This window comes from Oryx dammah, unplaced genomic scaffold (genome assembly GCF_014754425.2).
Source record: "Oryx dammah isolate SB20612 unplaced genomic scaffold, SCBI_Odam_1.1 HiC_scaffold_19, whole genome shotgun sequence".
NCBI classification, from domain to species: Eukaryota; Metazoa; Chordata; class Mammalia; order Artiodactyla; family Bovidae; genus Oryx; species Oryx dammah.
This window is the reverse complement of record NW_024070203.1, coordinates 28801809-28945987: the sequence shown is the minus strand read 5'-3', so window position 1 is coordinate 28945987 and position 144179 is coordinate 28801809. Positions and strand designations below refer to the sequence as shown.

The 144179-nt window shown below is 42.9% G+C and overlaps 2 protein-coding genes and 1 non-coding gene across 8 annotated transcripts; 1 reads left to right on the top strand and 2 right to left on the bottom strand.

Annotated features, from left to right (window-relative positions):
• Positions 1–19243: 19243 nt before the first annotated feature.
• On the bottom strand, positions 19244–44526 carry DERL1 (derlin 1). Of its 2 annotated transcripts, none has more exons than XM_040261885.1 (8): positions 44129–44526; positions 34495–34606; positions 30151–30215; positions 29108–29134; positions 28482–28577; positions 26682–26734; positions 25137–25247; positions 19244–21107 (listed from the first exon to the last, which is right to left on the bottom strand). In XM_040261885.1, the coding sequence occupies exons 1-8, from the start codon at positions 44279–44281 to the stop codon at positions 20969–20971; spliced, it is 756 nt and encodes a 251-aa protein (XP_040117819.1). In that variant the 5' UTR covers positions 44282–44526; the 3' UTR covers positions 19244–20968. The 2 variants fall into 2 exon arrangements, with proteins under 2 accessions (XP_040117819.1, XP_040117820.1); XM_040261886.1 differs by lacking the exon at positions 44129–44526 and adding an exon at positions 43806–43989.
• Positions 44527–62124: 17598 nt separating this feature from the next.
• Positions 62125–124305, top strand: TBC1D31 (TBC1 domain family member 31). 5 transcript variants are annotated; one of them, XM_040261879.1, is made up of 22 exons: positions 62125–62346; positions 67124–67270; positions 70972–71087; positions 74486–74664; positions 82929–83080; positions 85644–85803; positions 88209–88409; positions 92290–92466; positions 97274–97353; positions 97432–97578; positions 97921–98054; positions 102166–102299; positions 102615–102794; positions 103801–104033; positions 104287–104439; positions 105645–105780; positions 109768–109860; positions 112362–112502; positions 113563–113757; positions 114713–114839; positions 122013–122105; positions 124028–124305. In XM_040261879.1, exons 1-22 carry the CDS (start codon positions 62270–62272, stop codon positions 124159–124161), a joined length of 3189 nt encoding a protein of 1062 aa, XP_040117813.1. In that variant the 5' UTR covers positions 62125–62269; the 3' UTR covers positions 124162–124305. The 5 variants fall into 5 exon arrangements, with proteins under 5 accessions (XP_040117813.1, XP_040117816.1, XP_040117814.1 ...); XM_040261882.1 differs by lacking the exon at positions 70972–71087; XM_040261880.1 differs by lacking the exon at positions 122013–122105 and having other exon boundaries at positions 62198–62346.
• Positions 124306–133089: 8784 nt separating this feature from the next.
• On the bottom strand, positions 133090–133162 carry TRNAM-CAU. The gene has a single exon. It is a non-coding gene; the product is annotated as a tRNA-Met (tRNA).
• Positions 133163–144179: the final 11017 nt, after the last annotated feature.

The following is a 144179-nucleotide window of genomic DNA, read 5'->3' as shown; positions in this document are numbered from 1 at the left end:
CAGGCAAGAGTACTGGAGTGGGTTGCCATTGCCTTCTCCAATAATGGACTACTGCTGCTGCTGCTAAGCCACTTCAGTCGTGTCTGACTCTGTGCGACCCCATAGACGGCAGCCCATCAGACTCCCCCATCCCTGGGATTCTCCAGGCAAGAATACTGGAGTGGGTTGCCATTCCCTTCTCCAATGCATGGAAGTAAAAAGTGAAAGTGAAGTCGCTCAGTCGTGTCCGACTCTTAGCGACCCCATGGACTGCAGCCTTCCAGGCTCCTCCATCCATGGGATTTCCCAGGCAAGAGTACTGCATGGGTTGCCATTGCCTTCTCTGATAATGGACTACTGCTGCTGCTGCTGCTAAGTCACTTCAGTCGTGTCCGACTCTGTGTGACCCTGTAGACGGCAGCCCACCAGGCTTCCCCGTCCCTGGGATTCTCCAGGCAAGAACACTAGAGTAGGGTGCCATTGCCTTCTCCGATAATGGACCACTACTCAACTGTAAAAAAGAATGAAATAATGCCATTTGCAGCAATGTGAATACAACTAGCCAAGTGAAGTAAGTCAGAAAGACAAATACCATATATCATCTATATGTGGAAACCCAAATATGACACAAATGAACTAACCCATGGAACTGAAACAAAATCAGGGACACCGAGAATAAATCGGTGGTTGTCAAGGGTGATGGGGGTGGGAGAGGGTAGGAGTTAGAGGTTGGGATTAGCAGATGTAAGCTTTCAGATACAGAATGAATAAACAAAAGTCCTACTGTATAGCACAAGGAACTGTATTTAATATTCTGTGATAAACCATAATGGAAAGGAATATAAAAAAGAATGTATGCATACGTATAACTGAATCACTTTGCTGTACAGCAGTAATTAACACAGGGGTTCCCAAGTGGCACTAGAGGTAAAGAACCCACGTTTCAATGCAGGAGATGCAAGTTCAATCCCTGTGTCGGAAAGATCCCCTGAAGGAGAGTATGGCAACCCACTCCAGTCTTCTTGCCTGGAGAATCCCATGGACAGAGGAGCCTGGCAGGCTGCAGTCCATGGGGTCACACAGAGTCAGACATGACTAAAGCAACTTAGCACAGCACAGTAATTAATACAACCTTGTAAATCAACTAGACTTCAATAAAAACTAAATTTTAAGAAAGAGGGGAGGCATGGTAGGCTCCTTGGAGGAGGTGCCACCCACCCTGAGTTCAGAGACAAAGAAGAATAAACCACAAGCAGCAGCAGGTGGGAGGAGGCAGGGTTTAACAGAAACACTGGTAACAGATTTCTTTCTCTCTTCTCACCTTCTCTCCTACTTAATTTCCATCTGCTTCCCCTTGCACAGCTGAAGGGGTTTTTAACTCTCTGATGGGAAAACAACCTTGGTTGTTCCATAGAAACAAAGAATCCGCCTGCCAGTAGGGTTCAGTTTCTGATCTGGGATAATCCCAGACACCCGCAGAGCAACGGAGCCCTGGAACCACAAGTACCGAAGCCCACGTTCCCTAGAGGCTGTGCTCCGCAACGAGAGAAGCCACTGCAAAGAGAAGCAGCCCACACTGCAACCAGAGAAAAGCCCTTGCAGCCAAAAATAAATAAATAAAATTATTTTTTAAAAAAGAAAAAGAAACACCAGGGTGAGCCCGTCTGGTCTCTGCATGAGAATCACCTGTCTGGAGGGCACGTGGGAACCACAGTGCTCATTCCTGCCTGACCTGACGAGTGAGAAGACAGAGAGGACCTCAGATTTGGATAAAGAGCAGGGACAAGAGGTGAAGAGAGGGTGGAGCGGGTCCTGGGAGGAGACATTTCCGTTCCTGGAACTTTTCTCCTGCCGAGAACCAAGGCCAGAGTCCACGGGGCCTGAGGCAGCTGGAGTTAACACTGGACAAGGGACAGATAGCATTCGCCCTGGCCCCTGTGTGCCTCGGATTTCAGAACAGGTGACGCACCCACTCTTGGCACTTGGAGCTGATAAATCAGCCTGGTGCTGGGCCCGGGCCAGTTGGGTCTCTCCTGGAGCAGTAAATATAGACCCCTGACTTGGCAGGATGTGACTGGCCTCCCCGCTGAGCCCGTCACCCCTCCTCCCAGGCCTCACCCTTTGCCTGCTCAGTCCTCCACGTCTCTCGTCTTCAGACCCTAGCAACACTGCCCCGTCTACCTGAGACCCGCTCCCCAGCCCTGCTTCCTTTATCTGGTTAGCCCTGCTCCTTTCTCAGGTCTCAGCTGAGCCACCCCTCCTCCTAGAAGTTTCCTGTGATTCCACCCCCAAGTCCAGGGGAGCTGCCTCTGCTTCGAGCTCCATGCGTCCTCCACTCACCGCTTCAGTGCATCTCTCACGGTGACTTGTGATCTCGCCGGGTTGCGTGCATCTCCCGTTAGGACTACTTCAGGGCAGAGACTGAGACTTTTCCACCTTGGTGTCCCCAGCACAGCACCAGGCCTACGCACGTGCCAGGCCACATGGACACGTAGAGAGAACATTCACCCTCTTGTGGGAGCCACCACCTCCCATCAGGAGGACCAGAAAATCCAGATCACTCCTCGGCTGAAGGGTCCTTCTCCAGGGCCTGAGAGTGCTCCCTCCATATGAAAAGACACTCCCTTCTTTCTGCTTGCAAAGGGCTTCACGTGCACTTTTCTACCCAGCTTCCCCACGACCCCCAGGGGCAGGTATTAGTCTATTCATTTTACCAATGGTGAGCCTGAGACTCAGCGACTATAGGAGCTGAGAGGCACATGGGAGGTGGTGATGAGAGGACCGGCCCCAGGTCTGTCTGATTCCGGCTCAGCACTGTTCCCCAGCTCCTCCGCTTTGCCATCAATGCATCCTCGGCTCTGGCATCGCTGGGTGGAGCCCACTAGCCTGAGATCCGGGTGAGCAGTCACTGCTCAGGCCCCTCCAGTGACATGGTATCCACTCCACGACTCCACAGGGGACCCCTGAGACAGTGGGAAAGCCTTGATTCTCCCCCCAAGTTTCATGGCTCTTCGAGTGCCCGTGGGTACAGGCCCATGTCCACCAGGAACGCGGGCTGGGGTGACTCCGGAGAATCCATAACCAGTGTTGGGAGGGCTGAAGACACTCCCCGAGGAGAGCTGTCTTACCTGCTGCCAGAGGATAAACAGCTTCTATGTGCTGACTTCCCACGGGTGAGTTTCACTGGCAAGGGAGTCTGAAGAACACAGTGCCGGAGCCATAGTAGCACAGGAGACAGTATCAAAGGGCACGTATCAAGCTGAACGTGCGTGCTCAGTCACTCAGTCTTGTCTGACTCTGCAACCCCGTGGACTGTAGCCCGCCAGGCTCCTCTGTCCATGGGATTCTCCAGGCAAGAATACTATAGTGGGTTGCCATTTCCTTCTCCAGAGAACCTTCCCAACCCAAGGAATGAACTCAAACCCCCTGCATCTTCTGCATTGCGAGGCGGATTCTTTACCCCTGAGCCACCTGGGAAATCCAGCAAGTTGAATGGCAGTAGACAAAACCTGTACCTTTCTAGGGTCGTTAGAGAATAAGGTGATGTCCCCAAAAGGCCTCGTTTGGGCCATGAGCACGGTGGGCGTTTACTTGCCTTGTGGCCATCCTGTGCCTGTTGGCAGTCTTCTTCCATTTGTGGAATTCCTGATTTCCACCTCAGCACAGAAGTTTCGATCGCCTTTTGCCAGTCCCTCTTGCAGCTGGAAACAAGCACCCACAAAGCAAGTATAGCAGGGGGGGAGCAGAGTGATGGGTCACCACCTTTGGACCCTCAGTTTCCTCATCCATAACGGCATCAACCTCGTTAGGCTGCTGTGAGGGTCAAACTGATGACTAATCTGAAGGCTGGGAAATGATTTCCACGGACGGTGTCTGCACCCAATGCTCCCCAAACATTCGCTCACCGAGATCTCACACCAACCTGATGAGGTGGGCCTCATAACTGGCTTGAGGTTCTAGGGCTGGAAAAGGGCAGTGTCAGCGATGCCCAGGTTGGCTGGACCCCCTCATCCATGCTGAATATACAGAAGGCAGGGGGTTGGGGTTCTGCCTCTAACCGAGAAGGCAGTTAGACCCACCGGTCTTTGGCTTCTTCTGAGCTCCAGCATCCTCATTTGCAGCATGAAGACAGTATTACCCTCAGTTCAGTTCAGTCATTCAGTTGTGTCTGACTCTGTGACCCCACGGACTACAGCATGCCAGGCCTCCCTGTCCATCACACTAGCTCCCAGAGCTTGCTCAAACTCATGTCCATCAAGTCAGTGATGCCATCCAGCCATCTCATCCTCTGTTGTCACCTTCTCCTCCTGCCTTCAATCTTTCCCAGCATCAGGATCTTTTCCAATGAGTCAGTTCTTCATATCAGGGGTGGCCAGACTATTGGAGTTTCAACTTCAGCATCAGTCCTTCCAATGAATATTCAGGACTGATTTCCTCTAGGATGGACTGGTTGGATATCCTTGCAGTCCAAGGGACTCTCAAGAGTCTTCTCCAACACCACAGTTCAAAAGCATAAATTCTTCGGCGCTCAGCTTTCTTTATAGTCCAACTCTCACATCAATACTACCCTTAGAGTGTAATGATTGTGGGGATGATGTGAGTTCATGGTTGGGAAAGAAAGAAATAACATTCCTGAGCAGAGCTAAATTATTTACATATACTACCTGACTTAACAGGGCTTCCCAGGCAGCTTACGTGTTAAAGAATCTGTTCGCTAATGCAGGAGACACAGGAGACGCAGGTTTGATCCCTGGGTCAGGAAGATCCCTTGCAGTAGGAAATGGCAAAACACTCCAGTATTCTTGCCTGGAAAATTCCAAGGACAAAGGAGCCTGGGGGTCCATAGGGTCGCAGAGAGTCAGACACAACTGAACACACACACACACACACACACCCCTGACTTAGCAGACTTCCAAGGTGGAAGCCAGATTATTTCCTTCTAGTTTGGGCTTCTGGGTGTGTCAGGACCGTGTGACTCAGAAGTCCTGAGGGAAACCAGTCCCCAGTTGCCCTCACCACCATTCCTGGAAGCTCCAGCTCCTACCCAGGGAAAGGCACCCAGTCAGAACCGAACCTGCAGGGTGGACCGTCTCATCTCCTGCTGCCAAGGCCAGGCCCACAACTCCTCTGATGGCCTTTGTTCCTCAGGACCCAAAGCCAGGCCTGCAGTCTCGATACACACACACACACACACACACATACTCAGAGCCCTGCACTTGGAACTCCCTTCCGAAACCCCACTGCTATCAAGAAAGCCATTGTCAAATGCACACACTTAAAATGCTTAAAGGCTGCGTTTTTCTTCTTCAAGGGCCCATTCCTAATCACAAGAGGCCACTTAGTCTGAGTGGGGCCTGGTGATGCTGATTAATGATTGCATGTTTCTCAAGATCAGGGGCCGTTCAGCTGCCTCCCGCCTCAGCGCCTGCCTGACACCTTTCCCAGCAAGGGTGGCTCTTAGGTTCCAGAGGCCTTTGCTCAACACCCACTTCAGCAGTCCTATGCCCCCCTGCCCCTAGCCTCACCCTGCCGCCCCCCTTCCCTAAGGGGCTGGGGTGGGGGAGGATCTGGGGAGCTCATTTCCTCACTTCAGCCCCCTCCATAGCCCTCCCCCTCACCACACCCCACGTGCATGTGAATATTCATACAACCCCACGCTCCTCAGACAGTTCATCTTAATGATTTTTAAGGGTTTTCTTTCATTCTCTTTCTCTGTGTGACAGATACAAAAATTATTAATGAGTTAGTGTTGCCAGCTCCCCACGCATACCCCCTCCATCTCTAAAGGAAATTTTATTTCTGCATATTCGCCTTCCTCCCCACCACCACACCCCATCCCTCCCACCACCTCCTCCACTTCCTTCCAGCCAGGCTTATTCCCACATTTGGAGAATAGAGAATCAGAGAATGAGCTGGGAGGCACCAAAGAGAAGCAAGAAAGTGAAAACAGGGGTGAGTGGAGAAAAGTTGAGATTCAAGGATTCTGGTTTAGGAAGCGGTTTTCTTGGAGGTGGGGAGTTAGGGGTACAGCCTCAGGTATGAGGGTCAAAATGGAACAAAATGGATGAGGATTTTAAGAAACTCTGGAGAAAGAAAGACAACCAAACGTTGGTGCCTTTATACCCCATTCCCGAGGGGGTAGGAGGTATTATCTCTTTGAGAAACTGGTCGTTTTCTTCTAGAGGGGAACTCGAACATCTCTGTGATCCGGGGATTCTCAGTTCCAGGAAGGAGGTACAGGAGTCCCTGCCCAGCAGATAACATGTCCCTATGTTCAACCAAAAGATGTGCGCTAAAATGTTCACAGCAGCACGGCTCACTTTATCCTAAAGTGACCCACACACCCATCAACAGTAGCATGGGTAAATAAATCAGGGCGTGTTTACACCGATACAGCAGCAAGAAGGAAAGCGGGACAATTAACGCACAACAATGGGGAGGACTCCCACAAGCCATTTCACGGTAAATGAAAGAGGCCAGACACAAAAGAATTCATGATTCCGTTTACAGAATGTTCAAAACCAAGCAAGCCCGAAAAGTCATCCACGTAGTTACAAGTCAGGATAGCGGCTCACTTAGGTGTCGATGACCATCAGGGAGTTCTAGAGGGCTTCTAAAGGGCTGACCTAGTGCTGGTTAGGCAGGGATGTTCAGTTTGTAGAAACTCACCAAACCTTATTCTTGAGATGTGTGAGATTTTCTAAATGGACCCAACTCAATAAAAACTTTTGGAAAAGCAGCGGCCCTGCAGTGACTCTGTTCTCTGGGCTCCTCCAAGATTGCGATCAGTGTGAAGCTGCTTTGGTGGCTGGATCGTGTTTCTGTAAATGTGATACTGTGTGGAGGCTTTGTGTTCTCTCAATTTCTTTGATGGTCCTTCTACACCACCAGGGAGACTGATCATCCTGAGTTCCCCTTGGGATTAGTTTGGATCACATGACTGAGATGGTTGGATGGCATCACCAGCTCAATGGACATGAGGTTGAGTAAAATCCAGGAGTTAGTGATGGACAGGGAGGCCTGGAGTGCTGTAGTCCATGGGGCCGCAAAGAGTCAGACACGACTGAGCGACTGAAATGAACTGAGTACTAGCCAACAGCACGTGGGCAGAAATGACGAATCCTACTTTCAGCCTGGCCCCTAAAATCTCCTGCACAACCGCCACTTGCTCTATGCCTCAATCTGCTCACCACCGGCCAAGAATTCAGCGGAGGACTCTGAGGTCCCAGGAGGTCATAGAGTTACTAATATTTCCCACCATGGCACAAGAGTAAGTTTAAAATCCTTGCCCTAGAGAGAAGGAGGCTGAGTCCCTGAATAACTGCATGGAGCCGAGCCCCTTCCTCCCTCCCGCCATCCCACCTGCCTACACACAGTGGGCTGTGATGTGAATGAGAAATATTCCTCTGTCATGATGGAGATGTGATGGAGACTTGGGGATTGCTTGCTACAGATGTTGGCCTGACCTGACTCTCTGACTAACATACATATCTTCCCAGAAAATGCCATTTGGGTTCTGGGTTTCCAAATGGAATCTTGTCAATGGAATGAAAGTGAACATTCTCAAGGAGAAATTATTCCTTCCTCTGGCATTTCCCTAGTGAAAGTCACTCAGTTGCATCCAACTCTTTGTGACCCCATGGACTGTGCAGTCCTTGGAATTCTCCAGGCAGAATACTAGAGTGGGTAGCCTTTCCCTTCTTCAGGGGATCTTCCCAACCCAGCGATCAAACCTAGGTCTCCCACACTGCAGGCGGATTCTTTACCAGCTGACCCACAGGGAAGCCCAAGAATACTGAAGTGGGTAGCCTATCCCTTCTCCATTTTCCTGGCCCAGGAATTGAACCAGCGTCTCCTGCACTGCAGGCAGATTCTTTACCAGCTGAGCTACCAGAGGAGAAGGGATCTCCCAGGAAGAAAAAGAAACTGGGACTTCCCTTGTAGTCCAATGGTTGAGACTCTGTCTTCCAATGCAGGGGACTTAGGTTCAATCCCTGGTTGTGTAACTAGGATTTCACATGCCATGGAGTAGCTAAGCGTGTGAGCCATAAACTCTGAGCCTGTGCATCACAACAAAAAGATCCTGCATAATGCAGTGAAGATCCCGTGTGCTGCAACCAAATAAATAAACTTTTTTTTTTTTAAAGTAAGCAAGAAACTAATTTTTCTCCCCACTGGAAGACCTGTGTGATTGGTGAGCTGATGAAGGAACTGACCTCAGGCCTTGTGAAGCCAGTGAAGCCTTGGAAGGCCATCCTCTCTGCTCTTCCCTGTGATCAGTGGTAGGCTGTCCTGTCCCTGTGTGGCTGTGCCAGGAACAAGAGACTCCCAAATTCTAGGGATCCGATGGACATCCACACGATGCCGCTGCCACTTCCTTATCTTCCAAGCCAGCTTTTCTCAGTAAAGAAGCTGACATTTTTACCTATGTCTGATAACTGTGCTTCTCTCTCTGCGTCATTCCATACTGAGAAGGAGATGGGGAGAGTGATTTACTGGTCCCTAAAAAACCAACAAAGACTAGGAAAGGAGCTGTTCTCTGTAGCCGTGGTCCAGAAATGAGACCAACTTAGAAAATCATTTTTAAGGACAGAAGTCAGGGAAATTTCAAGGGATTTATTCTTTTTTAAAAATAGGCAAAAGGGACTGAGACAGCAGGTGGACTTGAGCCAGCACTAGCTGTGGCCCTTCTCTTCCTCCCAATTTAGATCAGCTTTACCTTTGTCTTTTACAGATTAAGACTGGGGACTCCATTAAAGCAGAGTTCCATGTCTAAAAATCACTGGAAAAATCTCTGATTTAGATAATCTTTTCAGGACCTCCTAGCCTAAAGGGTCTTTGAGCTTATATGAAAAATCCAGGGACTTTCCAGGTAGTCCAGTGACTAAGACTCCAAGTTCCTAGGGTTCAGTTCAGTTCAGTCGCTCAGTCATGTCCGACTCTTTGCGACCCCAGGAATCGCAGCACACCAGGCCTCCCTGTCCATCACCAACTCCCAGAGTTCACTCAGACTCACGTCCATTGAGTCTGTGATGCCATCCAGCCATCTCATCCTCGGTCGTCCCCTTCTCCTCCTGCCCCCAATCCCTCCCAGCATCAGAGTCTTTTCCAATGAGTCAACTCTTCGTATGAGGTGGCCAAAGTACTGGAGTTTCAGCTTCAGCATCATTCCTTCCAAAGAAATCCCAGGGTTGATCTCCTTCAGAATGGACTGGTTGGATCTCCTTGCAGTCCAAGGGACTCTCAAGAGTCTTCTCCAACACCACAGTTCAAAAGTATCAATTCTTCGGCGCTCAGCCTTCTTCACAGTCCAACTCTCACATCCATACATGACTACTGGAAAAACCATAGCCTTGACTAGCCGGACCTTAGTCGGCAAAGTAATGTCTGCTTTTGAATATACTATATAGGTTGGTCATAACTTTTCTTCCAAGGAGTAAACGTCTTTTAATTTCATGGCTGCAACCACCATCTGCAATGATTTTGGAGCCCCAAAAAATAAAGTCTGACACTGTTTCCACTGTTTCCCCATCTATTTCCCATGAAGTGATGGGACCAGATGCCATGATCTTCATTTTCTGAATGTTGAGCTTTAAGCCAACTTTTTCACTCTCCTCCTTCACTTTCATCAAGAGGCTTTTTAGCTCCTCTTCATTTTCTGCCATAAGGGTGGTGTCATCTGCATATCTGAGGTTATTGATATTTCTCCTGGCAATCTTGATTCCAGCTTGTGTTTCTTCCAGTCCAGCGTTTCTCATGATGTACTCTGCATAGAAGTTAAGTAAGCAGGGTGACAATATACAGCCTTGATGTACTCCTTTTCCTATTTGGAACCAGTCTGTTGTTCCATGTCCACTTCTAACTGTTGCTTCCTGACCTGCATATAGATTTCTCAAGAGGCAGGTTAGGTGGTCTGGTATTCCCATCTCTTGAAGAATTTTCCACAGTTTATTGTGATCCACACAGTCAAAGGCTTTGGCATAGTCAGTAAAGCAGAAATAGATGTTTTTCTGGAACTCTCTTGCTTTTTCCATGATCCAACAGATGTTGGCAATTTGATCTCTGGTTCCTCTGCCTTTTCTAAAACCAGCTTGGACATCAGGGAGTTCACGGTTCACGTATTGCTGAAGCCTGGCTTGGAGAATTTTGAGCATTACTTTACTAGCGTGTGAGATGAGTGCAATTGTGCGGTAGTTTGAGCATTCTTTTGCATTTCCTTTCTTTGGAATTGGAATGAAAACTGACCTTTTCCAGTCCTGTGGCCACTGCTGAGTTTTCCAAATTTGCTGGCATATTGAGTGCAGCACTTTCACAGCATCATCTTTCAGGATTTGAAACAGCTCAACTGGAATTCCATCACCTCCACTAACTTTGTTCGTAGTGATGCTTTCTAAGGCCCACTTGACTTCACATTCCAAGATGTCTGGCTCTAGATTAGTGATCACATCATCATGATTATCTGGGTCGTGAAGATCTTTTTTTGTACAGTTCTTCCGTGTATTCTTGCCACCTCTTCTTAATGTCTTCTGCTTCTGTTAGGTCCAGACCATTTCTGTCCTTTATCGAGCCCATCTTTGCATGAAATGTTCCCTTGGTATCTCTAATTTTCTTGAAGAGATCTCTAGTCTTTCCCATTTTGTTGTTTTCCTCTATTTCTTTGCATTGATCATTGAAGAAGGCTTTCTTATCTCTTCTTGCTATTCTTTGGAACTCTGCATTCAGACGCTTATATCTTTCCTTTTCTCCTTTGCTTTTCGCCTCTCTTCTTTTCACAGCTATTTGTAAGGCCTCCCCAGACAGCCATTTTGCTTTTTCACATTTCTTTTCCATGGGGATAGTCTTGATCCCTGTCTCCTGTACAATGTCATGAACCTCATTCCATAGTTCATCAGGCACTCTATCTATCAGATCTAGGCCCTTAAATCTATTTCTCACTTCCACTGTATAATCATAAGGGATTTGATTTACATCAAAGACTAATAGAGTTTTGCCAAGAAAATGCACTGGTCATAGCAAACACCCTCTTCCAACAACACAAGAGAAAACTCTACACATGGACATCACCAGATGGTCAACACTGAAATCAGATTGATTATATTCTATGCAGCCAAAGATGGAGAAGTTCTATACAGTCAACAAAAACAAGACCAGGAGCTGACTGTGGCTCAGATCATGAACTCCTTATTACCAAATTCAGACTAAATTGAAGAAAGTAGGGAAAACCGCTAGACCATTCAGGTTCCTAGGGTAGCGGCCCATATTCAATCCCTGGACAGGAAACTAGATCCCACGTGCTGCAAGTAGGACCCAGCACAGCTGAATGAATAAATTTTTAAAAAGAATCCAAATTGTGGTTTTGTTTCACCAATGATTTTTGCCTGTGACAAAAGTAGACAGACTCTGGGATACAGAGAAAAACCTCATGGCCGCTTCTAAATTAGTTAAAGCTCTCTCGGGAAGCAAAGAGATGCATCCAGGTGACCTTAGCTGGTGGGACATTGGTGGTCAACCTTCTGTCTTGGACAGAGTTTGGTTGGCTCACCTGAAGGGATGAAATATGATTTCCAATACCCCTCATTAGATCAGAGATTCTGACAGTGTTCTAGGTGTGAAAGGCAGAAATAGGCACACTGCATTTAAGGAATTAAGAGAAGATAGCTGCCAGTTTGGGCTTCCCTGGTGGCTCAGAGGTAAAGAATACACCTGTCAGTGCAGGAGATGTAGGTGACTCGGGTTTGATCCCTGGGTCGGGAAGATCCCCTGGAGAAGGAAATGGCAACCCACTCCAGTATTCTTGCCTGGGAACTCTCATGGAGAGAGGAGCCTCGCGGGCTACAGTCCACGGGGTTGCCAAGAGTCAGACATGACTGAGCGACTGGGCAGCAGCAGCAGTTGACACTTTACTGCAGCACTTCATATAGGGAGGCATTCATTTCCTAGGGCTGCTGAGATAAACCTGACCACGGAAAACAATAGAAATTCATTTTCTCAGCCTTCAGGAGGCCAGAAGTCCAATATCAAGGTGTCACACTTACTCCAAAAGCTCTAAAGATTCTGTTCCTTGTCTCTTCCAGCTTCTGATGGCTGGGCATTCCTTGGTTGGTGGCCACGTTACTCCCATTTCTGCCTCTGTCTTCACATCACCTCCTCCTCTGTTTGTCTGTGTCTTTTCCCCTTGCATCTGTTAAATATCTCCTGTTTGTCTCTTATAGGACACTTGTCATGGGATTCAGGATTCATCTAGATGACCCAGGATGATCATCTCATCTCAAGATCCTTAATTACATCTGCAAACAACATTTTCCCAAACGAGGTCACATTCCTAGGGTCTGGGAATTAGTCCATGGATGTGTCTTTTCAGGGTCACCATTCTGTGCATTACCAGGGTGCATATCAGAATTTGAGGAGCTTGTACATAATGAAATGATGTAAAATTTTTAGCAGCAGAATTCCTCTGCTTCACTGACCAAGCTTTGCACTTTGTGTCTGTTGAATAACTTTGATAAATCTCTCTGAGGTGAGTAGGTCTGATTAACTGTGTGGCTTTTATTTTGCTGAGTCAAGAGTTCTGGAGCTGGGGCTAAATTGACCAGGACATTGGAGGGGACTGGAAAAGCCACATGAGAAAAGGATGAAGAGAAAGTCAGGAAGCCAGTTGATAGCTAAGAGAATCTAGGTTTTCAAGTGGATTCATTGCTTCAACAAATATTTATCTCAAGAAGTCTATGCATGCCAAGCTTTGTACTAGGTACTGGGGAAGTGGTGATGAACAGATACAGTCCCTGCTCTCCAGAATGTGGGGACTCACTGTCCTTTGATGTTCAATACCACTCTCCTCCAAGTGAAAACCTCTCAGTTGTGTCCGACTCTTTGTGACCCCATTGACTATATAGTCCATGGAATTCTCCAGGCCAGAATACCAGAGTGGGTAGCCTTTCCCTTCTCCAGCGGATCTTCCCAACCCAGGATTTGAACGGGGGTCTTCTGCATTGCAGATGGATTCTCTACCAAATGAGCTATCAGGGAAGTCCCTCTCCCCAAAAATCTTCTGCAAAATCTACACTGCTTACGATCTGTAGACGGAGGGAAGAGATGGAAGGAAGTATTGTCTTGTTCCTGGTTGGAATGAGGCAAACCCAGAGGCTCCTCCAGGAGGTCATGTGATTTACGTTCATCAGTGGGCCAGCCAGGGCTTTTCAGGCATCCATGTCCCCCTTCTCAGGAAGCAGGAGAGCTTTGCTTCGCTTTTAGAAAATTACCACTCCCCTGTTAACAGGGAATGTTTTCATTTTTGTTTTTGCCATGCCTCCAAGGCATGTGGGATCTTAGTTCCCTGACTAGGGATCGAACCCATGCCCCCTGCAGTGGAAGGGCAGAGTCTTAACCACTGGACTGCCAGGGAAGGCCCTAACAGGGAGTCTTAATTGGTTTGTCGATCAAATGTCTTTCCCTAATTTCCTAGCAACGGGAGAGGCACAAGGTCCAAGCAAGATCAATAAGACCCAGGAGTTCAATCATAAAGGGAGAGACGCATGTACAGAATAAAAGGTGGAATTGATTTTGCTCAACAGAGGTACCAAGATCTGTTCCTGTTCCTTGGAACTCTGACACCCTCTCCATATCATGTTTCTCAGTAGACCCTTAGGATCTCTGAAATAATCTATACCCTTCCAATAAATCCCCTTTGGCTTAAATTAACCAGTCCTTGGACTTCCCTGGTGATCCAGTGGTTAAGAATCTGCCTGCCAGTGCAGGGGACATGGGTTTGATCCCTAGTCCAGGAAGATTCCACATGCTGCATAGAAATGAAGCCTGTGAGCCACAACTACTGAGCCTGTGGGCCCTAGAGCCCGTGCTCCACTAAATGGGAAGTCCAAGCACTGCAAATAGAGATAGACCCTGCTCGCTGCAACTGGAGAAAGCCCTCACACAGCAATGAAGACCAAGCACAGTCAAATAATTTTTAAAATAAATAAATTAACCAATCCTTTTGGGGTACCTGAAATCAAAGGACTCTGATGAGAAGGATCATGAGAAGCCCCCATCCCTCCTCTCCAGCAAGAGGGTACCCGCAGGAAATGAGGGCCTGGCTACGGGGACAGATGCATCTTCCATCCTGAACGCCAGGTTTACAACTTCTGTTTCAGGACAGTTTCGATCAAAATCCAAAGTCTCTCTTAAGCTAACAGTGACTGCCCTTCATTAACAAGGACACTCACCATATCATTGCCAGCCGTCAGGAAGAGGCCAACACATGGACAGAGGAGAGAGAGAGAGATCAAGTTCTTCTGGGTCAGGTTGAGGCTTCAAATGACACATGGCACTGAGTAAACATTTCCTGAGTGTTCCTGAAACCTTCCACCTCAATTCAACTCTGCCCTCCTTGGGGGGGTCTCTCTGGCCCGATGCCAGAGCAGGGGTTTCTCCTTCTTGTTAAATGCACATGCACAGGCCACAGGGGAAGCCCTCACAGGAGAGAAAATGAAATTTACACCTTCCATTAATCTTCCCAAATGTTCTTGCCTGCTGTCAGTCTATACTGAGTCTCCTTTTGCTCAAGTCAGCCCAAGTATACACACTCATTAACATAACAGACAATTACATGACTGCAAGCAGAAGCTATTAGCTAGCTGCCTCTTTAAAAATGTATCTCAGTTTTGAATCCATTCTTCCCAGTATCTCCAACCTCTTCTAACATCCCCTTTGAGACAATCGCCCCTCCTTAAAAAAAAAACCATAAGGCTCTAGGAGATCAGGCCATTTGTTTTCTCACTAAGTAGGCCAAATTCCTGCCCAACCTCTTACCTGGTTCAAATTTCAGTTCCAGTGCACCAGACACAGAAGCCACTGTGCTATGGACTGGGAACCCAGCCTTGAATGCGGTGCAGTCACCATCCCCATGATGCTAAAAGACCACAGGAGCGAGACTGTAAGCAAGTGATTGTAAGATGGGTCTGATTAGCGATCAGGGTATCAGTGGCCACATGGGAAACCGTTCTACCTGACCTACAAGCCTAGACAGGCCTCTCCTTGATGAAATAATGTGGAAGCGAGGGGACCTGAGGATGGTGCTGGGGTGGGCAGCAGGAGTCAAGAGAATTCCTTCTCCTTCACTGGGACTTTCTGGAAGGCCGGCCCCTGTTCAGAAAGTGCTCTAAAGGTTTGTTTTCATGTTCATCGGTTTAGAGCTCATTTCTTTTTCTGCAGAAATACACTTTACATAGTGGCTAGGCTTCCAAGCTGGTCCACTATCACCCAATTGTCTGCAATGTGCTGCACCATATATAGCATTTTAACCAGGCAACCTGTTTCTATGGAAAACTTATGTTGAGTCCCGATGGAAACGGTGCTCACAAGGCCTCCTCTTCCTCGCTGAATCCCAGTAGTTCCCTCAGGGAAGTCTCCCCAGCCCAGCCCCTAATCCCACGGCTTTGGTTCAGGCCAACCTCATACCTACCCATGACCTTGGATCTGCACCACAGCAACCAAGTCAAAACTCAGTCATCTGACCTTCAGTTGCTCCTCTCACCAGCCCTTTCTCCCACTCCCGGTGCTTCAGACAGTTATTTTAAAGGAACAAACGTGAAAATCTTTCAGTGGTTCTCACTGCCCATTTGTTTTTCTCAGCCTGGAATTTTCCATCCATTTTTCAAGACTTAACCCCTCCATCCAATACAATTTCTTTTACTTATTTCTATTCTAGCATCTTATCAAGTTGTATTATAATTTGTGTTCACCTATTCAACAAATACATAAGTATGTACAACAGACCAGGCTGTCTGCCTCAGGGCAAACAAAATGCTGTGAAGGGAGATCAGTTCCTGTTTGCATCTGCCCAGTCACTACTCAACAGACACTATCTTTGTTATTCAGTCGCTCAGTTGTGTCCGACTCCCTGCGACCCCATGGACTGTAGCACTCCTGGCTTCCCTGTTCTTCACCATCTCCCAGAGTTTGCTCAAACTCATGTCTACTGAGTTGGTGATGCCATCCATCTCATCCTCTGTCGTCCCCTTCTCCTCTTGCCTTCAATCTTTCCCAGCATCAGGGTCTTCTCCAATGAGTCAGTTCTTCACATCAGGTAGCCAAAATATTGGAACTTCAGCTTCAGCATCAGTCCTTCCAATGAATATTCAGGGTTGATTTCCTTTAGGATTTATTGGTATATTTATTACACTATACTAATTTTTTAACATAATTTTTTCTTTCCAGGCTACAAGGAAGTTCCCCCCAAGGATGATAAGAATTTATACCTTCAATTAATATTTCCTACTGTGTTGGCCTGCCTTCCACCTGGCAAGAAAAGAATCTTTTTTGCCACTTAATACCAGATTCTAGACTTTGGCTTCCTCAACAGCAAAGCAGCCTCTGAGGTCTTAACTCGGAGTTGAGTTCATATCTAATCTTTGGTAACTTCTAGCTGCTTGCTCTTAAATGACTTAATCTCTCTCAAGTTTCCTTACTTGGGAAATGGGGATAATACTACCTACTTCACAAGTGGGTTTAAACATTGATTCCCAAACTCAGCTGCATATCAGAATCACTGGGAAATTTATATATTTATAATTTTATTTTTGGCTCTGCAGGTTCTCCATTGTGGTGTGTGGGCTTCTCATTGCAATGGCTTCTCTTGTTGCAGAGCACAGACTTCGAGGAGCAACGGGCTTCAGTAGCTGCAGCATGTGGACTCAGGAGTTGTTGCTCTTGGGCTCTGGAGCACAGGCTGAACAGCTGTGGCACACGGGCTTAGCTGCTCCATGGCATGTGGGATCTTCCCGGACCAGGGATCAAACCCACGTCTCCTGCATTAGCAGGCAATTCTTTACCACTGAGATACCAGGGAGCCCCATTAGGAAATTGAAAAAAGATGCAGAATGAGAATGAAGCAAGAAGTCTGGCTTTTTCAAAAGCCCCAAGTGATTTTCACATATAGCTGGATTGGAAAACAAAGACTGGAGGATGAAATCATTTGTGAAGTACCTGTCACATGAACAGTCAATCCCCAGGTGTGCTGCAGAAAATGGGATTCTACCCTAAGGAACTGCTGCCGCCAAGTTGCTTCAGTCGTGTCTGACTCTGTGCGACCCCATAGATGGCAGCCCACCAGGCTCCCCCATCCCTGGGATTCTCCAGGCAAGAACTCTGGAGTGGGTTGCCATTTCCTTCTCCAATGCATGAAAGTGAAAAGTGAAAGTGAAGTTGCTCAGTTGTGTCCGACTCTTTGCGACCCATGGACTGCAGCCTACCAGGCCCTCCCACCATGGGATTTTCCAGGCAAGAGTACTGGAGTGGGTTGCCATTGCCTTCTCCGACCCTAAGGAACAGAGGTGGGAAAATAAGAGGAACGTGTGAAAGTATTCTGAGTGTAAACTATACATGGAAGGAATTATATGATGTGACATTCCCTCTAGTTCCAATCAGAATCACCAGAGCCATTATGGAAAGCAGACAAACAGCCAGGAAGACCATGTTCTCAGCCCAGACTTTCAAGATACTAAAGGTACAGAGAGGAGTAAATTTTTCCAAAGTTTAGGCTTTGTTGTGAAGTTAATGTTGAAAATTTCAAAGGGGCTAGGATCTCAGAAACAGCAGACTGCAGATCCCACTGTTAGCAGCTGCAGCCTCACCTATTACATTAGTGTTACTCCAAAGGTAGCTCAGCACACCAGGCTTCCCTGGTGGCTCAGATGGTGAAGAATCTGCATGCAATGTGGGAGATCCAGGTTTGATCCCTGGGTCAGGAAGATCCCCTGAAGAAAATGGCAACCCACTCAAGCCTGGAGAATTCCAAGGACTGACTGTAGCCTGGTGGGCTACAGTCCATGGGGAAGCAGAAAGTTGGGACCTGACTGAGGGACTAACTAGCTTAGCACATGGTGATACTGGCAACGTGCTGTCCTCCAAGACAAGCAAAGCAGTTCCTATTTTTTCAGCCTTTCTCCAGTACCAGAAGATGGGGATACACAGCCCTGTTCCTTCCCATCACCCAACTTGTGATGAAGGAAGAAGGCCCGCATAAGACCTGGGCTAGACTTGGATGGTTCCAAAACAGCCCGGGGTTGTTTCACATTAAGAGAATTAAGTGAATTCTGTCTAGCTCCAAGACCCAGACACATGGGTGGAGGTGACAGAAATGCCATAAAGCATACTACAATCAGATATAAACCCTGATACGATGTTCTGAAGCATGCTGCGTTATTTTTTATGTAAAGTTTTATTTATGGCTCTGCTAGGTCTTCGTTGCTGTGCAGGCTTTTCGCTAGTTGTGGCAAGCAGGGACTACTCTGTTGCCGTACACGGCACCTCATCATGGCGGCTGCTCTTACTGTGGAGTACAGGCTCTAGAACACGCAGCTTTCAGTAGTTGCAGCATGTAGGTTCAATAGTTGTGGTTCCTGGGCTCTACACAGCACTATAGAGCACAGGCTCAGTAATTGTGGTGGATGGGTTTAGCTGCTCTGTGGCATGTGGGATCTTCCCTGATCAGGGATGGAACCCATGTCTTCTACACTGGCAGGCAGACTCTTTACCATGAGCCACCAGGGAAGCCCCGTCCTACTTCATTATAATGAAAACCTATAAACCCTGCTTCCAAGAATGAATCCTACAGGTATTTTCCAGCACGTGAACGAATGTGTCGCAATCACAGCAACACACACTGGACACCGAGAGATGACTGGCTACATAAACAACATCCCATCTAAAGAGACAGCAGAACAGCGATACGGAAACTTAAGACAGACGACCATCAAGTTGTATGTTTTAATTTATAGTTTTTACCAATAAAAAGATTAGTTACAAAAAAAGAATCTCTATACAAAATCAGGATTTCTTTTCCCTTTCACAGAGAGAATCCACTATCATGTCTTGCCTTGCCAAAGCAAATCTCAAATAGCTTGCATAGCAGAAATTATTCTGAGAGGTAATCCAGACAAAAATTCATAAGATTATCAGCTTCTTAAATTTGCTTGAAAGGAAGAACATAGTGAACACTTGGCCTTGAAGAATTCTAAACAATACTTGGAACCTTCAGAAATACTGTTGCTCTTGGGCATTTGAGCTGCTGAGAGGGTGTGCAGAAAACTAGCTCACTTACCATGAGATTCTTCTTACACACACACACACACACACACGAGTCTCCACTCTAGCTCACTTACCATGAGATTCTTCTTACACACACACACACACACACACACACACACACACACACAGAGTCTCCACTCCTGGTTGGTGGGTGCTAGGGCGACATAATAGGAAGAAGGGCTTTTAAAATTTCACAAGTAAATTTTATTGTGGCCACAGGTCAACAGCAGAACACGTGACAGCTGGGGTTCATATTCTCCCCATCTCCTGTGTTATCATATAAATTAAATATGGAGAGGTACACGCAAACAAGCCTCATGAAAACTGAGGAGCTGTTTTCAAATCACCATTTCCTAGAATAACACACATCACTGCTTCAGAGTGGGGCAAAAAGCCAGCCTACTAGTGCACAGTGCTTCCTGTACAGAACCACAGGGCCAGTGTTCAGAGCCTTTTTAGTTGGCTGGGAGTATGGCAGCCACTCAGCACTGCTCCTAGCAGTTCACTTTCAGAATAAAAATATAAAACAAGAAAACTGTGGGAAACATCATAGCCTTCAAAATAAAAACTATTTGGTGACAAGCCTAGCTCTGATGGAAAAAGCCCACCTTGGCAGGGGGGCGGGGGGTAGCAGGGAAGACTTGTGGGTGTTGAAGTTGGTCTGATGTACCTTCATGACTCGAAATAAAAAAGCCCTTCAAACACAGATGAGTCTAAAGCCATTACAACCCAGAATTATGGGATTCACTTAGATGTGCTTATAACACCTCCTGAAATAAGATCTACATACAAGGAGCTGCACCCTCCTCACAACTAACTGAAGCATATGGCCATGGGGGCGTAGATGGGGGGCTGGTTTACCCCACCCCCCAAAAAAAAAAAAATTTAAATAGGGTTTAAAGTTCTCCCCTCCACTCTACTCAATAAACGTATACCCAGAATGAGAACAAAGTAGGATCAATGACCAGGTGCCTTTCCACGAGAGCGTCTCCCTGTGGCCAATGTGAGCTAGAGCTTTCTAGCACAACGCACATCCACTACTCTGGGTGCACACAGCGCCTTACACAAGATGCCTGCCCTGGGTTAAACCCAGACCCTGTGAAAGGCTCAACTCCACTAGAGTTTTGATCACTTAACTTAGGATAAAAAAAACGCCTAGCAATGACTCTCATGCCTCATTAATAATGACCTGGAGTCCTCACTGACTCAGCGGTGCTTTTTTTTTTAATCAAAATAGCTGGTGAGGTGGCAAACGGTGACAACTGACAGCAGGTCACGGCAATTCCAAAGGCCAAGGAAGCTCTTTGTCCACTGCTCTGGCTTCTGCCCTAGGGTTACAGTTCTGCCACTGTGAAACGTTGTGAACAGGTCTCTGTGGCCAAGCCATGGCAAAGGTCAATAAATAAAGAGCTGGTCAGAGGCAGAACCATTTCCCAGGCAGACTCCTCTAGCTGGGAATGGGAGGGGTGGAGGAGGGTGGGGGGAAGGTGACGTGTGTGTGAGGAAGAGGTAAGAGCCCATGGACGGGGGTCTGGTGACCCAATGCCAGACACCCAGCTTGCTGCTGGCAGAGTCAGACCTGCCAAAACCCATCACTCAGATGGAAAAGGAAAAAAAGAAATCAAAAAATAATACTACTAATAACGGTAATACGGCCAGTTCTGAAATTTGCACAGTTGATAATTTGTTCTTCTTAGCAATAAGGACTTGAATGAGAATCATGAAACTCGAGGAACACTCTTTTTTTTTTTCCAGGATTTAAAAAACTTGTCTTGTTCTGAAAGACTACATTCAGTGTGGGTCAGATCCAACAGCATCAGCTAGAGCTCAGTGGTGAAGGTCACCCCAAGCTGGGAGGAAACATCATCTGAGTGGAGAGGCTGGTGGCAGGCCGGAGGCCGCTCCTTCACTGATCCCCGAGCCGAAAGCCCTGGCCCCAGTTGTGTCGACCGCCTCCGCCGTTCTGATCGGCCGCTCGCCTCATGCTAGCTGGGGGCACACCAAACCCCGACACCCCTCCTCTTCTGCTGGGTAGCCAACGGTACCTGGAGCAGAGTGGACGAGACACAAAATGAGAGAAAACCACAAAGTCATTTCCACGGAGTTGTCCATCCTTATCTCCCTTCCCAGGGTTTCCGTGGCATCTATTACATCAAGTTACGTTCATCTGTGGCCGCGGAGAGGCTGAGGACAATGTCTCATTTAACTTTGTCTGATGGCTCAGTGGGTAAAGAATTCACCTGCAACGCAGGAGCCACAGGTTTGATCCCTGGGGTGGGAAGATCCCCTGGAGGAGGAAATGGCAACCCCCTCCAGTATTCTTGCCTGGAAAATCCCGTGGACAGAGGAGCCTGGTGGGCTACAGTCCCAAAGTCCTGGTGGACTCCATGCCCTGACCACAGAAGGCACTCACTATTTATGATTTTTTTTTTTAACTAAGGTTTCACACTAACGTCACACTCTAAATTTTTTTTTCCTGATTACAAAAGCAATTTATGTGGAAACAGTTAAATATGGAAACAAAAACGTTAACACCCACAAGCCCAGCAACCAGAAAGAACCATCTATGTAGCATTTTGGTTTATATAAACATGTAGCTAGCTTGCTCAAAGGACCCTAAGTAAATTCAGTTCCAAGGACAAATCCGCAACCACGGCATCTCCATGATGCAACTGGGTTCTTCGCGTCCTTCGAGGGACAGTGGAGAAGGCGGCTTTCTGTCTTGGAGTTTGGGTGTGTTTTCAAGTTCATTCACTGTGTGTCCTCCAACTGCATTCTTTCCATCTCATTGATGGTGGGAAAGCTGAGGCCCAAAAAGGTTAGCTGATTTCCCAACTTACAAATTAATAAATTCAGAGTCACAGAATAGCTAAGAAAGAGTAAACCCAAGACCCTATGTTCTCAGCAGTTTCCCAGCTATTTCCCTTCCTGACTATTAGTCAACTGAGCGTCTATTTTCACCTGCTCCACTCATCAGATCCTGATGGTGTGATTTCTGGCTTGAAGCACAGAGACTGTGGTCTGATAGCCCATTTTAAACCCCTCACGGCACCAAGGGCTTCCCTCGTGGCTCAGATGGTACAGCATCTGCCTGCAATGCGGAAGACCCAGGTTTAATCCCTGGGTTGGGAAGATCCCCTGGAGAACGAAATGGCAACCCACTCCATTACTCTTGCCTGGAAAATTCCATGGATTGAGGAGACTGGTAGGCTACAGTCCATGGGGTCACAAAGAGTCAGACACGACTGAGCGACTTCACTTTCACTTGGCACCAAAAACAAACCACGAGGGGTGACTTTCCCACAGCAGGAAGCCTAAGGAGCTCAACTTTATCATAAGGCATTTCCCTCACACTGGGTACTGCTTGTTTAAAAATGCATCTCATCTTCACAACTGCCCTACAACAGGTACTATTATTACCCCATTTTATAAATGGAAAAACTGAGGCAGAATTGAGTCGCGCTCTTCTGAAGTGACAGGCAGGATTCAAACCCAGGCAGCCTGACTCTGGAGCTCACACCCCACCCCACAGCATATGTAGTGCTTGATTCAGATGACAGCAGTTAGTGGCCAAAGTCCTCATATCTTTACACATCAACCCTGTCAGCTGCACACTCCCTCTCCAGAAAGACAATTAAACCCCTTGTAAAAACAAAAATAACAGAAGAGGCTCTATCTTTTTTTTTTGGCCACACCTCTCAGCATGTGGGGTCTTAGTTACCCAACCAGGGACCGAAGCTCTGCCGCCTGCAGCGCCAGTGCGTTTCTTAACCACTGGGCTGCTAGCGAAGCCCCTGTCTACTTTTCTAAGCAGAAGGCAAAAGAGTGACACATCTTGCTGCTGCTGCTTCTGCTAAGTCGCTTCAGTCGTGTCCGACTCTGTGCGACCCCAGAGACGGCAGCCCACCAGGCTCCCCCGTCCCTGGGATTCTCCAGGCAAGAACTCTGGAGTGGGTTGCCATTTCCTTTTCCAACGCATTTAAGTGAAAAGTGAACGTGAAGTCACTGAGTCGTGTCCGACTCTCAGCGACCCCATGGACTGCCTTAGAATTCTATAATTCACATCTTCCCTTTTCAGCAAATTCAGCTTGATCATTAAATCAACATGTATTTCCAAGCACTGGTTTCCCAACATTCATAACGTTCTGGCACAAATAACATTCCTCCAAAGTATATAATAAATTGGAAGACTTAAAAAAGGCAACACCAGGGCTGTCTTGCTTTGCTTCTGACTCTGAGACAATATGGAAGCCATCGCCACTGCTTAAACAGATAGTGAAATTAAATGCAAGTAATTAGTATAAAAAGATACCCAATTATACATAATCAACAAAGATTTATGATAATTTCAAAGCAGTTACTGCTTCTGTAAGGAGCTACATTTTGTCATCTGATCTTTATGCAAAATTTCACAGAAGGGCTTCCACCAGCAGGGAAAGCTCATGAGGAAGGCAGGCGCCAGTGGGCTGCTGGTTTTGCCACTAGAATCTCATATATGTTGTTGCCCACAACTGAGAAATGTCTCCAAGCCATTAAATCAGAATATGGCCATTTAAAGTAAAATAACCCTTGGCTGCCCCCTAAAGCAACAAGTTTTGTTTTTTTTTTTTTTAAATGATGCATCTGCCATCAGACTTGATAAACCTAGATTAAAAATCCAAGCCTGCTGTTATTGTGTCCTTTGATAATTAGAAAGCAGATTGGTCATCAGGTTTTTTTTTTTTAGCCTGAAGGCAACTCAAGACTCAGACGGGAAACAAGTTTCTTTTCATGCTCTTAATGAAGGGGGGAGAAAAAAACGAAAAAAAAAAGACACACATACACAACAATAGTGTACTTCTCTGTATATTTCACAATGAAGGACTTTCAAATACCTTCCTCTATCCTATGAAAGTGAGGGCAGGGGGAGGCACTCAAGTTTTACTGGCCTCATTGGCCCCTTGGAAGAATGGCAAACTGTAGAACATTAAAATGAGCAAGATGTGAAAAGGGGTTTTATTGCCTTTTTTTTTAAGCTTCTAAGTGCAAGCTATCACCGCATATGCTCGACCAGAGATCAGGAGTGACTGTCAGGCCGGCTGCGACACCAGATGGTGATTTTACTGGTCTCTTCTCCAACAGCCATTTGCTTCCCTCACAAGACAGTCACACTGCTTACACACTGAAGGGTGTCAGCATCTCTGAGTGGGTGGGAGTGTGCATCAGAATCCGGGCACCCCCCCCGCCTCAGCTTCAGGAGTCAGGCTGAGAGAGCTTATATTTACTGAGTACCCACTACTGTGCTGGCGAGGGTGAACCCCACTTCCGGCCATCCTGTGAGACAGGGCCACCCCTCAACTCACAGACTCAAAAGAAAGCTGGGGGGAATTTACTCAGTCACTTTCCCAATATCCAAACTGGTCGATGAGGGGAATGGGACTCCAACCCAAGTCTACCTCCAAACCAAAGCTGGGCCCTCAGCCTTCTCCGTAAGTACACCCTGCAAACACAACAAGCAGCAGGACACAACCCTCCAGTCTTTCATTTTAATGCTGCAAAGTCCTTTAAACGCTCTAGTCTATGATACTAAATATGAAAATGTCTCACACTGCTAACCGATGAACCTGCTCACCCTCTAGCGCCTTCCTCAGCTGAAACCTTGGGTGAAACTGGCACCTCTGGCCCCCTGGCCGCCTGATGCTCACACTGGGGCCACACATGAGCGCCCCGCCCGCTCGACAGAGCCCACAGCTCCCTGTTCTTCTCCTGGAGCCTGGATTCAGGCTCTTGTGTCCTTGACTGTAGGATACCACAGAGGTTACTCTGGAAAGCTGACCTTCACGTTGCAATCCTAAAATAAACACCGCCCTTCTTGAGTTTTCCCATGGCTGACATACAGTCCATTTAGGGGTTTTATAGATAGAAGAAGGCTCCAGGAGAAGAGCGGACCTCAGCCTGGAGTGACCAAGGCAAGTCCCTGGCTGGCTCACCCTTTCTCCATCAGACAAAGAGGGAACTCCTACCCCTCATGGAGTCTTTATTGGGAGGCAGATGACCATAGGGACTGTCAAACGAGAAGGGATAGAAGCACTTACAAAAACTGAGGCGTGGATAGAAAATTCCTCCCCCCCAAGTCCATAGGGTATCTGAACATGAGGAAGAAATAAAGATGTCCGACAAGATTTCCAATTAGCTCGTTGATGACCCTGCAAACAGAGAGCCAAGTGAGTTTTAAGACATTCAAGCAGTAAAGTGAGCCGCAGCAAGTTTTAACTAATAGCAGAGGGAAGAGATCCCTTGAGGCAGCTCATTTCTGGTCCCTGGGAGTCTGTGACAGCTCAACAGTGAGCCCTTGTACAGTCTGAGGGGCACACACATTCTGAATGAGAAGCAAATTCAGTCCTCTTGAACCAATGGTGTCTGGGCTCTTCAAGGCCAGCTGCCTCTCTGACATCTCTTTCAAGCCCCAGCCCATTCTCAAAACATTGTTTTTGCTACTTTCCTGCATCAGGAAGGGGTGGGGGTTAGTTGTAAGCTTCTGAACGCTTTCAGTCACAAACACCATATTTGCAAAACAGGGGTATATTTGAAGGCTGGCAAGAGAGAGTCACAGGAGCAAGGAAGGATGAAAAATGTCTGCTCCTCCTGTTCCTGGAGCCACGGATCACGTCTCCCTCGCCTCTTGTGTCCTCGACTGCAGGACACCACAGAGATCACTCTGAAAAGCTGACCTTCACCTTGTAAACCTAAAATAAACATGGCCCTTCTTCAGTTTTCCCATGGCTGACATACAGGCCACTTCAAGGTTTTACAGATCCACTCCTACTGTTACATATCCTTCTCTGTCTCTGCCTGCAACATCATTCCTGTTAGGGACCGATCATGTCTACAACTGCTCCCAGACCAAAGCCCAGGACTCGCTCTGCTCTAAACAGAGTCTGTTTACCCAACTCATTCCCTTCTGCCTAGGGCTACACAGCGGAAGTCAGAACCCCACAGAGCAAAGACATCATCAGGTTAAGAACTAGTACTATCAAAATCTGTTTTAAAACATTAAAAATATTTTGAAGTATAAGAAATAGGAGTTCTTAGAAGAGCTGCATCTTGAAATCCTCCTTCTGAAATTCTGAATGGATCCTTTCAAGGTTTTCCTAAGCCTCGGGTCTAATTCCAGACTAGAAATTTGACCCCGTTTGGCCCAAACTTTCGTACTATCAAACCACTGACAAAACTTCCCATCTGAGAATCTGTGCATTCTTATGACTGGTGAACAGTTTCCAAGGCGTTTTGGAAATGCCTTAAAAATAAAAACATGAATTTTATGCACAGAGGAGACAGCTCAGATAAAATTAGGTCTATACTTGCTCAATCTGGACAGTGAATCCGGAAATAAATATTTATTCAAAAACACATATATGGAAGCTATCCTATGACAACAAACTAACAGCAACAAAAAACCATTCAGTGTTAAATGTGCTTAAAACCCTGCAATTTTAATCAATTACATCCAAATGAGATTATTTCAAAAGTGTCATCAATGCTGAGAATCTTCAAAGTGTTATAAAGATTAGGGAAGGAACATAAAGAATAATGGAAGTCTTCCAAGGGTTAATTTGAAATTAAATAAATCTATCACTTACGAGCCTCCAATGATATAGTTGAATCCAAGGATAACCCAAGGTAAATAACAAGCCTAGGAGAGAATATACAGAAACATGAATAACTACACCTGCAGAGGATACAGTTGCCAGGGGGCTGAACTGGGTAAGGTTGTCCTGACAAGGGTTTTTATACATCCTTTGGAAAGTCACTGCAAAAATTCCTTAGCTCAATCTAGCATCACTCCTAGTATACTTGAAACTTTCCATCTAAAATTATACTTATTCATATGTTAGCAACTGGAGAGACAGTACGTTGCTCATAGTTTTCAGATGTAATACAGGACCTATTGAATTATAACAAACAGCTTTAGAAAGTAGATGAATGGCCTGTGGATGCTAATAAAAAAATGGTCCATAATAAGATTCACAGGAAGGCTCCAGCCAGCAAATTGTTACCAATCAACTATAAAACAGCTCATTGTTTTGGGTTCTCCTTTTACATATTTCATGGTTACTTTGAATTCTTATCAAATTATACATCAGTATCTTGAACTAATACTCTCCCAAATAAGACAGCTCTCCAGATGCATTCAACATTTGAGCCCCTGTGAAAATTTTATAAACAGCAAACCTCAATTAAGTAGGGTTGGGAGACCAGAAGGGGGAGCTCTCACGTCCTGTTTCATCAGCTGAGCCCAACAGGAAGAAAACAGACTTCTTTCCTTATAAGGATTCAGCCAATGAAAAGCTTTGTTTATCACAGCCCTCCTGACTTCCTTTTCCTCTCTATAAAAGCACTCTCCTACTACCGGGTGCAGGGACCAGGATGTGGCTTGCCATGGCTATAGAAGCTCTCTATCGGTCCCCAGTAAACTCGTCTTGGCTGGAGATATATCTGGCGGCCTATTTACCTGAGGTTAACACCCCTTAACAGAGTCAAGACATTATGCTGCTGTTGCTGCTGCTGCTAAGTCGCTTCAGTAGTGTCGACTCTGTGCGACCCCATGGACGGCGGCCCACCAGGCTCCCCCGTCCCTGGGATTCTCCAGGCAAGAATACTGGAGTGGGTTGCCATTTCCTTCTCCAGTGCATGAAGGTGAAAAGTGAAAGTGAAGTCGCTCAGTCGTGTCCGACTCTTAGCGACCCCATGGACTGCAGCCCACCAGGCTCCTGTGTCCATGGGATTTTCCAGGCAAGAGTACTGGAGTGGGATGCCATTAAGAGCTAAAGGAGTTACAAAAATATCACAAACTGGGAAAGAAAGGGTTGCATATCAATAACTTGAAGGCAGAATGTGGTAAGGACTGTAAGAAGAATACAAAATATTTCAGAAGCCCAAAGGCAAGACCAACTCCAGGCAGGAGAGGAAGAAATATGTTCAGTCACAACTCAGATTAAGAATGGGCAGGATTTACACAAGGAAGAAAATCAAAACGACGTTACAGGTGGAAAATTGTGAGAGGAGGCACAAAGGGAAGTGTTGGGGGGTGGGGGTGGGGGGGCAAAAAACCAATCTGTTACAGCTTAAGTGTAAAATACCTAACAGGGGAATTGATGAGATTTTTAAAGGGAGGGCTCCATCTGAGTATCCTTCCTTCCCTCCCTCCACCACACTCACATCCATGAGATCACTCAGGACACACGCCTGAGGGGCCTGAGGTCCAGAGGGAGTGAGGTCAGCAAAGGAGGCGGGATTGACTCAAGAAACCCAGGGGAGCTGAGGAGGGGAGAAGGGGCCTGCCGATGGTTTACTGCTCTGCAGCGACCTCTGCCGGACATGTCAGAAAGTACATCTCTGGGCGGAAGAGCGAGATTTTTTTTCCAACTAGGTTAGAGTACCTTAAATCGTGTTCCAAACCAAAATGACACAATCATGTCTCGATTCAGCTGGGCCCAGACATAAAGCACTGACATGATCAGAGGAATCATCAGCAACTGCAACAAAAGAAGTGAACATGTAAAGATAAGGCTAAAAACAGAGGCTTAGCGTGAATCCATCTTTTTTTTGTTTTTAACCTCTCTCCTCCAAATAAATTCTCACATGGTTATTCAAAATGCAGAAAAGAAACTCAACTCACCACAATTATAAATTGGCCCTTTTACTTAAACATGCAATGCATGCTTTAAAATCCTCTAATAAAATACAATTACATTATTTGGGATAGATTCAGAAATACCAGGGTCAAGTTCTGTTACTTAAAAAAAGTATGCAAAAAGCTTTACTTTTGGTGTATTCTCAATTAAAAAAAATACACATCCATGTATATGCACATTTCTGGAAAGAAACCAGAAATAAGCAAGGAAAGTAATGATTTAAGTAACTCACGTTAGAATCTTCAAAATACCATGTAATTATTGCAATGTAATGCAACTGAAACTTCTTTTGAAGTTTAAACTTCTGTCGAAGGCCATTAACAATAAATCTGAAACATACGAAAGGGCAAATAGTTTCAAGGGACACTTACCTGCATATCCATTGCTAAGCCAGTAATCTTGGTTCATCAAGTTAAAGATCAGACACAAATACATCATTCCACACCTAATAAAAGTTCATTTCATTCCAGTTTCCAGAAGGAAAAACACTTCTCTATAGTTCAGGTTGCTTAAAACAACCCAGAACACAAAGGTATCTAATCACCGTCACTGTGAGCATGTTATTAGACTTTCCAATGATGAAGAAACTAGAAATCAATTGCTTTGGCCCATGATTCAGTTTGGTCGCTTGTGTCCTCTGTGCTTTGCCACTGCAATTAGCAGATGGAGGGGCCTGTGCCCTGTGAAATAGCTAGTGCTTCTACTCTCATTCAGCGCTCCCCAGCACAGGTGAAGTCCAAAACAAGCTTTTTCTCTTCCCTTAGAGGAAGGGAAAGGGCGTGCAAAGTGCCACACTTTTCAGGCTCTTGGTCAGGTTTCAGTGGACGCTGAGCCCCAGAGCCATTCTGACCTCACCAACTCTGCACCGGGCTGGAGCTGACAAGCCCCTTCTGCCGCACTCACCACCTGGGAAAGTCAGTTGCAAGGCTGCTGACAACCGCGGCCGACATACAGCGAGCAGAGAGGCCCGCCGGGCCCTCACAGAGGGACTGAATTACTGGACGGCACTGAAGTCAGGAAAGGATGCTGGCTATAAATTAGTTTTCTGATAAGGACCGCAGCTTTCAAAAGCTGTCTCATGGCACGGAATCTCTTTGTGCTGCAGTCAACAAGCTGGCACACCCGAGAACACAGAGAACTGGGGATGAGAAGAGGGGACGGTAATAAAACTCAACCAAATGTGGAAAAACCCTACAAAGACAACAGCAAGAGAAGGCATCACTCTGGGGCTATGTGACTTACAGCCACTACTGGAAAGAACTTTAACGATTCTTAATTATTAACTACAGTAAATACAGATGCAAATGACTACCACCGGAAACGTTCTACAGATTACTGCCTATTTCCCCAAACCTAAAAAAAAAAGAAAACAAAACTGGTTATTTCTGGCCCCAAATAACAGATGAAAGGATACCACAATGCAAATCCAGTTGAAGAGGAGCATGAATAAATAGTCTGCTGGCCTCCCATCAAAAGCTCCTGGAAACAAAAATAAGTCAAATGTCATGGTTCGGAATTTCAGAACAAAGAAACTTCAATGTTGAGAAATACTTCAAAAAACTATAGAGGAAGTAAAAACATGAGAATATTTTTAAATCACTCCTCAGAAGCAAAAGAACATTTTTTTAAAACCTAAAACCACGTCTGCAGTAAAGCCCTGAAGTAAAGTCACCCAGGTTATCATGGCTAATCTGTGCCCTCTTGACTGAATTCCAGTCCGTTACATACTCTGCTTGACTGGCAGGAGCCAGGAGAGATCCAAAGGGAGGACAGTGCAGTCACAGCTACTGCGAAGCCCCTCACAGCCTGCTTGCTGAACTTTCCTTCTCAGCTCTCATCACGAGATGGAGGTGCATTTGTGATTGCCTGGTTCATCCCTTCTTCACCCATTTGCCCGTAAGCTCTGTCAGGAGGAATCACGTCCATACTGCCTACCGTTGTGACTCCTCCCCACGAGGCTGTACTTACACACACTACCTCTCGGTCCAGCACTGGGCTTACTGAGACGATTCAGTCTCCACCTTCCAGGAGCTCACACTCTAGCAAAGGACAACGATGGTGGGGAGTGGAGAGTAGCGGAAAGTCACACCTTTCCGCAGCCTTGATTCTTCCTCCTCCTCCCCCAAGTGAGGGAGGAGGAGAAGACCTATACCCCCTTTTTACAGACAAGGAAGTACAGCTACCTGACCAAAGCCACCTGGCTTTTAGAAGCAGAGTGAAGTCTAACCATTAGTTAAGGGTTCTTTCCACTACACCACGTCCTAGGCTCTGTCTTATTACTAGGCTGAAAAATGGACATGAGCCCCGCTTTCCCTTCTGAGGATGGTCCTCACGCCTCCCGCTGGCAGACTAGGAGAGGGGCAGAGGAAAGAATCGAAAGAGGTCAAGGTCTCTCTATCTCGGCCACTTCCCCTCCCCTCCACATCCCATCATATAAAAATAACCCTAACAAGCTAAAAAAATACAAGAAACTAGTGAACATAACCGAAGAGAAGCAGACTCGCCGAGGCAGAGGACAAACTGGTGGTCACTAGTTGTGGGGGGCAACAGGGAGCTGAGGGGCAGAAGGCACATGCTACTCGGTGCAAAACAGGCTCGAGGGGACACTGTGCAACATGGGAAATGCAGCCAATACTTTCTAATAACTGTAAATGGAAACCAGCCAGTAAAACCTACCATTTTTTAAGTGAAAGTGAAGTCGCTCAGTCATGTCCGACTCTTTGCGACCCCGTGGACTGTAGCCCACCAGGCTCCTCTGTCCATGGGATTCTCCAGGCCAGAATACTGGAGTGGGTTGCCATTTCCTTCTCCAGGGGATCTTCCCAACCCAGGGATCGAACCCAGGTCTCCTCCATTGCAGGCAGACGCTTTAACCTCTCAGCTACCAGGGAAAAAATTCGGGCTTCCCTTGTGATCCAACAGTAAGGAATCTGCCTGCCACCGCAGGAGACACTGGTTAGATCCCTGGTCTGGGAAGATCCCACGTGCCGTGGAGCAACTAAGCCTGTGCCACAACCACTGAGCCCACATGCTCTAGGCCCGTGGACTGCGACAAGAGAAGCCACCGCAATGAGAAGTCCACGCACCACAACGATGTTGCCCCTGCTCACTGCAACTAGAGAAAGCCCAAGCGCAGCTATGAGTACTCACCGCAGCCAATAAACAGACAAAAATAAAGTAACAACAACAACCTAACAAGTATCAGAAAGGCAGAAAGAAACTCTACCTAAAAGAAACTAGATTTCAGGCAAAAGTCGCTTCTCTTTTCCTTATCCACCTCCCACCCCACCTCAAAGGCACACTCTAGCCACAGTTTGAAGGATGCTTAATGGGAGGGGATCAGGATGATGTATCTATCAGAGCTGAAACTCTTCACAAAATCTCTAAATTCTAGAAACAGCTGTGCTTCTTTTGCTGTGGTTTTGGCTTTGTGATTTCTAAGGATTCTTTAGATTGAATATTTAAAATACTGTAATTACATAAACTACAGTACTGTATTATTTGGCAAGCTTGCAACTGGAAATTTACAAATTAACTGGTCCTCAAATTGCAGTCTTCTAGTTTCACATCAGAATCCTTATAAACCAGCCAACACTGCTAGATACTTAAAATAGCCAAGCAGGAAAAAATGCAGGTGGCAAACATTTTGTCGCAATGTTATCTTGAAAACTGTATGGTGGAAGGCAGACGGGGGTCAGTAAACTAGGTTCCAGTCCTAGCTGTGTTTCTCAAACAGCTTTGTACCACCTCTCCAGACCATTGTTTTCTTGTCTGTGAATTGAGAGGGTTAAATCAAAAGATCTCAAAAGTTCCTCTCTACATGAATGCTTGTATAGCATTATTCATAACTGCAAAGAAGAGAAAACAACTCAAATGTCCATCAACTTATGAATGGAACAACAAAATGTGGTAAATCCATACAACAGCATCTTAACTTGGCAATAAGAAGAAATGAAGAGGGACTTCCCTCGTGGTCTAGAGAAGACTGGACTCCCAATTAAGACTCGGCACTCCCAATGCAGGGAGCTCCGGTTCCATCCCTGGTTGGAGAACCAGATCCCACATGGCACAACTAAAGATCTCGAATGCTGCAACTAACCCAGTATAGCCAGGTAAATATTTTTTTAAAATAATTTTTTAAAATAAAAAAAAAGGAATGAAGTGCTAATCATAAATACTACATGGAAGAACCTTGAAAACACCATGTTAAGTGAAAGAAGCCAGTCATACAAGAGACTGCCAATTATATGATTCCATTTATAAGAAAAGAGGCAGAACACAGGTGAGTGGTTGCCTGAGGGCTGCAGCAGGGTCGGGGAAATGAGACTGAACAGAAATGGGGAACGGCTACAGTGATGAAATGTTCTAAAATGGATTACAGCAATGCCTGCACAGCTCTGTGAGTATCCACTGAGTTATACACCTTAAATGGGTGGAACTATATGGTATATGAATTACAGACCAATAAAGTTGTTTTTAAAAATGCCTCTCAGGGGACTTCCCTGGTGGTCTAGTGGTTGAGAATTTGCCTTCCAATTTGAGGGACATGGGTTCGATTCCTGGTCAGGGAACTAAGATCTTACATGCTGTGGGGCAAATAAGTCCACGTTCCGCAGCTAAGACCCAACACAGCCAAAATAAATATATTTTTTTTAATGCCTCTAAGGACTTCCCGGGCAATCCAGTGGTTAAGACTCCACGGTTCCAATGCAGGGGACCTGGGTTCAGTCCCTGGTTGGCGGACTAAGATCCCACATGCCACGCAGTATGGCAAAAAATAAATAAATCCTAGCTGTATATTTTTTAAAAGTTGAGTGTTTCCTCATGACTGATTTATGTCTGCTGCTACTGCTAAATCGCTTCAGTCATGTCCGACTCTGTACGAACCCATAGATGGCAGCCCACCAGGCTCCCCCGTCCCTGGGATTCTCCAGACGAGAACACTGGAGTGGGTTGCCATTTCCTTCTCCAATGCATGAAAGTGAAAAGTGAAAGTGAAGTCATTCAGTCATGTCCGACTCTTAGCGACCCCATGGACTGCAGCCTACCAGGCTCCTCCGTCCATGGGATTTTCCAGGCAAGAGTACTGGAGTGGGTTTCCATTGCCTTCTCTGATTTATGTCAATGTATGGCAAAAATCACAATATTATAAAGTAATTAGCCTCCAATTAAAATAAACAAATTAATTTTTTTTTAAAGTTGAGTGTTTCACTTAAAGTAGTGTTTTTCAACACCAATTTAGGAGATGTATACACTTCAGCCCAACTGTGCCTTAAAAAACAGGGATTGCCATGTGACAGAAATGAAGGAGATGTCACAATAAGTGAGAGGTATACCACCTTGCCACACAGGATATGAACAAAATGTGGAAACTTCTGCCCTTGTATCTCTGTCACCTATAAAATGGTGACGCTGCTGCTGACACCCCACACGATGCTCCTGTGGGGATTAAAAATCAAACAATCTAAGTGCCTTGTAGAGTCCTGGCACAGTTACTACTTACTGAAAGTTTACATCATTATGCCATTTCTTTTTTTTTTTGGCCATACTGCGTGGCTTGTGGGATCTTAGTTCCCTGACCAGGGATTGAACCTGGGCCCCCAGCAATGAAAGTGCTCACTCCTAGACACTGGACCACCAGGAAGTCCTGAGTCATTTCTTTATATATGCTAACTGCCCTCAAAATTCCTCTACTACATAAATACACGGATTAGCAAAACAGACAAAAACAACACTTAAACAAACCAGGATGACATACCTGTTTCCAGTCGAGTAGAGTACTGATATAAGAAGTACAAATTGACCAAATAAAGAAATCCAGTGCCTGGGCCCACAGGGAAGTAAAAGGTAGCAGTGATTGGCCTCCAAATCTGTCCAGACCAAAACAAAACACAGCTGTTAGTTTCTCTAAGCTGAGGTTTTTTTTTCTCTTTTAACAAAATTAACCCTTGCAAAACATTCTCCTCACTGACAAGAGCTATCATCAATATAATTTAAGAAAACAACTGAAGAAAAGTTTCATCAGCTACAGTCCCATCAACCTGCAAGTCCATGGAGTTAAGATGGCATCATTTAACAAACAATAAATACTTCTAGACAAATTGAAAACAATCAATACAACAGAAGTATATGGCTAATCCTTATTAGGATCAGGCTTACAGCTATGCCTATCACAAATGAATTACAGGGCACTTCCCTGGTGGTCCAGCAGTTAAGAATCTGCGCTTCCACTGAAGGGGGCATGGATCCAATCCCTGGTTGGGGGAACTAAGATCCCAAATGTGAGCTGCATGCTAAGAGTTTCAGTCGTGTCCGACACTTGTGACCCCCTGGACTGCAGCCCGCCAGGCTCTTCTGTCCATGGGATTCTCCAAGCAAGAATACTGGAGTGGGGTGCCATGCCCTCCTCCAGGGGATCTACCCAACCCAGCGTCTCTCACATCTCCTGCATTAATTAGCAGGTGGGTTCTTTACCACTCACGCCACCGGAAGCCCAAGATTCCGAATACTGTGGCCAAAAAAAAAAAAAAAAAAAAAAATTTTAAACGGAATTACAGTGTCAGGACTTCCCTGGTGGCCCAGTGGGTAAGACCCCAAGCTCTCAATGCAGTCCAAGTACTCAACTCTGAGTGACAGTCGCTCAGTCATGTCCAGCTCTTTGCAACCCCATGGACTACACAGTCCATGGAATTCTCCAGGCCAGAATACTAGAGCAGATAGCCTTTCCTTTCTCCAGAGGATCTGCTCAACCCAGGGACTGAACCCAGCTCTCCTGCATTGCAGGCAGATTCTTTACTAGCTGAGCAAGGAAAGCCCAAGAATACTGGAGTGGGTAGCCTACCCTTTCTCTAGCAGATCTTCCAGACCCAGGAATCAAACCGGGGTCTCTTGCATTGCAGGCAGATTCGTTACCAACTGAGCTATCAGGGAAGCCTGTAAATAACATTTTGTATTTTATTCTTGTCTAATTTACTGGCTAACACCTCCAGAACATCAAATGGTAGTGGTTGAAGATGGCAGCCTTCCCAGACTTTTGGAAAAGCCATCATAACGCTGGCTTTTGGCTTGACAGCTGTGTGTCTTACTGCATGAGTATGAACGCTGGGGTCCTTACATCAAGGAGGTCTCAATAATGGGGAGCCTGTTCAAAGAAGCAAGAGTGGGCACAAGGAAGGGAACTTTGGTCTCAGAAAAATGAGTACAAACTCTCAAAGAACTGTGAGAGTACAATAAATGAATGGGTACGGCTAATAATCTGGGTGTGGCTAGAACAGAGGGCATTTGTCATGGGGCCTGGCCAGGCATGGCTGGCAGGTCACATTCTCCAAGTACAGGGCTGTAACCCTCTGAGCTTCATTCCCAGTGGGGGAAAATGCACTTTTCATACAGTGAAAAGTCACTTTCCAGCAACCCTGTGCTTAAACCAGTAAAACAACGGAGGTTAAAATTCATCTGGGTTTGTTCACAATTTTATCACAGAAACGGAACAGTTAGACGGAAAGAGCCCTGGAAATGATTTGAAAAGACAAGAGATTTCAGCCAGGGCTTACATGTTATCACTCTTCAGCCGCAGTTTCCATTGTAAAAGAGGAATGACATCCTCATTGGTTTTATCCATTTTGGTCAATGGTTTAAAAAAAATAATAATGTGCTATTGTGTTCATGTGCATTCAAGAGGTGGATTTTATAGATGAGGCAACAGGATGAAAAAAGGTTAAGCAATAGCTAATAACTGGTAGAACTAAGAAAAGTTTGTCCCAGACAGCCAGACTCTGGAGTTTATGACACTAAGCTCCTATTTTTACAACGCCTCTCACAAGTGACATCATTATTATGAGGTATAATTAAAACTGGTAAAAATTTTCAGTACTACTATACTGCTTGTAGAATCCTCAAATGAACTAAGAGCAAGCCCACAAATTCACACTCTCTGCTTCAGAAAAACACTGGGGGTAAAAGGCCAGAAGCAAGTGAGCTGTGGCCTTGGCTCTTAGGAACCTGTGGGGCCTTGGAAATGTCTCGACCTTTGAGTCTGCATCTTCATCTACTCTGTGACATTTGTCTTTGACTCTCTCCTTCCTTGACTCAGATTTTGTCAAAGCTTGCAATTAAGAAAGTAGATGAAAAAAGTGCTTTACCAAAAAAAAAAAAAAAAGTGTGGGTGTACTATCATTACAATATCTTTTAAAAGACACGTGCTGACCTGGTTTTTACAAATTCCCATTTTAATCTACCCCCACATTCTTCTACGTTACTCGAGGCCTGATTTTGGAAAAGACACCTCCAGGTTTTTCTGACTACATTTTTCATTAACACTGACGACACGACACTATTCTTAGCCACTGTGTGCACCTGTGCCTTGGAAATCAGCAACTGTCAAAATACTGTACTTTTTTTCCCAGTTCATTAAGCTTACCCTTGAGTTATACTTGCTCTCACTGACCTAAGGGACTTGGAATTATCTTTATATTACTTTAAAATTATAATATGAAAACACCAGGAGATAGTTCATCATTTCAGGACACAATGTAATATATTTTTGAAATTCCCGTTGAACAACGTAGCCAACTAAATGCTGTCCTCTCCTCTAATGGGTATGGAGACAGTTAGTATAAGGAAATGGCTTTATTTTCAGGGCTAGGAGTGGTAAAGGCACTTTTTCGACCCTAGAAAGCCTGCACTGATCCCCTGATCCCTAAGACGCAGCCAGAGGCAGTGCAAAGGGCATGGGATTTACAGGCAAGCATCTTATTTTAACTCTGTGGAAACCCCAAGGCAGGAAGCATCACCACTCACCTTTTCAAGAGGAAAGCTAGGCCCCTCATTAGAGTTGAGGTATCATGCCCAGAGTTCCTCACTTAACGAGGGCAAGAAACCCACATGCTCCCTGGCATAGAGGCCTTCAAAGAAACACCAGACACTGTTCATCAGCGTCAGCTACTGGTCCAGCAACTTCTGATGAGTGTTTAGTTCAACTATGCTCGAATGAAAATCTCCCAAACAACGTGCCAATGTGCTACTGAAAACATTACAAATGCCATCCAGAGCCTAGGGTAGTTTTTTGTTTTTGTTTTTTTAACTATCAGAAACAAAAAATTGTCTGCAACAGTAAGGACTGGTTGATTAGGAGTTAAAAAAAAAAAAATTCTACATGGGTCATCACGTAGGTAAGAAAGAAGAGCACCCATGTGCCAAATGCTGGTATTAGCAAATTCCAGCTTTTCCTTTTTTGGGGCGGGGGGAGGCGGGGGAAAGGGGATGGGGAAGGGAACACTAGACAGGCAAGAAAAACAAATGAAAGGCACTCAATTTCAATTGTGGACTTTAAACTAGCTACAGCGGTCATCAATTCTACTCCTAGGTATACATGTATACTTATGTTCACCAAGAAGTGTCCACTGTTCATCCTAGCCAAAGCCAGAACTCCCCCCAAAACCCTGTTACCAGAAGAAAGGGTAAATAAACGGTGGTGTGTTCACACAAGGGAACAATATAAGAGTGAGCAGTCTGTAAGCATGCACAACAATGTGGGTGACTCTCAAACTGCTGAAAAGAGGCTAGACACACAAAAATAAATATTTATGTAATTTCATTTATGGACAAGTTAAGAAAAAACCATCTACAGCATCAAAAGTGAAGACAGTAGTTACCCCTGGAGATGAGAGTGACCAGAAGGGAGCAGTCGGAAGGTTTTGGGGGATGCTGGCAATATTCTGTGTCTTGATCTGGTTGCTAGCTACAAGGCAATTATTTTACATATATATATGAAAGTGAAAGTCGCTCAGTTGTGTCCGACTCTTTGGGACCCCATGGACTGAGTGGGTAGCCTTTCCCTTCTCCAGGGAATCTTCCCAACCCAGGGAATGAATCCAGGTCTCCCACATAGCAGGCAGATTTTTTTTTACCAGCTGAGCCACCAGGGAAGCCCATATATACACGTATATCCTGCTTGTATACTGTAACTCAACAAAAAGTTTTAAAATGGAGCTGTGAGCTAATGGGTAACCTTAGCTACAGACCACGGCAGAACCGTGTAATGTGGAGAGCACTGCAAAGGAAAGATTTAAAAACTGTACATACCAGAACACTTGCCACTAAACTTCTAAATCCAAACCCTGAAGCTGCTTCTATGCTCAGCCCCCAGACCAAGTTTATTCCCCTTCCAGTTGTGTGTATACATAATGCTTCCCCAACAAACTCAGGTGTCAATCCGCTACGCTTGCTGTCATCAGGCTAAATGCAATATCGTGAGCAAAAGCCTGGCAAATATGCTACCAGGCCTGAACACCGACTTGGCTGGTGCCAGGTCTTATTATTCCTGGAAACAAATTAAGAAAAATTGAGAGTTCGTATCTTCTCATTTCCAGTCAGGATGCTTTTAACAGGACCAAAAGAACAGGAAAATAACTCAGCATTACACAGTTACATTTCAATTACAGATTAAAATTAGAATATTACTGCTCAAGGAGAGAAGGCAGCAAAGGGAGAAATTGGCTAATAAAAATAGGCACTATTTTTTAATCGATTATCCACCAGACTATTTACTGGGCACCTCACAAACATTTTTCCGTGTTTTTATATAAGAGAGGCATGAAGTAGATAACATTTTTCCTCGAACTGAAGATAATCATTTTTGTTTCCAAAATTAGGATGTGCCTTATAATCAATACATTCATTTAGTGTAATTTGTACTTTCCTACTCTTCCAAAAACTATTAGAGGAGCATGTCATAATCAATGGAGTGACAACAGAGTTAACTTATAAATTATCCCCACTTTCAGTGAAGAGAGGGCTTCCCCTGGTGGCTCAGACAGTAAAGAGTCTGCGTGCAATGTGGGAGACCCAGGTTCGATCCCTGGGTCGGAAGATCTCCTAGAGAAGGAAATGGCAATCTACTCCAGAATTCTTGCCTGGGGAATCCTGGCAAGGACATCCTGGCAATTCCCTTGCCACCAGGATTCCAGGATCCTGGTGGGCTATATAATCCATGGGGGGTCACAGAGTCGGACACGACTGAGAGACTAACACACTTTCAGTGAAGAAACCGATACTCAAAGAGGACAAACAGCTTTCCTGGGGGCATGCCACTAGCAAGGGGGTTGAGCCAGGCCTGGGGACCATGACTCAACTGCTTGAAATCCACAGTCTTTCTACCCTCACAGAGAAGGAACAATAACTTGCTATGCCTGGTTAGAAAGAAATCATGCTCAAAAATGTTTTGTTAAATACTTCACTCTGTATTTTGGTAGATATGCAAAGGAGTTAAGAGAACTATCTGAAACTCACCAAAATAAAAACTGAAACGGCAGCTGTCTATCAGCTGGGATAACACTGACCTCAGGATGACTGTGGGGGCTCAACGAGGTAAACTATGAAGAAGCCAACACAGATGTAAGGCGGTGATGTTATTTTGCCCAAAGAAATGAAACATCCCCGTGCAGGGAGCCCTGAAAGACACTTCAGAAACCACAAGGGCAGCAGCAAATTGCCATCTCTCTTCCAGTTAATCAGGGACCAATATGGAGCCATTTCATCCCTGTGGACTAGCTGATTGATGGGTGTGAGATGTGAAGGATGAAGAACTGTGGACAACAGTACAGTGAGTCTTAACACATACCTACCCCTTTCCATCTACCCAGACTAAGAAACCGACGTTACAAATGTCAGAGTTCCAAACCAACAAGCTTCTCACAGGAAACCCACGGATAAGGAGGAAAAGTAGCCTTTCTCACTTCCAACATGAATTCACAATTTTAAATCGACCATCCCCAAGTTGTTCAAAGATGCAGCTTTTGAAGAAAAAAATGAGCCTCTTGCAGAAAGCACATCACACACTGTTTGCCTCCATCCATCAGTCTCTCAGATGTGGTGTTTCCTTCAACTGCTTCAGCTGAAATGAGCTCCTCCAGGTGGGTCTGCAAGCTAAACTTGTTCAGAAAGAGCAGGAGTCAGAGCAGCAGAAAGAAAGGACAGATACTGGTCTCTCCACACCTGGGCAGTCAGCGTACGGTCCTGCCTCCTGCTGCCAACAGCTTCCCCCGTTTCTCAGGATAACAAGCCCACAAGAAATAACCCAAGGAAGGTGGGAAAACTATGCAAAGTGTGACATGAACGATGACCTTTCTGATCAGTTCACCGTTTTTAACATTATACACCTGGAATCTATTAGAGGGCTTCCCAGATGGCGCTAGTGGTAAAGAACCCACCTACCAACGCAGAAGAGGAGCCTGGTGGGCTACAGTCCATGCAGAGTCGGACACAACTGAAGCGACCTGGCACAGTCTATTAGAAAGACTTGCTTTTCCTAAGCTGACTACAGGAGTAACCAAGGTTTTGCAAGGAGAGCCAAAGAGCCAGTTTTGACTAGGCCCTTCTCATTTAGGCCCATTTACTATTTACGATCATTTATGACCGCTGCACATTACCTAACATGCCACTGGGCACAAAGTGCACAGCATTCACCCAGGCAACAAACATTTCACCAAAACAAATAGAAAAGAATATGCAATTCTGGCTGCACACTCAGATTATCCTCTAATACCCAACTGCCTTACTGAACTTCACCCAGATGCCTACAGGATCTTTAGACTTACTATGGCCAGAATATAACTCTTTATCATACCCTCCTCCACCCCCAAAACTCGGCCTCCCTAAACATTCCCAATCTCAGAAAAGAGCTCCACCAGCGACTCAGTTGCTCCTGTGAAAACAGTGACCTCTTCGAGACCTGCTTCTTCACCCATTCACCCTTTACATCCATGAGGCTGCAATCCTGCCCACTCCAACTCCAAACCTATCCACTTCTATCTCTGAGACACCCTGATCCAAATCACCATCTTTCTTGCATTCTAACTTATCTCTCTGGTCCTGTTACCTAGCCCTCCCTTGCCACCTTTCACAACACCAAGTCCATCCCACAGAGCTGTTTAGTCGCTAAGTTGTGTCTGACTCTCTTGTGACCCAAGGGACTGTAGCCTGCCAGGCTCCTTTGTCCATGGGATTTTCCTGGCAAGAATACTGGAGTGGGATGCCCCTTCCTTCTCCAGGCAATCTTCCTGATGAAGGGATCGAATCCTGCATTGCAGGCAGATTCTTTACTGTTGAGCCACTAGGGCCTCCCCTCACCCCCTAAAGAGTAGCCAAGAGAATATTTCAGTCCTTTACTCAAAAGGCTCTGCCTTTCTAGTGCCTTCAAATTAAAGTTCAACCACAAAGCCCCAGCCTACTTTTCCATCTTTGCTTTATTGTACTTACCCCCGGCTATCTCTCTGTCCTCCCTACTAATCCTCATCCCTCCCACTGACTCTGCACTAACCATTCAGTCTTTTTCCTGATTCTAATTCCTGCCTCTAAGCCTTTCACTTATTTTTTCTTCTTCTTGCAAAGACTGTCTCCAGAGCCACATCGTCCCAAAACTGGCTCATCTTTCAGATTTCAGTTCAAATATACTCTCTGAGGCCTTTCTAGAATACTCTATCAAAGTCACCATCGCATGCCTCTCTCTTATTTTCTTCCTGTTCACTGTTGTACCCCTAGTGCCCAGCACTGGTTCCATGCATTCAACCAATAAGTAAACACTTGCTATGTGCCAAACACGGATCCAGGTAACAGAGTGGTACATAAGACAAGTGGTGCTTGTGGAGTTTTATTCTCTGAAGGAAAGCAGGCTGACGGACATCAAGGAGTGATATGCAGCAAGAAAAATTATCGGTAAAGGAGACAGACTGAAGGAGAGACACTATTTTAGGGCAATCATAAATGCCAATAAGGTGGCATTTGGGCAGACTTGAAGGAGGTAAAGAGGTAAACTATGTTTATCGTACTCAAGCAGAGAAACATCATGTGCAAATGTCCTGAGGAGGGATGGCGTTAGGTGCTGAAGAAACAGGAAAGATCCCACTGTGGAACCTAATGTACAAGGTGAAGAGTAGGAGGAGATGAGCTCAGAGAGGCAGTAGGGGGCCTTGCAGGCCCAAGGATTGAACTTTACTCAATCAGTTCAGAAGACATTAAAAGAATCTGGGCAGAAGACTGACAGGACATGGATTTATGTTTTAAAAGGATCACTCTAACTGTCTAGAGTTAAAACTGAAAGGAACCAGGCTGGTATGATAATGGCTTGCAACAGAGAATAAAAAGGGACTGCATTCTGGATATTTGTGTAAAGTAAACAGAATTTGCTAACAGACTGTGGGATGTGAGAGAAGTCAAAGATGACTCCATGACTATTAGCTTGAGCTCCTATAAAAATGGAGTTGCTATTAACTTCTAGGGGAAAGGGTATAGTGTTGGACACATTAAGTGTGTGATGTCTGTTAGTCATCTAAGTAGTCATTTCAAGTATATGGTTGGGCGTACAAGTCTGGAAGTGAGACAGATCTGGACTGAAAGTATGTACATTTGTATTTGAGAAACTCCAGCTTTTAGAAATGATTTAAAGCCATGAACTAAACGAGATCACCTGCAGCTAGGGAGAATATAGGAAAGAGGGCCTGGGGTACACCACAGTATTTAAAGATCAGGAAGATGAGGAACCAGCAAAGAAAACTAAGAAATAGCCAGTGAAGAGAGAGAAGACTAGAGAGTTACCCACAGTCCAAACAATGTGTTGAAATTAATGTCAGATCTTAGTATCCGACCTGCACTGATTAAAGATTTAAATCACAGAATCCGGTGAATAAAGATAAACCTCCAGAAAACTAATATTCGCTTACTAGGAATATTACCCTGGACTGTTTCCTTAATGCTTTAAAAAAAAAAAAAAAAAGATTCCATTTCTGGAGCAATTTACTCTTTACTCGGTCCTTCATAAATTCAACTACGACCTGCCAGATACTAAGGACTTGGGAGACACACAAACAGACTCACTCTTTGCACCTCGGACTTTCAAATCACTCCTGCCGGGAAGAAACTTAATTAACATAAAAAGAACTCGACCGGTGGTTGAGCAAGGCGACGTCCACATGCCACCCACGTGGATGGCAGAGCGAGGTCGGAGGGCAAGTGCTCCAGGTGGCCCCAGCCTGCCACTCACTGGCGTCCCACAGATCCACAACTTAGCAGTCTTACCTTCCCAGTGGAGCCTTCTGGGAGCCCAGAGGGCGGGGAGCACAATCTTAAGAGAAGGACAAAATCAGTCCCTTCCCACCGGGCCAAACCCTGGAGCCTCCGTGTCTCCAGCAATCCAGGCCGAAGCTCGGACGCTTTGGCAAAGCAGTCCACCCGTCCGTCCACCCGACCCCCGGACCAAAGGACCCCGCCCTAAACCGCGGGAGCCTCTGCACTACAAATCCCACCAGGCACCGCGCGTCCGCAACCGGCCAGTCTACGCTCCGCCGCGGCGGGGCCACCTGGGGTCTGTAGGCGCCACTTGCCCCGTTGTCGGTCAGTACCTGAAAGCGATAGAGGAAGGCTTCGGGCCAGAGGAAGAAATAGGCCGGGCTGATGAGACCGAGTTTGCCGACTAAGGGCACCGCGACGGTGGCGGCGAACCAATAGCGCGTGATGGTCGGGATGCTCCTAAACCAGTCCCCGATGTCCGACATCTTCGTCTCTTCGGTGGCCGGGATGCGCACAGCCGCCCGACTCCCCGTCCCGGCCCCCTCACGACGCGGCCTGCTCTGCGAGTGGAAAATGTCCAGGCGGAAGCCGCCCCAGCCCCCGGTGCAGAAGGCGGGGACCGGCGGACGTGGCGCCACCGAATTCGGACCAGCAAGGGAGAGTTCGGCCGCGAAACTTCCCCTTCCGGCGGCCGCCGACGAAGTTGACCAGAAGCCCCGCCGCTTAAAGGGCAAGCATAGTTTTCCACCACTGCGTAGAAGCTTGCTGTCTCGGAGGCGGGGCGGAGAGGGGCGGGGCCGGGCCGGGCCGACAACACGACTGGTGGGGAACAGTGGTTGCCAGCAGCAACGACAAATATTCCGGCCAATGGCGAGACTGAACGCCCTCTATCTAGTCCTGCGGATTTATAATCCAGGTGGGTCTACTTGGCGAGTATTTAAAGGAGAAGGAGGAAATTAAACTACCCCGTAGCTGCTCATTTGTTCATTGTTTCGGACAAAAGTTTGTTGAGGGCTTGCTAAGTGCCAAATAGGGTTCTAAACCCTGGAGGTGATGCAATAATCAGAGCTGTTGTACCTTCTCCCCTGGAGCTTACATACTAACCAAGATAGGGAGGTAATGAGCAAATAATTGAATAAGATAATTACAAGAGAGTGATAAGAAAAATAAGGAAAATAAATTAGGATATTGGGGGGTAGAGTGGCAGGGCGGGAGTGCAGAAGTGTGGGAAGAGATGGGCACTTTTAAATATTTTTTTTTCAGATTTTATTAATTTTTGGCCACACCCTGCAGCATATACGATCTTAGTTTCCCAACCAAGGACTGAACCTGAACCCCCTGAAATGAAAGACTGAGTCTTAACCACTGGACAACTGGAGAAGTTCCTGAGAGATGGCCACTCTAGATGAAAATGGTCAAAGAGAACTTGCAGGAGGTGACCCTTGAGCTGAGCCCCCCCAAGCAAAACTCCGAGGAGTTTTCCAGGCAGAGAAAATAGCCACTTTGCACACACATAAAAATGTTCCCTGCCATGTCAGTAAACAAAGAATGTTGACTTCCATTTCAGTAAACAGTGACTATTGCCTGCCATCAAGCCATCAGCCACTGCAGCACCCAGATAGTGGGCGCCCAGGAGGAAAACAGGATACTGGCTCTAGATAGTTAAGATGCATATCTAAGGTATAATTTCAATGAGCCAGATTCTTGCATCTTCCAGTAAATCGAAAAGCACTAAACCATTAACTTGAGATGTCTGATTTTTGTGATTAGTACTAATCTTTTTATATTTGACTGTGTGCTTTGTTTCAGCAAAACCTCCTATACATCCTGACTTCTCCCTTGCCTCTTCAGAGCAGTTCTTCAGAGCTATGTTGTTGTTTCGTCACTAAGTTGTGTCCAACTCTTTTGCGACCCCCATGGACTGTAGCCCCGCCAGGCTTCTCTGTCCATGGGGTTTCCGAGGCCAGAATACTGGAGTGGGTTGCCATTTCCTTCTCCAGGAGATCATCCTGACCCAGGGATTGAACCTGTGTCTCTTGTGTCTTCTGCAGTGGCAAGCAGGTTCTTTACCACTCGCACTACCTGGGAAGTAAATTCCTCAAATAAAACCTAACTCATGACTTTTAGGTTATGCAGTTTTTCTTCAGTCAACAGCTCCAGCTGGCTCGGATTGTTGAAGGAACTGAAAGCAGAAATGATCAAGACTCAATCTAATTTGCTGGGTAGGACTTAAATTACAAGTAGATGAAAATCCATCATGCTTTTAAAGGAATATATCAAAGGATGCAGAGTAGATGTTTTCTGATTGTTTTCAGATGTAGGATTGCTGGGCTGCACCCTGCAGACCCTACAAGCCCCTTACATGCCCAGCTTCAAGACCAAAGAAATGATGATGTTTTACTTTTATCAGTTCATTTCACTTTTTCTATTTCATATTTAGTGCTCCCATTTCACTTAATGTTTCCAATTTTCCATCTCTTTTTGTTGTTGTTAATCTTTCTCAAGACTTTATCAAGCACGGTAGAAAAGCTTTTGTATACATTTATATAAATAGTATGTATAATATATCTTTTAGAAAACTTGTGAATTTTTGTCTAACTGAAAAAAAGTATGATATTTTGATTCCACTTGTTTAACTTAGTATGAATAGAATGCTAGGCTTTTAATTAAAAACAAAAAGATATGCAACAAGCAACAAAGTTTTACTGTATAGCACAGGGAACTATAGTCAATATCTTATAGTCACCATTATAATGGAAAATAATCTGAAAAATAACATATGTCTATACATATAACTGAATCACCTTGCTGTGCACCTGAAACATTGTAACTCAACTATTCTTCAATTATATGTGTGTGTGTGTGTATATATATATATATAAAGAAAAAAAATTTTTTTTTAAAGGCCAAAGGAAGAGCCCAGACTCAACCATGGAGACATCAATGGTTTAATGGATAAAGGTAGTTTACACTTCTGAAGCAAGATCCTGGAGCAACACCTCACTATATGTGGCAGACAGTGGTCAAGACATGGTAGCAATTTTTGCTACTTGGGAAAAGGGGAAGTTACCAGTTATGGGGAAATTGGCATCAGGTTGGGTCATTGGTTACCAGGGAAACTAGTGGAGGAGTGTGCCCTTCGCTGCCCCTTTGATAAGCTATCCTGGGGAAGATGTTCGGATCTAAAGATTAGAGCAATCACTAGCTGGGTCAGGGGTAGGACGCCAGCCATGTGAGTCAGGTATAGGTGAAGCAGGCACTGTCCAGCAGGGGATGTACAGTGAGCAAGAGAATAGCCGTGTTGGTTGGCCAGATCATATCAGGACCTGCAGTTTAAGACTGATGCAGCCAGCCAATAGAAAAACCACTAGGAACACACTTGTAGTCCAGAGGGTTAGATTTCTTAATTTGCTGGTGGGGGAGAATGCACTCCAGAGGAAGCTGGACATCTTGCTAAACAAAAGAGACTAGGGTCTTTATTGGATTCTAAAGAAGGGCAGAGTTCTGGCATAATTTCAATGAAGCAGCATTTTGATAGGCTCAGAACAGAGAGGAGCTGTGTATAAAAGTGTTAACATCAGACCTAAGCCTAAGCTGAGAAGCTGATCCCGGGTCCTCTCCTTGGAAATCTCAAAATTAAGATAAACGTAGGATGTTTGGCCTGAAAACTCCTTATCTAAAGCTTTGAGCTTGGACTTAACAGCCTGTGTCACAGTGACCCATATTCTTCAGGTCCTTCAGCAGGAATGGGGTGTTCCATCCACCAGGATATAACTTCAGACTGCAAAGTTTCAATCAGTCTATTATTTTTTGAAAACATTCCTCAGCACTACGTCCTTGATGTTAATTAACAAAAGCATTTTTTATATAACAAAAAGGCATAAAATATTCCATAGTCTAAGAAGCATATACAATATTTGGGGGCCTAATGGATATCAAACAGTAAATATTGGGTTGGCCAAAAAGTTGTTTGGGTCTGTCTAGAACATCTTACAGAAAAACCTGAATGAACTTTTTGGCCAACCCAATATGTGAAGCAACTGCTTACCTGTACAAAGCTGTTGGGAATGTACATTGGTACAAACTTTATGAGAAGATACTTTTGATATAAAAGTAAGAATGCTGTATAAATAACAACATTTGGAAAATTTGCCTGTGGCTCCTTCCCAAATCTCTCCTCATTTTCTTTTAGCCACTACCCATCATAACCCAGGTGGCGCTAGTAGTAAAGAACCTGCCTGCCTAAAGTTCAATCCCTGGGTCTGCAAGATCCCTGGAGAAGGGCATGACAGTCCACTCCAGTATTCCTGCCCGGAGAATCCCATGGACAAAGGAGCCTGGTGGGCTACAGTCCATGGGGTCTCCAAAGAGCTGGACATGGCTGGAGCGATTTAGCACGCATGCACACATCATATCCAAGGTACAGTGAGAGAAAGTGGGTTATCTAGCTTAAGTGCAGGGCTAAATAAGGTTTCTCTGATTAAATCGTAAGTAAGGTGCATGAGAGGAGAAAAAAAGAACAAAACAACATTCACCCAGTGTTTGTCAGGATTCATTTCTGGGCCATGTTCTAGAATTGAGAGTGTTCACTCTGAAATTCAACTTCAGACTTTAGAAACACAAATTTATGAAGTTCCCTGGTGGCCTAGTGGTTAGGATAACCTGAACTATGTCTCTCCTGCTAGATCCAAAATATATTTTCTATTTTTTTTCTCTTTAAACAAAGAAAAAAGAACTTTAAAAATTGGAGGGAGAGACTTCCCTGGTGGTTCAGTGGCTGAGGCTCTTCACTCCCAATGCAGGGGGCCTGGGTTCAGTCCCTGATCAGGAAACTAGATCCCACGTGCCACCACTATGAGTTCTCATGCCGCAGCTGAAAGGTCTCATGTGCCTCAACTACGACCCAGCACAGCCAAATAAATAAATACTTTTCTTTAATTGGAGGGAGACCAACAATGGAGAACACAACACTGCCTAGTGCTGAAACTCAGCAATGTGCTGTTGAGTGGCGCTGACAGGGAACTGATGACTTAAATACCTTTCTGTCACAACAGTTATATAGGAACACCATGCCAGTGGAATGACTGCCATCTGAGTGCCTTCTAGATTCAAGATATCCAAAGCACACTGCAAAGATGTAATTAATCTTTATGTTAACTAGTAGGAGGGGAGTTTTGTTAGCCCCGTCTTGTAGATGAAGAAGCTATGGCAAGAATAATAATTCATCTCTGATATACCTGGCAGAACCAGTCCTGTATTTGTAGTTATGTGCCAGGGATTTTTTAAAATTTGGCACACTGGACTGGGAGACAAGGGGATTACTAAATAGCATATAAAGCATTTCCTATTTGTTATTCTGATTGTGTGTGTGTGTGTGTGTGTGTGTGTGTGTACTAAATAAGCAGCCTTCTACACAGTGTAGAAGAATCAACCTGGATTCCAGTCCTGTCTCTGTCCTCTGCTGATTGTGTGACCACAGGCAAGTCACTAACCTCTTAGTTGACTCTTTCAAATGGGGAAACAGTATTACCTGCCACCTACATCGAGGTGGTTGTTTGTTTGTTGAGAGCCTGCTGTTTACCAAGCTCCGTAGTTGTGTTTTCTGGGCATCAGCTCCATTACTGTTCACAGTGTTGGTGCCAAAATTCAGGCTCTGTTCACTGGTGCTGGGTAGAAGCTCAGAGACAGAGTTTGGGGTGAAATAAAGAAGGGTAGCTTTATTGCTTTGCCAGGCAAAGGGGGCCACAGTGGGCAATTGCCCTCAGAACTGTGTGGGAGTTTTATAGTGTTCAAGGAGCAGGGCATAGTCAGCTCATAGACATTTTTTTGACTGATTTGTGGTAAGGTAACCATCCTCAGGCTTTTGGTTCCAACAGGTCTGGGGTCTATGTGCTTGCGGGCACCATACACTTAACTTCTTCCATCTGGTGGGGGTTTCAGTGTCTGCAAAACAACTCAAAAGACGTGGCTCCAAATATTATAGCACTTCTCTGGTGATACAGTAGTTAAGAATCCACCTGCTAATGCAGAGCACATGGGTTTGATCCTGGTCCAGGAAGATTCCACATACCTCAGGGCAACTAAGCCCATGCGCCACAACTACTGAGCCGGGGTGCCCTAGAGCCAGTGTTCCACAACTAAAGAGTAGCCCCTCCTTGCCACAGCTAGGGAAAGCCCACGCACAGCAGTGAAACCAAAACCCAGCGCAGCCAAAAATAAAGATAAAGTTGAAAGAAAATAGTTTCAAGGTATACCCACAGATAAAAGACTAATATCCCCAAGGAAATAAAGAAGTTATAAAAACTGAGGGAAAAAAAGACCAAAAACTCAACAGAAACGTGGACAAAATACACAGATACTTCACCAAGAATTATATTACCCTGAAATAGATGGGGAAACAGTGGAAACAGTGTCAAACTTTATTTTTGGGGGCTCCCAAATCACTGCAGATGGTGACTGCAGCCATGAAATTAAAAGACACTTACTCCTTGGAAGAAAAGTTATGACCAACCCAGATAGCATATTTAAAAGCAGAGACATTACTTTGCCAACAAAGGTCCATCTAGTCAAGGCTAGTTTTTCCAGTATCCATGTATGGATGTGAGAGTTGGACTGTGAAGAAAGCTGAGCGCCGAAGAATTGATGCTTTTGAACTGTGATGTTGGAGAAGACTCTTGAGAGTCCCTTGGACTGCAAGGAGATCAGCCCTGGGTTTTCATTGGAAGGAATGATGCTAACGCTGAAACTCCAGTACTTTGGCCACCTCATGTGAAGAGTTGACTCATTGGAAAAGACTCTGATGCTGAGAGGGATTGGGGGCAGGAGGAGAAGGGGACGACAGAGAATGAGATGGCCGGATGGCATCACCAACTCAATGGACATAAGTTTGGGTAAACTCTGGGAGTTGGTAATGAACAGGGAGGCCTTGCGTGATGCGACTCATGGGATTGCAAAGAGTCGGACACAACTGGGCGACTGAACTGAACTGAACTGAAAACATTTTGAAAGATATTCAACTTTTCTCATAATAAGAGAAATGCAACTTAAAACCATACTCGGATACTATTTCTCACCTATTAGATTGGCAAGAGAAGGCAATGGCACCCCACTCCAGTACTCTTGCCTGGAAAATCCCATGGAAGGAAGAGCCTGGTAGGCTGCAGTCCATGGAGTCGCTAAGAGTGGACAGGACTGAGCGACTTCACTTTCACTTTTCACTTTCATGCATTGGAGAAGGAAATGGCACCCCACTCCAGTGTTCTTGCCTGGAGAATCCCAGGGACGGGGGAGCCTGGTGGGCTGCCGTCTCTGGGGTCGCACAGAGTCGGACACGACTGAAGCGACTTAACAGCAGCAGCAGCAGCAGATTGGCAAAAATCAGTACCCCTAGGGAGGGAATTTACCACAATAGAAACAGTTCAGTTCAATCGCTCAGTCGTGTCCAGCTCTTTGCAACCCCATGAATTGCAGCACGCCAGGCCTCCCTGTCCATCAACAACTCCCGGAGTTCACTCAAACTCGTACATTTACCCTTTAATCTAACAATGTCAATTTTGGTAATTCAACCTGAAGATAAACCTATAACAGTACAAAATATATATATATATATATTTAAAGTTACATGCAAGGTTATTTATTGTGTTACTTGTAACTGCAACATACTGGAAAGAACTTAAATTTCTATACATAGAAAATAGTTTGAGTAAACTATAGTACATTCACACATTAGAATAACATGCAGCTATAAACAAAGAATAAGGAAGATCTCTACAAATACACATGGAGTGACATCGAGGATACTTTTGATGAGAGAAAAAGAGAAAGTGCAGAATAGTGTGTGTATGTATACACATATATTGGAGAAGGGGATGGCAACCCACTCCAGTATTCTTACCTGGAGAATTCCGTGGACAGAGGAACCTGGCCGGCTACAGTCCATGGGGTAGCAAAGAGTCGGACACGACTGAGCAACTAACACACACACATACATATATACATATATATATATATATATAATGCAATTTTTCATGTAATATAGGAGCGAAAATAAGAATACACCCACACATACATTAGAAAGAACAAGTATGTACACCTTAAACTTATACAGTTTTATATGTGAAATATATTTCAATTTTTAAAAAAGGAGAAAGAAAATAAGTACAATCTTGCCTCAATGCATATGGTAGTTGCACTCTAGGAAAATTTAGTGTATGTAAAATCCCTGTAAATATCCTTTATGTTTATATGTAAAACAGAATTTGGTTCTAGTTTAACTATCCCAAATACAGTTTTCATTTACAGGAATAGCTTGGTAACGTTCCAAAGGGTGTGGGACCAGTTTATACACTGCAGGATGTCAGCCAAGCATCCTTGCCCCTGACCTAAATGCCATGGTGCCCCCAGTCATTGTGATAATCCCAAAACAATCATGATATGGGTTGAATTATATTCCCCCAAAAGATATAGTAATGCCCTAACCCCCAGTACCCTGTGAATGTGACCTTATTTGAAAATAGAGTCTTTGCAGATGTAATCAAGTTAAAATGAAACTAGGCTGGATTAGGGTGAGCTAAACCACTGGATTAGCAATGACTTGGTGTCCTTATAAAAAGAGAAAACAGACACAGACACACAGAGGGGAGAAGGTCATGTGACGACAAGGGCAGAGATTCGAGTGATGCCTCTGCAAGACGAGGGACATCAGGGCTTGCTGGCCGCCACCTGGAGCTATAAGAGGGGCAGGGAACAGACTCTCCTTAGAGCCTCCGGAAGACCCAACCCTGCCAGTACCTCAGTTTCAGATCTCTGGCTCCTGGAGATTTGAGAAGATACATTTGGGTTTTTTTAAGATGGCTCAGCGGATAAAGAATCAGGAGACACAGGAGATGCAGTTTCAATCCCTGGGTCAGGAAGATTCCCCTGGAGGAGGAAATGGCAACCCACTCCAGTATTCTTGCCTGGAAAATTCCATGGACAGAGAAGCCTCAGGGGCTACAGTCCGTGGGGTCACAAAGAGTCAGACACCATTGAGCAACTAAGTACGCAAGCACCCAAAGTCACCAACTTTGTGATAGTTGGTGACAGCCCTGGAAACCAAATACAAAGCTCCCACATGGGACTTCCCTGGAGGCACAGTGGATAAGAATCCGCCTTCCAATGCAGGGGACATAGGTTCGATCCCTGGTCCAGGATGATTCCACAAACCGCGGAGCAACAATGCCAAAGCCTGTGCACCTAGAAGCCTGTGCTCTGCAACAATGAAGCCGCCACAATGAGAACCCCTTGCACCACAACTAGAGAGAGTCCTCGCGCAACAATGAAGGCCCAGCACAGCCATAAATAAATAAGTAAAAGCTCTCACACAGGGTGCTGAACACACTACAGGAAACCTGTCTTTGTGTCTCCCTCCTGCTTAGTGTCCAGTCCCCTGCTCAGACATCACCCCTCAGGCGGTGTCTTCCCTAAACCCCTTAATCAAAGTATCACCCTACCCCATTGCTCTCGTCCCTTTACCCTACTTAAAATTTTCTTTACTTTTCATTACCTAACATGATATCATTTCTTTCTTTAGTTGTTGTCTGTCTTCCCAGCTAGCATGCCAGCTCCATGCAAAGGCGACTGACTTTCTCTTCTTTCCTGTTACACACCAGCACCCAGGACAGCCCTGGCCAGAAGTAAGCGCTTCATTGACATTTACGGAACAAATGAGTGAGTACGCCTTTGCAAAGAGAGGGCAAATGTAACTCTAACATAGTGAGGGAAAGAACAGACTAGCTTTCCTGGAGAAGAGACTAAAGAGAAATATCAAGAGGTTCTGAGAGCTGGAAAACCTGGAGGAAAAGTCATGTGAGATATTTTATTGGGAGTTGGAGGTGTGTCCTCATTTAGTCATGGAATTTTAGTTGCAGATGTGATGTACAAAACATGCATATGCTTGCCTGGCAAGGCACTGGAGCCAGAAAGGCTACATCTGTCACATTCGTTTGAAGCCAATCCAAGTAGGCTAATGTGCATTTGGAGAGCTCTGAGAGAATGTTATATCTTGTACATGCTGTCAGCAGCAGGAGGGGAAAACGTGTTGGGAAGAGAAAACAGATACTGAACAAGCCACATTCATGCTGTGAGATCACACACAGGGATTCTCAGCTGCGGTGCTATTGACACTTTGGTGCTGTTTACAGTTGTTGGTTGGTGAGAGCCTTCCCTGTGCAAAGGATGACTGGCAGCAAATGACAATCTCACCAGTTATGATAACCAAGAATGTCTGTAGACATGGCCAAACATCCTCTGGGGTTCAGGGAGCAAACTCACCCCGGTTGAGAACCATTGAGTTACATGTGGTGCTGGTCCACTCTCCCTCCTTCATTTGTAACTCCACACACACACATAGTAGGACAACCCTTCAATGCCCCTCAAAGACGATTTGTTCCTGTGTGGACTCCCTCCGAATGTGCCCTGATATTTTCTGAGGTCATCTGTGGTCAGCCATTTTAGTAGTAGCCTCCAACAAAACACATCTCTCTGAATTCCTGCCCAAGCGTAGTTCCCATCTACACTGAGTCTAGACCTGATCACGTGGCCTACTTCAGCCAATGGGACATTGGCAGGCATGGTGATAGAAACAGAAGCTTGTTAAACACTGACACCTTCGAGCTTGTCCTATTGGAACATTCCTTTGTTGGGAGCCAGAACAAAGTTCAGGCTAGATTCCTGAAGGACCAGAGGCCACATGGAGAGAAGCACTGATAGATGAGAAGTCATCCTGGATGTTCCAGGATTCAACTTCAACTGAATGCAAACATGAGTGACCTTGGCTACATCACATGAAGCAGAAGAACTGTTTAGCTGAGCCCAGTCAACTCACAGGATTGTGAAAAACAGGAAATCAGTTTTGTTTTAAGCCAATAAGTTTTGAGGTAGGGTATTACACAGCAATAGTCAACTGAAAATGATGCTGGGGAAGATTGAGGGCAACAGGAAAAGGGGTCAACAGAGGATGAGATGGTTGGATGGTATCACAGACTCAATGGACATGAGTTTGAGCAAACTCAGAGATAGTGAAGGACAGGGAAGCCTGGCTGTAGTTCATGGGGTTGCAGACTTGGACATGACTTAGTGACTAAACAACAACAATAACAAGTTGATGAAAGTAAGAAACACTGAAGTGTTGGAGCAGACTCATGTTAGCTTACAAGAGTGAACTGTGGAATTTTTGGAATCAATTATTAAATGTTAAATTATATTAACTGAGGTTGAAATAAATTACATTTTTAAAAAGATAATACATAATCAAAACATATCATTTCTTTTTTTAATTAATTATTATTGGAATATAGTTGATTTACACTGTTGTGTTAGTTTCTGTTATACAGCAATGTGAATCAGTTATACACACACATATATATATATATATGTACACACATATCCACTCTTTTACATTCTTTACCCATATAGGTCATTACAGAGTATTGATTAAGGTTCCCTGTGCTATACAGTAGGTCCTTATTAGTTACTTATTTTATCACTTCTTAATTATTATACTTCTTTTTAGTATTATATTTGGTCTTAAAAAATTTTTTTTAATGTATGGTCTTGAGGTTATTTTTTTATGATTTTTTTTGATGTGGACCATTTTTAAAGTCTTTATTGAATTTGTTACAATATTGCTTCTGCTTTTTATGTTTTGGTTTTTTGGCCAAGAGGCATATGGGATATTAGCTCCCTGACCAGGGATCAAGTCCATACCCTCTGTATTGGAAGGCAAAGACTGAACCACTAGACTGCCAGGGAAGTCCCCCTCTTGAGATTATTTGTATCTAAGCCCATGCACCACAGCTACTAAAGCCTGGGGGGCTAGAGCTTCTCTTCTGCAACAAGAGAAGCCACCGCAATGAGAAACCACAGACAGCAATTAGAGAGTATCCCCTGCTTGCCGCAACTAGAGAAAGCCCGAGTACATCAACAAAGACCAACCACAACCAAACCATTAAATAAATAAATCTTTAAAAAAAAAAAAAAAGGTGGGAAATTTGCAACCACTGCCATTCTGCCATGGAAATGGGAGCTTCACCCTCTGGTCCCCTCCTGCCTTTAGTCAAGAGAAGGCCTTTTAGAAACCCTAGTCTATGTGAGTAGTTTCTCATAGTATGTGAGAATGATCTTGCTGCCTGTCAAGATCAACATCACACTTTCCCCTCTGCTTTGATACTGTACCATTTCAGCTGTAGGTGCCAAATCCTTTTGATTCCACATGAAATACTACCCTGGATTGCTTTCATGTATGTTTTATGAGTACCCCTAGGCATGAATATTTATTTAAGCAACTCAGAGCATATCCCTTTGATTTTCTTTCTCTGTCCTCACTCATGTTTAAAGGGTAGGGGAGGTGCACAATGTCATAGTTCACCTGTAATGGCTTTGGCCTCCTAACCCCTTTGCTTACAGGGCCAAATAGTCATCTAGGAAATGGAAAACATTGCCTGGCTTTGTGTCAGTTAGCAGCATGACACACATCTCTGTTTTACTAATGAAACAGCTCTTTCCTGTGCAATGTCAGCTTTCCTACACAATGTGTCAACGTACCCTTGTCATCCAACTGTTGCCTGTTTGGATCTCTTCCACAGTGACTGACCTGGTCAACCCTTCATCCACATGAATATTTTCTATTCCTTCAGAGACACTGTCAAGAGAATGAAAAAACAAGACACAGGAACAAATATTTGTGAAACTTAAATATGATGAAAGACCTATACCCAGAACATATACAGAATCCTCAAAACTCAATAATAAGAAAATAAACAGCCCAATTATAAATCAGGCAAAAGATCTGAGCAGATATATGCAGAAGCAAATAATCACGAGAAGATACTGAACGTCGTTTTGTCATTCTAGAAATGGAAATTAAAATCACCACGAGGTACCATAATACCCTAGAATGGCTATAATTACACAGACTTCTCATAGATGCAGAGTACCTGAAAATATCTTACACTACTCAGTATCGGTGGGGACGTAAAATGACAGCTACTTTGAAAATGCTTGATGCTTTCTTAAAAAGTTAAACCTACACTTACTATATGGTCCAGCCATTCCACATCTAGGAGTTTACTCGCCAGAGATGGAAACATATATTTATACAGAGACTTGCACAGAAATGTTCATAACAGCTTTCTTGGTAATGTTCCTCAATAGGTGAATATACCCACTAATTGTGGTATATAAATACCATAGAATACTACTCAGTGATAACAAAATATGAACCACTGATATACCCAACCACATAGTTGACTCTCAAAATAATTCTGCTGAATGAAAGAAGCCAGACCACCCCCCTCAAAAAAAAAACAGTACCTAGTTAACACTCCTTTGTATAAATTTCTAGATTAACTAATCTAAGAAACAGAAAGCAGATCAGTGGTTGTCTGTGGATAGGGTGGGGTAGGAATAAAAAGAGATTGCAAAGAGTCAGGAAGAATATTTTGGAGGTGATGGATGTATTCATTATCTTTATTATGGTGATGGTTTCACAGGAATATATTTATGTCAAAATTTATAAAATTACACACTTTAAATATGTGCAGTTTATTCAATGTCAATTACACATCAGTAAAGCTGAAAAAATATATATGTAATATGTATAGGATGCATCAGTTATTGACTAAGTAATGATTCAAGATGGAACTAGAAGGACTTCCCTGGTGCTTCAGTGGCTTAGACTGGGGGCTCAGGTCAGGGAACTAGATCCCACATGCCGCAGTGAAGAACCCCTGTGCTGCAAGTAAGACCCAGTGTAGCCAAATAAATAAATATTTTTTAAATAAACATTTTAAAAATATTTATTTTAAAATAATATTAAAATTTTAATAAAATTTTAAACATATTTGTTACTAAATATTTTATTATTTATTTTAATAACCCAAGGGACAGGCTAGCCACTCCAGTATTCTTGGGCTTTCCTTGTGGCTCAGCTGTTAAAGAATTGGCCTGCAATGTGGGAGACCTGGGTTTGAACCCTGGGTTGGGAAGGTCCCCTGGAAAAGTGAATGGCTACCCACTCCAGTACTCTGGCCTGCAGCATGCCATGCACCATATAGTCCATGGAGTCGCAAAGAGTCAGACACGCCTGAGCGTCTTTCAACTTTCAAGTTGGTCTACCAACTTGGGTTATTAAAATTGGGAGACTATAATGACTGGAAGCACGCACATCTCTTCAATTATCAGCCTGACCTTCAGACCAGGTCCAATTAAATCCAAAGGTAAGTGCAAAGTGGGTGTCCAGAACATCTGTAATATAGAAACCTCTTTATTCGTATCTGAAATTGACTTGAATGGTCACATAGGCTGTGACAACCCATACAAGCTGAGCTGCAGCAGGTTAAAGCAGAGTCATTCCCTAACGGGAAATCATTCAGCAGATTTGTCTCTGATACTGATGAAATGTTGTATGGTTTGCTGTGTGAGATACAAATGCGGGAATAACCTGTGTTTTGACTTATGCACCAACAGGGACTTCCCTGGAAATCCAGTGGTTTGATCTGGGAACTAAGATCCCAACTGCCCCACTCATGGTTCAGCCTATAAATAAATAAATAAATAAAAGAAATCAAGTTAAATGATCATAAGCTTAACATCCTAAATTTCATGAATAATAATCCAAACATTCATACACAGTTTATTACCATCTCAAAGCTAATAAAATAAGGAATGCAGTCATCTTCTCTGTGATGGGTTGTTAAGAGTTGTCTGGTCTCTCAGGGCCACCCCTTGATAACAATACAAAAAGTTTCTAAATCTGCATTGCTAAATTTTTGTGAAAGTTTTTTCTGATAGAGTTTGAGCTTTTAAAATACCATGGCCATGTAATTTTGAAAAAGTGATTTTTCTCCCTGTAGTGGGTTGAATAGTGGGCTCCCAAAATACAAACCCACGGTCTAATCCCCAGAATGTATGGATGATACCTGATTTGGAAATAAGGTCTTTGCAGGTGTAAGTAAATTAAGGGTCTTGAGATTATCCTGTATTATCCAGGTGGGCCCTAAATCCAACGACAGGTGTTCTTATAAGAGAAAAGTAAAGGGAGATTTGAGATAGAGATTAGAGGAAAAGAGAAGGTGTGGTGAAAATGAAGGCAGAGAATTAGGTGATGTCTCAAACCAAGGAAGCCAGCGGCCACCAGAAGCTGGAAGAGAAAAAAGGCCGGTGGGGGGGGGGTCTTCCCTAGAACCTCTGGAGGGAGCAGCCAGCCAACACTTGATTCAGACTCTGGCTTACAGAACGGTGGGAGAATAAATTTCTATTGTCTTAGCCGCAGCCTCAGGAAACCAACACTACCTCACAGAGCACTAAGGATGGGGACAATGGTACTATCAATATTGTAGGTTCACTAAGAGGATTAGATGAATTAAATGAATTGATACTCCTCAAGCACTATAGAAGAGTGACGCCTGCTGTGCTTAGTTGCTCAGTCAGGTCCGACTCTTTGTGACTCCGTGGACTGTAACCCGCCAGGCTCCTCTGTCCATGGGGATTTTCCAGGCAAGAATACTGGAGTGGGTTGCCATGCCCTCCTCCAGGGGATCTTCCTAAGCCAGAGGCTGAACCCAGGGCTCCCGCATTGCAGGCCAATTCTTTACCGTCTGAGTCACCAGGGAAGCATGTTTGATACCTAGTTCCCAGGTGGCGCTAGTGGTAAATAACTCCCCTGCCAATGCAGGAGACAAAAAAAAACTCTGGTTCAATCCCTGGGTTGGGAAGATCCCCTGGAGAAGGGAATGGCAACCCACTCCAGTATTCTTGCCTGCAGAATTACAGGGACAGAGAAGCCTGCTGGGCTACCAGCCTATAGGGTCACAAAGAGCCCGACACAACTTAGCTACAAAACACCAACAACAAAGCACTATGAAAGTTCTAAGCAAATAGTCTTCAGAAAGAATTTCTCTGGTGTCAACACAACCTACTGTTGATCACACTGCTTTATTGATGCATGTCTGGTGAATTGGACACTATAATAGTGAGCCTCTTTCTGGTCAAGGCTATGGTTTTTCCAGTAGTCGTGTATGGATGTGAGAGTTGGACTATAAAGAAATCTGAGCACCAAAGAATTGATGCTTTTGAATGGTGGTATTGGAGAAGACTTGACAGTCCCTTGGACTGCAAGGAGATCCAACCAGTCCATCCTAAAGGAGATCAGTCCTGAGTGTTCATTGGAAGGACTGATGTTGAAGCTGAAACTCCAATACTTTGGCCACCTGATACGAAAAGCTGACTCATTTGAAAAGACCCTGACGCTGGGAAAGAGTGAAGGCAGGAGGAGAAGTGGACGACAGAGGATGAGATGGTTGAATGGCATCACCGACTCAATGGAGATGAATTTGAGTAGACTCCAGGAGTTGGTGACGGACAGGGAGGCCTGGCATGCTGTGGTCCATGGGGTCACAAAGAGTCGGACACGACTGAGCGACTGAACTGAACTAGACTTGAACTGAAACAACACTCATGATGATGGTGAAAAGGTCAACAAGAGCAGACTATCAAGATTCTTTTTGAACCGGAATACTCTATAAAAGGAACCCTTTAACTTTCCATGCCTTTGGGTCCTTTCTTCTCTATTAGTTGTCTGTACAACTTCTTAATCCCTAAACGCAATGTGAAACACAATCTGGGGCCACTGGGTAAAATTATTTTCTTTCCTTCCCTTGGGAGTCTAAAACCCACCGAGGCGCCCAGAGATCAGAATTCCCAAGGCTATACCAAGCGCCCACGTTCAGTTCAGTTCAGTCGCTCAGTCGTGTCCGACTCTTTACAACCCCATGAATCGCAGCACACCAGGCCTCCTTGTCTATCACCAACTCCCGGAGTTCACTCAGACTCAAGTCCATCGAGTCGGTGATGCCATCCAGCCATCTCATCCTCTGTCGTCCCCTTCTCCTCCTGCCCCCAATCCCTCCCAGCATCAGAGTCTTTTCCAATGAGACAACTCTTCGTATGAGGTGGTCAAAGTACTGGAGTTTCAGCGTTAGCATCATTCCTTCCAAAGAAATCCCAGGGTTGGTCTCCTTCAGAATGGACTGGTTGGATCTCCTTGCAGTCCAAGGGACTCTTAAGAGTCTTCTCCAACACCACAGTTCAAAAGCATCAGTTATTCGGTGCTCAGCCTTCTTCACAATCCAACTCTCACATCCATACATGACTACTGGAAAAACCATAGCCTTGACTAGATGGACCTTAGTCGGCAAAGTAATGTCTCTGCTTTTGAATATGCTATCTAGGTTGGTCATAACTTTTCTTCCAAGGAGTAAGCGTCTTTTAATTTCATGGCTGCAGTCACCATCTGCAGTGATTTTAGAGCCCCAAAAGATAAAGTCTGACACTGTTTCCACTGTTTCCCCATCTATTTCCCATGAAGTGATCGGACTGGATGTCATGATCTTCGTTTTCTGAATGTTGAGCTTTAAGCCAACTTTTTCACTCTCCTCTTTCACTTTCATCAAGAGGCTTTTTAGTTCCTCTTCACTTTCTGCCATAAGGGTGGTGTCATCTGCATATTTGAGGTTACTGATATTTCTCCCGGCAATCTTGATTCCAGCTTGTGTTTCTTCCAGCCCGTGCTTCTTCCAGCCCAGCATTTCTCATGATGTACTCTGCATATAAGTTAAATAAGCAGGGTGACAATATACAGCCTTGACGTACTCCTTTTCCTGTTTGGAACCAGTCTGTTGTTCCATGTCCAGTTCTAACTGCTGCTTCCTGGCCTGCATACAGATTTCTCAAGAGGCAGGTCAGGTGATCTGGTATTCCCATCTCTCTCAGAATTTTCCACAGTTTATTGTGATCCACACAGTCAAAGGCTTTGGCATAGTCAATAAAGCAGAAATAGATGTTTTTATGGAATTCTCTTGCTTTTTCCATGACCCAGCGGATGTTGGCAATTTGATCTCTGGTTCCTCTGCTTTTTCTAAAACCAGCTTGAACATCTGGAAGTTCACAGTTCACGTATTGCTGAAGCCTGGCTTGGAGAATTTTGAGCATTAATTTATTAGCATGTGAGATGAGTGCAATTGTGCGATAATTTGAGCATTCTTTGGCATTGCCTTTCTTTGGGATTGGAATGAAAACTGACCTTTTCCAGTCCTGCGGCCACTGCTGAGTTTTCCAAATTTACACCTGCAGAAAACTACGACTCCCAGAAGGCTTTGGGAGGCGGACCGCAAAAGGGGCGGAGCCTAAGGGAGACGGTCGTTGGCCGATTCCATCGTCCAGAGCGGGAAGGGTCGGCTGGGCGGAGTTTGGGAGGGAAGGCCCGACTAGTTGTAAATACAAATATCGGCGTCCTGCGCGCGTTTGGTACGATCCACGCGGGGGATTCTTGCTTCCTCGGCCTGAGCTTGAAGTTTCCCGGGCCGGGAGCGCGGCGCTTGCTGGGAAAGCGCCGGGACTGTTGTCCGGGCCAGCGGCGGCCGCGCGGGAGCCGCGACATGCAGAGCACAGACCTGGGCAGCAAGGAGAGCGGCAAGATATGGCACCGCAAGCCATCCCCGGCCACTCGGGACGGGTACAGGCCGCGGCGGGAGGAGGCGCGCGCTGGAGGGGGATGGAGGCTGGCGAGGGGCGGGTCTGCGGCTTCGGGGAGGTGTTTGCGGGTCTGTTTGGGGAAGGTCTCGGGAGGGGGTGCGGGGAACCGGAAGGAGGTTCCGGTTTTTACCCTGCTCGTGATCCCCGGGTTGGGTGACCTCTGATAAACGTAGGTAGCTTGAGTTTGATGATCCTTCAGTTCAGTCGCTCAGTCGTGTCCGACTCCTTGCGGCCCCATGAATCGCAGCACGCCAGGCCTCCCTGTCCATCACCAACTCCCGGAGTTCACTCAGACTCACGTCCATCGAGTCAGTAATGCCATCCAGCCATCTCATCCTCTGTCGTCCCCTTCTCCTCCTGCCCCCAATCCCTCCCAGCATTAGAGACCCGCTTTCCCTGTCTTGGGGACAGGAGTCTCAATTAGGATCAGCGTGGAGGGCCTGATTTATGCTGGGGAATTTGCGCTTCTGATGGGAGCCAGGACTACCTGCTTTAATTAGCCCGGAATCCCTGTGGTATTCCTGGCACGTGGTAGATGCTAAGTAACTTATTTGTTAATTATAACATCTGGGAAAGAACCCAGGAGGAGGAACGGATGCCAGAGAAGAATGCACTTCTCCCTTTTCCAAATGCCATCCTTGAATCTTTTATCCATTCTTGAATCATTGTTAGCAGTCAGGCATGCAAGCATTCTCGTCATCAATTATTGATGAGCACCTACTTCCTTGCCAAGCTTCTAAACGCTGGGGGACAGTTGTGGAACCGAACAAACTTCTGGTTCTCTCGGAGTTTATGCATTAATGTTTATCCAGCGTAGGTCAGCCTTCTAGGAAGGTCAGTGTTGCTGCTGCTTTTTAAAAATAGACTTTGTTTCTTTAGGACAGGTTTAGGTTCGCAGCAAAATTGAGAAGGTACAGAGATTTCCCATGCATCTCCTGCCTCCACACACGCCTAGCTACACCTTTATTAATGTCCCCCACCAGAGCAGTACACTTGTTGCAGTTGCTCAGCCTGTGTTGACTCATGGTTACCAACCGAATTCCACTGTTTACATTAAGATTCAGTCTTCATGTTCTGCATTCTGTAGGTTTGGACACCATTATGGTCTCATACAAAATATTTTCACTGCTCTAAGAATCCTCTTGCTCTGCCCATTCATCCCTTCCTCCCCAGCTCTTCCTTTCATTCTTTGCCGTCGTCTCTGTCCTGTTTGATGCTCTTGTGTGACTTTAATGAGAGCCTTTGTCCCAAAGCGGTGCCATATTGGTGCCATGTTAATCTTACTGCTTTTAATCCCTTAGGATTCCATTGACTTTACTGCCTCACTTGTGTTCATATTTCATGTGTTTCTCGTTCTAGTAATTTTTCTGTTGATTCTTTGGTTGCTTCTCAAAAAATCAGTAGACTTTGAGTGCCAACTGCAAAAGCACAGTGCTGCACATGATACCATCAGCTTATTTGGTTTCTGGTTGTTCTCAGTCCTCCAGGAATGTTGCCGTCCCATCATCGCCGTTGAATTAATATTTTATCTGGAACAGGAATTCTTCCATATAGATTTTTCACTCCCAAATTTGGAGTTTATGTAAATATCACCTCTACTTCTTTAAAAAAAATTTGTTTGTTTGTTTTGGCTGTGCTGGGTGCTAGTTGTGGTGCGTGGAATCATAGTTCACCCGCCAGGGTTTGAACCCACATCGCCTGCCTTAGAAGGTGGATTGTCAGCCACTGGACCACCAGGGAAGTCCCAACACCGCCTCTACTTCTGAGATTCTCTAAATGTTCTAAAAATTATGCCTACCCACAATAATTTTTTTTCTTACTGCTAATATCTAGATCCACAAACAAGATTCAGAAAATGACTCTCATTTGTGTGAAAATGTCCTTATCTGTTTCTTCCACTAAAACATAGTTTCTTTTTGTTCATTAACACCCATTGTTATGATGTTGAGAAGGGCAGGGGCGTGGGGAGCGCTGACTGTGGAGTCAGAGGGACTGCAGTTGAAGTAAATGTCCGCCTACCAGCTCTGTGACCTTGGGCAAGTTAATCTTAGGCAGTAAGTGAAGAGAATCGTACTTAACAGCAAGATTGTCTTAGGGAATTAGTGTCTCATGTTTCTGGGTATTCAGTAAATATTTGATGTTTTTATTATGTTTAAGGATTGAGGAACACCATCAGGCAAATTATGAGCTGTTGAAAAACAGTTCTAAAATAAATACTTGTATGTGTGATTTATACGAAAAGTCAGAAGGACAGAATTTTGCTATTTAATGTGACTATGTCATGATGGTACAGTTATAATAAAATTATTAATGTCTTTCTGTATTTTCCATATTTTGAACAATGATCGTGTAATTTTGTAATACACACACACATAGTAAACATCATAGAAAAAAGACTGGAGGGGAAAGTCCTTTGCTTGGTCGAAGTTTAATTGCCAGGGAACATCTTGACGTTACTTATTGTCTCAATACATTCTCCCCACTCCCCTTCGGGAATGTCAGAGAAAAATCAGAGCTGTACAGAAGTTAAAGTGGTGAAAAGAGACATTATTCAGGACTGTTATTGCAAAAAAGGAAGCAAGACCTCTGTAGAACTGGAGTTGATGGTTCTGGGCTCCGTTCGGAATACAGCCTGAGCAAGAAGGAAGTTATAGACAGAGAGCGAGGTAGGGGTCAGAGGATAGAAAATTACCAAGAGAAAACATCTGGGGTAAATCTACCTCACAGGATTCTTGCTGAAGATCAGACAGCAGTTGGGAGATGATGGAGAATGAGGAACCCCATCAGGTGTCAAGGATGACAGTATTAAAGGTAGGGGGTTCTGATTAAACTGACTGAGCATGCTTGCTAAAGTTAGATTTTTCAAGGGAATGTACAGATGAGCCTAGGAGAAGGTTCTGAAGCCTGACTAGAGTTTGGTCAAGCCAAGAATCTGTCAGGAACTAGATAGAAGTAATTTTACTGTTTCATCCAATGAGTCTCAAAAGCCTTATTTTTAAATAAAGAAAATGTTTGATATACTTAATTTGGTGGTTTTTAAATGAAGTAATAATGAGGCAATTGTTTCTAATATTAAAATTCATATTCATTAAAAGTCAATTAAGAAATTTCATGATTTGAAAACTTGTTGCAGGAGAGAGTGGGCTTCCCAGGTGGCACTACTGGTAAAGAACCCACCTGCCAGTGCAGGAGACATAGAGACGCGTGTTCAATCCCTGGGTGGGGAAGATCCCCTGGCGGAGGGCATAGCAACACACTTGTGTTCTTGCCCGGAGAACCCCATGGACAGAGGAGCCTGGCAGGCTACAGTCCATGGGATCTTGAAAAGTCAGACATGACTGAAGCACCTTAACATGCATGCAGGCAGGAGAGAGTGGGGTTACTCTGGTCTTCATGACCCAGATATACACACGTGTTATTTTAAGGAGTTAATTGGTTCTGCAAATTTATAAGTTTTCTTTTCAGCAGATATATGGTACTTGATCTTCCTCTAAAAAAATAATACCTTTAGACAGATATAATCATATTTTTAGACTGAAGCTAAAGCTCCAATACTTTGGCCACCTGATGCGAAGAGCCAACTCGTTGGAAAAGACCCTGATGCTGGGAAAGATTGAGGGCAGGAGGAGAAGGGGCCGACAGAGGATGAGATGGTTGGATGACATCACTGACTCAATGGACACGAGTTTGAGCAAATTCCTGGAGGTAGTGAAGGACAGGGAAGCCTGGAGTGCTACAGTTCTTAGGGTCGCAAAAAGTCGGACATGACTGAGCGAGTGAACAACAACAGATACACTTGAAAATAAAATTCACGTACACTTGGAACACCCTGAGTGACAAAAACAAAATCTCATCGGGGTATCTTAAAATTAGGATATTGAATTGAAATTTTTCTTACATATGGTAGTTTCTGATTTATATAAAACTACTTTTCGTTAATTACTTCATTATTTATGTCCGTTGCTTGGGTAACAATCCAACTACTCGGTCAAAAATACATTTTCTTATCATATCCTGTTGTCACAGCTTACAAATCTGCTCATGTGTGTGTTTATCTTTTTAAATAATTTTTTAAAGTAATTTATTTATTGACTGTGCTAGGTCTTCGTTGCCACACGGGCTCTCCTCTAGTTGTGGCGAGCAGGGGCTGCTCTCCAGATGTGGTGTGCAGGTTTCTGTTGTTGCGGAGCACGGGCTCTAGGGTGCACAGCCTTTGGTAGTTGCAGCAAAAGGGCTCAGTAGTTGCAGTTCCTGGGCTCTAGAGCACAGGCTCAATAGCTCTGGTGCACAAGCTTAGTTGTTCTCCAGCGTGTTGTTCTGTGGACTCGTTTGGGACCAGGGATGGAACCAGTGTTCCCTGCATTGGCAGATGGAATCTTTATCACTGAACCACCAGGGAAACTATTTTTTTAGTGTCTGTTTCTACTACTGTGCTGAAAGCTTCATAAGGGCAGGGCCTCTGTCTATCAACTACCCTTATCTCCTGGCTTATGCAGTGTCTGATGCTTTGTGAGTTTTTAGGTGTTTGATGAATAAACGAACAGTAGCAACTCTGATAACATCCTATACAGTTTTCAGAAGTCACTGTATGGTTGCTTCTAGGAAAGGAGGAGGAACAGTAGAAGAGGGAAGAAGGGGCAGGCAAAAAACTTCAAAATTAGTGAGGTGTACTTCCTGCACAATGCATGGGCTTCATAATAACAAGTAATGCTTGATATAGCGTTTAATGGGTTTTTGTTTTGTTTGTTTTTTGGCAGAATTATAGTGAACATCATTCACAACACTTCAGATTACCTTCCCAAAGTTTTAAGATTCTTGAACGCGGCTTTTGATAGCTCAGGTGATTGTTTAATTGCTGGGGACCATCACGGAAACATCTATGTTTTTGACTTGTGTGGAAACAGGTGAGCAAATACTTTGGATATTTACCAAGTGATTACTTTCTTGACTATTTTAGTACCTACTCTTGATTATTCATTTAGAAAGATTTATCAAGTACTTACTATATTTCAGATACTTTGTAAAATTCTGCCTTTAGTGCTGGTAGAATAAAGTGAGAAAGAATAGACAAAATGGTTGGTGTTTTTTTTTTTTTAAGAGAATTAAAGTTCTCGTTTTAACAGCATCTCTAGTAGCTTGTTTTTTCTTAAATTTCAACGTTCATTATTTCTAGTTTATCAGCTAATATCTGGAACCTATTTAGAAAAAGCACAGGGCCTTTATATAATGCATCACTGTCAGAGTGAACTAGATCTAGGAATCTTTACAGATTGGGTCATCACTCTTCCTCCTCCTCTTTTCCTTTACCAGACAGTTTAGTGAGAACGCATTAGGTGGGAATTGATCGAGGTAGTCATCACTGCAGTGGGGGTAGGTGGAAAGGGAGAGTCAGAAAGTGTCTGTGTGGGGATGGGGGCAGTCATGGGAAAGACGGGGGCTTTGGTCGAATGAGTGTATTGAGGCTAATGGGGGCCAGGTTCCTGACTACTGGAAAGTGGAGTTGCAAATATGGAAAAGGAGAAAACTACACTAAACCCTCTGGACCTGGATTGGATTTGGTTCTGTTTGTATGAATCCTTGGTTTTGAATATATAGAGACAGACAGAGAAATAAATAGAGGTGTGTGTATGAGAAAGTGAATGAATTATATGGACAGAAATTTCCTAGCTTTGCTTCACTCATAGGGCCTGGAAGCAATAGCACCCCAGTAGTAATGAATATACCCAGTGCCCAGTTCTTTTCTAAATATCAGTCTGCTTCAAGGAATTGGGGATCCTTGGAGAAACAGCCAGTTTTCGGATGGAGGCAGGGAAGATACAAGATAAGCCTGCAGTGCTTTGTAGCCAGAAAGAAGGACTCGGTCAAAGAAGGATGGGGATGTGTCCAAAGGACAGAAATGTCACCTTGAAGGTGCTCTCTCTGGGCAGATTAGAGACAGTGAGTTTCAAAATAAATGATAGTGGTGGCTCGTAACCCACTGAATAAAATGGAAATCTATGAATTCATGCTGTAGTCAACAGTTTAATGAGAATAGATGCTTGCAGTCATAGAGTACCTCCCCGCAAAATACTTACTAAAGAGGAAAAGCAGTAATTTTACAGTGAAGAAGCCTGGCAAACACCACCTTGTCAAAGGATTAAAGTTGAAATAACCAGTAGTGGGGCAAATCAAAGTTGGTGTGCCACCTGATAGGGTGCAGTGGTAAGAACATAGTGTCACTTCTGTCATATTCCTGCCAAAGACAGGTGACCCGAGGCTAATCAGTAGAACCAGTGGCAAAGCTAAATTAAGGGCATTGGATAGCAAGACTGGCTTGTGACCTTCACAAGGGTCAGGGACATGAAAGATGCGGAAAGCCTGAAGACTCTTGCAGACGGAGGGAGCCTAGACACATGACAAGTCAAGGCTTGGATCTGGACTGATCCAAAGGACTAATCGTAAAGGACGTTTTTAGGACAGTGGACAAAACTGAGGTCTGGGGATTAGACAGCAGTAATATACAATGTAGTTTTCGGATTTTGATGATTTTATTGTGATTATATAGGAAAATTTCCTTGTTCATAGGAAACGTGATTTCAGTAACCTATTCTCAATAGTTCAGGGAAAGAAGAGCTCATAAATGATTTATCTGTCTGTAATTTACTGGGTAGAAATGTGTTAATCATTGTTTCCACTCCTTACCTAATGGTCATAATTCTCCCACCCATTACTCTTGCATAACCTATGCAGCCAGTTCCCAATCTTAAATCAATATACCTGTCTCTCTGCTCCCACTAAACAAAATAAAAATCCCAAACTAAACAAAATAAAAATAATTGTTGATTGACTCCATTATAGAGCAGTGAACTTCAACATCAGTGATGCTAGTACTTCATTTGCTTATATCTGTTGTCATTTATTCTTTCAGTCTTCTCTGAGTTTTCCAAATCTTAACCAATTTCTGTGGTTCCTTGTGTTCAGACTCTACTCTTATTCTGACTGCCTAGCCTCCTAATTCATGGAAAAATAGATACCCTCAAGCTTCCTTTCCTTCTTCCCACCACAACCTCAAATATATCTGTAAGTCCAACCGTTTGTATAACTGGATGATCCTCATTTGTAACACTGCTAATCTCTGTCTTCTGTGGCTGCCCATGGGACGTTGCACCCTGAATCTTCCTCTCTTTTATTCTGTCCACTGTTCCTTTCTCTCCGTAAATATTCACATCCGAGTAGAGGTACGTGTGGCATAGCTGTGACGTGAGATCAGGCCTGTCTAATACTAAAGGCCACTACGGTGGGCTCACTCAGAATCTTCCTAATCGCTTAATCCAATGGTCTCGTTTCAGTTCTCATCTTACTAAATACTCTTGTCTTCCATCCTTTATGAAATTTTTCTTTTGCTTCAAGGTACAACTCTTTCCTGCCTTTTCCACCTCTGAGGTCGGTTTTCCCCTTGCTTTGCTGACTTTTTCCACTGTCTTTGCCCTTACTGTCCTGCTACTGGGGCATTTGTCCCCAGCAGGCTTCTTTCCGTATTCTCAGTATTCTTTTTTAATCGGCTCATTACCACCAAGCCTCAGGCTTCAGCTGCCATGGAACATTGTTAACTCAGACCTGCTTCTCCCGCCCACTGGGGAGCTTCTGGATAGCACTGTCTAATGCGGCAGCCACTAACTGCCCTCAGCCCTTGAGAGGTGGCTTGGCCAAGTTGAGATACATTGATGGTATAAAATACACTGGGTTTTGAGGACTCACTGTGAGAAAAAAGAATGTACAATATCTCTGATAATTTTTTATTAAATGTTGAAATGATAGTATTTTAGATACACAATGAATTAAGTTTAATATGTTAAGATTAATTATATATGTTTTTAACTTTTAATGTGGCTTCTAGAAAATTTTTAGTAACACACATGGCCTGTATTCCATTTCTTTGGGACAGCACAGCTCTAAATGCTTTTCAAAGGCCTTACGGTTGTGCTGACTCTCTGTGACCCGGTGGACTGCAGCACGCCAGGCCTCCCTGTGCTTAATGCTACATGTTTAAAACCAGAATTACTATTTCCTACCGCCACACTTGTTCCTCTTTTGCCTAAGTTTGAAAACTTCATTTTTTTGGTTAATGAAACTCTAGCTAGGTGCCAAGTACTCTGCTAAGCACTTAAACACACATTATTTCACTTAATCATCGTGTAGTCATTTAACCATCACAACATCATCGACAACCTTATGAGACGTCTTTTATCTCCACTTCACATGTGAGGGATTCCTGATTCTTCCCTCTTCACCCCCTGTTTGATGCATCACCAGACCTTTCTCCCCTTGACTTCTGACATCTCTTCTATTCTTCCTTTCCATTTTACACCCAGAATCCTCTTCCTAAAAGACATGCCTGGCTGTGATTCTGGTCTGCTCAAAAGTTCTCAATGGCTTCCCATCCCACGTAAGTAAGATCCAAACTCCTTTCCATGGCAGGTAGCACTCTTCGTCATCTGCTTTTGTTCTGCCAAAATGGGAGTTCATTTTCCTGGGTTTCATTTTCTTCTTCTCTAAGGAATCCGCTGATGTGAAGTTTTACGATATTGGAAGAAATTCTGATACTAACACAGTAATCTCTTACTAGGTTTAATCTTGTTCAGCGAACAGCGCAAGCTTGCACAGCTCTCGCCTTTAATCTTCATAGGAAGTCTGAATTCCTTGTGGCATTAGCTGATTATTCTATTAAATGTTTCGATACAGGTAAGAAGTCCTATGTATTTTTTGAAGCAGAGTGACATGTGGTGGAAATACTGCAGGGAGTTAGCCAGCCTGTCCAGTCTGAGGGGAGGGAGCAGACCCCACAAGACAGCTCTCACTTCAGACACTGGCCACAAGTTTGAGGGTCCCAAGGCCATCCTCACCTCAGATCAACAGGCTGCAAATTCAGGGTTCCCCACAGCTACCCCCAGATTTGAGAATTCAGTAGAATGACGCACAGATTTCACTATGCTTATGATTATAGTTTTTAAAAAATGACTTATAGCAAAAGGATACAAATTAAAACCAGCCAAAGGAAGAGACGCATAGGGTGGATTCTGGGAGGCTCCCAAAAGAGATGCTTCCATCATCCCCAAGGACACATTACCCTCCCAGCATCCACACGTGGCCATCTGCACCAAGTCCTGCCACACCAGGAAATTGACCCAAGCTCTTGAGTTTTTATTGGGATTCATCAGCGTTTGGTTGCCAACTTGGTTGAACTCCATTTCCAGCCTCCTTCTCTCTGGAGGTTGGGCTAATAGTGTGAGACCCAAAGCCTCAGCCTTCTAATCACTCACATGGTTAGTCATTATGGTGTGGCCATTCCCCACTCTGAGGTTCTCTCCATAGCACAAACCATCTGTTTTGTCCAGGGACCTACCACAGATAACAGAGACACTCCCACCACTGGGGAAATTCCAAGGGTGTAGAGGTTGCTGGACAAAGGCCATGCATACCTCTCTTTGAAGGCCAAATTCCTTACTGCACATGTACAAGAATAAATACTTTTTAAATTTTACATGTGTATTGATATTTTTTGCCACATTACGTTTTTTAATAGAGAACTAAAGAGTTCTATAAACTGAACTTATTATTAAAAAAAACTGTGTTGTTTTTTCTTGTTATTAATGTATCAGATACAACATTTAAAAAGATTGTAAACAATAAGAATAGTAATAATAGTGTTGGCTAACACTAATATAGTGTTTACTCCTTGCCAGGTACTATTCTATGATTTTATACATATTATTAATTGTAATCATCATAGTAACCCACGGAGATGGTTACTGTTGTTATGCCCAGTTTTCAGATGAGGAAACTGAGGCACAGAAATAGATTGACCAGGTTTCCACAGCTTGGTAAGCAGCGGAGCCAGGATTTCTAATCTGGGAGTCTTGCTGCAGGCCCCTGCCCCCAGGCACTGCCACCCTCTCACAGCACCTGCAGGAAGAAAGGCAGTCGTGCCCAGAGACAGTCAGTGCTTTTATATTGGGGGCCCACCTGCCTAATCTGTTTTCTTTGCATATACCTTTTTTATATTTTAACAAATATATGATCATCCTATCTATATCATTTGGTAGAATCCCTTCCCTTGTGAAAAATTTATGTGTTTAAGATCAATACTTAATAATTCTATTCTAGAAATGTTTACAATACCACAATTACTACTATTGTTTGGCCTCACCCTGCAGGCTTGTGGGCTCTTAGTTCCCCAGCCAAAAAATTGAACCGGTGCCCCCTGAAGTGGAAGCACGGAGTCCTAACTGCTGGGCCACCAGGGAATTCCTAATACCATGACTGTTAATGTTTAACCTGTTACCTTTTGGTGGATTTGAAACTGTTTTCAGTTTTTGGTATTACAAACACTGCTGATACAGAAGTTCTGATACACCAAGTCTTTAAACTCATCTGTGACTGCTTTCCTTGGATTCCATTAGTCTCTTCTCTCATCTTAGTTGTATCTTTTATACTTTCTCCTGTCTTATCGAAACCCCTTGTAACGAAGCCCTTTCCTTAGGTGTTGTCTCCACCTCCCCAGCCACCTCCCTTTCTTCACTGCCAAATCCTGCTTCTTCACCGCGTCCATGCATGGATTCTGACTCTTGCCTCTTCCCCTGCAACCCCTGCTCCAGGCTTCTGAGACTTCTGTCTCCAAGGTCTTTAGTGACCTCTGATCATATAAATCCTCTTTATACTTTTCGTTTTGTTTCTCCATAGCTTTTAACACTTTAGCTCACTTCAGGAGTCTTGGTTTTCTACTGTTAACCTCTCTTGAGTCTATTTTTCTGACTTCTTTCCTGGGTTCTTTTGTGATTCCTAGACTTTTGGCTCAGACGGTAAGGAATCTGCCTGGAAGGCAGAAGACCCACGTTCAATCCCTGGGTCGAGAAGGAAATGGCAACCCACTCCAGCTGGGTATTTGACCCAATTAAAAAGAAAAAGTAGAGGAACCCACATAGGTTGTCAACTTTTAATTTTGTTAATTGACATTGGAAAAAACAATATAACTTCATGAAATGGAGTTTTTTTTTTAACAAACTTAGAAGTATATAATAGATTTGAAGGTAGTGTTTTAAATTTAGTTTTGTGGAAAACTCATCGTGTTATGCTTATTTTTCTCTTCTCACTGAAGGCCAATGAAAAATTGCCCATTAAGTGACGCCAGACTTCAGACTGGTGTTTGGAAGCCAGTCCTCCCTTCCCAAGGGTTTATCTGTTCCTCTGTCTTCAGTTTGACCTACTTTGTATCTTAATGTTTCCCAGATTTACATCTGGCTTTCTGGCTCTTCTCCCCTGGTGCATCTTTCTGGAGGAACAAACCAAATCTGATCATAAAACTGTAACATGCCTGTCATAGGAAACTTGGAAACACAGAAAAATGTAAAGAGAAAATAAAAATCACTGCAATTTTACTACCCATTGATAATTGTCATGGAGAGTTTTTGATGTTTTCAGACTTTTCTCTCTGCCTGTGTGTCACACATGCAGACACACACACACCGAGTCAGGTTTTAGAAATCCAGTCTGTCATCTCTTCTGACGCTGCGAAGTCTGGTCCCCCTCGTGTGTTTATGTCACATGGTAGAGTCGCCTCCTGCTTACGTAACTCAGCCGGGGCGCCCGGGGCCACTGAATCACTGAGTCCTTTGATTTTTTTCCTTTGTAGCTCTTGAGTTTGTTCCTTTCCCTACTGCCACATGCTTAGTAGAGACCCTTCTCATCTCCTGCCTGGATTATTACAGCAACAGACTAACTAGTCATTTTGTAACCTCTTCCTCCTCTCCAGTATATTCACCATGTCTTCGAAGTACTCTTTCTGAAACAGCCCAGATACGATATTCTAACATATAAAACTATCTCAAGAGAAAGCCCAGGCTTCTGTCATGTCACGTTCAAGACTGTCCTTAAACCCCCTTTCAGCCTCACCTCCTGCCCCCCGATAATCCACGTGACTACCATGTCCCCTGGCGCACTCCATCAGCCAGTCAGAGGCTTCCCTTCTTTTCAGAGGTTAATGGAGCTGAAGGGACCTCATGTGATCCCTGGCCATCCATTGAATCTGTTCTTGGATGAAATACCAGCTTTGACCTGTATGACTGTTTGCCTTTTTCCCTCAGTCACCAAGGAGCTGGTTAGCTGGATGAGAGGGCATGAATCATCGGTGTTTTCGATCTCTGTGCACGGATCGGGGAGATATGCCATCACCACCTCCTCTGATACAGCACAGCTCTGGGACTTGGATACCTTCCAGAGAAAAAGAAAGCTGAATATTCTCCAGTCTGTGGGAATACAGAAGGTCAGTGGACGGAGCGCGTCTTGGTCTATGGTGCTTCTCAGGCTAGTTTCTGGATCAGCTGGATACGGATATTATAAGTAATGTTTCACTTTGTCTCAGTTATGTCAGCAAAAGCAAAACTTTTATTATTTATAGTGTGTAACTTCAACTTTAGTTAAGTGATAGTTTTTACTTAGCTGATTGATTTTGTTTTATTTCTTAACCCAGTTATGAAAAAGTCTAAATGTATAGAAGATTTGTAAGAATTTCACAAGGAATACCTGTACATCCACTGCCTAGATCCTACTCTACCATACCATACATTGTTGCTGTTTAGTTGCTAAGTTGTGTCCAACTCTTTGTGACCATATGGACTGTAGCCTGCCAGGCTCCTCTGTCCATGGGATTCTCCAGGCAGGAATACTGCAGTGGGTTGCCATTTCCTCCTCCAAGGGATCTTCCTGTGTCTCCTGCATTGGAAGGTGAATTCTTTACTGGTAAGCCACCTGGGAAGCCCATACCATACTTACTATATTATGGATCTATGCATCTGTCTGTCCCTTCGTTTATTAACTCACTTTTTTTTTTAAAGTAAATTGCAGACATCAGTATACTTGCTCATCAGTGCTTCAGCCTGCATTTAAATTGGGTTTAGTATTTGTTGATATAAACTTTTGTTTTTAATGCATGTCTTGGGCATTCATTTGTTAAATTTGATAAATGCATATATGTTTGTAATGTGCAAACCTATTGTTACCACCGGAGAAGGCAGTGGCACCCCACTCCAGTACTCTTGCTTAAAAAATCCCGTGGATGGAGGAGCCTGATAGGCTGCAGTCCATGGGGTTGCTAAGAGTCGGACATAACTGAGCGACTTCACTTTCACTTTTCACTTTCATGCATTAGAGAAGGAAATGGCAAGCCACTCCAATGTTCTTGCCTGGAGAATCCCAGGGATAGGGGAGCCTGGTGGGCTGCCATCTCTGCGGTCGCACAGAGTCGGACACAACTGAAGTGACTTAGCATAGCATTGTTACTATCATCCCAGAAAGTCCCATCATATCCCTTCCCAGATAAGCATTCCTCTGATGTTTTCCTACTGTAGGTTAGTTTTATCTGTTCTAAAATTTCACAGAAGTAGAGCTTTTCAGTAATAGTGTGTGTAAAGCCTTCTTTCATTCAGCATCATGTTTTTGAGATTCATCCTTGCTGTTTTATGTATCAGTAGTTTGTACCTTTCTATTGCTCATCAGTATTCCATTGTACACATGTATTACTTTTTAAAAATCCATTTCTTTTGTTTTTAAGGTTTGTTTTTGTTTACTATTTGATTAGCTAAATGCTGTTTTCAGGATTGCATCTCCCATTTAATTATTTTGCTTCAGGTTATGTTATACATGCAGTATTGCTTTTAATTTCTTGGTTATTAGCATGAACAACTAGCAGTTCATGTCAACCAAAATCTTATTTTGTAGTCTCCCCAAAATCCCAGGGTTCTTACTCATTTAAAAAAGATATAAGTTATAGCCAGCTTACTCATCAGGAATTTAGGTCAAATGCCTTAGTAGGTTTTTTCTTTAATTGCTTTAATACTTAAATTATTTTAAAGTCTAAGAAAGAGAACACTGAGAGTTGAAGCCACAATGAAAACAGTCATGAAACAATGACACAAAAACCATCGGTTATTTTTACCATGAAACTAGAATAGTGTACACTGAATAGCTGCCAATATTAACCTTGGCTTGGTCGTTCAGACATTTTAGTTTAAAAAAATAGGATTCCAAATCTTAGTGATAAAATAAAATTAAATGTAGTAAATGTAAATACAGTATGCAATATACATGTAAGTATATTGTTCTAAAATAATAGAATATCATAGTCTATCCTTTAAGTTGCCAGCAAGCTCTTCCTCAAAAGACTAGATAGTAAACATCTTTGGCTTTGCTGGCAAAGAGCAAAATTGAGGATACGTGTGTACTTCTATAACCAGCTGAAATGACATAATTTTAAAACATAAAACTCATTCTCCTGGGCCGTACAAGAACTGGAGATGAGTCAGATGGTTGTCACTCCTGGCTTATTCTGTTGAAAACAGGAAGTAATTGTAAACTAAACTTAAAGCAAAACTTTAGTTCTTATCAAGTTTTTATTAAACTTATATTTTTACCGTGGTTTTTTACTTTTAAACTTTTATTGGGATATATTTGATTTACAGTGTTGTGTCACTTTCAGATGTATAGTGAAGTCAATTAGTTATACATACATCCACTCTTTAGATTCTTTTTTTTTTTTTAAGTTTATTTATTTATGTATTTGTCTGCCTCAGGTCTTAGTTGAGGTACACAGAATCTTCGTTGTGGCACACAGACTCTAGCTTGTAGCACGTGGGCTCAGAGGTTGTGCGTGGGCTTAGTTTCCCCGAGGCAGGTGGGGTTTTAGTTCCTTGACTAGGGATTGAACCTTTGTTCCCTGTGTTGCAAGGCAGATTCTTAACCACTGGAACACCACAGAAATCCCTTTTTAGATCTTTTCCCATATAGGCCATTACAGAGTATTGAGTAGAATTTCCTGTGCTATGCAGTAGATTCTTTTTAGATCTGTTTCACCTACAGTAGTGTATAGATGCCAGTCTCAATCTCTTGTTTATCCTTCCCCCTTTTATCCCCTGGTAACCGTAACTATAAAGAAACCTGAGCGCCGAAGAATTGACGCTTTTGAACTGTGGTGTTGGAGAAGACTCTTGAGAGTCCCTCGGACTGCGAGGAGATCCAACCAGAAAGGAGATCAGTCCTTAGTGTTCATTGGAAGGACTGATGCTGAAGCTGAAACTCCAATACTTTGGCCACCTGATGTGAAGAACTGACTCACTGGAAAAGACCCTGATGCTGAGAAAGACTGAAGGTGGGAGAAGAAGGGGACAACAGAGGATGAGATGGTTGGATGGCATCACCGACTCAATGGACATGAGTTCGAGTAAACTCTGGGAGTTGGTGATGGGCAGGGAAGCCTGGTGTTCTGCAGTCCATGGGGTCGCAAAGAGTCAGACACAACTGAGCGACTGAACCAAACTGAACTGAACCATAAGTTTGTTTTCTACATCTGTGACTCTACTTCTGTTTTATAACTAAGTTCATTTGTACCATTTTTTTTAGATTCCACATTTAAGTGATGATTTTTGTCTTTCTGTGTCTGACTTCACTCAGTATGACAATCTTTAGGTCCATCCACTTGCTGTGGATGGCATTGTTTTTTTCTTTTTTATGGCTGAGTCTGCTTTTATATTTTAAATACAAATTTTGTGATTTTTTTTTCCCATTGATGACACATGGTAACACATGATGATATGGGTTTCATTTATGATGGCTCTTTTAATCTAAAATGGTCTCCCACCTTTTCTCTTTTATTCCTATAACATTAATTTTTTTTTTTTTAAGAAACCAGGCCAGTTAGTTGTGTTGGAAAATGCCACACATTCTGGATTTGTGTTACTATCTCCTCATTGCATCATTTAACTTGTTTTCTCACCTGATATCTTGTACGTTCAGTTCAGTCACTCAGTTGTGTTTGACCCTTTGCGGCCCCGTGGACTGCAGGACACCAGGCTTCACTGTCCATCACCAACTCCTCCTGGAGCTTGCTCAGGCTTATGTCCATCAAGTTGGTGATGCCATCCAACCATCTCATCCTGTCGTCCCCTTCTTCTCCCACCTTCAATCTTTCTCAGCATCAGGATCTTTTCCAATGAGTCAGTTCTTCGCATCAGTGGCCAAAGTATTGGAGTTTCAGCTTCAGCATCAGTCCTTCCAATGAATATTCAGGACTGATTTCCTATAGGATTGACTGGTTTGATCTCCTTGCAGTCTGAGGGACTCTCGAGAGTCTTCAACACCACAATTGAAAAGCATCAGTTCTTTGGTGCTTAGATTTCTTTATGGTCCAACTCTCACATCCATAGATGACTACTGGAAAAACCATAGCTTTGACTAACGAACCTTTGTTGCAAAGTAACAGCTGATGCTACTGATTTCTTGTAAACTTGAATTTAAGTCTAAAGTTCTGAGTAGATTCACATGAGTCATTTTTGACAAGCTATTCACCTTGTGTATAAGATGGAAATAATAATAGTGCTTACCTCAGGGTTGGTTTCAAGATTGAGTATGATAATCTGTGCAAAGCGCTTAGCATGAAGCTTGTGCATAGTAAGTGCTTAGTACAAGTTAGCTGCAGCTGCCGCTCTTCCTATATTGCTGTTATTTTTGTTATCTATTATCCAGCTTTATAGGATTATTTCAGTGCAATTAGGTATCTTGCAAAAAGCTATAAGGAAACTGTATTCTTGTGAACTATATTAAACAGATGCATAATCCCTTATTAGCAACTCAAAAACTCAGATAACTCATTTGGTGGCAGAATCTGATTGGAATTCATCTGGCAGCAAAATCTGAACTAAGTTGACATGAGGCTGAAATATTAATATATTTGAGTATGGGGTGCTGCTCCAAGTCACTGAGAGTTCTACATAATATTACAGATTATGCATTGTATTGGGCTTCCCTGGTGGCTCAGATGGTAAAGAATCTGCTTGCAATGCGGGAGACCCAGGTTTGATCCCTTTCTCAGATCATAAGTAGTTCTGAATTCTAGAACACATCTTCCCTAGAGGTTTTGGATTAGAAACTATCAGTCAATAGTTTGACTTTGACTTCAAAATGTTTTTAAAGAATTTACTGCTCCATCTGCTTTCCACTGAATTTTGTACCTAGCAGTAGTGGTAATTGATAGTAATAGATAGCAATACCATGGGTGGCTCAGTGGTAAAGAATCCACCTGCAGTGCAGGAGACTCAAGGAGACTTGGGTTCAATCCCTGGGTCAGGAAGATCCCCTGGAGGAGGAAATGGCAATCCACTCCAGTATTCTTGCCTGGAAAATCCCTTGGACAGAGGAGCCTGGCAGGCTACAGTCCATAGCATCACAAAGAGTCCAACACAACTAAACAGCAGCAGTAATAGATACCAATTGTTGAGTCCTATTATGTACTTAACACTTTGGTTTGTTATTTTTAAGCTTAAATAATCCTGAAAGGTAGATACAATTATCCACATTTTATAGTTGGGGAAACTGTACTTCAGAAATATTAAGTAACCTGCCCAGTGTCACGTAGCTTATGAAAGAGGTGCAGTTCTGAGTTGAAGCTTGGTTTACTCTGAAGTGGCTCCATTATGCTATCAGGTAAACCAGTTACATTTCTTTGAGTTAGAAAATTTAGATTCTTTTGTTGATAACTAGGAGGTAGGACATTTAGCTCTGTTAGCTGGAGATTTTGGAATAAATCCTGAGATTTCTGATTACTGTGGTTCAGTATGAATCAGACAAGGTTTTGTGATGATGGCATCAGAGAACACTTAATAAGTGTCATAAGCTTAGTCTGTATAAGAATGGGCACTCGCTAAATTTTTGCCAAATTGTACATTTCACTGTTAACTTTCTCTACTATCCTGAACTCTTTCAACTTTGAAAAGAATTCACGTACCTCTCAAAAGTGAATTGGGAAGCCTAGGATTTTCATATTTTGTAAGGAAAAGGTGCACCCAGCCATCAAAAAGTATATTTTGTTAGTACTCTTGAAGTTTTTTCTAAGCATTTTGTGTTTGTCAGGAGATGACACTATCTAAATAATGACATGATTCGTTAGGAACAATTTTATAATCATTAAAATCTGGCAATTAAAATTACAAATCTAGTAATGAATAATCATGTAGGCAATAATCTATCACAGCTATTCCTTAAAATAGCATCTGATGCTCATTAACTTTTAAGCTTTTGCTTCTCTCAGTAGGAATAAATTTATTACTTTTCTAGAAAAATACTGCTAATTATAATAAAAATTTCAAGACAATTTTTTTGACATCAGATTGGAAACCGTTTTCATGCATCCATTATAGATTGTAATGTATTCACTGACAGTTCTTTCTGTACAACCTTCATATTACAGATCTTCTTAATATAATGGAACTGTTGGCAAAAGACCTACCAGATTGTCTTTGATAAAGTGAGCCTAGGACAAAAGTGAGGAGGAGCTGGATCGGGCAAGGGGCTCGGCATCTGATGTAGTTGAGCTAGCATCTTTTATTAGAGTCTTATAGCTGTAGTCCTTAGTAGATTGTTCTAATTAACCGGTATGTTCCATAGTACATTTTGTATGCACATATGTATGTTTTTTTAGCATTATTATCAAAAAGAGATAATGTATTATATATAATATATATGTAAATATATGTTTACAATGCTCTAAAATTTTTATAGTAATGTTTTTAACTATTAGAATCACTGCTTAACTATATGTATACAATAGCTGGATGACAATAATACAGATTAGTTGCAAGGCTGCCATGCTTCATGTGGATGCTTTATTGACCCATTGTTTTTGTAACACTGGGGAAAGCCATGGTAGGTGCAGTGTTGACCCTGCTTTTTCTCTGGACATCTCTTTTACTACTGTGATGATGGTTACATCCAGATTCTGAATACTCAGAGACACTCCAGTCCAGTGTTAGAGATGCTGAACACTTCATCCCCAAAGAATGTATTGATAGCATTCCCTCTGACACCAGTAAAATTGTGAAGATGTCAGAATAAAAGGTAACAAATCCTTAAAGGTGCTCTGCCTCCTCTATGAGTCCCTGCCCCTCTCTTGCCAACACAAAAACAGTCATATGTTTTAAAAATAATAAAGCTTGTAAAGACACAGTAGTAGACACAAGATGTGTTCAAATATAAAGTGTTATAGTCAGTTCTAATGTGGTTAAGAAGGCCGATCTGGATGGAACCAAAGAACAAATACCTAGAACTCGACATAAACTGTTAAAGGTGAAGATGCATATACTATACAACTTAGTAAGAAAAAGGTTTATTCATTCATTTATTCAACAAAAAACTGTTGCACACCTTTACTAAGTTCTAGTCATTGCGCTTGCCACTGACCACACAAGAATAAGCAAGATAGACAAGACTCGGTTCTGCCCGCTCAGAACCAACCAAGTATCTTCAGCTGTCTCGCTTCGCTTGCGTCTCTTGCTCGGTTTTGTCCACAGTGTTTGGGGTTCCACGCATAGGGCATCAGGGTAGATTTCCTGTGGGCAGACGAGTGTATAAAGAAATTATAATTCTTCTGTGGTTTAGAGGAATAAAATAGAAGATAAAAGCTGTATTGAGGGGAAAATAAAGGGAAAAAAAGAATAAATAGCTGGAGCTGTAACTATTAGCTGTTTGCAGGAATTTATTTTGAGGAGATAGCTGGGAATGCTTGTTCTTAGGGTACTGAATTTTTTTCATGTTCTTTGCTTCCTTTCCTACCTCCCTCTGCATGTTTTATGCAGATGGCACACAAAGTTCTATTTGAGGCCACTAAAACTTATGAGAAAATACTGGTCAATTTTAATAAAAATGTTATATTATTGAAGTAAGCATTGCTTACTGCTTATGTAATAGAGAAATAGAAATTACGAGAATAAAATATTTTCAGCTTTTCCACCAATTTCAGTCTCAATTGTGCATTAAATAAATTGAATCTCTAATAAAATATGAGAATCCCTAATAAAATATAAAATCTCTAACATCATGTATTTATTTTCAAGTTTTTATTTTGCAAATAATGCTTAGCAAACATTTATCTTAAAGCATTTTGCTGGTTTTTTTCTCAAAGAATTAACCCTTAGAAGCAGATTGATTATTCAGAAGAATTATAAGACTGTTGAGATATATACAGTATCTTTAGTCAGTTTTTACTACCAGCAGGAGTATATCACAGTTCCTTTTCTGTAGTTTTACCAACATTTAATATTTGTAACACTTGGTTGTTAGTATTTAATACTGTATATTAGTATATAACTTATAAATAAATATCCTATGTATATTTTGTGTATATGTATGGTTTGTGTTTTGTATAGTTTGTGCATTATTTTAAAGTAAATTTGATACACATAAAATGGTATCTTATTTTCATTTGAATCTTTTATAAGGTTAAATATTTAAGAATTGTTATTATTTTATGAATAAACTTGTCATTATAGTCACCTATTTTTTGTTTAAAGGAGTTTACCTTTTCTTTTGGTTTCTAATAGTATATAAAATATCAGTTTTATCCCCTGACATGTATTATAAATGTATTTTCTCCAGTTTAAGAAAAAATAATTTTAAGAAAGAATTAACTACTTGTAAATTTTAAACTTAAAGAGGGCTAAATGATCCTTACATAAACAATAACTTTTTTTCCTCCCTTTTTAGGTTTTCTTTCTACCATTAAGTAATACCATCCTCAGCTGTTTTAAAGATAATTCCATCTTTGCCTGGGAATGTGATACTCTTGTTTGCAAATATCAATTGCCAGCTCCACCTGAAAGCTCTAATATATTATACAAAGTGTTTGCTGTGACCAGGTAATGTTCACTTTGAGACACTGAGGATTTTTATGAAATTTAATTTCCAGTGAAATTTTATAAATTTTCATTCAGTATTTTATTGTCATACGAGCAAAAGTTTCCTTTAAACTGAGATATGATCTGAGATATGGTATTAACTTTTTTACTTATTGCACACAAAAATATAAAAAGTATATGAAATCCTAAGGCTGATATTCTCATTAGCTATAAAAAGCATCAACTAATAGCCACTCCTGTCTTGTCTATAATTCTGCCTGTATTTAGTCACATACAACTCCTTGAGATCCCATAAACTGCCAGCCAGTCTCCTCTGTCTGTGGGGTTTTCCTAGCAGGAACACTGGTGTAGATTGCCATTTCCCCCTTCAAGGGATCTTCCCAACCCAGGGATCAAACCTGTGTCTCCTGCACTGGCAGGCAGATTCTTTACCACTGGTAACTGTCTACTACTTCTGTACTGTGTCATTGTAAAGCAAAGCCCAAGTGTATCATTTCATGCATAAATATTTCAGCATGTATCCCTAAAGGATAGGACCCTTTTTGAAACACAACTGTGGTACTATCATTACACCTTTACAGATTCATAATGCTATATCTAATTATTATTCATAGTTCACAATTGGTCTAATAATCATTTTTGTGGTTGGTTCAAGTTAGGAGCAAAATACGGTTCACACATGGCCTCGGTTGATACATCTCTCTTTATATTTTCTTGCAGTTAATTTGTTAAAGAACTGGTCATTTGTCCTGAAGTTTTCCTATATTCTAGATTCTGCTTTTTGCATCCCTGTGATGCTATTTAATGTGATCTTCTCTCATCTATGTTTACTATAAACTGGTTATGTCATATTTCCTATAAGTTGGAGGCTTGATCTGATCTGGTTTGATCTGGGAGCAAGAAGACATTGTAGGTGGTTGATGTACTTTAATCTGCAAGAACACAGAACTCTTTCTTATGATGTTAATGGTCATTGGTGGTCATCACCTAGATATCCTGTGTTGCGTTGGAGGTTAGCAAAATGGAACTAACTATTCTGTCTTTCCTTCTCCTTTATTAACCAGAACCTTCTCGAGAAAGAAACTTCCTCTCATCAACTCTTTGGTTACTTTGCTGTACAGTTAGTAAAGGAAAAGCAGGATAAAGTGCTTGATTTCTTCATCTTAAAAACAGAAAACCTTTTTCCCCCCAAATAATGGATTGTTTATTGGCATATTCAGAGGTGGCCATTGAAGGTCTTTTGTCTTTAATCTTTGTAAACTCACGGATTTAAGCATAGTTGACATAGTTTGACTTATTAAAATTATTACTCTTAGTGATGCTCTGGTTCTCTCATCTTTGACCAGTGAGATTATCTGGTTGACTCTGAACCCTCCTGATACAACCCCTTGTCTATGATGTGTGTGTATTGTTGCTCAGTCATGTCTGACTCCCGCCAGGCTCCTCTACCCATGGAATTCTCCAGGCAAGAATATTGTAGTGGGTTGCCATTCCCTTCTCCAGGGGATCTTCCTGACCCAGGGATTGAACTCATGTCTCCTGTGTCTTTGCAGGCAGATTCTTGATCACTGAGCTACCAGGGAAGCCCTTTTTCAGGCTACTGCAATATAATTTGCTTACTTTGTGTATTTTTAATCTCATTTCCTAAAGTCAGTCTCTGCAAAGCAGCTAAAGTGGTCTTCTTAAATCATTAAATCATTTCCCTATCCAACTCCCTTGAAAGGCTTTACATTGCTCTTAGGAAAATCCAACTCCCCACCATATCCCCTGAGGTCTTTTGTCCTCTGGTCCTGACTTCCCTCCCTTTTGTCATCTTATTTCCTTCCCCATCTAATTTAAGTGTTCAGCCACACTTGAATACTGCTTCTCATTCTTCCTTATATACTAACCTTATTCCTGTCTCAACATTTTTGTATTGGCCAGTCCACAGTACTGACAAGCATGGAATTCTCCCTCCAGGTCACCCTGTGACCAGCCCATTCACATCATTCTTGCAGTAGATCTCCGTCTTTTCCCAGCTCTGTAACATCACCTGTTTAAATTAATAAACTTTAAGAATTAATTTCCAAAAAAAAAAAAAAAAGAATTAATTTCCTCAGAGTTGCCAGCCACATTTTAGTTCTCAGTAATCACACGTGGCTAATAATGACTCTCTTGGTTCTTGCTGTTGGGGTTTTTGTTTATTTATTTTTGGCTGCATTTGGTCTTTTCTCTAGTTGTGGCGAGTGGGGGCTACTCTTCTTGCAGTGTGCAAGCTTCTCATTGTGGTGGGTTCTCTTGTGGCATGTGGGCCAGCAGTTGTGGCTCTCAGGCTCTACAGCGAGGGCTCAGTAGTTGTGGTGCTGGGCTTAGTGGCCCACAGCATGTGGGATCTTCCCCAGTCAGGGATGGAACCCGTGGCCTCTGCATCAGATTCTTATCCACTGTACCACCAGGGAAGTCCAGTAGTGACTTTTTTGGACAGCGAAGGTGAGAACTTTTCCATCATGATACTGGATCACGTTGGACACTGCTGCTATAAATAATTAATCCAGTCTTACTTTTTTACCTGTCTGTTCTGTAGGGATGGCCGAATCCTGGCTGCCGGGGGCAAATCAAACCACATTCATTTGTGGTGCTTGGAAGCTAAACAGCTGTTTAGAATTATCCAGATGCCTACCAAAGTTCGTGCCATTCGCCATCTGGAATTTCTTCCTGATAGTTTTGATGCTGGTTCTAATCAGGTTAGTAACATAAAGGTTAGTAATGTGGTACTTTTTTGGAAAAATCATATCAATTTCTGCGCTATATTCTCTCATTTAACTTATGGCAGCCTGATTGTTTCAAGGATTTGAAATTGCCAAAAACTTGTTAAGAGTCTAAAACTGAAAAAATGGAAACATCTTAGGTTCTATATATTAATGATAATTTACCCTTTTCCCTAAAATCGGTATACTTTATGTCATACTCTGGTTTACAGGGTGATGAAGTGTGCTGTTTTTTTACTTGATCCTTAAAGAATTCCTTGAGCATAGGCAGGGAATGTTTCGCACACTGTGACATGAAACTAGCTAACTTGTCAGTACTGCTGTTGTAAGGATTGAAAGTAAGACTGGATGGAAATTTTCTTGCTTTTTTGTTGTGCTGCGTTTTATCTACCATTAGCAGGTTGCCTCGAGCCTATGAAACGTGTTTTCTTTCTATTTAGCCTTAGTTTACAAAGTGCTTCCCTTCCACACACCCTTTTTCTTTTTAATAGTTGGGCAACTGAACCTTAACTTCTTTATTTTAAATTATCTTGGGTCTTGCCATTAACAAATTTTTTATGTGTGTGTGTTTTATGTATATATGTATGATGTGTGTGTGTGTGTGTGTATTTATCATATCTATTTTAAGTTTTCTGAGTAGATAATGCTTTCACATGGTTGAAAACATTAAAGAAAAAATAGGCATAAAGTGAACTCTTACTTTCTCTCTCATTTGCCCAGTTACTCACTCTCCAAAACCACTGCTGTTATATAATCTTACGTTTTTCCCATTTTGCATTTTTTTTCTTTACTTAGTTTACCTTGAAGATTATCCTCTATCAGTACAAAACTTCATTCTTTTTTACAGCTGTATAAATTTTTTAACCAGTCCTTTATTATTGGGCACTCAACCTGTTTTTAGTTCTCTTCTAGCACAGATAATACTGCACTGCATCACTTTTGCACATGTCACTTCACACATCCTGTCTGCAGGGAAAAATAAAATCCCAGAGTTAAATAGTGGTACCGGCATTATGTGCATCTATAGTTTTGATAGATCTTGCCTTCCAGAGAAGTTGCGTCAACTGAATGAGGGGATTCCTACCATCTGACCAACAGAAAAGCATGCTTTTTAGATTGTCACCTTCAAATTGCCTCCAGCTACCTCCAAACTGTAGGCTTTCACATAACAAGGGATGTCAGGGTTTCGCAGAATCGCCTGGTGACACTGCCTGCCAGCCCCTGGCCCAGGAAAGAGCCTGTAGACGAAGCAGCAGAGGGCTTTATTGTTTTATGCATTTAAACTTTTTTAGTATGTGTTTTTAATTTTTCAAGTTGTATGAGTTACAGCTGTTTTTTTCCCCCTTAAAAGACTAGCTTCCTCTGGACTTCCCCCCACCCCAGCACTGTCTTTTTTGCAGCTTACAGATTTTCTCCCTCCACAACCTAAATGCTGGTTACAACAGCGAGGTCACAGGTTTGTGTGGGGCAGCAGGACAGCTGTCAGCTCTGCTCAAGCTGAGGATGGAGAAGGGAAACAAGCCCTCCAGCCTCCCTGCTTCTGCCAGCCAGTGTGGAGTCAAAGTGGAGAACTGTACTCCTCTCTCCTTCCCCTGGAGGGGTTGGTGGAGATAGGCCTGCCTGTGGGAAGGGAAGAGGCTCAGGTGACCTTTCTATAGTCTCCCAGGATAGGCTCCTTACTGGTTCTGGTTAGGGCCAGGCTTATCTGGACCTGAACTGGGCAAGTCTGCATGAGCTGTGATTAGGGATTTTAAATAAACATCGTGGCTCTCTGCGAATATGGTCTCCTCCAATTGTCCTCCACCCCACCACTGCACGCCCCCCAAGAGAGAACATATGTAAATACAAACGTGTGTACGTGTGTAGTTTAACTTTTTAAAATTGAGGTGTAATTGACAGAGAACATGTTAGTTTCAGGGCTTCCTTCATAGTTCAGTTGATAAAGAATCTGCCTGCAATGCAGGAAGACCCTGGTTCAATTCCTGGGTTGGGAAGATCCACTGGAGAAGGGATAGGCTACCCACTCCAATATTCGTGGGCTTCCCTTGTGGCTTAGCTGGTGAAGAATCCGCCTGCAATGCAGGAGACCTGGGTTTGATCCCTGGGTCGGGAAGATTCCCCTGGAGAAGGGAAAGGCTACCCACTCCAGTATTCTGGCCTAGAGAATTCCATGGGCTGTATAGTCCATGGGATCACAGAGAGTCAGACAGAACCGAGCGACCTTCACTTTCACTTTCATGTTAGTTTCAGGTGTATAACAGGATGACTTAGTATTTGTTTGTATATATTGTAAAATGGTCACCATAATAGGTCAAGTTAACATCTGAGACTTGAATTTTAAATGTTTTAGGAACTCACATGTTGTTTCTCTCTACTCTTAGGTTCTTGGAGTGCTAAGTCAGGATGGTATTATGAGATTTATTAATATACAGACTTGTAAACTTCTCTTTGAAATTGGGAGCCTTGATGATGGAATTAGCTCATCAGTAATTAGCCCACATGGACGGTACATTGCATCTATTATGGAAAATGGCAGTCTGAACATATACTCAGTTCAGACTTTAACGAAAGAAATAAATAAGGTATGTTATCAAGTAAATGTCCCTTTTTTCTTTTAAGATTTAAATGTTGTATCATCAAAAATAAACGCTCTGTTATAATTTTTTAACTTCCTTGCACCATTATCCCTGTTTCTGGATGTTTTTTCGCTCTTACTCCCAAAGCCACATCTCCAGACTTTGCTCACCTGTGCTCCATTCTTAAACTGCTGCCTTTGTCAAAGGCCTCTGTTTGTTGTCCCTGTCCCATTCGAGGTACCCCCCTGATCTGCTTCCTGAAAACGGTCCGCAGTCCCAGTCTGTTCATTTTTTTCTCTTTCTTCCCCTCTTGCAGGCTAGACACCTTGGAGCACCTATGACTGTATCTATTCCTCTCTTTCCCGAATTGAGTCAATACTAAGTTATGTACTCCTTGAATCTGAAATGTCTGTATGTGGGCCACCTGTTCGCCATCTCGGCCATCCTTGTATTGGTGCTCACTGACTGCTCTTAAATAATAGTAATCTCAATAAATACACCTAAACTCAGAGCCCTCGGTGCCTGCTCCTCCTCATCAATCATCTTCCACATACCATTTTTCTAAAATAAGACTTTCATCATCTAAAATAACGCTGTTCTTGTGGCCTCCTTTCCTTTGCCTCTTGCATTAAGTCCAGACTTTCCTCCTGCCTCTCAAAGTCTTCTCTGTTCTTGTCTTCTCTACCTAGCGTGTTTCCCTGCGCTTTCTACTTCCTTACTATCCCTTGTAGACACTGCGTGTTTCTACATCTGTTGTTCCCCTACACATTTCATCTGAAATATACTTCCCCCTTCTCTTATGGTAATCTAGAATTTCTCCGGCTTGTTGCATCAAATAACAAAGCAAGTTTTACTTTAGATTGTTGCTTTCTCTTTTCTGGGGTGGGGAGGGGAATATTTTTAAGAAAGAAATTATTTATTTTTATTTGGAGGATAATTCCTCTGCAATGTTGTGCTGGTTTCTGCCAGACATCAACATGAAATCAGCTGTAGATACGCCTGTGTCCCCTCCCTCTTGACCGTCCCTCCCACCTCCCACCCCGCCCCACCCCTCTAGGACGCCACAGAGCTGTGTCCTATAGTAAATTCCAACTGGCTGTTTTACATATGGTAATACACAGGCTTCAGTCTGTTCTCTCAGTTTGTCCCACCCTCTCCTTTCTCCATTGTGTCCGCAAGCCTGTTCTCTATGTCTGTGTCTCTGTTGCCCTACAAATGCGTGCATCAGTAAGAAGAAGTTCTTATTACAGAGAAAAAGCAAAAGATACAGATAAGTAAATAATTCAGTAAGTCTAACAATTCTCAGATGATTTTGAAACATATGCCTACCGAGTATTTTTTTCTGTGTGTATAAATGTATACAGTCAACCTGCATATTCACAGATTCTATTTGTGAATCTGTCTGCTGGTGAAATTCAGTTTTCAGTAACTCAGCGTTGTGGCAACTCTGTAAAACATAACTACTGCGAATAATGAGAATTGTGTGTATGTGGCGGTGTACATGCAAATACATTTTCTTTAAACATGTAATTATACTCTACTATTCTTGGAGACTTAAAAAATTTTAGTAACATTATTTGCACTTAATGAGAGTTGTTAGCCTAGCTGGATATATAAGAGCTAGATAAATGTTATTAACAGAACGAGAGATCTGAGAAAAACCAAGATAAGCATGTCATTGGCTTCCTCTCTGTTATTTGTTAAGCAAATTGAGATCAGATTGATGAAAAGCTAGCTTATAACAGAAGGATTCCAGTGTCTCTATGGCTATTCCAGGCTTACAAAATGGCCAGGTTTATACAAAACTTATTAACCATGTCCCACTCCTTCAAGTCCTATTTTCTTGCTGTTGAAGAATTTCTGGTATTCTGCTGATAATAAGTAAGCTAATTCCTATTTATGTGCTGAAGTTTCAACACTTCTGAGGTGTGGCAATTCAGGTCATATCTCAGGCTCCAACTTTTGGGAGATTCTTTTATGCAAGAACTATGAAAAATGTGGCCCTAGAATTAGTATTTTAATAATGATTTAGAAGAATGGACTGAGGTTAGAAGATAGTTCAAGGATGTTAAAGATAGGGAGTATTCAGAAGTCAGACCACTATTAATTGCATTTCATAGCCAAAGAGTGGAATCATAGAGTAAGTAGTCACTGTACTTTTTCTTTGGTCAGAGCTATTGCTACTATATTTTGCATTATTCTTATATTCTTTTAGATGTGAATAAATAATAATGTATCCCAGAAAACCACTATTGTAAAAACCCCTTACTGATGCAGTTAAAACTTTAAATACTTTTCATAATAATTTTAAAACAAAAGTACAGTAGCAGTGCCATATATATGATTACATTACCTATTCTTATACACTTAACAATGTTACATGTCGTACATACTGCAGTTGACAATAGGGAATGTTTTCCTGGTCTCCTGTAATAGGTGCAACTTTCAAAAGCAAGGGGCTTCCCAGGTGGCTCAGTGGTAAAGAATCCGCCTCCCAATGCAGGAGACACGGGTTCGATTCTGATTCGGGAAAATCTCCTGGAGAAAGAAATGGCAACCCACTCCAGTATTCTTGCCAGGAAAATCCCATGGACATAGGAGCCTGGTGGGCTACAGTCCATGGGCTCATAAAAAGAGTCAAACACAACTTAGCAACTAAGTGAGCAACTGCTGCTCCTTCAAAAGCAGAAGTCCTGAACTTTTGAAGGCAACATGAGAAAAAGTTTTGTTTGAAACCTCAAAGTAGTCTTTTTATAGTCTGTTATTTATAAAGAGTCAGAATGTTTGCCTTGTTCTACTTATTTCTTTTGGGGGTGAAGGAGGAGGAGGTCAAAAAAGTTTGGTTTCTGCGTCAAAGAGCTTTCCCAGAGTGGTGATTTATTTCCACTGTACGTCATCATGGAAGCACAGTGTTCTGGCTTTCATGACAGCTTGATTCAAGGTGATGCATACAGTTTGTGTTTTTTGGAAATCTAATATGTTCATTTGGACTTTTGGGTTTTTCCTTGTGTTCTCATATAAGAGGCATTGCCACTTTGACTTCAAGAAAAAATTATCTAAAAAACACAAATCCATCTGTCCTTGATCTGGGTCTGGGCTAATTACTAAGGAAACACTCGGCCATAATGGTCTCAAACATTTAAACACCATGTGAAAGTCATTGTACTTTAATCATGTTTGGAACTCAGAAAACTAGAGGTACTTTACCTGCTCATTTCCTTTGAACAAGGATAATTGTTTTATTTCAAAGAAGGTGTTATTCATGAAGGAAATGTCTTAGTCAAGTAAGTTGAAGTTGTTGAAGGCTTATTTTCCTATTTGATAAGCCCCATCAAAATGAGGGTTTGACGTCTAAGCCGTGCTGTCTGCGCACGGCCTCTGAAGCTGTTGATGCAGTTGAGGGACTGACAGCCATCTCCGTGTAAGTTAGAAAATGTAACCAAGGACAGAGGCAGGGGTGCTGTGCTGTCAGAGGAGAATCACGTGACAGTTGCCCTCAAAAGAAATTTCACTGGAGCCCAAAGAATACTAGGCTGCTTCTGCCAGCCCTTTAGAGGGCCATGGGCTACAGATTACTCCTGCACTACAGACTCTTATTGTGCAGGTGTAAAAGATGGATTGATACTGTATGACTTAAGGCCAGCTTTCAAGGAATCATTCAGTTCTATTTATCTTTGTTAATCAAGATCTTTATTGTGTTCCTCAAAGGAATTTGGCAGAAATTTGCTTTGACTCATTAGTCAACAAGGAAACATTCTTGGGCACTTTATTTATACTTTTTGTATCAAGGCACAGTATTAAGTTGACCAAAATAAAAATTTTAAATACTATGTTTGCAGGTCTATTTTCTAAAGATAGCCACTGGATTTTTTTCCCTCCCTTTTAGCCACCTCCTCCTTTAGTGAAAGTGATTGAGGATTTGCCTAAGAAGAAAGGGAATTCTGGTGATCTTAAGGTGAAAGTGACATCAGGAAGAGTACAGCGGCCAGCAAAATCAAGGGAAAACAAAATACAGACCAGAATATTGAAACAAGACCTGACTGGTAGTCTTGAAAAGAAAGAGGTAAGGATGTATTAAACTTGTCATTTGTCATGACTCTGCTGTAAACGGGTCTCATGATTCCTAGTTCACTATCATTCTTCCTTCTCTTAAGAATTAAAAGGAAAATTTTAGAAAAGCAGAAAGTTGTAACTGAAATTATAACATGCTTTTTAAAACTTTTTAATGTAAAATTTAAAAGCCTTTTTAATATAAAATTAAAGCATACTTGTTTTTAAGTCAAACAGTATAGAATTTCACTGTCCAATATGGTAGCCGCTAGTCACAAGTGGCTGGACTGATTTGAAATGTGGTGTATGTGTGAAGTACACATCAGATACTGAAATTTTATTATGAGCAAAAGAAAGTAAAATATTTTAAAAATTGAAGTATAGCTCATTTACAGTTTTATATTAGTACAAAATAGTGATTCAGTATTTTTATAGATTATACTCCATTTAAAGCTATTGTAAAATATTAGCTATATTCTCTGTGCTGTATATCTTGTTATATATCTAAACTATTATATATATAAAATAAGCTTATTATATATAGTAGTTTGTACTTAATTTCCTACCTCTAAAGAAGGAAAAGCATCATATTAGTTAATAATACTATGCTGATTGTATTTTCAAATGATAATATTTTTATTACATTGGGTTAAATTATTAAATTTAATTTTTACCTGCTGCTTGTGACTTTTTTAACATGGTTCCTAGAAAACTTAAAATTACACTTGTCTCTTGGATTAACAGTTATCTGTCATAGAAGGCTGTAAAGGGACAAAACCCAAAAGTATAAATTCATTGCACTCCCCAGAGGTGATCATCATTAATAATTGTTCATCTTTCAGAAATTTTCTGTGTATAATTATATACATATATATCTGTGTCTGTTACCTTTAAATTTTTTTAATAAATGGAGTCATACTATATTACTGTTTTATAACTTGCTCTTATCATTTAACAGATTGACTATATTAGTGCATTAATTTATCTCACTAGAACTCTGCTCACTGGCATTTAGGTTGTAATATTAGTCTTCTGTTAATACATTCTGTGATGCAGTGGCTATTCTTTGAACATTTACACAAACATGTCTGTAGAAGAATTTTTAAGTAAGAGCATGTGCATAAAAATTTTCATAGTAGCCAAATTGTTCTTCTGAATTTGTGTGTGTGATTTATTCAAGAAAAACTTAGAAACAACCAAAATGTCCACCACTGGGTAACTAATCAGTATAAAATATGGTAGAGCTTTATAGTAGAAATCTAAGAATATTTAAGAGGAAAGGGAAATGATTGTAGTATGTTAAATATAAAAAGCAAGCTACAAGAACTATATGTTTGGTTATCTGTGGGCTTAGTCGCTCAGTCCAACTCTGAGACTCCGTGGACTGTAGCCTGCAGACTTCTCTGTCCATGGAGATTTTCAAGGCCAGATTATTGGAGTGGGTTGCCATGCCGTCCTCCAGGGAATCTTCCCGACCCAGGGACTGAACCCAGGTCTCCATTATTGCAGGCCAATTCTTTACCATCTGAGCCACTTTTAAAAAGATAGGGGTACTTATGTATTATTTTTAAAACTCTATAGGAAAGATTGAGTTACTAATAGAATTACCTATTTCAGTCAGTTTTATTATCTTCTTTATAGGGTTTTTTTTTTTTTTTTTGTATATTCCTTATTTTCTGGAATTGAAAGAAAATATCAACAGTAGAGAACCTGCTAGCATTTTCAGGAACTTTTAAAACTTTTTATTAACAGTAAATCAATCAGTCACATACATACAAATGGAGAGCTCAGTACATTTTTACAAACTGAATACACCTGCACTGTCAGCACCCAGATCAAAAAAAGGACCTTTCCCGGCACCCTCGAAGGCCCTTCACTTCCCCCTTCCAGGCACTTTGCCCCTTACCCCAAGGATAACTATCTCCTGTCTTTTAACACCTTAGATTAGTTCTGCCCCTTTTGTGCTTATGGTTATTGGGTCATTTAGTTGGTACTCTTTTGTGTCTGGCTTCTTTCATGCATCATGTCTGAGAGATCCATGTGGTCATAAACCATTCTGTATCTGTATAGAATTCCCTGGTATGAATAAGCCATGACTGCTTTATCCATTCTGCTCTTGGTAGGCATCTGAATAGTTTTCTAGTTTTTTTTTGCTATGAGAAACAGTGTTACTGTGAACATTTTAGTGCATCTTTGGTGAACATAAGGATGTGTCTCTTGTTGGGTATAAACCTAGGGATGGAATTACTGGCTTATGGGCTATGCATATGTTCAGCTTTAGTAAATACTGTCAGAGTTTCCCAGGTGGTTGATTTAAACAATCCATATTCTCACCATGAGTCGCTTCATGTTCTTACCAACTGTTGGTGTTTCTCACATTAATTTTGACAGCCTCTTTTCTGCTATAAGCAGTTTTAAAAAGTGAAGCTTGCATCAAAAGAGGAATGTGTCAAGTGTTGTCTACCAGGGAAAGTCAGTAGAAACTCAGTGCTCAGGGTTTTTACTGGAAGCTGGTTATAGGTACCCCCTGTGTAGTACATTACAAAACTCCACACAAGGACTCCACACGGAAAGCAGGTGATCAGCTTAAACCACACTGTACGGGTTAGGCACAATGAGCTGCTCCCACTGGTTCTGAGGAGGGTGGAAACTTCCTAAAAACCCAGGTATACGGACACCAGACAAAGGCCAACCTGTAGGCCTTTTCAAGGGCAGCAGTCTCAGACCTGCCACATGAAATCTCTTCTGGACCTACTCATATCCACGTTAAGAAACAGAGTGTTATCAGTAGCTTTGGAGTCCCCTGTGTGGTTGTCCCCAATCACATTTTTCTCCCTGTCCCACAGATGTAACCGTTGTCCCCACTTCTGCATTAATTATGTCTTTGGTTTTCTTTGTAGTTTTATCCCTTCTACAGTGTAGCCCTAAACAGAATATTGCCTAGTTTAAGTAGCAGGCACAAAGCTAGCTGTGTAAAGAATGGGGAATATTGACCCTATGAGTTGAATGCGCTAGTGAGAATAGGACCTGAATGGCGTATCTGAAACATAGTCTGGCTTGAGCTTTCCTGAACATTTACAGGAGCCTTTCCTGGGAAAATGAGTGGGCAGTCATGACTGACTGCTGGGAAATAAAAGTGACACCACAGTCAGAGCATCTGGCCACACTCGGTCTGGATTACAGGTGGAAGGCCCACAGACACGTGTCAGAGAGCAGGTGGCCTCTAAAAACCCATGTGTGTGCGCTAAGTCACTTCAGTCGTGTCCGCCTCTGGACTGTAGCCCGCCAGGCTTCTTTGTCCATGGGATTCTCCAGACAAGAATACTGGAGTGAGTTCCTGTGTTCTCCTCCAGGGGATCTTCCTAACCCAGAGACCGAACCCAGGTTTCTTATGTCTCCTGCATTAGCAGGCAGGTTCTTTACCACTAGCACCACCTTGGAAACCCTTAGCCAGCTCTAAATGGTGGGTCAGAGTAGGTCCCTTCTATGGGTGAAATGCGTGTGCTCAGCTAATCATGGCTTCAGGACACAGAAAGGAAGTAGGGACTTCATCCACTCATGGTTGAGACGAGAGGATGAAACTCAGGCCAGTTCATCTGGGCATCTGTCCTTTGTTTAAAGAGGCGTCAGTGGCAGCAGGTGTCTTGGTGATGAGCAGTAAACATGTCTCTCTCATGGGTCTTGTTGCTCCAGTCTGGGCTACTTGCCCTCAACGTCTGGTCTATGGCACTCAAATGGGAAATCTTCATTCACTGTCATCTCAGGCTGTCCCTCACCTCCCTCTTACACTGGATTACCTGTTTCTTATGGTAAAAAGTCCACTGAACTAAGAAAATCTGGCTTTGAGTCTTGAACTAACACTTAACAGATCTATGACCTTGAGCAAGTTGGGGAGCTTCTACTGACCTTCCCATTTCCTCAAAGAAAGGAAGCCAGAAGGTTTCTTGTGCTTTGTATGGTTAAGCTTAAATGAGATACTCTATACATATGGGTTTATGATTCTTAAATCTATAAAATATTTTCCCATTATGATAAAAATTGAATTAAAATAAAAGTGAAAAAAGAGCAAGAGAAGGAGGAAGATATTAGAATGCATTGTTCTTGCTACAGGGATTAACAAACGGCAGCCCATGGGCTTAGGTGCTGGGACCCCTGGCTGGTCAAGCTAAGGATGAAGTGGAAGTTGCTCAGTCATGTCTGACTCTTTGCAACCCCATGGACTACACAGTCCATGAAATTCTCTAGGCTAGAGTACTGGAATGGGTAGCCTTTCCCTTCTCCAGGAGATCTTTCCAATCCAGGGATCGAACCCAGGTCTCCCGCATTGCAGGCGGATTCTTAACCAGCTGAGCCACAAGGGAAGCCCACAAATACTGGAGTGGTTAGCCTATCCCTTCTCCAGCAGATCTTCTCAACCCAGGAATCGAACCAGAACCTCCGGCATTGCAGGCGGATTCTTTACCAGCTGAGCTATCAGGGAAGCCCAGCTAAGAATGATTTTTACATTATTAAATGGTTGCATTTTAAATGATTGTATAGGCATCTATATAAGTGTCTGTGTAATATCCTTGATTTTGCCTTTTGACCTGAAACCTAAAATATTTACTCTCTGATTGTTGACAGAAAAAGTTGGTCAGACCCTATAAGAGGGTAAATAATAGGTCATAAACTATGTGCTGTGTATGTACACACTCAGGAGAGAGAAAGATTTTGTATGTATGGAGAGAGTCCCTTGATATAAAATATTTTTTACTGTGATTGTGTTCTGAAGTTAGAAAGCCATGGTGGACTTATTGAAACTATTTTTTTTCTCTTTATAGAATGACTTGTCAGATGGATTAAACAAAAAGCGTTTACAAATCTTATTAAAAGGCTATGGTGAATTTCCAACGAAATACAGGTAAAATTTAAATTCTTACATGTTAAGTCAGTCTTATCCCTGCAGCTTTCCTTGGTTAAAACTATGTTTTAATTTCAGAATGTTCATTTGGCGCTCACTGCTACAGCTGCCTGAAAATCATACAGCATTTAGTAACCTTATAGATAAAGGCATTCATGTGGCATTTCTCAACCTTCAGAAGAAATACCCCATCAAAAGCAGGAAGCTACTCAGAGTATTACAGAGGTATGTTCAGTATTTTGCAGCAATGTGTATCTACCCCAAGGTACTTATTACTTACAAATGGGGAAAATAGTGATTTATAGTAGAGAAACTTAGCAGACACCTTCTTAACCAAGTAATCAAATTTAAAATTACCAGTAATAAAAATCTTACCTCTGTATTATTGCACATCACTTTCAAGGTATTCTTGCCAAAAGTTTATATCCTCAGTCTCATTGTGGGAAAACAGGCATATCCAAGTTTCACCAAATTTATCTTCTGTATCATTTTTTATAATCTGAATATATTATTTAGTCAAAATTTTAACAAGCTTTTCTGGTCTTTATTTCCTTATTTTATTCACAGAACCCTCTCTGCATTAGCTCACTGGTCCACCATTTTTAGTGACACACCGTATCTTCCACTTCTGGCATTTCCATTTGTAAAATTGTTCCAGAACAACCAGCTCATATGTTTTGAAGTTGTTGCTACACTTATAAGTAAGTAAAAAATGAAACCAAGAGTAGATACTTGTACCTTTTCCTGATATCTTTTCATCTTTGCAATGTTTAACAGTTCTAGTGTGAGATAGACCTAGAGCATGGACAGTTTGGACATTAACACAAAAATAAACCTTTTTACTTAAATAAAATTTAGATGGTTGCATTTTAGACGATATTGTCACAGGCTAGATTTTGTTAGTAAGAAGGAAGCTGGCGCTTCACTAATAGAAAGTCAGTTATTGCTCAGAAGAGTGCAGTAAGGATGTGGAGCGTTGAGCACACGATGCCGGATATGGCACGCGCTGACCGTTACCCCTGTTCTCCTCACCCTCTGGTTGTTGCCTTTACTGAGAACTTTGTGTGTGCCGGGTACCATTCTCAGGGTTTTGCCTTTCTTAACTCACTTAACTCTTACAGGACTCCTGTGAGGTACGTGTTATTCATTATTATCTCCTTTTTGTAGATGAAGAGAGCTTGAGCTCCATGATTAGGTTAATGGTAGAATAAGAATCTGAACCCAGGCAGTCAGAACCTATAGCTTGCACTCCCATATGTTTACTGCTTCATTATTATCTACTAATACACTGAAAAGTGAGTCATTTTTTTATATAAATAAGATCAGGTCAACTAAATGGTTAATAAACTGGATCCAAGTTAAACCAAGCCTGGTTTAACAAAAATAACCAATTTTATATGTATTTTTATTATACAAAGGAGATAAGCACTCAACTATAACAATAAAATTCTGAAAAGTAGAAATTAAAAGATCCCAGCATACATCTTGTGGGTATTTTAGTATATTTCTCTTGACAGTTTTTCATTTATTCTGTTGTATTTGCTTTAATAAATTTTTACCAATCATTGGAGAAAATATAGGAAAATTTACAGAAGAAAAGTTATGAATATTCCTCTTGTTTAGAGAGTCTTGATAATATATTTGTGAATTTCTTATAAGAGCATTTCCCTCAAATCGTTAAATATCTTCTAAAATATAATTTCTTGCCTATAGTATTTCCTCTTATAGGTATACCATAAAATGTATCCCCCAACTGTTGACTTTTAGGGGGGTTATTTTTATAATTATACTACTTCTATTTAATGCATTATATATATTTCTCTTATTTGTGTAAACTTTCTAGACATTTTATCCTGTATTGTAATATTCCATAATGTACATGGTCTAGTTTAATCTTTTATTGTTGGACATTCAGGTTGTTTCTAATTTTTATGTATTAAAAATAACAATTTTGTGACTAGCTTCAAGCTCATAAGTTTATAATAATTTCTTTTGGGTGGAGCCCCAGGATGGTATTATAAAATATGAATATTCTAATTGATTCTGCAAAGAGGTTGTGCTAGTTTGCCCTGCTAATAACACTGAGAGTTTTAAATGGAAAACAAACAGTAACAAAAGACAGACAATCCAGTTTGAAAATGGACAAGGACTTGAACAGACATTTCTCTAGAAGATGTACAGTGGCTAGTGAGCCCATGGAAGGATGCTTAGGATCATTAGTCATTAGAAAAATGCAAATCAAAACCACACAAGACACCACTTCACACCTCCTAGGATGGCTGTAGTCTTGAAAAAGAAAATAACAAGTGTTGGGCATGGATGTGGAAAAATTGTAACCCTTCGTACTTTGCTGATAGAAATGTAAAATGGTGCAGTCACTGGAAAACAGTTTGGCGGTTCCTTAGAAAGTTACTTATAGAATTTCTGTATAACCCCGCAATAGTACTCCTAGGGATATCCCCCCAAGAACTGAAAACAGAGACTCAAATATATACTTGTATATGAATGTTTGGCAGCATTAGTCTTAAATAGCCAAAAGATAGGTACAACCCAAGTGTCTATTAATGGATGAATTGATAAACCATATGTGTATATATGTGAGCTTCCCTGGTAGCTTAGCTGGTAAAGAATCCACCTGCGATGCAGGAGGCCTGGGTTTGATCCCTAGGTTGGGAAGATTCCCCTGGAGAAGGGAATGGCTACCCACTCCAGTATTGGGCCTGGAAAATTCAAGGGACTGTATAGTCCATGGGATCGCAAGGACAGCGGGATATTATTCAAAACCAGTGACATTCTGACACATGCTATACAACGTGGATGAACCTTGAAAACATGCTTAGTGAAATAAGCTAGACCCAGGATAGATTTATGTGGAATTTCTCCAAAAGGCACAGAAAGTAGATTAGAAGTTACCAGGGGCTGGGGTGGAGTGGAAATGAGAAATCAGCACTGAGTAGGTACAGAATTGCTCTTGGGAAAGGATTTTGGAAATAGTGATGGTTGCACAACATTGTGAATAAAATTAACATCACTGAACAGTGTGCTTAAAATAGTTAAAATGGCAAATTATATTTTATGATAAGAAAGATAGATTATATCTAATTTAGGTAGGCGTGCACAACTATGTGCACAACCTTGTTACGTAGCTAACACATGACTATATACTAAGGAAATTGATTTTTCTCTTCTAAACATGCAATCTAAATCTAGGAGATCCATGACAGCATGAGTAGCTAGGGATTTTCATCAAGGGTTTCAAACTAGTTCTATTCAGTAGACTGAGCTTCAACTAAATGTTAGCCCTGTTTGGGGACAAGCCATTGCTTTGGCTTTCAGGTTACGGTCTAGTTGGGGTCAAGAAGGACTTGTGAAGGATATAGTTACTTCTGTGTATCATTTGGAGTATGTTGATCACTCAGTTTTAATCACTCTTTAGGGTTCCTCTTACAACCAGGAGGAAATGCTTCTGGTTTAGTGAAGGACCTCCATGCAGTGATCATGTCTCTATTCTGCTCTCGGTCAGTGCTGTCTCTAGGTCTCCTTCTGTGTGGTGGCACCAGCAGAATAGAAGAGACAGTTACTATATAAAACAGGAGTGCCCTCTTGCTTAATTGAAAACAGCTGTTCTGTTGATGAAGATTAGATATAAGAGGGCTTTGGGTATGTGTGTGGTGTTTTAAAATTCCCGGAACAAGCAGTGTCTAGGACACTATAGGTGTTTACCTAAGGAGATGTTGCTGAACTGGGTTTTTCTTTTAAAGTTAACTTATTAAGAGCAGCAGTTAAAATACAAGAAAAATACCCCCCGCCAAAAGCAGCAGTTAAAGAAGCTGAAATGCTTCTTATAAAGCTTAGTCTTTGCAAGATTTTATTTATGACAACTATTAACTCAAATCTAAGTCTTAATTAATAAATGAAATAATGGAATTCTAGAATTGGAAGGACTGTATAAACTATTAATCTGGTATTCTGATCAGACCCTTCACTTGCTAATTTGAGAAAGAGCTTAGCAAAACATGAAGCCACAGCTCAGTATTTAAAATAGAAAATCAGAATTTAATAATTACATAGAGCTGAGATGGTTAGACATAGATTCACTGAGCAAAAATGATCATCTTACTGAGCTTTTTTTGGAAAAGACTGTTTTGGGGATTGTGCTGGTTATTAAGTGAGAGTGAGTTAAAAAGTCAGCCTTAGAAGCCTCTTCAGCAGAATCAATTCTCCTTTCTCTTGGCTGACTTTCAGAGGATACTGCTGCTGCTGTCACTGATTGGTTGGTTTTCAAAGTCACGTTTACTGAAATAAGTTGTTGATTGATCAGTTAGATTTAAAACCAGACCTTGGTGGTTACCTGTTACCATGACTACAGAACAGTCTTCTAGAAATGGGACTCTTAATTAGGTATGAATTTTAGTTGTTTGAGATTGCCATTTAACATTGATCACATGTATCAAAGACTTAAATAGGGACCTCTTTTAGGAGGGTCATTTTGTTAACCAGGGGAAATCTAAATACAGGTCGCACGCAGGTGAGCCTTGTAGCTACCAAAAAAAAAAGAGAATACTTTGGGAAAGTTAGTTTAATTGACACTTTCTCATCAACTGGCTCTGAAGAAACTGGAAAACTTCTATAAACTTAAAATACCATGTTAACGTGATGTAGGTATAAAATCTATTGTTCTAGAACTTAAAGAGTCATGTTTTCTTTATTAATGGGCATATTGAGGACATAATAGTGGATACATTTAAGAACTGCAAAACTCTGTAATGATATAGAAAGGTAAAGATAAATTTTCAATTTTTTTCTTCATAGTCAATTGGTGTCAACACTGGTTTGAATATTTTCCTAATCCTCCTATCAATATTCTTAGTATGATAGAAAATGTTTTGGCATTTCATGACAAGGAACTCCTGCAACACTTCATAAATCATGATGTAACTTCCCAGGTAAGAAGTGTAAGGTTTTTAGAATAACATCACTTACTTTGGAAGTTAACATTGGTTCTGGTATAAATAAAACTATTTTCTTAAAAGTCTATAATAAAAAAATACTAGTTATATTTTTAACAATATTCCATTATTTCTCTTCATTAAACTACTTTCCTGAAAGTCTATAAAGAAGAACCAAATTAGGGTAGTTCTTTTCATAATTATATTCTTAATATAATGATTTTAGTATCTAAACCAAACATGAGCACATTAGCAATGACTGTTATGACTTTTCCTCAAGAACTGTTACATTTTGTTTCTTATTTATTTTAGCTGTATGCATGGCCTCTTCTTGAAACTGTGTTCTCAGAAGTACTGACAAGAGAGGAGTGGCTCAAATTATTTGATAATGTCTTTTCCAACCATCCTTCGTTCCTCCTGATGACTGTTGTGGCCTACAACATATGTGCTCGAGCACCTTTGCTCAACTGTAAGCGTAAAGATGATTTTGAGGTACATATCCTTGTTAAGTCATAGTTCTCAATTTTCATTTGTTTCAACTAAAAAAACCGTTTTATTTATTGAGTGCCTACTGCCCTGCACCAAGTCCTGGTGCCAGATGGTAGGAATAGAGTGGAGAACAAGTTATACCACTGCGTCCTTGCCCTTACATAGCTATAGTCAGTTATAGCTTGACTGCTCACCTAGAATCATAGCTTCGTGATAATATTGGAGTTGCATAGTTTTTGCCTATTTAAAGGACGTTTAACAGTTGAGTAGTTGTTCATTCTGTGCATGATCTTATCAGTAACCCAACTGGTCCGAGATAATCTGGTTGCTTATTACATATGCAGGATGGTAACTATGAGAATTTTGAGGCTTTAGTGGGACAATGACTGAAAGAAAGCATTGGAGGAAGTTGTTAAGTGAAGAGGTTCTTTTGGTAGACAGGATGAAGTAAGTTCGGTTTGCTCGTTTGTTACTTATTTTGTGGTTCCTATCAAATTTTATTTTCACTTCACAAGCACAGGATGCATTCATATATGTATGTATGTGTGCATGTATATTAAAACTTAAATCTGCCAGTGGAACGAGATAATGTGGAAACTATCAGATATTTTTTGAAAATCAAACTTGTTTTCAAAGGCTAATTTAGGTTGTATTTTGGATTTTGAAGAGAAATAAATTCTAGTAGAAGAATTTGTCTTGTTGTTGAAACAGTCTGTTACTTTAAAGGAAGCCTTCATTTTTGAGAAGCGTTATTTCACAATTTCATAATATGGTTGTATAATTTTATTACATTTTTGAGAATATGAAACTGGACCTTCATTTTAAAACTTGGCTTAAGAAAAGCGTCAGTGAATTTGCAAAAAAAAAAACCTCTTAAAGCTAAATGCACATTTACATGTTTAAATTTGTTTTATTCAATGAATAAATTGTTATATAATTTTTTATATAACACATGACTATAATTGCCTTACTCTATAAATCTCTGTTTAATCACTAAGTTTTCTTACAGTATTTTTTTCACCATCGGAATAATCTGGATATAAGTGCTGTAATTAGAGAGGTGTATCGTCTCCTGGATACCACACCAACTGACATCCATCCGGACAGCATGCTTGATGCTTTTGTTGCACTGACAAAAGGGCAATATCCAGTGTTTAATCAATATCCCAAGTTCATTGTGGACTATCAGACACAAGAACGAGAAAGAATACGGAATGATGAATTGGATTACTTAAGAGAGAGGTAATATTGGTTGTTCTTTGATAAAACCAAAATCTTTTATAAATATAAAAGTTTTATGAAAAATACATGTAAATTATTAAGCAGTTGCATAAAATCAGAGTTTGAAGGAAATATCTTTAAAGATATTTTTGCATCTAGAATTAAAACAATTACGTGTTAATCAGGTGTGCATTTTGTGTTGCGGTTGTTCTTGGCCTTAAATTACTGTTTCCTTGTTTGCTTTTTGTTACAATAATAAACATTATCAACTTAGGCAGGCAGTTGAAGACATGCAAGCTGAAGTAGACCAGCAAAGAATTGAAGATGAAGCTTGGTGCCAAAAACAGGAACTGCTTCGTAGAGCTGAGGAAGCAAGGAGGGAAATACTCTTACAAGAGGAGGAAAAGATGACACAGCAAAGACAGAGGTGTGTTTAGCACTTTGAAAAAAGCTGGACATCTGAGTTATTTTAATAATTTGTATTACTTTCATTTTTCACTTGAGAAATTATTTATAGCTTCACTATATATGTCATTACCCAATTTTGCTGTTTCCATTAAGCATATATTTAAGTTAATAAAAAGAAACTGTAATACACTTTTCCAAAAAATGACCTATAGTAAAATGTAATTCTAAAACTATACTGAGTATGATATAACTTGCTCTGATTATTCAGAAGTAAATACATGATCTAAGGTACCTTGAAGGATATTGTTATTTAGAAATGTTATTTTACAGTGGACACAAATGCCTTGTACCACAGTGCTGGGTAAATATGTTTCAAGTTTTAAGTCACACAGATTAAGAGACAATTTTTAAGTCTCACAGGTATGTTTAAAACACAATTTTTAAGAATTACAGAAAATTTTAAAATTAAAAGAGGAGCGTGATTTTTTTTCCATAATTTTTAAAAATTGTGTTTTAAACATACCTATGAGACTTAAAAATTGAAACACAGAATGCTGTTCTCATTGTGCATTTCATACTTTGGAGGATGGGGAAAGAAATACTAAATGCTTATTCAGAAGTATGCTATTCAAAAGTAAGTATTGCCTTAAACATAAGGCAGAATGTTTAAGTTGATTAAGATTATGGGATAAGCATTAACACTAACCCTAATTATTGGTAAAATCACTTTTGTAAGTGTTTATTGATTATTTTTGGATAGGACTTTATGAAACAGATTTCTGGTGTGGGTTAAAAAAAATTACTGAACTGAACCATTAGCCTTCTGCAAAAATTCTAAAAGACTATTCATACATAGTCTTTGGTAACATCAGAGTATTTTTTTGGCATTCTTTTCTCAGGTAAAAGATATCAATTGTACTGAAGTGGTCTGAGTAGTAGACCTGTTAAGAGAACATTTAAGAATGAAGAAACAGCCAGTTTAGCTATAATTTGGCTATAGTCATGTACACTTGTCATTTTCATGAATGCAGATTTGTTTTCTAACTGAGCACTTTTCATTGTATTATAAAAATAGCCATGTTATGATGGCACCAGTTAAATTGGGAAAGCAGGCTAAAATAAGTTTCAGGCCTTTCATTGTTTGTGGAACATAGTATTTTTCCATTTAAATACATATTCGGAAATGATTTTATTTTTTTCCTTTTGATGTATTGTGTGTTTAAGACTAGCTGCTGTGAGAAGAGAGTTGAAAGTAAAGGAAATGCACTTACAAGATGCTGCAAGAAGACGTCTCCTGCAGCTTCAACAAGATCAGCGTGAAATGGAGCTAAGAAGACTGGATGATGAAATTGAGAGAAAGGTTTATTATTAACTCTCATACATTATCTCCATTTACTCTCAATTAAATGTAACAAATACCTTCAAGTTAAATATTGTTCCTAGAATTCACAATGTATACTAAATAGCTCCTTTAGTTTTATATAGTTTCTCCCATCCCCCAGCTATTCTTACTCTCTTTTATATTTTATTAATGGTTAAATATTTTAGAAATTTCAGGAAAATGAGTCAAGTTGAGTCAAGGGTCTTTGATGACTGGTTTTCTAAAAATGGAAATATCAATTAACCATGAAGTTAATTGTGAAGTAAGGGAAATATTTTTTTTAATATAAAAATTTACACATCGCCTAGAGTTAAAAATGGACCTTCTCCACTTTTCTTTCATTTCATCCCCAGAAAAAAATTATTTTTTATGGTTGCATGGTATTCCATTTTATGGCCATGTCATTGCTTATGTAATCCTCTGCTGTTGGATATTTAGGTTGTTTGCAGTATTTTGCTGTACAAAACAGTGCCAGACTGTACATTCTCAGTACAAATCTTTGAGTACTTCCACACATTTTTGTTGAGTAAATTCCAAGGAATGTCAAGTCGTCCTCCCATGAAACCACTTAAGCTATTTTAAGAGTATAAGACTACTCATACCCTAGTCAATTTGGAGTGTGTCAGTCTTACTGTTTGCCAGTCTGATAGGTGAAAAATGGTTTTTGGTTTTGGGGTAGGTGTTTTTTTTTTTTTGCTAGTGATGTTAATTATCTTTTCATTTACCATTTGTAGATTTGCAAATTGCATAACTAAATCATTTGTCCATCTTTCTACCAAGTTACTCCTTTTCCTATCAGTTTATACAGGCTCTTTTATCATTTGGGGCAGCAGTGTCCAACAGAAATAGGTGAGCCATGTGGGTAATTTAAATTTTCTAATGGCCACATTAAAAAGTAAGAAATAGGTGAAATTAATTTTAATAACATTTAACTCGGTATATTTGAAATTATCTTTGCAATATGTAATTAGTATACAGACATCTTTGAGCTATTTTACCTTTTGTTTGTACTAAGTCTTTGAAATCTGGCAGTCAGTTTATACTCGCTGCACACTGCAGTTAGGCTGGTCACATTTTGGTGTTCGGCAACCACCCCGCAGAAGGTTGGGGCATTCATTCTCCGCCTGTTGTGAATGTTCTTGTATTGTGTTCTCCTCTGTGTTGCGTGTCTCTAAGAATGTTTACAGTGTCTTTTCTTCGTCATGTAAAATATGTTAATTTTCAGATAACCAACTTGATTAGTTTTTTATGACGTCTAGGTTTTGTGTCATGTTTATTAACCTTCCCATTTAAGGCTGTATTACCATGGCTGTGGTGGTAAAGAGCCTGCCTGCCAATGCAGGAGACATACGAGGCACAGGTTCAAGCCCTGGATCAGGGAGATCCCCTGGAGAAGGAAATTGCCACCCACTCCGGTATTTTTGTCTGGGAAGGTCCATGGACAAAGGAGCCTGGTGGGCTACAATCCATAAGGTTGCAAAGAGTTGGGCCCGCCTGGAGAGACTTCCAGAGAAGGCGATGGCACCCCACTCCAGTACTCTTGCCTGGAAAACCCCATGGACGGAGGAGCCTGGTGGGCTGCCGTCTATGGGGTCACACAGAGTCGGACACGACTGAAGTGACTTAGCAGCAGCAGCAGAAGAGACTTAGCACATTACTGTTACCACTTACGCAGTTTTTTTCCAGTTCTGTGTTTTCCTGTTGTTTTTTTAACCTCTGTCTTAGGATCAGTAGATTACTGTGCAGCAGCACATCTGACTTACAAGACCACCTGTTTTGTAAGGCTCATCATAAGTTAGAATTGTTATAACATTTTTCAGTGCTTAAGAAAATCAAAGAATATTTCATGGCATGAAAATCATATTAGATTTTTTTAAACATATGAAATTCAAATATCAGTGACCATAAACAGTTTTATTGGACCACAGTCACACTTGTTTACATATTCCTTTAGCTTCTTTTGTGCTACAATGGCAGAGGTGAACAGCTGAAACAAACTACGTGCCACAAAACCTCAAGTATTTAACTCTGTGACCCTTCCAGAAGTTTGCCAGCCCCTGATGTCTGAAAATTATTGATAAATGTGAGAAATGAGTTAGGGACCAAGCTTACTTCTTTCCAAAGGCACGTCAATTTTCCCAACAGCATTTGTTGAATATTAGCAAAAGTCACTTGTCAGCTGATGGCTATTAAATGTTCAGATACCTTATAAATTGGATCTCCTGTTGGAATAACACCTGTGTAATGTTTTACCAATTAGTAGGCCTCATTACTTTTCAGTTTTCCTCAGTATTCTCAAATGTTTATCATTTCAAATAGACTGAAAAATTTCTCTCTCCCTCCTTCTCTCCCTGAATCCTCCCATCCTATTGGAATTTTCATTAGGATTGCATTGAATTTATAAACTAGAGTTTGAAACTTGCTTTTGATCACATATGAAATTTTTTAAAATATATTAATAATCTTATTTCTTTTTATAGCATGAGATAATGCTTTGTTTAAAGCCAACTAATTTTAAACTGTCTTTAAAATCTAATGATTCCTTTTAATAATCTCATCTAGTAAATGAGGTTGATTATTCTAGAAAAGTCTGTTCTTCCCCAGAAGTAATTTCGGGCTTAGAACTCTGTGATCTCTTTATTCCGTTGAGATAGTTAAGGCAGTGTTTCGCTGAAAGCATCCTGTCAAGTCCTTTCAGTGGTGTAATCGGCCTCTTGCCTCCCCTTCCAGCCTCTTGCCCTTCCAACTCCCTGTGACAGTGAGCTCTGAGACTGCTAAACTGCGGGAGCATCTCTACTCACGATTCAGGGGCCAGCAGGAGAGACTTCTTGAGTCCAAAGTGACACATCTGTTAGTAACAAGCAGAGTTGATCTGTTTTGCTGTGGTACAAAGCTCTTTGTATCTCTGAAAATTCATAAGCTAGAGAGTTCCTGTAATTGAAATTCCTAAAAAGCATTCTTTGCTTTGCCAAACTTCTCTGCCTCTTAGCATTGTAACTACTCTTGCTCCATCAACTCAAGTATCCCAGTTAACTCAATTGAGCTAACTGCTATCTCAGGAACCTCTTTAAGTTGAACTGGTTTTCAGTCTGTGGTTTTTTTTTTACTCCTTGGATGTGTGTCCTTGCACATCCCACTATATTCTCATTTTTACTGTTTCTCTGATTATATTTGATAGTGTGCCTACAATATCTAACACTGTGCCTTGTGCACAGAAATAGTAATGCAGTCATTAACTGTTTATTGGTTAGATGATATGTTTAGATTAGATGCTAATGGGTTTTACTTTTTGTTCTGAAACACATAGTGTTATTCTCACCCCCCAAAAAATGAGGACTTTAGGCAGCCAAGTATTTAAGACACTTCCGAAGAGTCTCTATGTAAAGAGTCCTTTATCCAAACCCTCTAGTGTATAGACATGAAATACTTCCAAGTAATCAAATTTTGGAGAAAGGTGAACTTGAAATTGGCTGAATCCAAGCAGGGCACACACAGGTTGAATAGTCCACAGTACACTTTGACTTGGAGTTACTCGTTGCCAAACTGAATTTAGAAAAGTACAGTTTAATCAAAAAGAACATTGAATAAATGTTATATGAAATAAGATTAAACATTTTATATTTTCATCCACTGTGAATTTAAGTTGCTCAAGTTTTTCTAACTCATAATATGGCTAATGTAATATGGAAAGAACTGCCATCTGTTCTCCCAGCCTGGGCAAATGAGCATATGGTAATTGTGCTTTCTTTTTTAGAAAATTACACTTAACTTTAACTCAAGACATTATTTCTGGATTCCACAGTGAATGTTAATATATTGTGAATTACTCTGGCTTCAAAAACCCAATATCTATTATTTTAAAATGCTTTTAGTGGTTTGTTCATATTACAAGATTATTAAATCTATTAAACAAAAATTATTTTTGTTACTTATTTTTGATATTCACAGTCTGTTATTTGGCCGTAGGTACACATGAGAGATCGAGAAATTGCTGCCACAGCCAAAGACCTGGAAATGAGACATCTGGAACTCGAATCACAAAGAAGGCTTTATGAGAAGGTAGGAATCCACAATTTCCAGTGTAAGGAAAGCAGAGTTTGTACAGACTCTTTTTAGGCTGTTTCAATGTTCATTTTATTTGTGTTTTTTCAAAAAGAGTATAGTATCATCCAGGATTGTAAGGTAGCCAGAATGCACAGAGTTTGTTGTAATTCTTTAATTCATGTTTCTCTTAACAACTTACTCTAGTGTCTGAAGCACCAGATGTAAGCCCCAGATTTTGCCTCAGGATCTTTTACTAACTTACTAGGTTTTCTTATATCTGTGATAGTGACTGCAAAATTAACCCAGTACTTCACAAGGATCCTATAAGGTAAATCAGACAAGAGCTGTAAAGCACACTTTAAATTTGAACCTTCTGGAATCAAATCATCAGGTACCTACCTTAGCACATATAATTCAGTTTCCATGACACTGGAAAAGGGAACTTTGGTACAAATATAAATATTTATTATTGAGGAAAAGCATTACGTTACTCACTTATTTGATGTTGAAACCATAAGTTTTCACTTCTCCCAACCCTCTTAAAGTCAGACTGAGTTTGAAATCAGTGATAACTACAAATATGTAACAGGTATTTGCATATGATATGCAAACATGCATGTGATTATTTGTTGCTCACATTAAATAAGACTTAAAACATAGCATCCATTCTTAACTACATCACTTCTTAAAGTTTCTGCACTGAACTTTTTCTAAATCTGAGCCCCAGAGATTGACACTTTCACTGAGTTTATTATTTTGAGTTAGAATTAATTCACTTGAACTAAGCTTATTTTTTTTTAACTATAGTTTGGGGGAGGTGGGGTGGTGGCGCCAGAAGCATGATTTCAGAATTAACATTTGCAAGAAAAATACAAAGAATTTCAAAAATTTTTCACTTAGATTCTCAGATATTAACATTTTGTGAAATTTGCATTATCATTTTCTTTCAATCTACATATATGCACATTTTTATTTTCCAAATTGTTTAAGAGTAAGTTGCAGACTTGATGCTTTTTTGCCGTAAAAAATTCAGTTTATATTTTCTAAAACCAAGGATTATTACACAATCATAGTACAATGATCAAAATCAGGAAATTAACATTATTTATTATAAAAACCTTATTCACAATTTATCAGTTGTCCTAAAAATGTCCTTTAGAGCAAAACGAAATCTAAGATGATCTATTTTTTCAGTTGTATGTCTATTCTAAGTTGGAACCATTCTTGAGTCTTTATATTTTATGACATTTATATTTTTGAAGCATACAGGCCAGATATATTGTAGAATGTTCCTCAATTAGACTTGTTTACCTGATGACTAATGATGTCTCATGTGTTAATTGTCCATTTTTCTGTCTTCCTTGGAGGTCATGTGATTAATGTCTATTCAGAGTATGTAGGACCATACCTTCTCAGTTTTTATTATATCATGTAATTTTTTGTTGAAAACGAGATATTTTAAATAATAGGACAAATCTGGAAATCAGATTCTCTTCTTTCCCTAGGGTTTCTTGTTGTTTCTTTGCTTAGTGACTTTTCTAAATTCTATAAAGTATTTTCTGTCATGCATAGTCACTGAAATCTCTACTCAGGTAACCTGGTGACTGGACAAAGATTTCCTTAGGTCCCTTGAACCAGTAAGCCTCCAGCTTTTGCCAAGGGGCTGTGTGTGCATCACCTTGTGACACACCTTCCACACTCAGCTAGGCAGTTGACAGCATTCATTTCCTGATTTCATAAAACCTCAATTCACCAGAGTTGAAAGCTGAGGACCTTCTCAGGTCTGAGCACTCACACAGCCCTTGGCATGTGCACATTTTGGCACGTGCACATCGCCTTCTAAAGCCCCAGAAATCCACGGGAGCATTTCAGAGCCCCGTGTAGACATCTAATTCCCCAGCTTTTCCTACCAAGCTTTTTGATTAGCCTGTTGTTTGCTCTGTGATCCACTGCCTCTGACAGCCACGATGTTCAACAGTTTCCCCTGTTTGTTTCATCAAACATCCCCAGGGAAAGGCTGTACATGAGTTCTGAGTCAGGTCAAATAAAAACAGCTTTGGGAAGAGGGTCTTCCAGGTCGTGATGACAGTTCTCTGGGAATGGGAGTTTGAAGGACCTCCATTTTGCCCCCTCCATTGACTGCCAGGCTACCAGTTTTCAAGGCCTATGGCAGAGCTTAGGTGTGGCGTGGAATAGGAATAACACAGGTTTAAAATGCCATGAAGTGCATCTAAGACTCAGCCATTTTCCATGAATAAATGCTCCCCAGATTGCTGCAAGCCTTCAGTTAGTTTCCAGAGTTCTGAAAAAGCTTGCTTTGCCAGTGATCTCGGTGCTTTAGAGATGAGAGAATTTTCAGATGTCGTTACTCTTATTTCCACTGATGTCACTCACCACTGTTTGCTCTTTACTTTGAAAATTAGATGATTATAGTTTAGGTATTCTAAAAAACAGAAAAATCATTTTTGTGTTCTAGCATTATTACTATATCGATTGGTGATTTTTTTTTTTAACAGAATCTCTCTAGAAGTCAAGAAGCTGTTGCAAAAGAAATGAAGAAAAATGCAGATGCCTATAGACAGAAAGTGGATCTTGAAGAACACATGTTTCATAGACTGATAGAAACCGATCAAACTCAGAACCAAAAAATTCATAAGGTAAATATGGTAAATTTAGTGTCTCTATAGAGGGGAGAATTTCCATCTACTGATTTTTTAAAGAAGTAATTCAATATTGAACCCTATAAAGTTAGTTTCTTTGCTTCAGTCATCACAGTTCCTAGAAACTCAACATTATTTTATTTGCAGGTTTCATTGACAGCATATCCATGTGTCTTTTATACTCCTTGAGAATTTCAAGACTTGCAAGAAAATACAAGGGAAATAACTTTGTGAATGATACCATCCTACATTGTTAAGTCTTAGAAATTACACCTGAGTAGATTAGTTGCAAAACATCAGGTCTCTGCCTGGTATATAAGCCAGCGTTTTACAAGTGTATTCTGTAGAATATCAGTAACTTAGTGTTAAATAAAATGGGGATGACAAGTATTGAAAAAGCTGTCTTAAAAGTTAGGCTTTTTCATGCCAGATTTGAAGATACATGGTACATTGTGAATCTTTGAGAAATTTTCTTAAACTTACAGAATTTTGGGGGGAGTATCTTTCAGAAATGCTGACTTAAATGAATTGAAATGGAATTTGAGGCTTTCAGGGAAGAACTTCGTTATCCCTTTAGCAAAATGTTAAACGGGTCTATGGCAGGGCCAGGCCTTGTCCCCAAAGCCAGGGATGATTGTAAGATTTCCCTAACTCTGTTCTGTGCCCTGACTGTTTCCCCAAGAATAACGCCCCCTAGCTTTTTTCCTTACAGGCTTTTGTCCAGTCTGTAAGATAAGTTCTTCGACTCCTTTTCAAAGGATTAAAACATGGAAATTGTTTAATTCTCTCCACCCCTTAGCCTAGAAGTTCTCAACCTTGGCTGTACGTTAGAACCGCCTGGCAAGTGCTCTGAAAGTACCAGAATCCAACTGCTCCAGAGATCAATTTAGTTGGTTGTGCTGGAGCCTGGTCATCGGTTTATTTTAAACACTGAGGTGATGCTAATATGCAGCCAAGATTGTGAACATCTATACTGGACACTTGGAGACACTGAATGGACGTACCATATTTTATGTATTCAAGTCTGATCTTGTTTCTGAAATTTACGAATTCTTAGTTAATTGAAGAAAATTTGGCAAAAGCAGAACAAGCATGTCTAAATACTGACTGGCGAATTCAAGCTTTACATAAACAAAGGTGCAGTGATGTACACCGAAATGAATGTTACCAGGAAATAGCTAAACTCCTTCGGAAAAACAGGAAGAAAGAAATAGAAGTATTAAATGCCATGATGGAAGGGGAAGCTAAAAAGGTAAGAATGATGTTATAAACTTCTTGTTAATTATTTAAATCTTGAAATAGTATGTAATCAAGTGGCAAAAGCATCAAACCAAATAATTTTTGTTTGAAAACATCTTAAAGATGATCTAATTTTAACACATATTGCTCAGAAAAGTCCAATATTGATGCCACCTAAGAATGACTAACCCACTCCAGTATTCTTGCTTAGAGAATCCCATGGACAGAGGAGCCTGGCAGGCTGTAATCCATAGGATCACAAAGAGTCAGACAGGACTGAAGCAGCTTGGCATGCACACATGCAAAAATGACATGACAAGAATGAGTGTCTTTCTAAGTTACATTAGTGTCTCAACTTTCCAGCTTTCTGTGTTTGTTTTGGCTCATTGTATACTAGCACTTTAATTCACTGAATTTTTTATACTAATAACATAAAAGACTTTGAACAGTTAGGAAATATATAGAGAGCTACTAGTAATAAAACCCCAAATAACTGTAACTACAAGCAAAGATAGAAATATTTTTCTTTTTCACATGAAGAAGTTTGGAGTAGGCAGTCCAGGGTTGGTATCCTGTCTCCAAGATCATCAGGAAAACTGCATCCTTGAACTCTTCTGCACAACTTCCTGGAGTATGTCTTTCATTTGCAAGAACACCTTTCCACCCATTAATTTTAAAAACTCAAAAAAAACCCAAAACACCTCAATCCCTTAATATTTGAGATCTGAAATGTACTGAAATGAATTATTTCAGTGACAGCTGGGACCTACATGTTTACGTGGCACTGAGGCTTTGAGTGGTAGGGACGTCAGAAGTGCCTCTGCTTTCAAAGCTCTTCAACAGCCTTGAGCCAGGATAGGGACCCAGACTACCAAATAGCAAGGAGAGGAAACAAACAGGCTTATTTCACTGTAGGAACTTGCATTTAGCACAATCATTATGTCATTTTTTTTTTAAATTGTATCTAGTGGGAGGAAGCTGAAGAAAAAGACTTTCATTTGAAATCAGAAAAGAAAACTGCTGCTCTTTCAGATGCATCTAGAAGATGGTTCCTAGAGAAAGAGATACATGATGCTCAGCATCCGTGTGATAAAGGTGAGCATTCCTTCTCGGTGTTATACATTCATTCACTTTGTATGGTCTCTTATCATGGATAAATCCTTACATGTGTTTTGGCACAACTAGTCAAATTATTGCTCGGCTGAAAGATAATCACTAGTTACTATTTTTTGGTTGGGAAGACTGGACTGAGGAGGTGGGGCTGTTTAAAAAACAAAAGCTCCAAGAAAAATTTCTCAACCATTCTATAGAATTCTGTTTTATTCCATGGTTTCATGGTCCTGGGCATCCCCTTAATATACGAGAATATAATTTGTTCCCAAAGTGCTATATCTAGTTAATTTTAGTAAAAAAAAAAAAGTGTGCTTTGCCCATAACAGGTCCTCAGAACAGCAGTACATGAAAGTAGCGTGAGGAAACTTCTCATAGGGTCTAATCAAACGTTAGGTTTCAGTGCAAGGCTTCCCTTGTGGCAGCTGGTGAAGAATCCACCTGCAGTGCGGGAGACCTGGATTTGATCCCTGGGTTGGGAAGATCCCCTGGAGAAGGGAAAGGCTACCCACTCCAGTATTCTGGCCTGGAGAAATCCATGAACTGTATAGTCCATGGGGTTGCAAGGAGTCGGCCACAACTGACTGACTTTCACTTTTCACTTACAGTGGCATTCAGTGAAAAGTCAAAATTGTAACTTAAAATTCTAAAACAGTACAGATACAGGGAACTTTTATTTTACTATACCTTATATTGTTTCAGTCTTTTAAAAATGTGTATGTACTACTTTTTAAAATAACAGCGTTATTGCTATATAATTCACATGCCATACCATTCACCTATACAAAGTATATAATTCAATGGTATTGTATTACCATATATTAAATATATTCAGAGTGATGCAGCCATCACCACAATCAACTCTAGAACATTTTCAGCACCCCCGATAACCCCATACCCATTTGCAGTCATAGCTCATTTCCTGTCACTCCCCCCAGCCCCTGGCAGCCACTGATCTACTCCTGTCTCTATAGACTTGCCTGTTCAGGAAGCTTCATGTAAATAGAATTTGTAGTCCTTTGTATCTGACTTCTTTCACCTAGATTATGTTTTGAGGTTCAACCATGTTGTAGCAGGTATCAGTACTTCATTCCTTTTTAATGCTGAGTAATATTCCACTGTATGGGTATTCCATGTTTTATTTATCCATTCATTAACTGGTGGACATTGGGTTATGTCTGCTGCTGCTAAGTCGCTTCAGTCCTGTCCAACTCTGTGCGACCCCCATAGACGGCAGCCCACCAGGCTCCCCCGTCCCTGGGATTCTCCAGCCAAGAACACTGGAGTGGGTTTCCATTTCCTTCTCCAATGCATGAAAGTGAAAAGTGAAAGTGAAGTCGCTCAGTCATGTCTAACTCTTAGCGACCCCATGGACTGCAGCCTACCAGACTCCTCCGTCCATGGGGTTTTCCAGGCAAGGGTACTGGAGTTGGGTGCCGTTGCCTTCTCCAGGGTTATGTCTAGTTCGGGGCTTTTATGACTAATGTAGCTGTGTATTACCTTACTTTTATAGTACACAAATTTGAAAAGTAAAAATAGAGATTAGATGCTGTCATGCTTATTTAACTAGGCTGCTTTTGAAACCCCTCATTACCTCTCATGCTTTTGAGTTTAGGTCTCAAATAGTACTCAGAGCCCTTAGGCAAGCTATGTTTAAAACCTGCTTGTAGAAGACACCAACCGCTGGCGCTGCCTTACTCCCTCACCCTGTCACACTGACCCCCACATTAGAAGAAAACCATTGACGCTTTTCAAGAACCTCTGAATTTAGAGATAGTAAAAGGGAAGAAACCGCAAAAGACTGCCTGCAACCATAGCCTTCCTACATTTGGGTCTGCCACCTCCATGGTGTCTTCCTGTTCTGTCACCTACATTTGTCAACATCCCTGAGTTTCACCAATCAGAGAGAGTTTGGTTGATAATCATCCATCTTCAAAAGGCATATGTATAAGGATTTGATCATTGCCTTAATCAGGGTATAGAAATTAAATCCATGTCATTTAATCCCAAAACTGAGGGATAATCGGCTATAATTGAGAAAATGGCATTTTGATCACAGGTGGTTGCCTTGGTTTGTCACTCAGAGCTGGAAAGGAGGCACAGGAAGTGGAAACAGGCAAGTGTGCCAACAACAGACTGGTTATTTAAATGGTCCCTAGTGCCAGTCTCTCTTAGCAATGGGGAGGATATTCTTACCATTTCCCAGAAAACAGAACCTTCTGGACAATATGAGTGGCCCTCACCCTGAAATCCCAGGCCTGTAAACTTAAATTGAAACTGAATAGCAATATCTTATAAAATTAGTCCAGATTTGTAATGGGCAAAAGATTTGACCAGTTCTCCAAAGAAGATACTCAAATGGCCAACACACACATGAAGAGCTGTTCAGCTTAAATTAGTCATTGTGTTTGCATGCTAAGTTGCTTCAGTCGTGTCCGACTCTTTGCGACACCATGGACTGTAGCCGCCAGGCTCCTCCATCCACGGGGATCAGTTAGCATCGATGTAATCCATTAACAGTGTGGGCAAGGACCAGCCAAACCAGAGCAGTGCTGGTGGGAATGTGGTGTGGCACAGCCGCTGCGGGAAACAGTCCAGCAGTTCCTCAGAAGGTTAAACACAGAGAGACTGCATGTGACCCAGCAGTTGTGCTCCTAGACACACACCCAGAGAGTTGAAAATACATCCCTGCAAAAACTTGTATACTGAATCGCCCACAGTATCAATATTCATAATAGCCAAAAAGGAGAAACAACCCAAATACCCATCAAACGAGGAATGGATAAAATAAATTGGGATACCCATACGATGGAATTTTACTTAGCCATAAAAAGGAACTAACTGATTCATACTACAAAATGGATGGACCTTGAGAATCTTATGCTAAGTTAAAGAAGCTAGACCAGAAGGCTGCATGTTATATGATTCTCTTCATGAAACGTCCAGAATAGGCAAATCTCTAGGGCAGAAGTGGGTTAGTGGTTTGCAGGTGGGAGTGGTAGGGGAGTGGGCTACCAGTGCGTATGGGCTTTATTTTGGGGATGGTGAAAATGTTCTAGAATTAGTGGTGATGATTATACAACCCTCAGTGTACTAAAAACACTGAATTGTACCCTTCAAAGGGGTAAATTTTGTGGTAAGTGAATTATCTTAAAATTTATTGTTTTAATGACATTAGTAAATGCTGGTGGCCAGGCGGAGCCATTGGACCAGGTTTTTAAAATGACAGGGCCTTGAAGAAAGGGAGGAGCCTGGAGCAGTGGGAGGACCGTTCAGGGAGGCAGGATCTCACGGTGAGGTGGCAGGAAGACCTAGTCCCAGCTTCATGGCAAAGGAAGACACGGCTCAAATAAACTTAGCCAGAGTCACCAAGCTGTGTCCTGGTTAGTTTATTTACTCCTGTTCAATCTGTGTTTATTAGGAAGTGTTTCCTGGTGGTATTTCCTCATTTGTAAAATGAGAAGAGTATAGACTAGGTGATCTGTAATTTTGTTACAGTTCTAACATTGATTTCCACCATTTTCTAACCCCTCAGGGTTTGCAGGCTTCCCCAAGGATCTCTCTCAGGAACACACACACACACACACACACACAGACACAGACACACACACAGACACAGACACACCATACACACACACAGACACACACACAGACACACAGACACACCCCATTTCCCTTACCATTTTTGTGGATTGACCAATTAAAGCCTCCATGAGCTACCCTCATAAAAGAGTCACTTCAGTCATGTCCGACTCTTTGCGACCCCATGGATGGTAGCCCACCAGGCTCCTTTGTCCTTGGGATTCTCCAGGCAAGAATACTGGAGAGGGTCGCCATGCCCTCCTCCAGGGGATCTTCTTGACCCAGGGTTCGAACCCACATCTCTTATGTTTTCCTGCATTGGTAGACAGATTCTTTACCACTAGTACCACCTTGTCCAAGACAGAACTTGTTAAAAATAATTAATCAGTGGCAGAAACTTGCCTGTCATGGTGATTCAGGTTAGGCTAACTGGTGCAGAGGGCTTCTGTACAAGGATGGTTCGAGAGAGTGACAGGGACCTTCAGTGCCAAGCTGAGCAGTTGGGCTTCATCCTGTTTACCAGCCTGGCAGACAGCAGAGTGACCTGTGGAAGACTGAGAACAGGGCTTCCCTCCCAGCCAAGGAATGCAGTTAGGGAAAGGAAGGAAATTTAGTTTGTTCCTTTTTGCTCCTTTTGAATTTTGTGTGGTACATGTAGTACCACTTCAGAAAAAGATAATTTTAAATAATAAGAATCACCTTTGGGGCTTTAAAATAAATACCTTAATTAAATGAAGGAAATAAGCAAGCTACAGTACAAGAAGTATAGAAAAAAGAACTTTCACCTTTTACCTTTCTGTTATAATTAGCAAGTGACCAGCAATTTTTCAGGTGCATTACAAATTGTTTTTTTTTTAAAAATACATATTCAGGGACTTCCCTGGTGGCTCAGTGGTAAAGAATCCACCTGCCAGCGCAGATGTAGGTTTGATCCCTGGTCTAGAAAGATCCCACCTGCCATGGCGACTAAGCCCGTGAGCCACTACTACTGAATCTGTGCTCTAGAGCCCGGGAGCCCCAACTCCTGAGCCCACCTGCCCCAACGACTGAAGCCCAAACACCCTAGGAGCCCGTGCTCGGCAACAAGAGAGGCCGAGCACTGGGCGCTGCAACTAGAGAAGAGCCCACGCAGCAACTAAAACCCAGCACAGCCAAAAACAAATAAAATTATTTTTTTTTAATGCATATTCAGGGCCTGACCAATGGTGATTTAATTTCGTAGATCTAAGATAGAAACTGGAAAGCTAGATTTCTGTTTTAAAGTTTTACAGGTGAATCTGCTCTGCAGTGTTTGAAACATTGCTGTACGCAAAGGAGGGAACCATTGGCCCCTCCATGTTTATAACCCAGCCCTTTGGAAGGATGAATTAAGCAGCTGTGGGCAGGAAGGATTTGGGAGGACACATGAGACTTGCCAGGATCTGATATGTGAATCATCTCTGCAGTGGTTGTTGCCCAGCCTATGCCAGAGCACTAACAGAGCTGTGAGCACATTACCTTATCCCATTTTCTACCACTATTTTATTTAAAAGTTGTTCCTTCCTTATATATAGTTGAATCTGCTCTTCTTTTTGTAAATCTTCTGATTAAAAACTGTTCTCTGGTCAGTGAAGTGAAAGTTGCTCAGTTGTGTCTCTTTGACCCCACAGACTATAGAGTTGATGGAACTCTCCAGGCCAAAATACTGGAGTGGGTAGCTTTTCCCTTCTCGAGGGGATCTTCCCAACCCAGGGATCGAACCCAGGTGTCCTGCATTGCGGGCAGATTCTTTACCAGCTGAGCCACAAGGGAAGCCCATTCTCTGGTCAGAATGGCCATCAGAAAAGTTTCTAAAAATATACTGGAGAGGGTGTGGAAAAAAGGGAACCTTCTTACACAACTGATGGGAAGGAAGGTAAATTGGTGCAGCCACTATGGAGAACAGTGTGGAGGTACCTTTAAAACAACTAAAGATAGAATTACCATATGGTCTGGCAATTCCACTCGTGGGCATGTATCCAGAAAAGACAGAAATTCAAATTCAAAAAGATACATGCGCCCTGTTGTTCACTGCAGCACTATTCACGATAGCCAAGACACAGAAGCAAACTTAGATGTCCATTGACGAATGCTAGATAAAGAAGATGTGGTACGTGTACACAGTGGAATACTACTCAGCCTTGAAGAAGAATAACAGCATTTGCTGTGATATGGCTGGACACAGAGATTACCATACCATGTGAAGTATGCCAGAGACAGTCAAATAGCGTATCACTTACACATGGAATCTAAAGAAATGATACAAACAAACTTATTTACAGACAGACTCACAGACAGAAAATAAACCTATAGTTACCAAAGGGGGAAGGAGGGGGAGAAGGATAAATTAATATGGGATTACCAGATACATACACTACTGTATATAAAATAAAGACCTACTGTATGACACAGGGAACTATATTCAGTATCTTGTAATAACCCAGAATATAGAAGAATATGAAAAAATACATAACTGAATCACTTTGCTGTACACTTGAGACTAATACAGCATTGTAAATAAACTACAGTTAAACTTTTCTGGAGAATGCACTTACTACCTCTGCCACATGACAGCCCTTCAGTCACTTGAAGATGACTCATATTCTATTCCCTGACACCAGTTCAAATTAGCCATTTGGTAATCCATTGTCTTGGGCTTCCCAGGTGGCTCAGTGGTGAAGAATTTGCCTGCAATGCAGGAGAAAGGAGTTTGATCCCTGGGTCAGGAAGATCCCTTAGAGAAGGGAATGGCAACCTGCTCCAGTTGGGGTTGCAAAGAGTCGACACGACTTAGCATGCACACACATTATCCCAAAGACTGATTGAGCTAAAACTATAAGTTGAAACCATTAGCTGAAGTTCTTGAGCCCAGGTAAAGGCAGGCATCACCTTGCTGAGTCTGTGTGACCCAAGCAGTCTGGGTCCGACTCGTGGAGGCTTGGGTCCTAGTGACAGGAGTACAAAGGAGGGGGCATCCTAAGCGACGTTAGGATCAAAAAAATAAAGACTCTGATACCTTATTGGATGTAAACCTGTAGGAGTTAGGAGACAGCAAAAACAAAGCTAAAGGATGGGGATTAAAAACATAGGGGGCACTGGTTGGTGTGGGACGCTGCCATGCTTCCCAGGCTTAAGAAGCACGGGTGGAACTTGCCCATCTCTGTCTGGTGTGCTATATCCTGTGATCAGGTCCCGCTTGGGTAAAGCCAGTGGTGATCAGCTCCCAGTTGTTCTCAAGAAAGCCTTGCTAACCTCATTGCATAGTCTCTCCCAGCAATTGTTTGGGATCTCTGTCCTAGCACCTGTATTTTTCATTTGTCTGTTGGTTTTTTGTTTATGCTAAAGGTGTTTTTAAAGTACTTTACTTTCAGCTCAGCTTTTAATTCCCAGTTACGGCAATTTGCTTGCCTTCTGAATTGTGACAGCATTCTTCCCAGAGTAGAAAAGTAAGGGGCTTTTTATCCTTGGCAATTTTAATTTACTAGGGACCATTTGGAATTAATCAAGGCTTTCTATACACTCCACTCTTTCATTTTTTTTCCACTTTTATAACTGTAGTGCCCAAGTGCCGAGATGAACAGGTCGCTTCAGGCTGTCTGCCTAGAACCTCACAATTAAATGACATTTCTGAAATGGAGTCCTTGACACAGAGTAAGTCAATGAACAAGAAAGATGTCTCCTATCATGTTAGATTTAGCAATGTTTAAGCAAGAGTGGGGGTGTCCCAGGTGGCTTAGTGGTAAAGAATCCTCCTGCCAACCCAGGAGACACGGGTTCAATCCTTGGGTCAGGAAGATCCCCTGGAGAAGGAAATGGCAACCCACTCCAGTATTGCTCCCTGGAGAATCCCATGGACAGAGGAGCCTAGCAGGTTACAGTCCACTGGGGTCGCAAAGAGTCAGACACAACTCAGCGACTAAACAATAACAAGGCAAGATTGTGGCTTAAATTATATTTACAGCACACTGAGACCATTTTCCCAGGGCACTGATTATGGAAATCCTAAAGTGGAAGCAGCAAGATTCTCAAGTTTCCAGCTGGGGGAAAACTGGGTCAGACCAAACCCCAAGTAAGGAAGGTTTGCCAGGCATCATTAATGTGACTGTTTCCTCAGCACAGCACTGCTGCCCAAAGCGCAGCTGGAGGCGCTGGCGGAAGTCTGTCCCTGACTAAATGAATGATATTTGTAACTGCTGTTTCACATCTTTGTGAAAAGAAAATCTCAGGATTAGTTTTCAAAGCTATTCCATATTTGCGTTTTCTCGACTCTTTTGGGCTGAGCTGCCTCCAGCAACCATTGGAAACATGAGTCTGCTCTGGACTCCAAGATGCACTGTGGGGCCAGCTCGCTCAGAATTGCTGAGGGCAAAGGGCTCCGTGCTGATCAGTTGCCTTTTGATCCCTTGACTTGATTCACTGGAGGTTTCTGTTTATTTCTGGAAGGGATGGGCTAGAATGGAAACATCTTCCAGAAATGCAGTCACAGCGTTAGCCCATAAAGGAGCCAACAGTTTCCCCTGTAAAGGACTTGATTTGTTTTAAAAGGAGGGGAGAGGACAGGAAACTCAGACTCTTCAACCACTTCTTCAATAAAACTGTCAAATAAATGAAGCAGAACTTCACAAGGTCCTTTGGGTTCTTTTAGAAGAAATTTTTATAGAATGTCCCCAGAAGACCAGCTTTATAAAAAATATACCTAACAGCAAGTCATGAGTTCCAGTATGGTATAAAATACATTCACTAACATACATACTCTTACGTGCATCTCTAAACACTGTGTCAGGATATGAAATTAACCAAAAGTCATGCATAAGTCAGATGAAAGTACAGAAGATTCTCAACTGTTCTCTACTCCAACACATCAGAATTTTTAACTAGATAATATAAACTTCAAAATCGAGTTCACATTTGGCAAGTTTCTTACTTGGCAACAAAATGAAAAAGCATAAATGTTTTATTCCTTGGGGGAAAATAGTTTTCACAAATTGGAGCTCTTTGGGTATGTAAGTTTCAGAGAAGTATGTTTTTAAGATGCTTCTTTACTGAATTCCAGTATTTACTACCCCTCTAAATCAATATGAAATGGCTGTTACACTTAGGCACATTGTAATGTTCTAAGCTTGATTCTGGACTTTCCTTGTGTTGGTAATTGTAAAAAGTACTTGATTTATGTATTGAATCATTAGAAAGTGGTCATGGTGTATATTTCACTATTAATTTTGACACCTTGAAATTTTCTCATTACAATAAACACCATGGTGAAAAAACTTACTATTGTAAAAAACTCAGATTCTCTCTTAGACAAGCCTGATTTAAAAGTTAATCTATATTCCACCCCCCCCAAAAAAAAGATAACCAGAAGCAAATAAGTTCTCTAATAGCATTCGTTCAATCCACCAAATATTTGACTTGTAAATGGAACCTCACAGGACCAGGTAATACGTTAGGCTTTTCCGTGTAAGAAATTTGGATTAGAATATTCATTTCGTTATTGGTCTTTGCAACATATTTATCTTTAAACACTATACCATTGCTCAAACTAACTACTGTTAATTTTAAATTTTGTTTCCAAGTTTCATTAAACCAGAGAAAAATGCATTGGGATGCCATGGAACAGGATCTCATGGAGAGAGTGAGAAACCTCCGGCAGAGACTCGCCACCCAGGCTCAGAACAGATGTCAAACGCCTCACCTTTTGGCTACATAGAAGGCTGGCCACCTTGAGACAGTCAGAGAACAAGATACTTATTTTGCAATCAGTGCTGCTGATTTTCAGATTATTTATTTCACATGCCTATAAAGATCAACCTTTTGTACGAAAAATGTGTGTATAAAAATTATGTGTTCTTAATTCTTGTGCTTTGGGACTTGTAAATGGCTTAGTATTGTTATACTTTTAACAATAAAAAAAATATTGAAGCTTTTAAAGCTTTGTATGAGGCCCTTTCAGGTTGCAGAGACCGGCATGAAACTCAGGGACTTAAGTTGATGAGGTTTTAAGGATAAATGGAGAACTAAAGAACAGGACAGCATCTCAACAGCTGTGCGCCCAGGACCTGAACTCAGCAGGAGCAGTGAGGAGAGGCCCGCCCCACGGCCCCTCCGTCCCCCGGAAGCCGGGCCTCCCCTCACCAGTGACCCCACTGCCCTCAGCGCACCCAGCTGCTGTCTCTGCTTCTCCACATGGCACCAACAGCTCCACAGCACAGCTGCTCCCGGCTGCATCATCTCAGCTGGCAGATCACTTCCCTGAACCCATGTCTAAAAGGAGCATAGAAATAGCACACGGTCAGGTTCCTGCTATAGTGCTTAACACACAGTGTACTGTACAGACAAGTATTTTTTTTGGCACAAAGTAACCTTATGGTAAACCAAATGCTGTTTTGTCCAAAGTCCTCAGATACTATCCCATCACTGTGCAAGGCATTGGATTCCCAGGAGCACCTTGTCAGCCTCATTATCTTTCTGTCTGTTTTCAGTTAGGTGCAAACATGCCTTCATGGTCCAAGCTGGCGTGTGCCACAACAAAATCACAGGATGTAAAATATTTTGGGTGTGATGGGAACTTAAGGTGAGTAATCTCTAGCTCGCCAACAGCATTCGACTTCTAAAATACTGTGATTCTGCCAACTAGAATTAGCTGGTTATTGCGTTTCTGACCTCTATTTCAAGTCCTCTTTTACTAGAATTTACATCCACTCATATTGATTTTGCAAACTACACAGAGTCCTCTTTTATAATATTTTAAACTTCAAAAAGTTTCTATTCATCCACTGAAAGTGACTTATACATTCAGTCACATAAAGTTCTTTATTACATTCCTCCTTCTGGTTTTCTCTAAGCCTACGATTCTCCCAATAATCTTGATAAAGTCACTGGCTTGGCAGAGTTCAGATACTTGGCTGAGTCTCTTCAGTCACGTGGGTTTGGTTGTCACTTCAAAGGTTATCACATTTAATGAAGTAAATTTTTGATTATCTCTTCCTGCCTCTTGACAGTCTATCCTCAACCTGACCCCAGTTCCTTCATAATATAAATTCTTGGGGAATTGAATGAAGATTGAGGTTAGCTAAAATTCTTCCCATACTGGCTACATTCACGGAGCTTTTCTCTAGTACTCCTTCTGAGTTAGCTGGAGAAGAGCAGTTTCTAAAGGCCTTTTTACATCACATTCACAGGGTTTCTTTCTGGTTGGAGAAATGCAAGCCTTCAGCTAAATTCCTCTCCATGTCAACTCTACTTAAAGAGTCCAGGATGGGTTCAATGGTGACGAATATGTTACTGACTTGGTTAAATACATTTCACATCTATTGCATTCACATGGCTTCTCTCTGGTCTGAATTCTCTGATGCTGAGCAAGATTTGAACATGTGCCAAGGCTTTCCACAGTGCCTCCACTCTGACCATCACAGTGGTAATGACTTCGAGGACTGGCAAAGGCTTAACTTACTAATGTGGGTGCACTTAACATTCTTAATGATTCATCTCAGATCAGTGCTAAGTTCAATCAGGAGACAAACCAGATCATTTGAACAGAAGTTAGAGTTATTAAACTATGATACTATATAAATGCTAAAGGAGGGACTTCCGTGGTAGTCCAGTGGCTAAGACTGAGCATCTAACACAAGGGGCCCCGGTTTGATCCCTGGTAGGGGAATTAGATTCCATGTGCCACAACTAAGAGTTTGCATGCCCCAACTAAAAGCACATGTGGTAACGAAGATCGTGAGTATGGCAACTATCAATAAGAGCCAGCGCAGCCAAATATTTAAGAGTACCTAGGGCTGAGCAAGTACCCAAAGAAGGACAAGCTCAGAAAGAGACCACTCTCTCCCCAAGGCTCAGGTTCAGACACACGACGGCAGAGGGGTTGATGGGCTGCCCAGGCCAGAGCTGACCCATGTGCCCACCCAGCAGCAGAAGGTAAGTCCCTGGGGTGCAGGCACTCCGAGGCTGCTGAGCGAAGGCTCATGGGGAGTCAGCACCCTGAGTGCTGTCGAGAGTGGTGTGTGGCCTGGTGTGTGTCCTAGCCAGCAACGGCCATGTCGTAAAGGGGAGAGTCCAGTAAGACAGGCTGGGACCCGGACCCTGGGCTGCATTGCTTGCACCTGGACAAATGTTTCCATCAGCAGAATACAAAGAAACTGTCAGGGACTCAAAATGACTGTGTGCAAGCACATTTGGGGGCTTCCCAGGTGGTGCTAGTGATAAGGAACCCGCCTGCCAATGCAGGAGACTGAGAGATGTGGGTTTGATCCCTGGGTTGGGAAGACCCCCTGGAGGAGGGCATGGCAACCCACTCCAGTATTCTTGCCTGGAGAATCCCATGGACAGAGGAGCCCGGCGGGGGGGCCACAGTCCATAGGGTCTCAGAGTCAGACACGACTGAAGTGACAGCACAACCTCCCTTTATGCTTCTGGCAATGTAGGAAATGGTTCACGCCTCAGAGTTTTAATCCTGTTGACTCAGTGCATTCTTTTTGACATTTATTCAGGATTTTCAGACTGAAGGAAGGAAAGCAAAGAGCTGGACATGACTGAAGCAACTTGGCATGCATGCACAGCTGGGACAAATTATGGACAAGATACAAAAAGACCAAAAAAACCCAATGGCCACTTCTGAGAGCTGAGAACAAAAACTGGGTATCAGGAGAAAAAGCAGGGTACTGCACATGTCCCCTAAGCACAGCCCACCAGAGGGGCAGGCAAACCACCTAACACACCCTTCCAGCCTGACCCGGGCCCCGCCCCTGCCCTCACCCCGTGAGAGGAACCAGCTCACCGCCCACCTCAGGGAGCGGGCAAGGGCCCCTGTTGGGAACAGTGGAGAACCACCCCCCGCTGCTAAGTCACTTCAGTCGTGTCCGACTCTCTGCGACCCCAGAGACGGCAGCCCACCAGGCTTCCCCGTCCCTGGGATTCTCCAGGCAAGAACACTGGAGAGGGTTGCCATTTCCTTCTCCAGGGCATCAAAGTGAAAAGTGAAAGGGAAGTCGCTCAGTCGTGTCTGGCTCCTAGCGACACCATGGACTGCAGCCCACCAGGCTCCTCCGTCCATGGGAGTTTCCAGGCAAGAGTACTGGAGTGGGGTGCCATTGCCTTCTCCAACCACCCCCCGGGGCACCCACAAACCAAGGCTGGAGACCAGGCACTAAGCGCAGGCCAGGGTGCTGCTTCTGGCGCCAGAACGAAACATGCTAAGGAAGACTACAGCAAAGCAGTCATCAGGCTGGGCTGTGGGCTCCAGGAACACGGCTGGACAGGGCACCACTGGGTGTCCCCACATACTCCAGCCTCCGAGGGACCACAAAGCAGTAAACCAGAATAAAGAAAACAGCACCTCTTGGGCTTCAGAGAAGCCCCACTCCTTCCGCAGTGTCCTCTAGCGCCCTCTACTGGCAGCCGACCACCGCGCACACTGGGGAGACGCGCATAAAGGGTCCCATCCGTGGTTGCAGGGCGGGCACTGAAGAGCTCATTTGGAGCTCAGAGACCATGAATGGATCACGGGCACTCTCATGCAATTGAAACTATCTCTTACACTTTACTTGGTTGCTTGACAGAATAATGGCTTCAGTGCTGGCCTCCTTAACCACTCAGAGATGCCAGAATTTCCCGCGTGTGATGTAGATGGAGCTATAGAAAGGCACCAACAAAGGAATAGATCTAGCACATATGAACTTCACTCTCCTCCCAGCTTCATGCTCAGCCCTAAAGAATACTCCCTTCTTAAGACACTGAGTGAAGGGAGTACCTGAAAAGTTGGAAAACTCTGTGACAAGAGATGCCTGTTGGACTTTCCTAGTGGTCCCGTGGTTAAGAATCCACCTGCCAATGCAAGGGACACAGATTTGATCCCTGGTCCAGGAAGGTCCCACACGCCTCAGGGCAACTCAGCCCCATACCACAACTACTGAAGCCACCACAATAAGAAGCCAGAACCCATGGCAACGAAGAGCAGCCCCCACTAGCTGCAACTAGAAAACGCCCGTGCACAGCAACGAAGACCCAGCGAGCCAAAAATAACATTAATTTTTTTAAAAAGATGCCTATTGATATGCTTCCTAATTTCAGTGGGGATGATGGGATGGATTCATGAAGCAGAGGCCAAGTGATAGTGGCTTAACTGCCAAGTGCTAGTCACTCAGTTGTGTCTAATTCTTTGGGACCCCATGGACTATAGCCCACCAGCCTCCTCTGTCCATAGAGTTCTCCAGGCCAGAATACTGGAGTGGGTAGCCATTCCCTTTTCCAGGGCATCCTCCCAACCCAGGGATCAAACCCAGGTCTCCCACATTGCAGACAGATTCTTTGCTGTCTGAGCCACCAAGATCACCATTTATAGCTGCAGGCAGCAGAGAAGAAGTATTAAGAGATTCTTGGCTATCAAAGATTATGTTTTCCCCAAGAATGAAACAGATAAGCAGCCTACTAAATATTGCTTAATATATCTAACAGGAAATCTTAACATCTGGTGGCCCAAAACCAGATTTGAGTCATTGTTACTGAACCAAAATCGGGTCCACCACTCGCCTGCATGCAGTCAATCTATCCACACTGGGATAGTACAGTGTTTATTGCAAGGCACCAGGCAAGGAGTCTAGGCAGCTAATGTTCTAAAGGCCTAAACTCCCCCAGTAGCTTTCAGGGAATGGCTTTTTAAGACAGGATGAGGGAGAGGGTTGTGGGATATATAATCAGCTTACCCCACAACCCTCTTATCAATCAGGACATTATTCTGATTGGTTGGTGGTGAGGTAATCAGGAGTAACATCAACTTTCTAGTTCCAACTTGTCTGGGGTTTACATGCTTGTGGGCAGCATACAGTTAACTCTTCCACTTGCTGGGGCTTTCAGTATCTGCTAAACAGTTCAAAAACTTTGACTCATTGTTATCTATGGCCTCTGATGCGGAGCTAAATGTCATAACATTTGTTTAATGGACCCATGATTTGTCTCGCTTGACTGTTTTCCTTTAATTCTGCGTTTTCTCCAATTACATGTACTCTTTGGAACTGGGGGAGGTCTAGGAAGCTAAAGTTTTTCTACAAATAAGAAGAAAGCAGAGAAAATGATTCTTTCAAAATGACAAAAAAAAAAAGCAGCAAGCAGAGGACATGGAAAGGTCTATCCCAGGAAGGCCCCATGGAGTCTTGCTAGATTACATCACCACAATGGAGAGCCTTGCCTGTCGCCCATTTTCCAAACCTGAACTCATTGTTGGACTTCCCCAGTGGCTCAGATGATAAAGAATCTGCCTGCAATGCAGGTTCAATACCTGGGTTGGGAAGATCCCCTGGAGAAGGGAATGGTAACCCACTGCAGTATTCTTGTCTGTCAATTCTTATCCACCAACAAAGGAGCCTGGTGGGCTACACAGTCCACAGGGTCACACAAAGTCAGATATGACTGAATGACTAACACACACAGACTCATCACTAGATTCAAAGTCTCTTGTTTTTCTGTTTTTTAAAGTGAAGTATAGTTGATTTACAATATCATGTTAGTTTCAAGCATACTGTAGCTTCAAGTGTAGAGAATCCTCTCTATAAAGAAGGATCATGATCTTTCCAACTAAACAAATCTGACAAACGCAGCTGGAGAGTCATCTGTATTTAGCTCCCTATATGAGATAACGGCAATGGAAATTGCCTTGCCCAGGGAATGGCTCTTGGCCTAAATTGGATGCCCTGTTGGGTCTTAGATGACGACACCAGACCAAGTTCCTGCCCCAGACACTAACACAGGCTTTTCTAATTGATCCCTAGAAGGGGAAGTCCTGAGCCCCAGAGCCCTAGGGTCAGGAATTGAGTCTGGACAGGCACACAAGGTGATGGAAGGGTTAGATTGCTGTTGTTTAGTCATTAAATCATATCTGACTCTTTGTGATCCCAGGGACTGTAGCCCACCAGGCTCCTCTGTCCATGGATTTTCCAGGCAAGAATACTAGATTGGGCTGTCATTTCCTTCTCCAGGGTTTCTTCCTAACTCAGGGACTGAACCCGTGGCTCCTGCATTGGCAGGTGGGTTCTTTACCGCTGAGTCACCAGAAGGGGTAGATATATTGGCATAATGGCCAGAGCGGCTGGGACAGCTAGCTCACCTGGAAGAGTTAGTCTGAAGCAACGTATCCTCACTCTCTTTTTCATTCCCTTCCTTTATCTTACTTCCCCTGATGTAATAGCACAAATGCTTGCACATAAAAGATTTCATCATTCTTCCCTGCTTCTTCACAAAACAGCTATAGAGTCCTTCAAAAGCCACCACAGAACCATAAATAGCAATTGCTCACCTAAGGGATGCCGTTTTGCTTTGGCATCAACCAAATTGAAATGCAATTGAAAAGAAACATGGTTACTGCTGTGACATACTGTGCAAGATAATTACTAAAATTATGCCTGATATAATTTACTAGTATACACCAGAACTATAGGAGTTCCATATAATTCCTAAGATGTGTATATTATTAAATAATAATTGTTTACCTGTACAATACAAAGTAAGAAGTTTTACCACCACTTATCTGACAATGCTTCCCATGTGATTTAACACACCAAATAAGCCTAATTAGTTTAATATTCCTCTCTATGAGATGGAGAGACACATAATTTTAGGAGTTCCAGGGATCCTTTGGAAAACCTCAAAGTCAGATAGTGGCTAAATGAACTTCATTTAGAATTTGATCTTTTTTGGAAAGTCTGTCCAAATACCAAAGCATGGGGCCTGGGTTCAATCCCTGGTCAGGGAACTAGATCCCGCTTGTTGCAACTAAGAATCCCACATGCTGCAAGATCAAAGATCCTGAGTGCTGTAACCTGGCCCAGCCAAACAAACACATTAAAGAATCCAAGACAGGTACTTCCCCTGGTGATCCACTAGCTAAGACTCTGAGCTCCCAATGCAGGGGCCTGGGGTTCCATCCCTGGTCAGCTACTACAGATCCCGAGTGCCCCAACTAAGACCCCTGCTCAGCAAAATAAAAAAAAAAAAAATTAAAGACAAGCAAAACACAAACTGCATACATAAAGGCTAGCATCCAAAGAAACAAATGAACTGGTTCACAGATTAGGCAGAAGTCCAACTCTTTCCTCTCTCCAACAGGGTATCCCACTCAAAGACAAAACAAATTGGCTTATTCCAGAGAAAAAGCCCCAAAAGAAGAAATAAAGTTCCCAACTCTACACACCCTCAGAGAGACTTACGGTTACTGTTTGGAGCCTGTCTGCTCCCAAATATTGATTCCTTGCTCCAACTGCCCAGCGTTGGAACAACCAGTGCGGCTTCGGGGAGTTTTGAAAGAAGAGCCTCAGGACAAATGGTCTTGCCAGCTGCTAGGGCCTTACCCCCAAATTCCCCAACTGTCAGCTAGCCATGAGTGGCAAGGCAAGTCAGGCCAATAAATGGAAAGAGGAGTTGCTAGGACAAGGAACAGAGACTTTATTCAGAAAGCCACCAAGCCAAGAAGATGGTGGACTCCAAAGATCCATCTTACCTGAGCTAGAATTCAGGTTTCTTTATATTAAAGGGGGAGGGCGTGTAGCCAAACATTTCCGGGTCCGGTTAGCCTTCAGAAGGGGCTGTGAAGCCCCTTCTTCTGCCTACACTCCTCACTGGTGGGCCTGGTCAGGAGACTTCTTGGGAGTTAACCAAGGGTATTTCAGCTCAATGCTCATTACCTGGGAGGCAGGGTTCCCAGAGATGGGCCATTGTGTATAATTTAAGATTATAGGCAACATCCTTGAGGTGATTAACTTGCAATAGGGTACACAGGTTCAGCCCTATTACATCAGATCTTAATTTACTTTGCTATTTGACCTGTTCAGAATGACTGAATTATCAGAAACTTCATGGATGAACATTAGGACGCAGCAGCTGTTGGAAACGCAGCGTCAGCACAGTCCCTGTCAGGTTATGACCTGCTGCCTGAACAACCTCCCTAACACCGCCCTCTCCCAGACCCCCATCACAGCCGACCACTTCCCAGCTCTGCAGCCCGACCTGCTCACGTGGTGCTCAGCGCCCGTGCGCGGTCTGGCCTCTCAACACAGTGCCACCCACTTCCCCCACAGTCTCCTAGACCCACCCTTCCTTGCAGCCAAGTGTCAATAACCAGGACCCTCGCCGGGAAACTTGGGTTCCAGCTACTCCCCCAGAGGCCTCCATTAGGGGGTTTGCACCCAGCGGCGTCCGCAGCGCCCTCCGGGATAGCGAGCGCCCCAGGGCTCCCCCACCCTGGGCTGTACACATCCCCGCCACCAACAGGGCTCAAGGCCAGGGCAGGATCCCTGGTGCAGGGCGAGGTGGCGGGGTGAGTGCACCTCCTGGGTACCCGGACTCGTAGCGCTAGAGGTGAGAGTGGGTATCTTCCCGAGGGGCTCATCCGGTACCCAGCCCACGGCGTGCTAGTCTGCCTCACGTGGATACCCGCCCCCCAACCGTTTATCTTCATGCCCTGGCCTCCCTTTCAGTCCTCCACCCGGGCCCAGTACGCTGGAGCCCGCAGGGCAGCACTCGGTACTTCGGGGAGGCTAGGCCAGCACGCCGGTGGCACGGACGTCCAGAGCTTGCGGGTCTACTCAAGCAAGACCCATCTTTCTAGCAGGAGTGAAAAAAACCGGAGCGAGCAAAAGTATTGTGCCCCGTGTGAGGATCGAACTCACGACCTTCAGATTATGAGACTGACGCGCTACCTACTGCGCTAACGAGGCACCTACGAGCAGCTTCCGGGAGTAGGATAATGAGGCTGTTGCGGCGGCCCAGTGCGCATGCTCAGAAAATCACAGCTTCATTTTTCTCCGCAGAGTTTCTGACCCAGGACACCGAAGTTCCCGCCCCGGAGTCTGCCTTACTTGCACCACCCACGCCTCTCTGGTCTACTTCCGCCTGATGGTCTGGTTATCAATCAACAAACACTGCGGCTTATTGGACTTCCGGCGCTGAGTAGGGGAGACCCTGGGCCGCGAGATTCTTCCTATTGTTGTAAACTCTTCTTTTTGTAGAGTGCTTACAAAGCGTTTGCACAGTCGTGATCTCGTGAAACACTTCTTGGTGTTCCTGGCCCTGTGCTGCGTGCTGTGATCACAGAGATATCCCCAGCCTCAGTCAGTTGGAGTGGGGGGCCCACAAGCATAATGATTTGAATACATACAACACACGTACACTATTCCGGCCTCACCACAAACCCCCGATCTAGCCTGGTGCCCAGCCCCTTTTGACGCCCCAGGTTTCCACCGCTGCTCGGAGCTCGGCGGCTGAAACCACCCTTCTTAGAAGCGCCCACAGCGCTGGCAACGACACCTCGAGCCGCAGCCTCGGCATCTTGGAAGACCTCTCCTCTCCTTTACCCCGAGCCCTTTATGTTAATTATCAGCTTATTTAAATACATTCATTGCTAAAGGCCGCTTTCTGTCACTGTTATAAAAGGAAAACGGGGGCTTATTTTTCTCCTAATACACAATAAAATAAATATTAAAATAAAAAACTCTTCCATGTAGTGTCCAAAATCATCTAGAGGGAAGCACATTTCAGATCTATTTCCCTGTGTGTAAATTTTACCTTTAAAAATGTATTCTAAGACTGAACTGCAGCCAACGACAGGCTAACAGAAGGGCTTTGCAGGAGTGATTACTGAAGATTCCAAGTTTGAAGTGTTTCAAAAGATAAGACCATTTGATGGACCGACGAGCCTAAGGACAGAGGTGGAGAAAGCGAGAGGCTGCAAGAGTCGTAAGCTATTAACGTAGATCTGGGTGATGGGTATATGAATATTCACTGGATAATTCTTTCAATGTTTCTGTTTATCTGAAATTTTTTCATTATGAAGTGCTGGAGAAGAATTTTTAAATCCCCCAGAACTGGAGAATGTTAAGGGGGAACCTGGTAACATGAGTGTAAGGAGGTGGCAAAAAATAATATTAAGAGTAGGCATCAGAATTCCCGGGAGCTGGGGAAGAGAGAACACTGGCGGCGGAGGGCTGCGGCGAGGGGAGGGGGGTGCGGCGCCGGATGGATCTCGCTACATTTGAAGGAGACCCCTGGGAGTATGGTCAGCGCCACGAAGGGTGGGCTTCTTAGAGCCTTATCTTGTCTCCGCGGGGCGAGTCGCGCATGGAGTAGGTTGTCTGGATCCCAGACCTCGTGGGCTGGATGTAACTTGGATAACTTGTAACTTGGATACCCAGTCCTGGGGATGCTTTCCCCACATCACGGTTCCCATTGGGAAACCCACAATCTCCCAATCCTGGGAGAAGCTATTCCCCCCCGCGAGAACCCGACAGAGCGGAGGGTGCTTGCGGAACAGAGGCAGAAGGCCAAATGAGAGACCCCGCCCCCAACACACACACACACACACACACACACACACACACACACACACACACGGAATCCAGGGACCTCCGGAGAACTCCACAAAAGGGACACCCCGCCCCCCAACACACACACACACTTGCCTAGTGACCCTGGGGGAGGATGGGGGCTGAGCTTTCCCCTCACCAGGCCCTTTTTCTGTGCGGACATCTCCTCCTCTCCCTTCTTCAGCCAGGTCAATGGTCACCTACTCTGAGCAAGCTGATCCCCATTTTCCTCCCAGGATCGCTTCTTTTTCCCCTACCCCCCCCCACCTCCACTAAACTCGGCGGAGTCGAGGTTCCCTCCTCTCTGCTAGAGGCTTTCCCGGGGGCGGCTCTTTAACTCTGGGAACAACCTGGAGCGGTCAGTATTGTCGTTGCCCTACGCGTACTGATGCGCAAACTCACAAACAGGTCACTCGGACCTGCCGCTTGTAGCTAAGGGAGGCAGAATTCCATCTCACAGCTCTCACCAGCGCTTCCCCCGCGCATAGCAGCAGTTTCCAGAAGTGTTTCCTCGCGTGCACCTCCTAAAATAATCTTGAAAAGCATCTACATACTTCCTCGATTAATGCTAAATTGATATCTAAACGTTGTTGTTGTAAATTCAGTTTCAAAGGATGTAACTTCCACTAAATGGTATATGCCGATTTTCCAAAAGTGTAACTGCGTGTCAGATTTTTTGTTTTTAAACAGGCGTCCAATGAAATTGAAATACCTTAGGGATCCCATACAAACCATAATCTATTTTAAATACACGTGAATAAGCTCTTCTTTAATATTTGTTGTTGACATTTATTCCAGTAGTCAAAACTGTGGTTTTTCCAGTAGTCTTTTATGGATGTGAGAGTTGGACTATAAAGAAAGCTGAGCACCAAAGAATTGATGCTTTTGAACTGTGGTGTTGGAGAAGATTCTTAAGAGTCCCTTGGACTTCAAGATCAAACCAGTCAATCCTAAAGGAAATAATCCCGAATATTCATTGGAAGGACTGATGCTGAAGCTAAAGCTCCAATACTTTGGCCACCTATGCAAAGAACTGATTCACTGGAAAAGCCCCTGATGCTGGGAAAGATTGAAGGCAGGAGGAGAGCGGGATGACACAGGATGAGATCGTTGAATGGCACCTCCAACCTGATGGACATGAGTTTGAGCAAGCTCTGGGAGCTGGTGACAGACAGGGAAGCCTGGCATGCTGCAGTCCATGGGGTCACAAAGAGTCAGACAGGACTGAACTGAACTTACATTTATTTTCACCCCAGAACACATATTTCCATTCTACTCCTACCCCTAGAATGGTATTTTCATATAATACATAGTTCATGTTAGAATGTCTGTTATTGAGAACACTAACATGCCTCTTAACAACAAAAATAGGTACATACATTGAAAATTTAGTTTCCTTTGTGGCTCTAAGTCTCTGTGTCATATTTTTTCTTAATTGGCATCATTATTATCACTACACAATCAAAAATCATAAATATTTATGGATTTGAAAAATAAGTATTAAATGGAAAATCTGAAACAAATATCCATGAGATGGATGCAGCTTTTTAAACTCATTTAATTCACGTCTGTGTGGATGGCTATTTCCTTTTTCTAGAATGAGAAAATGAGCATTAATTCTTTTCCTATTTTTTATATTTACGGGTATAAATGTTGAGACACTGTTAACATGAAGACATGAAAAATGATGGGAAGACTTTTGTGTTGACACTAAAATTCAATTCTTTAAACAGTTTCAAGTTAAATTCTGAACAATCACCTCTCCTGAATCTATCGTCTTGGTTATGTATGTCCTCTCAAGTTTTGATGTAGAAGCTGAAGTGGTCAGTCATTAGAGTCCATGTATTCCACTTCTAAACCTATGTTTTGAATTGAACATTCCCTTTATTTGCAGCCCTGGAGTTTTCTCACCTCCAATAAAATCCTGAAGGTGGAGGAAGACCAGATGTGGAGGAGACAGGAAGGAAGCCTTAGCCTGACCACTGACAGCAGCTCTTTACCCAGCTGATCAGCTTTTGAACATCATCACATTGTACTCCTGGGGTACGCATCCAGGCATTTGATGAGGCTTAGATTTGATCTGACAGGCAGGAGAGGCTGTTTAAACCTATTTTACAGGTATGTGTGTGTGTGTGCTGAGAGGCAGACTCAGGGCTGGCTAAGCAGAATAACTGACTGGAAACATGTTGCAAATTATTCTTTCCCTATGACCTGGATAGATCCGGGCAGGGCAACCACCTGGAAAGCCAGGAGACAATCCAGGCCTGGGGAAATAAAAACACATTCAGGGAATGGCTGCAGAGACCTCAGGGAGGGAGCCGAGTGAAGACACAGCCAACAGGATCTTCCAGGACTTGTCTCTGGTTTACTGCCAAGAATAGAGAAGCTAAATGTCACTCCAGATTCAGAGAAGCCATGCCCAGAAATGTCCTGGTGCCACCACTGGGCAGGAAAACAGGAAAGAGGGGCCTGTTTGTGGGGAACCAAATAAATTCTGATTTTGCATAATTTTCATTACATAAATTTCATTACCCCATGCTCATTATAAATCACACTCATACATAGTGTATCAGTCAGCTATTGCTGCGCTAGTGCTGCTTAACAAACTATCCAAAACTTAATGACTTAAACGATGTGGTTTTCTTTTTAAATAGCTTTAATGAAATATAATTCATCTACCATACAATTTGGGACTTCCCACATGGAGCTAGTTGTAAAGAACCCCCCTGCCAGTGCGGGAGGTGGGATAAGAGACATGGGATTGATCCCTAGGTCAGGAAAATCCCCTGGAGGAGGAAATGGCAGCCCACTCCAGTATTGCCTGGAGAATTACATGGACAGAGGAGCCTGGTGGGTTACAGTCCAAAGGGTGGCAAAGAGTCAGACTCGACCGAATGACTGCACGACAAGAGGCTAGGTGAGGAGAAGGATTACTGGGGAAGGAAGGAGGCCGGAGAGAAGGGACCGGTTTGGGGTGGAGGTTCTCTGGAAGGAGGCAGAGGTTTCCCAGGCCTGGCCCCTTCCCAGCCAGGGCTCCATGACGTGGCAGGACTTGGCTGCGGGCCCACGGGTCTCATCTGGTTATTCCGGCTGTGATAAGCCAGAAGCCAGGGTGCAGCTAGCTGGGCAAGTGCAGAGAGGCTGAGTGCAGGGCAGGAGGAGGAAGTTTTCCTCAGACACACCCTGCAGGGAGCAGCCAGCTCACTCTGTCGTCTGGTCCGGGCAGCACAGGGCCATGGCCCTTCCAGCTCCAGCTTTGACTGGACGAGTGGACAGCGCTGTGTGAGTCAGCCGGTTGCTGGAAGCGTCTGAGAGTTGTTGCTCTGAGCCACGCTGACACAGCAGCCAGGAGGGGAAGGCCTCGCCCCTGACAGCTGGGTATTCCCCGAGGGCCTCTGTTCTCTCCACACTGAGGCCAGTGGCAGCAGTTTTCTCTGTGTCCTGCTTAACAGCTTCTATGGATCCCACTGTCCAAGAGATAAAGGAGGAGGTCCTCTTGTCCCTTCCCCCACCCCTCCTTCCCCACCTCTCGCAGGTCTGACCTCTGGAGCTCAAGTCTTACCACCACCACCACCACCCCCCGCCCCCCACCTCCCCCATCCCCCAGCACACACACAGTGTCTGTACTCCCAGGGCACCCATTCCCTCCCATCTCCCCCAGCTAATTCCACCAACCTGTGGTGACCTCAGAAAGGCTTCCTGACCCCAGGCTAGGTCAGCCTCCCTGCTCTGTATTCGCTAGCTCCCATGACCTTAACATTCATCCCAATTCAATGTCATGACTCTCCTTTGCTGTCTTTCCCTCTGGACTTAGGCAAGGCCATAGCAGAGGTCATGCTCTAAGCTGTGCTGAGCCCAGAACGGGCCCCTGGGCATTTGATGATGACATAAAAGGCTTCTCACATTCTACTGTACTGGCTTCTCTCTCCTTGAGGGCAGACGCTGCCATGGATTCGTTTCTAGATCTCCAAATTTTAGTTCGATCAAAGACCTAGTTCCTAGTTCCAAAGATGTGCAGGTTAACTGAGCAGGTCTTTCCATGACCTGGCTGGAAACACATTCAGAGCCATCTCCCATGCTGCACATCCAGGGTGGGGAGGACAGCAAGGTCCCCTAGCCAGAGGACAGGAGAGGGTTACAGCATTCACCTCTCAGGGCCCTCCACTCCGCATTCTGACAGGTGAGGTGTGGTGCTAGGTGTGGTCCCAGCAGACCTGGGGCCACAAGGAGCTAAGCCTACCGCTTCCAGGTTCAGCCCTGGAACAGGGCAGTGGTTTTGCCCACAGGTGTAATGGCAATGGCAGAGGTCATGGTGTGTGTCTTGGCACCCCCAGTTATGTCGGGGTGCAGAGCCATGGGGCCACCTTCATCACAGTGCTAATGGGTGTCATAAGTCTGACCCAAAGTAGTCAGGCATCCAGGGCCTAGGCTTCTTACACTTTAATCCTTTCAAATCATATCTCAAACATCTTTTCCTGCACCTGTATTTCAAACATAGTATTTGTACCTGAAATTGCACAACCAAATTGTGGCAAAATTACGATATCTGGCTCATAATTTAAAGCTTAGAGACTTCGACTAATTTAGGTGACAATCTGATGGCCAAAGGGTGAAAGTCTGATGACAAGGGGGCATTTTCTGAGAGTGCAGCTTTTATTGCAGGGCCCCAAGCAAGGAGCCCAGACAGCTAGTGGTTGTAAGACCCAAACTCTGCAGTGACTTTCAGTAAAAGGTTTTAAAAAACAGAATAGGGGAGAGGGGTTGTGGGGTGTGTGATCAGCTTGTGGACATTTTTCTGATTGGTTGGTGGTGAGGTAATCTGGAGTCAACATCATCAACTTTCTGTTTCCAGCTGGTCTGGGGTCTACATGCGTGTGGGCATCATACAGTTAACTCTTCTACCTGATGGGGGTTTCAGTATCTGCTAAAGGGCTCCAAGGACATGGCTCATAATATTATCTATAGCCCTTGAGGAGGCGTTAGATGTCCTTGACTTTGTTCAGTGGCTAAACTATGATTTTGTCTTGCTTCACTGTTTTCCTTTGCTTTGCCTTTTATCACTTTTCAGGTTAAATTTATTCTTTGGAACTTGAGGAAGGCCTAGGAAGCTACAGATTTTCTGTAAGCAAGAGGCAGGTGGAGGACATGGGGAGGTCTGTCTCAGGAGGGCCACATAGGGTCCCGCTTGGTTACAGTTACACAACTATATGTTGTTGTTTAGTCGCCAAGTTGTGTCTCATTCCTCTGCAACTCCAAGGACCTGTGGTCCACCAGGCTTCTCTGTCCATGAGATTCTCTCAGCAAGAATACTGGAGTAGGTTGCCATTTTCTTCTCCAGGGGATCTTCTCGACCATTTCCTTTGACCAGGGATCGAACCCAGGTCTCCTGCATTGGCAGGCAGATTCTTTACCACTGAGCCACCAGGGAAGTCCAAAACATTGCACACATTCCTCAAAACTCATAAAGCGGTGTAGTAACAAGGGTACATTTTATTGCATCTAAGGTATAACTTAATTTTTTAAAAAGCTTCTGCAAATTGGTTAGCCAAAAAACAATGGGCGCTGTTGTGGTTCTTATGCATGTCTGAATTCTTGGGCAAGGGATCGGGAACTCAAAAGTAGGAGATGTGAGGGAACCCAGGGCTTCGCTGCCGTGTTGCTGCTGTTCAGTCTGTAACTCCTGTCCAACTCTTTGTGACCCCATGAACTGTGGGCCCCTGGGAATTAAGTCATGGCTTTGCTGGGCACCAAGGATGGGAGACTGACGGGAGGCTGTTGGGAGGCTGATACCGTGAAAGGCAGTGGTGGAAGGACCTGGAGAGGGGTGGGGTTTACGGGAACTGTCTGGACACCCTCTCCCATTTCCGCTCCCACCCTAGGCCCTGGCCTGCCACAGAAGCAGCAGCTGCTCGAGCTCCTTGCCTGCCTGGGCTGAGCTGATGATGATATGCAGCATGGACTGATTGGTGTTGACAGGGAGCTATTTACCCGTCTAATTAATTATGCCAACTAATTTTCAACTTAATTGCACTTCTTGGGTCACTGGGTAATGAGACTGTACAAATTTCATGCTGATGCAGGCCTTGATGGGGAGGTGGCAGGGGGAGGGTGGCGGCTGCCCCTCGAGTCAAACAGACACCCTGTCCCTCCAGGTTCCTGGGCCCAGAGCCCAGGCCCTCAGCCCCTGAGCCACCCCACAGAAAGCTCTGGATTCCTGCTTGAGTAGCTTCGGCCTGTGTAAGCTGGCCTCTGCCCTGGGAGCCCTGAGCCGTTTATTCACCCAACAAGCATTGATTAAATGCCTACTCTGGGCCAGCCCCAAAGTGGGAGAGGCGCTGGGGTGCCAGGAAGCTAAGCTATGTCTTGCTGGTTCCCCATCCCCTCCTCAAATTGCTCACAGTAGGAAGGAGGAGATTTCCATTTACACCCCCAGTTACCAGAATTTGGGTGCCGATAAAAGTAAGGTCTTCGGAGACAAACCCAATCCAGGCTTTGCCGCTGGGCCCTTGAGGAATTTCCTTAACCTTCCTAAGAGGAAATAGCAACCCACTCGGATATCCTTGCCTGGAGAATCCCATGGACAGAGGAACCTGGCGGGCTACTGTCCACGGGGTTGCGAAGAGTCGGACACTACTGAATGACTAACAACCACCCAATGCCTCAGTTTTACAAACACATTGCAGGGCTGCGGCAGGATGCAGTATGTCATATAATATCAACCATATCCTTGAGAATAGACTGGCGCTGTCTTAGGCTGAAGAATGGAGCAGAAACTGGGCAAGGCTGGACCACTCATGTTCACACATGCCTTCTCTCTTAGATCTCACACCTTTTGTGGTTCATCCCTTGAAAGAGGCAGAGGGTGCTGTGGTTGCCACGGGGACCAGACCACCCACCTGTGGCTCCTGGCACTGCTGCCTTCCAGTCAGATGACCTTGTTAGTTAGGTAACTTCTGTGCTTCAGTTTCCTTCATCCATGAAACAGAAATGGTCACAGCACTTACTCACAGGGCTGCTGTGACGACCGAATGAGTTAACACACGCAAAGCACGTAGAATAGCACCTAGTACTTAGGACATGTTCCCTGGGTGTTCTGTGATTACAGGGACAGAAAAGTCCAGGGGGCCCTCTAAGTTACCTCCCCAGGGTCACATACGGTCACAGGCACAGTCTGAACCCAGCTGGGCCTGATTCCAAAGGCTTGGAAGCTTTTTGCCTTTGCACCACACAAGGAATTAAGCGTCATGGGAAGATGAAGCAGTGTACCTGTCATTAGTACAAGAGGCAAGTTCTGGAAGTACCCTGCCGGCTCAGAGGAGAAGCAGTTAAGGACTGTCAGCAAAGGCTCCCTCCCATGGATGGGAGTCAGGATGACCTTGAACGCTGAAAAGGATTTGAATCTACCATGATGGTGGAAGCAAGGACTTCCCACTGAGGGGCTGGGCTGAGCAAAGGCAGAGGATGGATCTCCCACATGTGTGAGGGCCCTAGACCAGGGTTCCTCAGCCTTAGCACTATTTTTTTTTAAGACTTCTTTCAGGTGGATCATTTTTAAAGTCTTATTGAATTTGTCACAGTATTGCTTTGGTTTTATGTTTTGTTTTTTTGGCCACAAGGCAGGTGGGATCTTAGCGCCCAAACCAGGGATTGAACCCACACCCCCTGCATTGGAAGGTGAAGTCTTAATCACTGGACCGGCAGGGAAGTCCCTAGCCTTCTCCCTTATACACTTTCTGGAACTGAAAAGAAGATTTGGATTGTTCTGAGTGGAAAAGGGCATGGGAAGGGGAGGGAGGATGAAGCTTGGCAGAAAGCACATGGACTTTGGAGGGACTGTGCCAGGGACTCACTAGCTGGTGAGTTACTCCTCTTCTCTGAACCTTGCCTTTCACGTCTGTGAAGTGAGGCCTGATCCTCCGAGTGTCCGTTAGCACAGAGAGCCAGTGTCCAGGGAGGACTCGACGACAGCCAAGCGAAGGATGTCTACACCCATCACAGACATGCAGGGTCTCCAACACCAGGCTCAGGACTCAATACTTGGTACTCGGTAATTGAGAGCTTCTGAGCCTTGCAGTGAATCAGCTCAAATCCCGTGGATTATCATCCCCTCACCGGACTGGGGACTGGACTCGGGGACACAGACTGGAGAACAGGCTGAGGACCCAGAGGAGATGGGGAGGAGGGAAGGTTCGAGGAGAACATGAGCAAGAGGTGAAGTCCACCTGCACGAGCAGGATCTGGAGGAAGGGCGAGGGTGTGGAGTCCAGTTGTTCCCACATGTGTGCTAAGTCAATTCAGTCCTGTCCCACTCTTTGTGACCCCATGGACTGTAGCCCGCCAGGCTCCTTTGTCCATGAGGATTCTCCAGGCAAGAATACTGCAGAGCATTTCCATGCCCTCCTCCAGGGGATCTCCCCAACCTGGGGATCAAACCACGTCTTATGACCCTAGCACTGACAGGTGGGTTCTTTGTCACTAGCGCCACCTGGGAAGCCCAGTTGTTCCCACAGATGTTCATAAACCCCAGATGGCCATGAAGGTGACCTGCTCCTTAACACACCTGCAGCAGCTCCCCTCCCCTTGCTGTCTCACTCCTCTGCCCCCCATCAGTGCTTCTTGGGATCCCTTGTACTGGAATCCTAGCCTCAGAGTCTGTTTCTGAAAGAACCCATTCAAAGACAGTCATGTAACCAGCTTTTGGCAGGAAAGAGCTCTCTGCAGGAGGTGCCCCTTTGTCTTGTCAATAATCTTAAAGGGGCACCTCCGTGCTCTATTCATCTCCTGGCCCTAGCACACCTTTCAGACCTTTTGATCACAGAATACCTTGCCTAATCTGTTGGTTCTTTCCAAAGATCAAAGAAGTAGAAATTAAATAAGAATAAGTAATTAACAGATAATCAGATTTCTTCCCTAACTTCCCCTTCAGTTATCTCATGAACAAGCTGTGTGAACAAGATTGTATCTTAAGAAAGATCACAAGAGGTCAACAAGCCTGCATGCAGTGGGGGACAGTGATGACCCTGAATCCTTACCTCAAAGAGTAACTAAGGCTACTTCCCTTTTTCTCTTTAAAAATCTCATGGCTGAGCAGAATCTCAAGAGGTGGTTTTACGGGGATACTGCATCCACCATCTCCCCAAATTGCCAGAATTCTGATTAAAGGCAAATTTTCCTTTTTACCAACATTTGTCTCTATCTAGAGTACTGATTTTTGAGTGTTGATCAGCGAGACCATTTGGTAACACCAGGACTCTAGGTTTTGCAGTCCATTGACATAGAATTGATGATGCCCTGATCTGGAAAGAAAATGTGGCTTCCCCCTTTAAAGTAGTGGTTCATCTGCTTTAAACATACCTGTGGCCACCTACCCCTC

Bases quoted from the DNA above. Each gene is read 5' to 3' on its own strand.
- TBC1D31 (XM_040261879.1), top strand. From the start codon at position 62,270: ATGCAGAGCACAGACCTGGGCAGCAAGGAGAGCGGCAAGATATGGCAC. The intron at 109,861-112,361 runs GTAGGAATCCAC...TTTTTTTAACAG, and splicing joins AAAGAAGGCTTTATGAGAAG to AATCTCTCTAGAAGTCAAGA. The intron at 114,840-122,012 runs GTGAGCATTCCT...TTATAACTGTAG, and splicing joins TCAGCATCCGTGTGATAAAG to TGCCCAAGTGCCGAGATGAA.
- DERL1 (XM_040261885.1), bottom strand. From the start codon at position 44,281: ATGTCGGACATCGGGGACTGGTTTAGGAGCATCCCGACCATCACGCGC. The intron at 29,135-30,150 runs GTATCCTTTCAT...TGATGAACCAAG, and splicing joins TCAACTGGATTTGCATTGTG to ATTACTGGCTTAGCAATGGA. The intron at 25,248-26,681 runs GTAAGTGATAGA...CTCTGTTTGCAG, and splicing joins AACTATATCATTGGAGGCTC to GGTCATCAACGAGCTAATTG.